This window comes from Brachyistius frenatus, unplaced genomic scaffold (genome assembly GCF_029030835.1).
Source record: "Brachyistius frenatus isolate BFR_SWC_R1_liver_20210118 unplaced genomic scaffold, ASM2903083v1 Contig_13, whole genome shotgun sequence".
NCBI lineage: Eukaryota > Metazoa > Chordata > Actinopteri > Embiotocidae > Brachyistius > Brachyistius frenatus.
Genome location: NW_027210612.1, coordinates 145,155 through 287,050, shown reverse-complemented (window position 1 = coordinate 287,050; position 141,896 = coordinate 145,155). Strand labels below are relative to the sequence as shown.

Below are 141,896 nucleotides of genomic sequence, written 5' to 3'. Positions count from 1 at the left end.
ATTATATGAATTTCTAAAAATCTACACAGCAGAACCGAGAAAGATATTTGAGTCAATAACAATTTTAAGCTTTAACATTTTTATTTTTAATTGTAAATCATTACAAGATAATAACCACACTCTAACCTTGCCTTATGCTTTCATCACACAATAACAGTCTAATCAATTCACAATACCATCAGAGCTTCCTGCCCACTCAAATTGCCATTGCAGACTGTGAACTATTCTTTGTGATTTTGACAACTTACCAAATGGGCCTAAATATTTCTAAATTTAGTGAGTCATGGTGACAGTATCTCACAAGTTCTGATATTGTTTTTTCTTTAAATTGAAAAAGAAATTAAACTAACTTGTAGTTCTAAGACAAACAGTAATTGAAAATCACTTGTACTTAATGGGGCCATACAGAATCATACAAAAGTGTGACAAGAACGGATTCATCCATATGAAAACGTCACTTAAGGTGCACGGTCCTCTGACTGAACGGAAACGGGTACCTTGTAGTTGAAGTGACACTTGTTGAAGACATCAGTTCTCCAAAGATAAGAGAGCTTCAGAACCTCCCTCCACAGGACAGACTGCCCGTGCTGCAGGGCTGGTAGTGGTGGTGCAGGTATGGGTGGTATTGATAGCCGTGGTAGAGAGGCACAGTCATAGGGATGTGCACTAGATTCCCCCGATGGTAATGCATGCGATCGTCCCTCACCAGCACTTTTACTGCCACTTTCTTCGGTGAGCTCAGCACGGCCAGCTCGGCCGCCATCTGGCGCCGTTTGGTTTTATATCTCCGGTTTTGGAACCAGATTTTCACCTGGGTCTCTGTGAGTTTCAGGGCTCCTGCAAGATCGGCCCGTTCAGGTCCTGAAAGGTACCTCTGCGCGCGGAAGCGACGCTCCAGCTCGTGGACTTGCGCGTGAGAGAAGGCCGCCCTGGAGCGCTTCTTCGCGCCGGGCCTGCACTGCTGCTCCTCTGGTGAACAGCTGAACGTGTCCGCGTTGTGCCGATATCCCTCCTCCTCTGCATCCACCTGCCTATCCTGCCGTTTGTCCAGCTGCTCACACCGTGGCTGCTGTTGTGCAGCGGCTGAAAAACAGTAAGAAAGTGTGCCGACAATAAAGCTTGCAGGGTGAGAGGTCACTTCAACAAGGTGCTGATGCTGCCAATATAACGTTTCCACCTTTATGCCTTTCACACTGTTAAAGTCAGGGCACACGGTTATACTGGCCAAATTTGTATATTATATTTCAATATCTTTGTATTTATGCAAGGAAATTTGATTTTTTTTTTTTTTAATTATTGGTGAGAATAAATTCATGTGATTGATTTAAATACTGTTTGAGATATCTTCATCTTATATTTTTTTCGGTGGTAAATTAAAACTCTATTTTAAACATGAGCTGAAACTTCATTCTGGTTGCAAAGTTGGAGTTGCTTTCAAGTTTGTTTTTTGTTTTTTCTCATCTCATTTCAAGATGCCAATTTGTGCAAATACAATGTCCGTACAACAGTAAAACCACCACCACATTTTCATATTTGCTGCTGCGTAAAACCCCAGAGGATTTATCATTCCAATATTGCTCACCTTCTCTGTGCTCAGTCTCCTCTTCTGCGGCCTGCACCTTGCAGGCATCACCTCTGAGGTTTCCAACAGATGCGCTAAGATCAGGAGAAAGTATCTCCGAGATGCGGCTCTCATCGGCGTCTTGATGATACAAATCACAGACTTTCGTAGCACCCTTGCCGATGCAGGTGTTGCGCTTCGGTGCGCAGAGCTCATCTGTACCGGCAAGACCGGGGTTCCCTCCGGCATCACGTCCGGTGAGGATGTCGTCGATAGAAAAGGACGAAAAACTTAATGTCATGATTTTAAAAAAGGGCAACACGGATATTTCCTCACTCTCCCGTGCGGTATATTTGGAGGCATCAAGAGACAATTACTGATTAGTTCTTTTCACCGCTTCATTTAATTGGTGTCATTAAATTGCGGTGAACGAAGTCCGGTCTGTTGATGAGCAGCCTCACCCGGAGCTGTAAAGACGATTAAGATATTCTCAGCAGCAACTCCGGTTAAACTTTGATAGGCTGTTTTCTGTGCGTGGTCCCTCCTTCGCACCGCCCAGATTCACCCTGCTCTCCGTGCTCCGTGTGTAACTGAGAATGAGGGACACCGAGTTTGCAGGCGAGATACGGTGTCTCAGTGAGGAGATTCTAATCGCTTACATTACGAACAAATCTTTTTTTTTTTTTTTTTTTTAAAGTTATAACTCCACGTCTCAGAGCTTGTTTGGAGACAAGGGAATTAGTTCGACCTGTTGAGCATTTCAAATACCATAATATTGGACATAAGGCAGAGACTCAGAGTGGATGTTGTCCACTATTCTTGCAAAATAGAGCCGTTTTCTGAGAGTTTACCTAGTTACATGTAATATGTATGACCGTAATGCATGACGTTTGCTGAGAATGCGTAAAGACGCGGCTCAGCGCTGGTTTTCACACGTGAGAATTAGGTTTTAAATCATTTCAAAATGCTGTACCCACATTTATAGTTAAGGGGGGGCTACTTGATATTTTACAGCTTGGATTTTAGCTCCCACGTAACTCTGACAGGACCGTACTTGTTTAAGTTTTCTCTTTTCCTCCATCCATAGTTTAATTCTTAACAGCTTTTAAAATGTAATTCTTCTTGTGGATTTTAGCAGTGGCTCTTAAAATTGGGAGTATTTTTCATCTTCCAGCTGTGCAGGTTGACACATTTAACCGCGCATTTGTTAGTAAAACCCATCTTCATTTGAGATTGAGGATGGATTTCCAGCCTTGCTGCTCAGACAGGCGAGTTGCGCCGCCCTGTGGACAGGACTCATGCCAGTGTGCGTAAAAGTAAAAGAAGTTAACTGCGTACACCCCCACCCCTCCCAAACGGACACACATTACACAATCAGCAGGCCAATCCTCCAATTGAGATGTGATGACAGATGAAGAGATCTCTCTTTTCCGTGTTGTTTTGTTTTCTTCCTCTGACTAAACAGTGAAATCTCTCTGTATGCCACAGAATTGAATCATCTGCAGGGTGTCAGAACATGTCTGGAGGCCAAACGTGAAAGTCCCCAGTAAGCTTACGTTTATTCAAACCATGAGATGTTGTCTTCAACAATGTATAATCTAAATTCCGCAATAGTAAGATCACTAATAATTATTGCAATAATAAATGGTGTTAGGGATTATAATTTGGATGAAGCACTACTTCTTTCAGCATTGAGAAGTAACATGTCCACTTTAAAATCTGCGTCCAAATAAAATTGTATAATTGTGAGATAATATATTATTATAGCCTATATTCTCAAGACCCCACCCACCCACCCCCCGGCAGACGAACCTCCAAATCAGACGTAGTCTTCATCAAAGTCTGCACATGCATCCACTCAGTCTATATACACAATTACATGAAATAAAGGAACATTATTTCGTCTTTGAGCTTTCTTTTACACACATATAAAAACGTTTAAAACTTGGACTTGTGATCTTGGACTTATCTTTTTTTAAGCACATAAAAATGTTTAAAACTTGTGTCTATATGATCACCTCCGCTGTCAAATCAATTGCATTTATGATGTATTAGATAACACGCAGACGCTCTATTAAAAGTGTAAATTAATTGTATTCTTTACCATAAGACTGTTTGAAATTAAATGTGTCTCATTTTACTAGGAATTGTGGCATTTTACCATAGTAGAAGGTACATTTTAAAGATAATTTGGCTATACTCCTGAAGCGCCTTTCCTTATCTGATGCCATAGGCGACAACACTTGGAGGGTAGCTAAATGGACGAGCCTTTACTCGAGCTTCTCCACGCTACTTTTCCTTCTCTATATTTGGGCCTGTGGTTCTTTTGTGAGCTCCTTGAGTGGTTGCCACTGGAGACTTTGTTTTGGGAAACTCCACGCCTATGCAGCGATGAGCCGAGCTGCTATCTTTGGCAGCGCTTAGATAGCGATCGCAGCGCCTGTCAGAGCAGCCGTGGCCAGGCCGCGTCCTCAGGCATCGCCGTCCTGTCGCCAGCTCTATTTACATTAGTGACTCTGCAGCACTTAGAGCTGACACCAGGTATGTCCTACCGGCAGTGCAGTAGCCAGGGGAAGTGGCCAGCGAGGCTATCAGAGGAGACAAACACGCTGTTTACTTTGCCATTCATCTCCATTAATAGCGTCTGCGTATTCGGCCGTGCCCAGTGGGTGAAGATCTTTCCTTAAGTCTACCTCCAATCAACGGAGTGTGTGTGTGTGTGTGTGTGTGTGTGTGTGTGTGTGTGTGTGTGTGTGTGTGTGTGTGTGTGTGTGTGTGTGTGTGTGTGTGTGTGTGATGTAATTATTATGAAATTACAATATTTATTATTATTATTAGGCTACTTGTTTATATCCGTAAACGTATTTTCTGTTTTATTTTGAACCAATTTTATATATATTTGTGTCATCGACAAAAACGATATTTGTCGTCTAATATTCGTCTACTTTAAAAGCTGTGAGGGTCCCGAGGATGCTGGCTGTCTCGTTAATGTCCATCTCTGATTCCTGACCGGACATGAGCTCGCCTCAAAAAAGTTTCTGGTTCTGGTTCTTGTCTCAGACCAAAGTGCACTGCGTGCTTTCTCACAGAAAAAAAATAAATGCTTGCATGGCTTGGGAAACAATTTGAGACGATGAGAAACGTTATAATAACCTCCACTCAAGATTTTTTTGTTTTTGTTTTTGTTTCTTATCCAGATTCAAATAAATGTTGAAGTCTGACCTATATCCTATTGATTATTAATATGCAGATACACACAAACACACTCACACACTCACACACACGGCACAGTAAAATGAAATCCCTTGTGTCATTATGCTTGTTATATCATTTAATTTGATCATCAGAGATAATTCCATCTCTATGTCGTTGTAATTTGCACGTAGAAAGTGTCCTGTTGCGTAAAATCGCCCGTTTGATTGAAATCAAAGGCTTTCGGTGTCACCTACTTCGTTTTAGAGTAAAAACAAACATTACTGACCAAACCCAAGTCACATTGTTAAAAAGGAAAAACAAAAGGCTTAATAAACATAATACTTTATAAGATTAAAGCACCTGTGGTTCATAGTTATTTTCTTGCAATTGTGGGGACTTATTTAAATGATCTTATTTGTGCCAATAAGTAATCAATTTTAGCTTGTAAAACGAGTATGCTAATAAGAAAATGTCCAAACAAGTTTGCTTTATTTTTGATGAACATTACATCCATTTAAACCATTACGCACAGTCGTAGCTCATCGGTAACATTCATTCCGACAACCATTCCACAGCTTTAATATTTTTTTTTAAACATTGCGGCCCGTATAGAAAGATGTACATAGTATATATTTCTTTATCTCGGTCAATGAATTGGAGTTTCTTCATGTGCCTGTCATGTGTTACAGCCACCTGACCTGTACTTTATGTTATGGAGTTTGAAGTTGTCAACTAATGCAATGAAAGCACAGCGTTTTCATGCTTGAGTCCATTCACCCATCCTGAGAAGTCTCTCCCTGCTGTGATTGTGCGTAAAGTCTGCGCTACCATGCCCGGATGCCCTGCGGAGTTCCTTGGCAGGGTGTGACCAACGGTCCCTGGGGTGCCTGGCTTTGCGTCTGTGCACCCAGGTTTCCCAAATTCATGTTCATGAAAGCGTTAGCAGTAGTGGTGTTCGGCGGAAGGGCAGGCAAACTAGAATAACTACAGGAGTAAGTGTTAGTATACACCGTGTTGTTGTAGCTGTAGGCTGGATAGCCGTTGTAGCTGTACGGGTTCGGAGCTCCGACTGCGTAGGGAGTGTTGTAGTTCTGGGATCCAGTCAGACAAGGCCTCCCGTCTCGGACCAGAACCGGCACGGCCACCCTCCTCGGCGGCGGTGGGTGGTGATGGTGGTGATGACCTGCAATCTCCAGAGTCTTGTCCTGTCGTTGCCTCTTGCATTTGTACCTCCTGTTCTGGAACCAGATCTTGACCTGGGTGGAGGTGAGCTTCAGGGAGCTGGCCAGGTGCTCCCTCTCCGGGGCGGACAGGTACCGCTGCTGCTTGAAGCGCCGCTCCAGCTCGAACACCTGAGCCTGGGAGAAGAGGACGCGGGGTTTCCTCCTGGTCCTCTGCTGCTTGGTGACGGACTTGTCTGAGTCGGGGTCGTCACAGTCACCCCGCATCGCACCGCATCCCTCTGCACGGAGAAAACAAAAGTTGAACTGTACATCAAAGCTAAAACGTCTTAATTAGACTGTATTTTCCAAATATTTAACCAACACTCCACCATTTTCCAATCTCAGCAGGCTGATATTCACGGCTATCAATTTATTTTGTATAATAATTTTCTGAAAACGTTGAGACTAAAACAGCTTTTTCATAGCAAATACATTTGTTACTGACTATTGAAATGTATTCCATATAATTTGCATGATTTACTGACATTTAAAATGTTGTACTAACGGAGAAAGTGGAAATTACTGACAGCATTCTGCAGGTATTTGAAAAAGATCAAAAGGTGTTTCCAAAAAGGACTTATTGACAAAAAAATGTAGAAACAAATATAAGGTATATTTCGACTTATCTGTGATTATACATTTGGAATGTTCAGGTTTCGAAAATTGAATCTGAAAGTGAATCTATTTTATTGTAAAGTCTCTGCAAAATTCTATGACGATTAAGTGAACATTAACTACATCTATAGAACAAGTGAATCAGTCAGTTTACATTTCTGTTCAGGGATTTATATGAGTCATGAATAATACAGTACTTATGTAAACAATTAAATGCCTGTAAGCCTTATGCACAGTTAGCTGGCAGCTAAAGAATAGCACACAATAATCCTTTTTTTGTGTGTCTATTGTGCAAAGTGTGGCTCTTGTTTTATAGATTGTTATTATAAATAAACGTCAAGCAATTGAATGCCAATGTGTATATAGATTTCAATTTCTATATTTGACAAAAAAATATATCATACAGGGGGGACTAATCCCTTCTGTGTGCATTCGATAATGTTTTATGTTCACTTATAGTTGAATCAACAAATCATTTCTTATGATTTTGCAGAAAATGTCTCCAAAAGTATCTATTATTGTCAACATACGTTAATGTGTTTTTTTTGTGTGTTTTTTTTAAATTGTAGACAAATAAGCAACTTATGATTTAACAGTCTGGAATCTTTTGTCATGTTATTATTTATACAATTAACCTCACCGTCTCTTACTTTTGGGTGAACATTTTTTTCAAAGTAGACCATGTACTCACTTCTGTCTTGCTCCTCGTGCTCGATCTCCAGTCGGAGTTCCGCAGAGTGGCTCTGCGCCGGGTTACCGAACACCTCCACCGGCAGACCGGACTCTGCTAGCTGGTCCTGCACAGTCAGCGTGTTGAGATACGACATCCTCTCCTCGCTCTCCGAGAGGCAGGAGCTGATGGGACTCGGACTGTCTCTGCCTGCGAGCATGCAGGAGGGCGGCGAATGAGAGCGGAACGATTTATTTGGGAAAGCTCCCGGCTTCGACAGCGCACCAGAGAGACCGAAGCAGGAGATCAACTGGAGCTGCTGCTGCTGCTGAGATTGTTGCTGCAACTCCAGCTTCAGAATGTCCTTCACAGAAAAAGGCGTGGTGGAAGAAGTAATGACCGGACTGGGAATCATTATTACCACCAAACAGATAGATGGCAGAAAACAAATAGTCAACAGGCCCAGAACTGGACCAATTTGTGTCCTGACGGCGCGTAAAAGAAACTAATAGCCCGTGCGTAAAGCTGAGGAATGGTCGCGCTCCTCTGGTTTTTCATGCAGACTAGGCAGGACTGGCTTTCTTTCAGCTGTGACATCCCTCTCTGCTGGCTGTGTGTCTGTGGCTGCAGGGCTGAGAGAGAGCGAAAGAGGTCGATCCTGTTTGGTGTGCTGAATTCAGTTATCTCGAGAAAGAGCTCGGTCAGCCAAGATGCTGTCCTCTCCCTGTCAGTGACGCTGTGAAGCGGGGGAGGGTCTCTCTCTCTCTCGCTCTCTCTCTCTCTCTCTCTCTCTCTCTCTCTGGTCTCTCTCTCTCTCTCTTTTTTTTTTTTTTAAATTAGAAGATATTCCTTAAGTGAAAATATTGACACTATCGACTCCTCTGGAAGGTTACATACTTTTTGTTTTTCTTACAGAAAAACTTCACACCTGACAGCACTAACTTAAAATTATTTGAAAAAAAATATTTCATTCATATTTTTTTACAAATTTTACAATCAAATCCTTAATTTGGTGGCACCTCAGCAATCCGTTGAATTTATGCAAGAAATCCCACGAGCATTTTTGATTTATTGTCTTTTTCGGATGATCCCATGACGACCACAGTTCTTCCCATCATCACTGCAGTAGTTATACGATTAGGCATATCTTCGTTTCCTGTCTCGGCAATCCATAGATAAGATAATGCACCGCGACTGTGGGAAATAAGATCAAATTGTCTACCCAAAGGAGAGAATATATATTTAGAACTTTTCTCTTTTTTTTTGTCTCCTTAATTTGAGAAAATTGTGGGATTATTTTCCACCAAAATTTGGCCATACACGAACAGAGCCAACACGAGAATGCTTTCCCTTGACCCTGGGCCGATGTTTCCGAAAAACAAAACAGGGTCAAATTAAAACAAGAAAACTATTTGCACATTTATCATTATCCGCTTCATGCTGCAGGGAATGGAAATAAATAATTGCATGCTGCTAAAAAATAGTTTGGTTTCTAAATTTCTTTCAATTAGGGTAGAATACATGTTGTTATTATTATTATTATTATTATAATGAATAACAATTATAATTTCATTTGATCTGTGTACTAAAGGGCAAACGGCCTGAAACGGGACACCTCTCTCCTGTTCCGACACAGACGCCAGGGTCTGAGGGCCCCATTGCTCCTAAGCCGTGTGGAGAGAAAAGGAGGGCATGTCGACATAATCTCATCCACTCACCAACAAGACGCTGTTTAGATTAAGGGCAGCGTTTTACCCCTCTTCTGGAGATTTGTGTCTTTTTTTTTTTTTCTTAAAACGGTCCATTTAAGTGACGTGAAAAGCAGAGAAAGGAAAAAAGGTTCTGCGTTGAAAAGAAGCTCTATAGTGCGCGCAAGGCATTATCAAAATCCAAACGCGCTTTCGCAAAAATACACGGACATTTTGGTCACTGCATGGACACAGCCCAAACTATTTCATCATAAGGCCAAGATTTACTCATGAGAACTGCAAGTAATTCTCACACAGTCGAAGGCGATTTTGCACGTGTTATGTGGAATTTAAGAAGTCACTTTAGCTCGTAAAATACATCAGAACGCAGTAAATCTGGTGAGTTTGCTTCCTAAATATTTACCCATTCCTGTTTATCGAGTGGAATGACTCGGAGACAACAGACCAAACAAAGAAATGAATGCGTAATCACGACAAAGAAAGTGTTTGCCAAATTCAAGATTGTAAAGTGTCTTTTGTGTGGAAATAAATTAGATAAAGGTTGACCTGTAGGACAAAGGCCCTACTTTTAAAGACGAAGCTGTCTTCATTCTGTCGGTTTAAAGAAAATATCGATGACTATCTGAAAGTTCACTCTTTATTCTCTTATCTATCATTTCAATGCGTCACGGCTCAGAGCCGCAACCACGCTAACGGTACAATTAACTCTCAACCCTACACACACACACACACACACACACACACACACACACACACACACACACACACACACACACACACACACACACACACACACACACACACACACACACACACACACACACACATAGGCACATGCGTGCAGCCTCCCGAGCCCACACAACTGACCCATCATCAGCGGTCTTCGCGTGCCACCGGCAGCCCAAAAGTGGCCAAGCAGAGACGCGTGTTTACGGAGCGGAAGAGTCTGTTTCCTGCCTGTAACAAAACCCAGACTCCCAGAGAGTGTCAAGGAGCTACTCGCTGCTGAATACGACTCTTCAATACATCATCTTCATTTCAGAATCATCGCGATAAGCTGGTTGAGGTCAAGCCCACAGCAGAGGTCAGCCTCCAGAGCTCTGGACATAATTATTGACAACAGTTTTAAAAGAATTGCAATATAAGATGTGGAAATTAAAAAAAAAAAAAATCTATTTTCTACTTTTGCTGCAGTCACATATCGATCATTCTTCTCAACACTTTCTAATAGAGTTCTTTAAAGTTGGTGTTTTGCCAGGCTGTGCTGAACATGTCTCTTCTTGTTTCCCTCCTTCTCTCCATATCTCTGGCAGGCAGCGGTGTGTTTGCTTCAGAGTGGCAGGTATATAGTCATATGCAGGCCCAGAAAACTAAACCACTTGGAGATTTGGGATTGTTGCAAATATGGGAGCATCTGAGAATGAAAGTTTGATGACTCTGTAATGACAGCAATTATCTTTGCCCTGTGGTCGCTGCTTCTGTAAAGCTGAGTGGCGTTTGGTGTCTGAAGGTTTTACTGCAGTAAACTGCGTAAAAAGAAAGCATCATCGCCTCCCATGTGTGTGTGGGGGGGAGCGGGGGGTGCGCTGTATAGGCCTTGTGTATATGTATATGTATATGTATATGTACATGTATATGTATATGTATATGTGTGTGTGTCTGTGTATTGAAAGAAAGGTTGTGTGGTGTTATGACTTGACAGAGCTCTGTAAAGGAGCACTTAACATCTTTCTACAAAGGAGCAGTTTGTTTACAGTTGTTACCATAACAGCCTGATGAGGAACTAAAGTGTCTGTTGGTCTTACAGTGCTCTTAATAAGCCAATGTCAACAGTAGATTGTTACATTAGGAAAATTGTTGCGCTCAAGTGTGTCTGCCCCCACCTGTTTACCATGTTGTGTCCAACGTCTGATTATCTAACAGGGTGTGATGCCGTTTCTGCAACGCTTTATAGGGGAACACGTTTGGACCTTGAAAATATAGAAAGAAGCACGCTTGCATACGGGATGTTCTTGCCTCGTGTAGCTCACGGCGTACTTTCCTTTTTCCTTTTTTTTTATTTCATGGTCATCGGTAAGAATGGCAAAGGACCAAACTGTTGTGTGTCAGTAATGGCTCAGTTCTTCTGGGTCCCGGAAGTTGAGTCTTATCAGCAGCCCGTGTGATGGTGTCAGTAGCCAGGACCCAGACTGTGCTATTGTGCCCCTGCCTGGTCCCGAGTGACGGATGACAGCGCCTTCTCACTGGAGGAAATGAGGAGGCCAGAGGCGAGCCCAGGGCCAGATTTTTTTTTTTGCATAACCCTGTTCTCACCCACTTACTTTTGGCTCTGAACGTGCCAAATATCCCACAATGGCAGGCCTGAGGTGATGGCTAACTGGCATGTTGCAGCGGCCCCTCGGGGCTTGTTGTGTTAACCAGGTTAGGAAAAAGATGCCCTAATCAGGTAGTTTGTTTAAAAGACTGTGAGAGGGCGATGTTTTTGAGAACCAAAACCATGTTCTGTGTATCAAAGGTCTAACTTGGAGACCATGAGAGGAGGAAGTGAGGTCAGGCCAGTCTGGGTCCCCTGCCCTTTGCCCTCCCTTGGGTCTCATAAATTAGGCTGCTGTAATTCTCTCCCAGACGCCCTTGCCCCAGCAGGTGTGTGTTTGTATACATGAGCGCTAACAGGGGGATGTGAGGGCTGTAATATCTGTGATCTACGGTGTTGGGAATGTGGTTTGAGAGGAAGCATGCAACCTAAATATGCGTATCCTCCCTGCTGCCGCACAGGCCCTGCAGATAAAGAAACTGCGGGGAGGCGGGTGCTCACCGAATATGATGTGTGGGCCTTCTGCCTGCTCATACGCTCTGTCCTACTTGGCCAGAGCTGGTGAAAATAATCTAAACACTATCAGAAGGTTGAATCAAGTTCAGCTTGCTACTGGAGGAACTCTCTCTAACTCGCTGAAGCAGTAATAACTCTCTCGGGAAAGACAATGTTCCTCTAAAATAAAAGCGTGCCAGCATCCTGGCTTTCAGAGGTAAACATCCTTCAGAGAACCATGGTGCTGTCTCCATCAAAGTGGCACGCTGTTTTAGCAATTATCGGACTCCCTCCGAGTAAAGTTCAATTTTGCTAAATAAGAACTGCATGAAATATCAGGCATCATGTATTGCTGTTGATAATAATCGCTGCTGGTAGTGCTGATGCTCAGATTGAATCTTGATGTAGAGAAGAGGGAGAACTTCCCTTCAACCGGACAGCTTCCGTCCAAGCTCCAGTTTTGTCAGACACCCGCCCACATATAGATATTGAGTCCTTGTTCTGTAGCTGACCCTGAACTTTGACCCCTCTCTGAGCGGGAGAATGAAACCGGATGATCTCCCTACTTGAATTGATAAAATATAACTGAATTAAAAACGATAGACAAAGTCAGGTCCACGTATTATTTCTGTCAGTTTACTTTGTGCAGATGTAAAATAAGCAGTCGGGGTACAAATTCAGACCAGAGTCTTCCACTTCCTGTCTTTGTGTCGTAGCATGCATATTTGTATAAAGCTGGAGAACCTGAGTTGGCCAAAAGACAACATCAATCAATTAGAACAGCACAGTGCAGGCTTGTGCTCGAGGTTCCACCCCGCCTCATGGTGCGAAGGCCACATCACTTTATAAATATTTTTTTGAACCAAGTCTTTGATAAAATATTAAATAACAGCACCAATTTACAAATACACACCGTACACAGTTATTTAGAAGGCTCGACAAAGCAGACATTTTTTTTTTTTTACGGTTTATTTCCGTTTTATTCTGATGTTTTACTTTAGTTTTGCTGCAGCTGTTTTAAAACATTTTTTTTTCATTTTTTTATTATTATTATTTAAAGAACACATGTTGGGAAATGCACTGATTGGCTTTTAGGTTAGAAGACTGATACCATCATGTAAAATGAACATAAGGCTATTTGCCCAGCCAGTGGCCAGTTAGCTTGGCTTAGCATTGAAGAAAGGAGGAGACAGCTAGCTTGGTTCTGTCCCAAAGTAACCAAATCTGTCTTGCAGCATCTCTGAAGCTCGACCAATCATCCTATTAAACATGCAGCGCTACACCGATTCAGAGTGGTCTTCATCCTGTCGCAGAACTTTTCCTTGATAGTAATATTGTCGGGTTTACTCAGATGGTGCAAGTTTACTTTTACCCTGCATGTTTTTTTGTTGTTGTTTTTTTTTTATCTGTGGTAAACAACGTGGTTTCAGCTGTGTTACATTCATATACAATATTTGTACTTCAGTTGTGTATATTCAGTGTATTCGTTGTCTTTTTTCAGATGTAAATAAAGAACAAAGATGTTTGCATGCACATAAAACAAACAGATTTCATGTCATGATATCAGATGGAGCGCACACAGACGTACACACACGCACACACACACACACACACACACACACACACACACACACACACACACACACACACACACACACACACACACACACACACACACACACACACACACACACACACACACACACACACACACACACACACACACACAGACGTACACACAAATACGCTCGTTGGAATGTAGTCGGACGCACAGATCTCTGATGTGTGTTACTGCATGCATGGTCCATCAGTCATTGGACTACACAGGGAGCAACAGGGAGGTCCTGTGCACTTTGTTGTTGCTGTGTCTAGTCCCTTGTTAGAGAATTGATGACAATGTCTTTGGAAAACAAACAAGATGGGAAGCTAAAAAGGTGGTCACTCACCACAGCTCTCTGACCCAGAGACGCAGGGGCCACAGCAACATGTGAGCAACGCTGCAATGTCCCCCTTGGAATGTGCAGCAGTGTGTGTGTGTGTGTGTGTGTGTGTGTGTGTGTGTGTGTGTGTGTGTGTGTGTGTGTGTGTGTGTGTGTGTGTGTGTGTGTGTGTGTGTGTGTGTGTGTGTGTGTGTGTGTGTGTGTGTGTGTGTGTGTGTGTGTGTGTGTCAGTGTGTCAGTGATACCACAGCTGGAATGCGACTGTCTTGTGCCTGAATGTGTGCCTTTGTGTGTTTTAGTGTCGGCCTCCTACAGCAGCAGTGATGGCCTGTATGCAAAACAAAAACACCAAGAAAACCCTGTTGGCACTTTTCTTTTTTGTATGTGTCACATTTGTATTGCACTGCTGGGTGCCAAAATAAATGTTCCACATTTCAGTGTCAAAGAAATGCAGCGAGAGGGCCTGCGAATGCTTCGTTGATCTGGACGTGACACTCCCTCTGTGGGCACCGGTTTGCCAGAGGCTACTCCTGTCACTCCGTGCTCTGACTCACACTTCACATCACAGACCAGGCCGTGGCCCCGGGCCTCCTCCATACGTACACACCAAAGCCTGCCCTCGGCCCCCGAGCCCTGTTCTGGGAGCTCAAATCCCATAATTGCCGAGCTGACAGCGATAGCTAACATACGAGACACCCTCACCTGGTCGGAAAGAATGAAAACATCTACTGTCAGCGTGAAGCGAGGAGATGAGTGGGGGCGGGACCTGGTGTGGGGAAAGTGAGTAACATTTAGGACAAAACAGGAGGGCAAAATAGTAACTAGCCAGCGTTAGGATTGATTATAGCACTTTCGTCAAGTCTTCTTTGCAGGTGGTTCATGAAGCTTAACCGATGCTTCATCAATGGTTTTTTTAAATCATTTCCTCTTGTTAAATAGATCAGAAATAAGCCATTATTAACTTCTGAGTTACCTCAGTGTGAAAGTATATTTGGCAAATGTATATCCTCCAAAAGCATTACTTGTTTTGTATTTGAAGCTTGATCTATTATTTATAGGGGAGACCGATCCTGATTAATCATGGAGGTTTGATTAGATCAATCAATTTCTGTAAAGCTTCAGAGCATCACGATCAAGATCAGTTTACCAACAGCTTTACATTTACATACTCTTAATGCATTCCTCAGTCAGAGTTGAAAGCATTTGGTGGAACATGAATTTGTATGTTATCTCCTTATAACAGTATAAGCAGGTGATTTATTTACTAGCAGGCATGGAAAAACAATAGCATTCATTTCTATCTTCTGCTCACCTGAGAACTCTATTTATTCCCTGTTTTTGTTCTGCTGGACTCCACCAGCTTACTGAGAAAACAAACGATCTGCCTCGTCAGCAACACTATGCTCTAATTTGTTCATCGGCTAGTAGCAAATTTTTTCTGTTTTCTGTTTGGGGCTGGACAAGTGGAGAAGTTATCGGTGCCCTTGACTGAAAACGGATCCATGCTGGAGCTGACGGGGACGAGAGTAAACAAAACTAAAGTCTCTGGGCCATAAAATCCAAAACAATGAGCGGAGAGCGTTAGATCACAATTCTCAAAGCATCTGTTACTACGAGTGAGCTGTTTTGCATCACATCATCATTTGATCCACTTGTAGTAGAGGACTATAATTATTCCAGCTTTAATACACAAACTGCAATGGCCTCTTAGAAACATTAAGAGCAAGTACCGACTTATAACTTAATTCTCTATAAAACAAAATTGCCGGCAGACATGTTTTAAGACTAGATACACTGCTTGGAATAATGATTTGTGTCTAATATGGGATTTCCACATTATTACCCACTGTAATTATAAATTCCTAAAATTACATATGCTCCTTCTCCCTAATTGAAAAATCAACAATGTAGGAATTTTCATATTTTTGTTCATTTCAAATTTTGATCTAAGTATCGAGCTTTTGTCAGTTGTTAGTCCTATGTACTTTGTGACATTGGTACTATCAGAAAAGACGTAGACCATCAAAATATCAAAAAAAAAAGATACACTTTGGCTTTTCTTATATATATAAAATGAGATATAATTGTATTTTTTTTGTGCGTAAAATCTAATGTAATCTGCAAAGTAACAGCTACAGCTGTCAGATAAATACATACAAAATGCAGAATAAAGGGCACAACAGTTTCCTCTAAAATCTAGTAGAATAAAAGTATGAAGTGTCTTGTGACGTCCCGGTAGTATCCCACCATGACGCCGTTAAACGACACAAACTAGTGCAGTTAAACCATGTAAACTGCCCGTTGTTTGGTCAGACAGAAACATGAGTGGTAGGGGAGAGCAGGCTGCAGTGGCCTTCATATATCAACCACTTCGCCTCCTGCAGACCGCTGTGGGGAGAGCGCAGAGGAGCCGGTGTGTTTACACCATATAGCTCAGCCGAGGCCCTCGGGACAGAAGAGATCAAGATGCTCGGACCTGTTCATTTACAGACACGTGGTGTGGAGCCCAAGCTTCGCTGTGTGTTCAGTCGGTGTTAAAATTGCCATTTATAATAGGCTGTATTTCCTCCACTTCTGAAGCAGACCTTGCACCTTCGACAGGAGGGGAGGGGGGTGGGGGGAGAGTCTGTTGACCTCAAACTTTGTTTATTTTTTTTTCCAAACAATCTGCTCCTGATACAATCTCTAATAAAAAATAATAATAATAATAATAAAAAAAAAAGGTCGTGGCGCCACCTCGTGGCAAAATCGTGTATTGCAGTAAAAATCCTTGAACCGCCCACTTTACATCAACGCCAGACATTCGTTGCGACGTTTGTCAGTCACGCTTACAGAGGCAGTCATTGGTCAGCGGACACTGCGCGTGCGTTGTCTTGAACTTCGACCTGACGCGTATCAGTACGCAGATCAATCTAACAAGCTGGATGTCTATTGGTTCATCCACTCACGCCCACTTTTACATCTCTTCCCCTCCCAAATCCCTCGTTGAAGGTGAAGCGTTCTTCCATCCCGTTAGGCTCCAACTCCGGTCGCCGCTCGTCGCTCGTCGCTCGTCGCCGCCTGAAGGAACAGCAGCCATGTCGGTGTTCTCTGAGGTGCCCCGAGCAGTCCCCGTAGCTGTCTTCAAGCTGTCGCAGGACTTCAATAACGACCAGTTTCCCAATAAAGTGAACCTCGGAGTGGGAGGTAAGTAGTCCGCTGTCATGTCATTAACCATGGTAACGGTATCCCGGAGCAACCAGCCAGCCCAGTGGTAACGAAGGGAGCTTTATGGCAAATAGCTGCAGCCGGTGTTGCACTGAGTTCAGACATCCATAAGATGCTATGACTTCTTCATAGTCCGTGTCCTTGTGTTTTTTTTTTTTTTTATGATGGTCACACATTTTTTTTTTAAATTTTGATAGCAGTTGCCAATTGTGGTTGCCGGTTGTTTTTGTGGTGTTCAAATATGGTAATACATACCATGAAATCTGATCACATGGCATTCATCTAAGGTCGCAGTTTTTTTTTTTTGATAGCCTCGACATCATAAATCGAGGCAAATTATATGGCATCTCAAAAGAGTATTTGGTCTTTTTTTCTGGGTTACATATTTTGACGTAACGCCTGTATTTCAATAATAGTTTTTTATTTACTTACTGACATGGAGAGTGTGAGGATAACTACAGTGACAGTACATGTTATGTAATGATGTGGCACAAAGAGTTGAATCATGGCTGTCCCTGTCCCTGTCCCCCCCCCTCCTCCTCCTCCTGCTGCTGCTCTGCACAATAACCTCTTACTCTCTGGACTAGGGAGGGGATTGGATTACTGTTCCCTCGTTACACAACAACAGACGACTTGCAGGAGTTTAGATGCGTACGGTGTCCTCCCGCGTCTCCCCTAAAGCAAGGCAATGGTACATTTCAGTCCTCCAGTACAAATATTGTCCACGTTAATCTCATTTGAAAGAAGTAATTCTGCACTGCAAAGGAAGAGCGTCAAACATTCGTTGGCTCTGTTGCAGCAAAACAAGTCTACCCGAGTCCTGTGATTAGTACAGGAGGAGGCAGAGGCCTCATAATCCCCTTCTCGCCGCAAGACACGCAGTCACCGCCACAGACGGTCAGCAGCTACGGGGCAGCTGGGAAATGTAGGCCACAAAGGGTCTGGTGCCATGTAAAGTAGAAGTCCCACGCAGAGCTTAGACGGGTGGTCCACTGTCAATAAATCGGCTGATGAAAAACTGATTAGCGAATTACCTACTTTCTTCAAGCCAAAAATGGCAAAAACCTGCAGCAGCAGCAGCCTCTTGCTTATTAGGATTTGCTCCTCTCATTTCAGAAAAACTGAATGTCTTTTTGCTTTTGAGGACTCGACACGAGGCTTTAGGATGTTGTGACGTTCAGTTGTCCTGGTGAATTGCAGCCCCAGTCACGTTGCTGGTCCCTGTTCAGAGGGTAAAAAGACTATTATATAATTTACTCCTTATCAGGTGGTAGCATGGAGTTCAGCCGACTAAAACAAACACCAGATGAAAGTGCGTGTCTGTTTGTGACCTTATGTAGGTTCAATTTCACATTCCTTTCATCTGACCCGGGCCCCCAAAATGCATTAAACGTCTTAAAACAAGAGTTGTGTTGGCCACACTCCTTCTCGTTATGAGTCCAAAACTGAAGTGACCCCGTGGTCATGTCTCAGAGTGGTCATGATTACCAGGGTGCAGATGTTTGGCTCACAAGGAAACCGCTTGTATTGCAGTATGTGTCGATCAGGGGTGTCAAACTCATTTTAGTTAAGGGGCCACATACTGCCCACTTTGATCTCAAGTGGGCCAGACCAGTAAAATCATAGCATACATAACGACAATATTTCTCTATGTTTAAATCATTGGTGAAGGTTTTTGGATGATAAACCCTATTTTAAGGTCTTTCTACAATAAACTAGAAACATAAAGACCAAAAACTCAGACATCAGCCCACTGTTTATCTGCCCCGGCTCTCCTCTGCAGATTCAAACGCGTCACAAAGCGAGCAGCGAGCGCGGCTGCCTGTGGCACCGAGCGCTTCTTCCTCCGGAGCAGACGTCGCATTTACGCTGTTTTTGAAGCAATTACTGGATCGATTAAAAAAAAAAAAAACAAAATGTTTGTACTCATAAACCTCCATATTCTCATAGAAATGCAATTTATGTCTTTCTGTAATTTTCACACTCAGCAAAGTCATCCGGCGGGCCCGAGCTGGACCCCCTGGCAGGCCGGATCCGGCCCGCGGGCCGTATGTTTGACACCCCTGGTGTAGATAGAGCAATTTCATATGATTATTATTATTATCGAAGGAAAGGTGCCATTTATCAACCCTTATGTATTTTGGCAATACATTTCCTATACCTTTCTCCCTCGCAGCCTACCGGACGGATGAAGGCAAGCCTTGGGTTTTGCCGGTGGTGAAAAAGGTGGAGAAGGTCATTGTGAACGACGACAGGCTAAACCACGAGTACCTGCCCATCCTGGGCCTGCCTGAGTTCAGATCCTCGGCCTCCAAGATTGCACTGGGAGACGACAGCGCTGCCATCCAGGAGAACAGGGTGTGCGCCGTAAAAATAAAAAAAAATAAAAAATAAATAAAAAGGCCATTTAGTGTTTCTGATTGTTTTACATTTAAACTGACGGACTGTTTCTCTCACGACCAGGTGGGAGCTGTCCAGTGTCTGGGTGGCACAGGCGCTTTGAAGATGGGCGCAGAGTTTCTTAGGCGATTCCACAATGGAAACAACAACACCAAAACACCCATCTATGTGTCTGCGCCAACTTGGGGTAAACACGCACACATGCTAAAAACATGCTTTAAAAAAAACAAAACAAGACTGAATCCACCTTCAAGGACTTTGGTCGCATTACAATGAGTTCTACAGACTTCAGACTCAGGCTGTCAATAAAGCCTTTTTTTTTTTAATCAATAATTGTCCTGTTGCCGTCATATCTTATCAGCAATATTTATGGGTTTTTTTTTAAAGTTTTTTTTTATCAGTTTGGATGCGAGATGCTTTAATAAAACAATACTCACCCTTTTATCTAAAGGAAACCTGAAAGATAAAAAAAAAAAAAAACGAGAACACCGATATGAGAGCGACTGTTTGTTTCAGAAAATCACAATGCCGTATTCGGCAACGCCGGCTTTGAGGATGTCCGTCCGTACAAGTACTGGGACGCGGAGAAGAGAGGCCTCGATCTGGCCGGTTTCCTCGGTGACTTGGAGGTAAGCAGCGCGTGACGGGGAATCTGATGACACTTTCATTTCGGCCGTCATCGGGAGTCATTTACGCTGCTTCTTCTTTTTTCTCTCCCGCAGAGTTGCCCGGAGCGCTCAATCTTTGTGCTGCACGCTTGCGCCCACAATCCGACCGGCACAGACCCCACGCAGGAGCAATGGAAGCAAATCGCTGACGTTATGATGGTATCGTACTGTACCGTACATGCGCACAATTACAAACCAACGTGTCGCCCGCGCTCTGTCGCCACTAACAGAAGTCTCAGTTCAAAACGGGGTGCAGTTTTTGCATGTGCAGCATTTTGTCACGGCGTCGTTTGATCTTTTATCTTGTTCTTTTTCCAGAGGAGGAAGCTGTTTGTGTTCTTTGACTCGGCCTATCAGGGATTCGCCTCGGGTAATCTGGACAAAGACGCCTGGGCGGTCCGCTACTTTGTCTCCATGGGTTTTGAAATGGTGTGCGCCCAGTCGTTCTCCAAGAACTTCGGCCTCTACAGTGAGTAACCCCCCCCATTCCTCCCCCCTCCCCTCCCAAAAATCACAAAATGTACCGGGCTAAATACCCCTTTCACCAAATTAGGTGAACTTAGAGAAGAGCTGAATCGGTGTAAAAGGAAGAATCTTAATGACCAAAATACCGTGTAAGATCTACATTGGCATATAACAACAAACTTGTTGTAATGTTTGGGAGTCAAAGCTCCCATTTAGCAAGCTGCAGATCCTTTACAGGAGGAGCTACTTACGTACAGACATTTGACTTTTGTTTGACAAGAGAAGTTGGTCGATGGAGATAAGTTGTCACCGGCAAGAGAACAAAGCAACCGCTTCAAAACTGTTTTTATACGCGAGCGACGACGTGCGTGTTTGTGCCGTCAGATGAGCGTGTGGGCAACCTGACAATTGTGGCTCGTGACGAGGACAACCTGCAGAGAGTTCTGTCCCAGATGGAGAAGATCGTCAGGACCACTTGGTCCAACCCTCCGTCGCAGGGGGCTCGCATTGTTGCCACCACTCTCAACTCCCCTCAGCTCTTTTCTGAATGGTCAGCACAAAATATCCCCATGAAAATATCTGCACATGATCCGTAACGGTGATTTAAAAAAAAAAAAAAAAAATCACTAGAGCTATTCTTTTTTTTAAATTTTTTTATTTTATTTCTTTGGCTCCAGGAAGGACAATGTGAAGACCATGGCTGACAGGGTCCTGCTGATGAGAGCTCAGCTCAAAGCTAAGCTGCAAGCTCTGGAGACGCCGGGGACCTGGGACCACATCACGGATCAGATCGGCATGTTCAGCTTCACCGGCCTCAACCGTGAGTACAAAGACAATGTACAGACAAAGCAAACGTCTTCTCTCACACGCACGGACACGGCCCGGCACAACCGCCAGACACGCGTCCCCGTAGAAACGAGTCTATTTCATCTCTTAATTCTCTTTTGGGGCAAAAAAAAAAAAAAAAAAATGTTTTGCATGCAAGATGTTTCAGTTTTAGCTAGAGTTTAAAAAAAAAGAAAAAAAAAGAAAAAGAAAAAGGGCATGATCAAGACCAGACCCACAGATTCAAACGACGCGTCTCGTTTCTACACACCTCGGGCGAGGTGCGAAGTCACCGGACGCTGCTCTTAAGAATTCGGGAAAAATCTCGCATTTGTTGACGCGCACGTCTTCGCCGGGTCTGTAAAGCGGCACGTCAAAATATGTATTCGTGAATCAATAAATCGGTCGATCTTGTTCTGCCACATTCCCTGCAGCCAAACAAGTGGAATATATGGTGAAGGAGAAACACATCTACTTGATGGCCAGCGGTCGCATCAACATGTGCGGTTTGAACACCAAGAACATCGACTACGTGGCCGAGTCCATCCACGAGGCCGTCACCGAGGTCCAGTAGAGGGCCGGTCCCGCTGCACCCGCGGTTTTTCCTCGGCCCTTCCCGCTGCCCCGGGCCCCGAGCCGCCCCTTGATCCCCGGAGGGGGGAGGGGGGGTCGGGGGCGGGGACTGCGACGGCCACCCGGGATGTTTTCTGGAGCCCCGTTTCCTCATCCTCTCAGTGTTTTCTCGGTGTCTATAAGCCGGGCTGAACACACCCTGGACCTTTTTCCTCTATAGAATGCACCAAAAAAAAAAATGGTACAGATACTCACCTTCTCACCTAAAAAGCACAGTATTTTCCAGAACATGGAGTCGTTATGTAATTATGTTCACAACTGGTCATCTTGTTTTCTCCTGTGTGGGTCGACTATCATGTCGGCGTGTTATTAGTTTGTGTTGTGTCATTACCAGGACCTCCCAGAGGGGTTTAGTAGGTCTGTGACTGCGTTAGGGTTATCTCAGCACCAGCTGGCTCTGCCGTCTTAAAAATGTGGAATGTCATCATGTTGTGATTCATCCATTCCAACTTTTTAGTAGCCTATTTCCATTTGTACCAGCGTTTATTTAGGGAGCAGCAAGCATTGTTGAAAACACTATAATATAATTTTTTTTTTTTTTTTTTTTTTAAAACAGAAACATATTAGCGTGACCAAAAAAAAAAAAAAAAAAAAAACTATGCAGTTTAGCTTTTAGGAAACAACCGCAGTGAAATGTTCAGAGTATTTACCACCTCTACCGTGAATGACGCAGCACGATTCACACGTTCATTTCTGGAAGAAATATGAACGCGTGTTCTCAGGAAGGTGGTTTTTTTTTTTTTTTTTTTTTTTTAACTTGAACTTTGTAATTTATCACTGATATTGTCTTCTGCTCAAAGGGAGGAGGAGGAGGAGGAGGGGGGAGCAATCCTAATTACCTCACTTTTGATCTGTATTCAGCGAGCACAAAACAGCACTGAGCGTCCCCTCACCCCCCCTCCCTCCCCCCCCGAACAGGTGTCACGCCCTCCGGGACGATTTCGGCGTCTTTCTGCTGCCGGCTCCAATGGTTTTGGATGTTTCTGGTTCTATCAGGCACCGGTCCCGTGAACGTTGTACTCGTTCACGGCGCCGGCCGTTACGTAAGACTCTCGCGTCTGATAGCGCAGACGCACTAATGATCAACCAGCCTGCCATCACAATCACTGTGCAATACGGTCATAAAAAACAACAACAACAGTCCTGCTGTTTGTTTAGCCACTTCATTGAAGCTGAAAACATCCTCAGGCTTGTTTAATGGGATGAATCAACTGCTCCAATAAAGAACTATAAATAACGTGTTTGCGTTGTTGGCAAATATTTTTGGAGTTGATGGGGGGAGGGGAGGGGAGGGGGGTATTGATTTAGAACCATTTGAAGTGAGCGACCATGAAAAAAAATAATAAAAAAATGCAGTTTTCACACTTTCAAGTAGCTTTAACTGGAAAAAAAATATATATATAAAAGGCACAAACAAAGACACAATAATTCAGTTCATATATTAATTATTTAATTTATCCCTTGTGTAGAACATACGGTCTGTTTCTATAATATCTTTGGGTAACTTATATAATCGTCCGAATACATTACAAAAAAAAAAAAAAAAAATCAAACTGTGCTTGTTTATCCCCAAACGGTAGTTCCGTCCTCACCAATATAAAGCAACGTATACCAACTTGCATATTTCCTAAAAGCGTTCTGCTCAGGGTTACTGGGTCACACAAATCCTCTTCCTCGGAGTCGGTCGTCAGATCAAAAGTCTTTTCTCTTTGTGTGTGTGTGTGTAATAGCGGGGTCACTGGAAATAGCTTAGCGGTGCAGGATCCTTTGTACTTACACAGCCTTACCAGGCAGAATGAGTTAAATCACTGAGTGTCCCCAAATACCACCTGTCTCTGTGTGTGTGTGTGTGTGTGTGTGTGTGTGTGTGTGTGTGTGTGTGTGTGTGTGTGAGATATTGCTTTGGTCTTTCATATCTCCGTCTCTCTCTCTCTCTCTCTCTGTGTTCTGTAAAGCAGCGTGTACCTGCCAAGATTTCACATTGCAGATCAGCAAAGTCCTCCGTGGACTACGTCACATTTTAAAAAGGTTTAAATCATTATTTCATTATTGCAATAATAGATAACTTCTTAAACAATGGCTTACATTATTATTAATTTTTTTTTTTTTTTTTTTTTGCTTCAGCGAGCAGCACTCCGTGTGAAGTCCCCAATCCCCCCTCCCCCTCCCCCCTGTGGCTTATTAGCAACTGTTAAATCCTAAGAACTGCCTTTAATGAGAAGCGCAGCCTCGTTGTTTGGCGTTCCCTCCGTTATCCTGCCGTATTTGTTTTTCCCTCTACTTTAGTCATCTCTATGTGAGATTCATATTCAAAAAAAAAAAATAATAATAAATCTACGGTTGCTTGGGATTTCAGAAAGTCAACAGACTGCGCCTCAGAGGGGAGAAGGTGCTGCAGATTGGTATTATCCTATTCATGCATCCTTTTATATAAGCATGCACATGGAAAGACGGGGCTTTAGACTATTCTACGGTAAAAACAAAACAAAAAAACAAAAAAACAAAGCAGCATAAACATACATGCAAGTAGCAACTACTTCTTCAAGGAAATGCATTTGGATTCCCCCCCCCCCCCCACAAAAAAAACCTTAGCTTATTTTTGATTGGTGTATGCAGCTTTAGTGACTGACCCTATGAGAGGATGAACTCTACATTAAAAAAAAAAAAAAAAAAAAAAAAAATTGATAGAAGCACTAAAGTTGTGTCTATACAGCTACGTATGCAGAGAGAAGGGTATAAACCCGCGGGAGGACAAACACGACAGATGTGAGAGGAGTGTAGGAAACGTGCATTTAAATCGGAAGGATGCGTTTCAAACGAGTGTTTTTGGTGTTCAATCCTGTCGTGTGGGACTTCTTCTGTCGAGGGGAGTCGTAGAGTGAGGGTCAAAAACAAGCGTTGACCCCATGCTGACTGTTGTGGCCGTTCCCAGGGTGGATCAATTCTCGATAGATTAAATAAAAAAAATAAAAATAAATAAAAAAAAAAAAGGTGGCACGAAAAAACGCTGTACAATGTGAATCACAGATTTTTTTTTTTTTTGTTGTTTTTTTTTTTTGTTTGTCTGGCGGCAGTGGTGTTGCGTGAACTCATTCTTCGAGATCTCGTATAGCGGACGATCATTTATATTTAAAAAAAAAAAATATATAAATCCCGCACTGTAGGTTTATTAGGATTTCTATTGCTTTCTTCAGATTACGTTTGGTAAACCGGACACTTCCATATATATATAAAAAAAAAAAAAATCAAGGTTTTTTCAAAACTGTGCATACCTCTCTTTAACTTGTGGTCAGTGTCTACAGTCATTCAGGCTGGGCATTCATTTATGGCTTCTTTTTTTTTTCTTTCTTTCTTTTTTTTTTTTGTGTGTAATTGTATTTGTTTCATCTTGCGTAAAGATTGTGCTCTTTGTCCTTGCGGCTTTTTCTTCTGGAGCCGATGGCTAGTGTGTTGCGCCGTGTTGGCAGTAGGCGGCACCCTTACGGCGACGTGAGGGACGGTTTCCTGTGCAAACAGCATTTCCAGTTGTGGCGGCGACTGCCTCACGACGACGGTTGAACGAGGAACGCGGCCGTGCGCTGTCGACGGACCTCTCCGGGTTCCGCACCGAGAGATTCCAGTTACCTGTCGCGTCTTAAACGTAATGGATTAAACGTTGACACCACCGGATACAGGCTACCGGACGTGGTCACGGACTTGGCTTGCGCGATTAACTACACGACATGCGATTAAAACCTGCTAGAATCCATACAGTCCCAGTGTAAGGCTGGATAAATCCAATACTGTGTTGTTTAGATTTGTCCAATCCAGCTTTTTTTGTTGTTTGTTTGTTTTTTTTGTGTTTTTTTTTATGATAACTAATCACTGAGAGTATGACGTCAGGTAGAAAGGGGCCAAAACGTGTCAGTGGGGACCTGAGTGTTATCGATGGCTCCAGCAGATGGGATGGCTCAGGCTCCTTTGAGAGTTGTCGGAGCTTTGAAGGGAGTCTATGGAGGTGGAGGAGGTGGTGGGTGGGTGGGGGTGTGGAGGGGATCGTTAGTGAGGATGCCCGGTGAGTGATAAAAAAAAAAAAGGAAGAAGGTGTGTGTGTGTGTGTGTGTGTGTGCGCGTTCAGCCGTCTTCCTTGGTGTCGCTGTGCTAGCTGGTTACAGACGGTTGCTCTGCGCCTTCCTCCAAACTCTTTTCTCCATCCCGAGACTTTTTCCTCCTCTTGTTACCTGGAAACAGACGAGAAACGCGCTGAAAATACCGCACGTGGTTAGTGGTTAACACGTTCTGCTGAAAACCGCAGCCGCTTCAGTTTTCCCTTGCTTTTCTCATCTTTCCAAGTTTGCTTTACTGTGAGCAAAATCACTTATACCCGAGGTTGTTGGTTTTTTTTGTTTTGTTTTGTTTAAAATCTGACCTCACCCCAGCGTCGGCTGTACTGAGTCAGCACTGATCGCTATAATAAGAAAAAAAAAAAAAAATCTGTTTAAAAACGGATAATGTCCTGGTAGAAAATTACCAGGTCCTTTTTCCGTGAAGTTTTCAGTACGTTTCCTTTAACCTGAAAAGCAGAGTCCCAGTTGATCATCTCCACCAATCGATGACTCTTCTGTTAATCCTAAAAGCAGAAGACTCTGTGGATTCACGGTATATCCACGGTTACAAATGGACACTTCTCTACATCCTTAATGTGGCAAAAAGTGATAACAGTATTTTAAAATATATTTGATAATATAATAAGGAAGACGTGGGTTTACAAAAACTCTACAACTCTTGTCAACTAAAACAATATTGAGCTAAGTCCTTTAAATTAAGTCGCTTAAGTGTAACAAATGTGCTTTATTTTTTTTTCCCCCACAGAGGTTTTCGAGAGGTTTCTTCAAACTCTTGAGATCCAAGTGAAACCGAGTGGCCGACGTGTGTGATCGCTGCCCTCCCCTTTGCATTTTTCTCGCTTGATGGTGGGTTCTTACTCCCATAATGCAAACGCGTATTTAAAAAAAATACGAGTAAAACACTTGTGAAAAATTCATCCTGAAAGCGCCTTCATATTCTCACGGTACCTTAAGGTACAGGCTTTTTTTTTTTTTTTTTTTTTTTTTCTTCTTCTTCTTCTTCAGTGTACTGCCTGAAATGAATAAATAAAAAAATAAATGAGTCATACTGCCTCTGAGTCAACAAGGACAGCTGCATCTGGAGAGTCTGCTCTGCAGGAAGCAGTAGGTTGCTGAGAGGGACATGACACATCACCTGTTGCTAAGATACACCCCCCCCCCCCGCACTATGACTGGGTCTGACAGAAAACTTTGGGCAGATCTGACTATGTGTGTGGGTGTGTGTCACGCCGGTGTTCATGACAAATTGCTCACTCACTCAATTTACGCAATAGCTTCTTTCCAATGTTCTCCTCGGAGCTGGACAGAGACAGGGAGCTGATGAAGGGAGAGGTGGACGGCTGAGACTCCCTAGGCACATCTGAAGGAGTAAAATAGAGGAAGGTTACGTGTAGATATATTGCTACTAGTAAAAATGGAATATGATACTCCTTAATTCTTTTCATTAGTGTGTAATCGCTTGAAACGAAAGAATCATTGGGTTTGAATTACTTCAGAATGAATCAATAATATCTACAAATAGCTACATGGGGAGCAGGTCCTCTTCCATGGAGTGCCTTGCTGCACCACCATGTTTCTGCAGTAGCCCAGAAGGGACAAACCAAACACTGGACTTTCAAAAAAAAAAATTCTTCAAAGTTTTGGGGCCACTGTAGATTTTCTCAGGTGCAGGACACATCGCCTACGTGGCGGTCGCAAAGCTTGAGCTCCTCTCAGCTGTAGCGCGTCACCTGTTGAACAGGCATGTCACCTATTTTTCACACATGATGCAAGCATGTGGTTCCCAGCAAAAAAAAAAAAAAAAAAATATATATATATATAGGGAAAAGAGCTGTGATCACATTTGTACAACACAATCACAGCAGAAATCCAATGTACACTCTTATTACATGATGTCAATAATTTAGCAGTGTTTTTCTCTCTCGACCTCTCCGCTCCATATGTGTGTGGGTCCCTGTGTATCTCGCTCTAAACGAAGGTAAACAAAAATCACGTGGCTCGTCACTTGTCGGTCTTCAAACAAACTGATTACTGATTATATTTCCCTCGTCTACTTTTGCAGAGGAACAAATTAAAGGTTTGAGTGCAGGGTTTCCATGGCAGCGCTCACCATTCTCTCCGTAACTTTCTGGTCGGTCCTCGTGGATGTAGGGAATCTCATCCATGCGAAGGAACACAGTGTCGTTTGGACTCCTTTGTCCATCAGATTTACTGCCTGTTAAGAGAAAATTAGACCAGTAAACCGAACTCAAGAAGCCACACGGCAGCACCATGCGTCTCGCTCTGCCTGTGGAGAGCTTATCATTTATCCATCAGTATTTATTTAGGGTTTCACAAAAGGTTGAATTCAACACCGACCGATTTTGGATTAAAAGCACGAGGTTTAAGTTTCAGCTAAAGATGAGCTACGACCACTGGAGGGGACTTAAATGGCGACATCTGTGGTGTTGTGATTGAACCCAAAACCAGGCGGTAGCTATAGCCCAGCTGTAAACTTCTCATTCTTTGACAATCAATGGAACCATCTGTCCAGTGATTTTTCATAATGAAACTAACAAACACGCACAAACTGGGTGGCGTGTCGCACACAGAGTAAGACAGATGGTATGCCGGAAATCCTTTAAGCCGTGAAACCAGTACAGATTGGTTGATGCCACGTTGGCACCATTTTTGTGAGTGAGTCACGATATGGGTGTTTGATGTATATATCGGAGTCCATTCTTTACTTATATGTCAAAATCATTAAAACTTCATTTTCTTCCCCAAATTATGCCATTTAAAAAAAAAAAATGTTTTTATCTTCAGTTCAAACAGCCTTGCACATGAACAGTTAGGAAAGCATTATATTTATTATTTGTCAAATCAGTATTTCTACTAAATATTTAGTAGATAAATATTTACAGAACTGATCGTCTTCTAGGCTAATCGGGGACAATGTCCTCCTTCTAGCCTCTTTAACTATCCAACAGCATTTTCATTCGTTTTCTTATTTGTATTTTAGTTCTGTTATTCGCAGGGTTGGTATTCATATCATTGGTACGTTTTATTTGTCTGAACCCACCGTTGTGTCATTGTATTCGTGTGAAATAGTTACATTAATCATGTTTTGCTCCTGTCAAGGTTTTTGGCCCTCGCCCACAAAGCATGCCAATCTGTGTGTTTGAGCCTACGAAGCTCCTCTTCCTCTTCGAAGGAAGCCTCTACCAGTCTAATGTATCATCAAACCCATATTGAGCCTCGTGGAGCTTCATCATCGTTTACGTTTCAAGGATTTGGGGTTGCTCTTGCACCAAAGTAGGATAATCATTTATATTCAACTAAATGTGAGTGAGGGAAATGTTGCAGTGCTCTGAACAATCTTCATGCCTGAGAACAGGGTTTAGGGAAAAATTTGAGAATCAAGCTGAGGAGGAAAATAAAGAGATGTTTTTGTGAGGGAATGGAGAGAGGAGATAATGTCAAGTAATAAAAGATTTCCATGACACATGCTTACATCTGGTGACGGTTAGGATGAGATAGAGTTTCAGAACAAACACACCGATTTTTGGACAATGCTCACAGTTCCGTATCTGGATTTGGGCAGTCAATAACTTGTGTCACACTTCAGATTAAAGTTGACCAACAAAACTGTGTAAAGTTTTCAAAGTTTCTTTTAGAATTTTATTGTTGTTTCAAACCGCATCTGAAACAACTCAACTATGAACTCAAATACTCTATGGTGAAATCCACAAATAGGAAATAAGAAGTTATTTTGTGTATAAACTGGTCAAACTAAACCTACAAAACCTTTTTTTTTTTTATCAATAAAAATGTTAATAAATAAAATTTGAAAAAATAATTTGTCAAAATCTGCAAACGGAGTTCAAATTTCCCTTCACAGTTTCAAAGAATTCAAGGGGATGTCTTCATGTGGCTTTTTTTGTTTTTTTTGTCCAATCAACAGTCCAAAACCCAGTTTAGTTCTTTCTTAAAGTCACCGATTAAAATGTAACACAATATTTTTCAGCGAACTAATCAAATAACAGCCGACCGATGAGTCGAGCACTGAAACCAATCAAACATAGAAATACAGAGCAATTTGTCTGAGTTGACATATTGGAGCATGTGCACTCACGAACGATCCGGTTTCTTTCGTTGAGATGAGAGGTGCTGCGAAGGCCACCGTGGGGATGGAGATGTGCAAGGCGAGCCAGCCCCAGTCGAGTGTGTGTGTGCGTGAGGGGCAGGGCGATGCTGTGCGAGCGGGTCTCTGGGACCGGAGGTCTGCCTTTAGCTTCAGGATCCACAGGTGTCTGAGGGTAGCTGTCCATCCGGGTGGCCGTCAGGGCGTTCTGGTAGTGGTTCCTGGTGATCTGTGAGCACATGGGAAGGTTGTTTTCGGGTCACAGTTGGATCTGTGCGTTGCATGCGTGGCTGCATTGATGGCTATCTTAACCCCCCCCCCCCCCCCCCCCCCCCCGCGCGCATGGTGCAGGAGGAAACATGGACTGTATTTGGAGAAAGGAGAGGTGACGCGAGAGGGCACATCCACCATTTAAGACCAAAAGATTCATGGTTGAAATAGAGCTCAATTATCCGCAGTGATTAAAGGAGAGAGGGTGTGCGGAAGGGAGAGTGAGAGACAGGATGTCTGCGTTCAGTCAGAAATAGGGATTAGGACATATCAAAGGCAAACGCTGCTGCAGAGGAAGAGTGTGCATTTTGGGGAATTTTGAAGATTAAATAGTGGGCGCTTAAAAGTGCAGTTTCTTGCTTGTGGTCCTGATTTTTGCCTTCAGTTTGCAGGAAATTAGAGATTTAATTGAGTTTATAATAACAGTGGTTGATGTTGTTTTAATTGTATTTCTGTGATGTGTGTGTACAGGCATTTCTGTTTGCAACCTTGATGATCTGCAGGTCTGTGAGCTGTCGGACGGAGTAGTCTGGTAAATAGACCCCTCCTCCTGCAGTGAGCTGACCCACACTGCCTCCGCTCAGTAATGAATCTGACTGGTTCAGACCGCTGCCCCGGGAGCTGTACCTCTGACCTGAACAGAACACAGGAAGAAAGCACGCTTTTAGCAGTGAATTTCCTAACATACATCATTTCCAAAGGTCAAAACCCCGGATCAGAAAGTTCAAAAAGAGTTCACTTAACTCAAATCCAAATGCTTCTTTTCTAACTTTCTAAGTGTCAGTAATTAAGGAAAAAAGTATTTTATTGTATGTCTGAGTGAATTACAAGTCCATCAAACCCAACAAATCTAATACATCTCTTTTGATATATCATGCTGCACTCATTATTGAGGGTCTTTACCTCAATGCGTATGTGTTAAAAAAGCGTTTAAAAATGAGCATGAGAATCTTTCCGAAACTATTTAAACCAGTGAGATTCAGGGATATGTAGATTTTTTATTTTTTTTTTTTTTTTTTATTTGCCTTCTTGTGGTTTTAACTACCATAAAAGGAGGTCGTGTGAGTACAAAGAGTGAAAAAGTCTGTGAAGAGAGAAAGTCGCGGTTGGTTGGATAGGACAAATACATGCCTTTCACCCGGATGATCGGTGTTTAAATCCGTGACAAAGCAGAAATCTATCTGGATTACTATTTAGCTACGTGCATAACGTATCATATTTAACTGACATAATGTACATTAAGAAACTTGCATGACTTACGTAAAGTTACATACATAAAATTACTTCTTTTTTTTTTTTAACTCAAACTGCGATTTTCTTTTTTTTTTGCAAACTCCAAATGAGTAATTTTGGTACGTAAACCCAAGGCACCTTACTTTTAAGGCCAAGGCAAGACAAAACATGACACTGACACAATATCATCTCGTGGACCGATGGTGTATTACATGCATTCTTTGCGATATTAGGCAGAACTATGCCTAATTTCATTCTATGTCATACTGTGCAGTTTTTCTTGTTACATTTTCAGAGAATTTAAGCAGCATTTCAAATACAGGTCTCCACTGAGCACTCACTAGTCACCTTTATCCTGCATGGTTTTGAGTTTAGCACTGCCTTGCTGAATAGCAACAAATACTATTCACATCAAGTCTAATTGGAGAGCAGTGACTCAGAAAGAGAGAAAAAAAAAAAAAAACAGTAAAAGACTGCTCTTTTGAGATGTGATACTTCTGCAGCAGTTTCAGAGCAGATTCCTAATTGCGTAATGTTCTGAGAAGGGATTTTCAAATATTTAATGGGGTCTTCCAAGTGGCTTTAAGCTCACCCTGAACATCACACATGCAACCACCAGCAGAAATCTGAGAGAGAGAGAGAGAGAGAGAGAGAGAGAGACACACACAAGGCTTTCCGCTTGCTCCGCAGTCTTAGCTGGATTTCATATAATCCTGTGCAGGTCATGTCCTTCCACTGGGAAATTCTCTGAAATCACTTCTTTTAATTACTTACTTCCCACGGCTGCTGCTCTTACAGGCTAACACGGCACAGAAACTAGGTGGCATTTAGACAGGAAAAACACTTCTGGCACATCCATTACATGCTGACTTCTCCTTGTGCCGTCATCATCATCATCATCATCATCATCATCATCATCATCATCATCATCATCATCAAAACCCTCAGTGATTCTCTTACAATTATTGATCTGTGTCGCGCCATACGTGCACTGACTTACCAGTAGGCAGTGGTGGGATAAGCGCCGGCATGCCGTAATAGGAGAAAGCGCCATTTTCAAAACGGAGAGCCTCCTTTCCTATCTCTACCTCCACCCGTCCCTGCAACATTAACACCACCGTTTACATGGATTAGGTCTGAGCTAATGACTAATGAAGCCACACGCACAGGAAATATGCAGAAAAACACAGCAGTGATTATCACCTGATTTCATAATTCACCTTTTACAGTATTTTTGTCAGTTTGAGATTACCTGCAGGATCAGGATGAAGTAGTCAACAGGCTTGTTTCTCTGGAAGAGGTAGTGTTGAGGAGCGTGTTTGTTCTTGGGGTTGAACTTGAGTTCCTGCACAACGCTGGGATGTTTAATGAGACGCAGTAAGATCTTTTCTGACAGGTGACACGGCCTAAAGGGTTCCACCTCTACAAAATAGATTCACACAGACACACACACACACACACACACACACACACACACACACACACACACACACACACACACACACACACACACACACACACACACACACACACACACACACACACACACACACACACACACACACACACACACACACAAACACAAGAACACATGAAAACTCGAGTTAAAGAGGGAACACCAAGTTCCCCGTCACGTGTCCTTATCCTCATTTTATCCTGCATTCCACTGTGTGAACTCCAGCGCATGCAGAGATGTAGAAACCCACACGCAGTGCTACCTGTCGCCAAGAAGCGGTGTGTTGCAAGCAACAGTTGGGGCGAAATCTTCACCTTCATCTCATTTTCAGCCAGTTTGAAGATGGAGAAATCCTGCTGTTTCCTTTCGTGGTGGGACACTCGCCTTTTTGTCCGATTATCAGCTATAAACACACACAGAGCGCAAATCATATGAAGTGCATGGTTTACAGTGCAGATTTAACACTTCATGCACACTTCGATAACAGCTGAGGGAGGAAAGAAATGTTACTCTTGCACGGATCAGGTTTGCCTCAGCAGATATGCCACAGTGGTTCAGTATTTTTGTTTGCACTTCAAAGAATTAGCAACTACTTTGATATGCCACTGGGCTCATTAGTTCTTGCAGCTCTGTATGCTGCATTCTTAGTATATTTATATACAGCGGCATATATCTTTAGCTCATCCAGTTCTGTAAACACACCTCTGACTGATAAATTGACTTACTGTATCCTCCGCAGATGAGAGACATATTAAGATATATTAGATTCCATTAAATACATCACAGCTACAGCAGGAACAGCTGGTTCTGTAAAAAGCTGTAGTAAAATGTCTGGAGAGATTAGCTCTGCCATGCTATATATAGACACATGTAATTATTTGTATGTGGACAACTCCCCCTCCCCCCTCCACACACACACACACACACACACACACACGCACACGCACACAAAACACAAATACAAGTGCATAAATGACAGAGACAGCTTCAGACACTCTACATGTAATCAAATTTGTAGCACATTTCTAGATTTGATGTTCATCATGGCCTCTGGGAGCAGCAGTTTTTGGGGAAATGTCCCCCCTTAATTGTAGCAGAGGCAAATCGTAAAATTCAGTGAATGAAAAGAAAGCACTGACCAGATTAGATACAAATCGAAAGGGGTTTGGCATTTGAAGAGCCTTTCCAGCCAATTAAAAATGAGCGGATTATGGTGATTATCTGTGAGGCTGGGTCATTTATTCACATTATTTAATTATGCATCAGAGAGGAGCTGAGAACAACAGGGGAGAGAAGGTGGAATCAATAGTTTAATGAGGAGACAGGAGAGTAGATGGTAGAGAAAAGAAATTATAATGTGCTATTTATACTGCAATTCAATTCATTCATTCATTTCTTAATAATGGATATGCAAATATGCAGCTGATGTCAGCATTTTCCAGTGAGCTCTGCTAGCTGCTGTAACAAACTGAGAGAAAATGTATTCAGTGCGGGAGCAGGAGATAATAATAATAATGGTAATAAAATGTATTTATTGCTAATGTAGTCGTGATTTTGAAAACCCAGAGCTTCATAGTCATTGTGTTTTTACATACTGTACAGGTCCGTCTCATCCACGATCTCCGACTTGATGATCTCCTCTATGACGTCCTCTAGGGTGACGATGCCCATGACTTCGTAGAAGGGGTCTCCCTCACCTTCGCTGTTCACCCTCTGTACGACAGCCAGGTGGGACTTCCCTGCATTCAGCAGAAAGAGAGAAAGGGTGAGTTGAAATGTTTTCAAAATGGGAGTTCAAGCTGCAATCTGCTCGTGCAAAGGGTTGAGAAACAACGTCACGGGATAAAAATAACTCGAGTCAACAGCCTCCAACTGGATCTGTGCAGTCGAGATGAAAATCAGCATTAAACTGGAGCTGGGAGGCCATAAACAGAGGGGAGCTCTGTGGCTGAATTTGAAATTATTTCAATGTCAGGATTGCCCTTGTGTCCTTTCTGTGTGTGTGTGTGTGTGTGTGTGTGTGTGTGTGTGTGAGAGAGAGAGATTCAGACGAGAAGGAAGTGGACATTGGGGGATTAGTCTGGGGTCATTTTGAGAGTTTGGAAGACTTGGCCCTTACATAAACCCAGAGATTATGCAATCAGTCTGGGGATGCCTGCATCTGCTGAATAAACTACCCATGGCCACCTCTGTAAACACACACACACACACACACACACACACACACACACACACACACACACACACACACACACACACACACACACACACACACACACACACACACACACACACACACACACACACACACACACACTTTACACATCCATGAGCGGACACTAGCACTCCCACTCAGCGCTCCCACTCACTAAGTGTTTAGCTGAACACGACATGCCTGCCAGATACAGTGACACAGCTCGCCAACAGCGTCTCTGCAACGAGTTGATAAAACCAATGTGACAAGAAGTCAGCGTTGCCAGAAAACCTAAACATCACAAGGGGAGAACAGGAAAAATGTCCATGATCACGTGACCAAACATGCTATTGCACTAGTTGCTGCACAAACTGTATCAATTTTTTTTCAATTTCAAATCACCTAAAACGCAGATATTTAAAAAAATAAATAAATAAAAAAAAGTGTTATTAGTTTTAACATATTTCATGTAAAATGTTGCTTTGTCATCATAGCCCATCACTGTTGATGCTTACGTCAACATATAAGTCAGTTTGGTGAGCACATAAGTTACCTAACCAAATTTATGATGTCACTGGAACACAGATTTCAGACACATAAACAGTCTCCAGCCTCACTTTGAACCAAATCAGTGGCTCATATGGGATGGGCCGGTTTAGGGGATCACTGCCAAGGGATAAAATGGATCAAGTGGTTTAATCCACTGCAACAAGTACAAAAAAAAAAAAAAAAAAATAAAAAAATCTGATTGACTGTCTGGCAGCTATCTCCAAACATGAAACTGTAGCTGTAAGAGTTTGGCTGAAATGCCCAGGTCAGCTTGTCTGAAGAGCTCAGGTGAGTCAGAGGTGGATTTGCCCTCAGCCGCTGATGTGCCCGGGCATTGCATTACATCACTCCTACGTTGCATAACGCTCTCGCAGAATGACACACACTTAACAGACTCGCGCGCAGACGCGCATGGTTTGGGGGGGGGGGGGATCTGGGTCCTCCATGGTTGTTCCTATTGCTTGTTTCTGCTCTAGCAGTTTCCCAGGCTGCTGCAATCTATGTTTGCGATCCATGTGTTGTTGTGGATGATGCATATGTTTGTGCAAATCTGTTTTCTGCACACGGTACAGACATACAGGAAGACAGAAGGAAATAATTCATTGTTTAGCAATTTTGTTCCTCCCTGTTTTACACACGTGCACATACAACAACCTATACACACCCGCGGTTTAAATTATGGCTACTTTCTGTGATTTCTTAATTCATTTCAATGAATTTGTTCATTCTGTGCATTAAAAAGATTTCTGCTCAAAACTGTATGCAGTAACAAAATATACTAAAACTATGCTTAAAAAAAATTATACTTCAGAGCAGTTGTGGGGTACTTGTACAACAACACAGGTAGAAATATTGTACTTTTTAATACATTGCTTTCATAGTTATTATTTAGATTACAATTTTACACATAAAACGTTCGATCAGCTTTGAGAGAATTTTTATAAATTTATATAAAATTAAGCATATTGCTATCAATTAAGCTCTCCGACAGTAATAAAGGAGTTAAACCAAGACCAACTACTAAATTAAAGCACCGTTTACACGTTGCTGCATTACTGATGCATTGTTTATGATGCAATGCTTTTATGGCTTATTTTATTGTAAAGCACTTTGTAATGTAAATTCAGAAATGTGCTATATGGATACAGATTATTATTGTAATCAAAAAATATTTAGTGACAATAAAAATATAACACCGTCATGAGCTATTCTGGCCAACTTTGATACTATAAGTACATTTTGTTGCAAATACTTCTGCACTTTAATTAGAATACAGTATTTCAGTTGTAATTTATGTGGTGGTGTGTTGCTACTCTTACATAAAATGACCTTATTGCCCCTCCCCAATAAAATCAAATATTTACCTCAGATTTTTAGTTGCTCATAAAATGTTTATGCAATGAAAGCCTAAATGCATGAAGTTAATGGAATACTGCGCTGTTTGACAGGTAAAAAGTCATTTTTGGACACACAGCTCAAACTCTACATATTTGAATAGTTCCACGTGTTCTTGTACTTCAGGCTCTGTGCTTCAGCACATTCAATATGAATTAAGTGTCAGCTTTGAATTGAGTATGTTTTACATCAGTATAAAAGTAACTGTGTGGGAGCGACAGCCCTTTTAACTCACAGCGCCCAAGGCTTGGGGTTTGAAAGTAGTGTGACAGAGACACATGAACTCAAACAAAATCCTCATCTTTAAAATAATTTGCAGTTCATGACCGCTTTAAAGTCTTCAACCCACGGACACCACCAGGTGTTTTGTGCCTTCCCCGTTGACGGTCTTTCAAGCCTGTACTGCAGACACCTTAAGGTCTTGCTGCGAGGTCTCGCTGCCTTCAGTTTGGCCGCAAAGTAAAACAGACGCTCAGTCAGATTGAGATCAGATTCAATCAGGTAGTCGAGGCTCTTCCACCTCTTCACGCTGAAAATCTCTTTGGTTACGTTGACCGTGTGTTTAGGATTGTTGTTCTCCTGAATGATGAAATGTTATCCAGTGACTTGTGATGCATGAGGCTGAATGTGAGTATACAAAGGGTTCCTGTCTGCATTCATCTGGTTGCTTCAGTCAGCAGGGAAACCATAGATACATGCAGTGTGCCAGTTACGGTGGCAGCCTGACACACCCAAGCCATAACAGAACCAACACAATGCTTAACACATCGGGTGGTCTGCTTTGACTCATAAACTTCCTTTTTCTTCTCCACACTTTCCTCTTTTATCTTGATAGAAGCTGACTTATGTTTCATCAGACCCTAGACACTATACCGTTTTCTTTTTGTTTGATTTCGTAATCTGGCCTTTCTGTTTTTGAGAGGATTTTGTATCTTGCCGGGATTTTGTATCTTGCCATGACTCGTCTAAGGTTCTGGTCATGAGCTCTTCTTCAATTGACCAAGAAACACATGACCCTACATCCTGCAGGGCATTCTTGACTTGCTTTGGGTTTTTTCTTCTCTATGCAAATTATTTTTCCAATCAACCACAGCTCATTTGATTTTTTTCAAGATTTTCTTTGTGGATTTGCCTTTTAAAAAATGCATCCACTTTTGATATCTCTCTCGTGGATTTTTCCTTTCTTTTAGCCTCATAATTAACTTTTCACTTTCATGATCACCTTTTTACTCATGTTGACAGACAACTACAACTGAATCTAAATGGCAGCTCTCAAGTCTCCGTCCACTCTTAGCCATGCTAGCACTTTTGTGCACAAACTAATGTTAAAATGGAAAAAAAGCTGCCCAAGAAACATTTAGTAGACAAGTATCCCCTTTCTTAAGACCTCTATCTACAGTCATCTACAATCATTTCAATATTGGATATACTCAAATTAAAACTGAGGCTGTAGTATCCACTTATTTCCAATTTAACATTTTGATGCGCCGAGCCTCAGTAACCAAAAATGTTAACTGTCTAATTATTTACAGTCTGGGTTGTGTTTGCAGTATGTTTGCAGTCCTGCCACATATTTCTCACGTTACTGGTGACATTTCCTTTCTCTCCTCTAACATGGGCCTCACCCCTACCAATCATCTTCTCAGTGAGACATCATCACAGCTTCCAGCCAGGCTTCCTGAACAGCAGGAGCCTTTTATCCGTGAGAGCAAAGTAGCAAGGAGGGAAAAGGGAAAGGTTGATGATGAATTTTTCATGGTTGCTCTGCAGGCTAGGATGGGGATGACCTACTGAGTGGCAGGAACTTAAAAGTCACAGTAAGCTGACAATTAAGGACAGACAAATAATCTAAAGGTGAAGCCTGACTTCCCCGTGACACCTTATTTATTAGAAACAAATGAATAATATGGAGACATGATAGGAATCATGGGTCAGAAATGAGCCCATCCATCATTTCTGTCAGAACAACTTTTTTTTTTGTATATATATATATATATAATAAGCCTGAAGAAGAAGATTAAGTGGTGGACTTCCTGCCCTGTAAGTGAGAATCTAATTCATGACCCTGCCAAAAGTCAGTTCCTTCCTCCGACTGGCATCTATTGAACTATCTTCACTAATGAAACAGATTTACACCTGAATCCCCATCGCATAAACCTGTCAGTGAAATCTTTGCATAACACATATGCCAGGAGCCTCTCATATGTCTCTATTTTACCCTGCGCTGTTGTCAGTGGAGCGTCGGAGCTGTCTGCCACGGAGCATTGATCGTGAATCATATTAAGTGTTTTCATCAAGACTGAATAGAGTCCCCAGAGAGAAGGCGGCACACATTTTGCTTGATAGTGAACAGATGCTATTGCTGCATGTGTATGAGAGACAGAGTGCTCTGACCCTGTCAGTGCATTTATCGGCAAAGATGGTTATCGGGCGGGAGATGTGTGCGTTGGAGAGAGAAAGCGGAGATATTCATCGCCTCTACTGCAGAAAAAAACAACCTCTCAAAATTCCTTTTTGAGTCAGTTCAATAGTAAAGTAGAGTGTGGAGCTGATGGAAAGGGGAACCAAGCATGGGTGGTGGAGCCAGATGAAGTGCACAGATTGTCATGGGAAAATGACTTAAATCTCTCTCATCGCATACATTCTTAAGATAACCTCATTCTGGTCCTTGGTAGCCTCTAACCTCTGGCTGAACCAAACTCACTGTGTGACACAGCATCAGATTTCACATATGGCTCCCACTGCTCTGAGGATCAAAGGGATTCACTGGCAGGCCTACTGTGAGCCAATGGACTTATTGACTTTTGCTCTAAAAATTTAGTTTTTTTAAGTGCACAGTCACTTCAAAGGACGTTGAACTCCTAGGTGGCAGGAGACTGTCTTGAGACTGTTCCAAAACATATGGACCCTCACACTCAACACTGACTACTCAGGAGTTATGTGTAAGTTCTGAACATGTAAAAAGAAAAGGACGCACAAAGGAGTATTTGCGGAGAGCAGGCTTCTGATATGATTTAAAGTGGAGTTACCTCTCTTAAATTCCTCCAGCATCACATCCAGCTTGGTGTCGCTGAAGACGCAGTGCATGGGATGCTTGTAAAACTGAGTAATTGTTTTCAGAGGAGTGCAGTCGTCAGGATCCACGAAGGCCAAGTCTTTGACGAACAGGATGTCCACGATGTTGGACCTCTCGTTCTCGTAGACCGGGATGCGGGTGAAACCGCTCTGCATCACGTCGGACATGGTGCAGAAGTCCAGCGCGGCATCCGACGACAGCATGTAGCAGTCTGACAGCGGGGTCAGCACGTCTTCTACGGTCTTGGTCCTCAGCTCCAGGGCTCCCTGGATAATGTTGAGCTCTTCTTTTACCAGGTCGTGGTAGGGGTCTGTGACACGCAGCATGGCCACCAGCTTCTCTCTGGTGTAAAAGCTGCTTATCTCCTGGTGCAGCATGATGTCCAGAATCTTGGAGACGGGGTAGGCGATGGGGAAGAACACCAGCATCAGGAGGCGGGTCGCGCAGAGGGTCTTAGAGGCGATGGCGAGGCTGTGCCTGGATGCCACGGAGTGAGGTAAAATCTCGCCAATAAAGAATATCCCCAAAGTGCACGAGGCAGTTGAGAGAGCTGTCATTCCTAAAATCTGGCACATCCACACCACAAAACATGTGTTTGTAAGCACGTTGCCCAGCACCACGGTACACAGGATGTAGTTTCCATGTTTACGCACTGACTCTATTTTCCGTGCGTATTTCTGTTCCTTGTCTGTGCCGCTGTTCTGTAGTACCCGCAGCTCCACTGGGTCCAGAGCCAGCATGCTGATATTCAGACCGCTGCAGAGCGCAGACAGCCCCAACAGGAGAACCGAGACCCCTGCCTGAAGCCAAACATCTGCCTCTGGCGGTCTCTCCACCACCGCCAACCAGAAGTCTTTGGTGCTGAAATGCTCCCATTTCACTCCATCAAACGCGCACATGGAGTAGTACTTGATCACCTCGTCTCTGCGCAGGTCTTTGGCGAGCAGCTCCACCAAAACTGAGTTGTGACTTGAGGTGGATCTGAAAGAACCCAGCAGCTCGATGTCAGAGCTCCGGGCATTTTCCTCTTCACATGGGTTCCCTCGGGACCGGAGCAGTCTCTCCGCATCCCCGCCGTCCCCACCTGGTTCCTCTATAAACGCGATCCACGGAGCAGCAGTTGCGGCGTCAGGTCTGCCGCTGATGTTTAGGCTGTTGGGATGTTGCGTAGCTGGAGATGCGGAGTAGTAAACCCTCAGCATGAATCGGGTCCCTTCGGTTGCTCTCAATATCCCATCCTGCACAGACAGCTCTCCGCTCTGGGTGTCCTCCGGTCGGACGCCGAGCAGCGCTGCTGTCGGGGCAGGCAGAGAGGAGAAGGTGACGGTGAGAAAGAGGAGAGAGAGCCAGTGCGGATGCAGGATGCAGCAGACAGCATCCGCAGCATCCGCAGCCATCATGCTGAATGAACTACTGAAGGACATGGGAGAAGTGGGTCACGTGGTGTGCGGATGGGATGGATGGAGCAGCTGGGTGGTATGTTACTAAGAGAGAGTGGATTTCAGGTAGGGGGGGGAGGGTGGGCTGGCACCTTAAATATAAATGACAACCCGTGACGCTAGCCTGTCTTATTTGCTTTCTGCAGATTTCTAAAAATAGAAGGCAGGAAATGCCCAATCATGAATGATTCATGTGACACACCTACTATCATTGCACACATTTCTAAACAAAAATTAAACTAAAGGGGAGAATATGTAACAAGACAGCAAATACACAACAGCAAAGCGCGTGTGGTCATATTAGTTAGGCAGTCACAATAATATAAAGACGCTTTTCTATTCCTTTTTGCTGTTTTGAAGTCCCCACTAGATGGCAGTATTATCACCTGTTTCAGAGCAACCCAGTATGACGAGCACTGCACATGTTCCCAAACAGACTTCAGAAACACACAAGTTAATGTGAGAATGTATTTGTCATGCAGAATTCACGTCTCTTAACATATAAAAGAACTGTCCTAATCTCTCAACATATTTAGGAGAAAAAATTTTGATACTGCAGCTTTAAAATGGGCTATCCCGTAATTTTTGTACTTTAAAAAAATATATATTATAAAAATATATTGCTAGTAAAATAAAAATCAACAAAACCAATTGGTTACTGTTGTTTTGACTGTGTTTTTGTATTATTATTATTATTATTATTATTATTATTATTATTATTATTATTATTATTCCCAGCTGCTTTTAAATAGTGAAACCCTCTTACAGTTTGGTGACCACAGTCCGTCGGATTTACGAGGCATCAAACTGTGGGTGAGAGCTGAGTCATGCCAAGTCTTAAACACTGCTCGCCGACAGCATAGTTAACCCTTAAACCTGCACAGTCACACCGTAACAGTGGGAGAATTTAAAAAAAAAAATTTTTTTTACAAGAACAAAACAATCATAATTCCAAAGACTGAAATAAGGATTGGCCTACTTTAATTTCGTCTTGCCTGCACTTCACTGGAAGACAAAAACTAAACGAACCCGTTTAGTAAATCTCACTCCATCACATCGGATATACACTTTAACTTCCCCAGATAACTCCTCCATCCGACAAAATCCCGTATGTCCCAATAACATGGTTTGCCAATCATAATGTTTGAAAATCTAACTTAAAAAACAAGTTATAGGCTTTATATATGGGCTAATAATATTCTTTAAATAAAAATAAAAAAAATCGCATTATCGCATTTTAATTATCTGATGATGATGGCAGATAGGCTATTATATGTGACTGACAGTTGGAGGTGGCCAAACAAAACTTAAAAAAAGACAGCAGTTAATCTCTAAACGAAAATAACTAACTAAAAGACAAAAAGTCCATAAAAAGAAGTTAATTAAACCAGATAAAAATCTTTTGCTGAACCAAACCTTTTAAAATTATACACGACAGAGGTAGCGGAGTCCAAGTTTCCCTTTAGATCGAGTACATGTGTTTATACAGGCTATTAGTGCCCAAATTCCACCCTCAAATGATTAATCGGTAATTAAGGGGTGTGATCAAGTTTGTTCAGAGAACTGGTTTATTAAGACCGTTGGTGTTAATTGTAATGCTTTACAACGCACAACTTTTAAATGAATATGAAGAAGATGGTTGCTGTAATCGAATATATAGTCTGAACCGATAACTGAAGTTATATTGTTGAAATTACGGGTCCTAACTTCTCTCTTTAAAAAAAAAAATTTAAAAAAAAAATCTGCTGAGGAGGCGAGTTTATTTTGTGCTGTTTTGATTGAATGGTATAAATCGGTCCAAAAAACAACACAACAAAACAGACAGTATTCTAAATTAATATTTTAACAGTTTTAACAACATTCACACCAAAACTTTGAATATGATAAACAGAAATGCTCAGCAAACTAATCACACCGCACCCGATTTCCTCTTTAAATATTATAAAGGCCTATGATTAAATCAATGTTTCCTTAGTCTGAAGTTTCTTTTTACTTTTCGTAGAAAAACATCCTCAAAAGCGAGACACAGTTTGAGAGGTAAAGAAAAAAGAGCTAATAAAACATAAATATAAAAGTTAGATATCTTTCCACTGGCAACAAAAAGTCTGGTTACATTGAAATCACATGTTAATATATGATGTCTAGCTGCGCCAAAATGACAAAAGTCACAGAATTTAGTTCCCTCTGCAGATATATTGTTTAAATCTCACCGTGTAACAGGCTGGATTATGACGCGTAATTGCAGCCTGTTCTTTCAATGTGTTTAACGGGAACTTTGGTGTCTGAAGCCAGCAACGTTAACACCTTTTTGCGGTGTGGTTGAAATGCATTCGTGAGTAGGTGTTGTAGGCCGGGATGAAAAGATTAAACCGGGTTTTACGAGGTACATTTTCTTCTCGTGTTGTTTTCGGCTCATCTGTGAGACAGCAGTGACCTTAAACGACCACCTCTTGTCGGCCTGAGGAGAGTTTGGCGCGCTGTGCCCTAGAGAAATCACAATAGACTGCACTTGTGTGTGTGTGTGTGTGTGTGTGTGTGTGTGTGTGTGTGTGTGTGTGTGTGTGTGTGTGTGTGTGTGTGTGTGTGTGTGTGTGTGTGTGTGTGTGTGTGTGTGTGTGTGTGTGTGTGTGTGTGTGTTTCTTGCTCATCAATGCTCCAACAACATCTGGACTCAAAAGTCATATAAAGAGTTTCTAGGTGAGTTCCATGTATCGGAACTTACGTCCCAAATTGGTTTTGAATGCGCCTGAAATGGCGCCAAATATTCACAATGCCATATCCAGTTGTCATATTAAAAATGTGCAGTCAATTCGGTTTTTTTTGTCAAACAATTTGCACCTCTGTAGCGCTGTTGACGAGATTGTATCTGTTCTGGGTTTGAGGCAAAACTTTGTGTGCTTTTCAAGAGTAGGCCGGAGATTCTTGTAGACCTAAAAGCGTCAATATTCTGGCGATGTTCTGACAATATTGATAACTATGACTTTAGTAAGACTGTGATCAGAAGTGACCATTATGACGTGCAACTGGGTTTGTTGATTGTAAGGAGTGTACGGTGGGTGAGCCTGAGTTAAGGCGCTTTCACTGCACTATACATATAATCTAATTCATTTTTCATGAGAGTTTTGTATATTTTACTCCCACTTATGCTCTTCCTTAACTGAACAATAATCTCTTCCTCAATTATAGATTCTTATCTTTACAAAAACGAATAGGCACACCGACGTATCATTTTTCGAGGTTAAAAGCCTTTAAAAACAAACAAACAAATAAAAAAACTTAGGCTTGGGCGGCTACTTGTTGATACAGAAATCCGCTTTTTTAAAATTTTGGTTTCTTACTAATTATATTTGTATTGTTGTAGGTCTACTATTCCAGACATGATTTCAGACAAATACGTTCCTTTAATCAGAAAACACTGTTAGGATTTAGAAAACAATGCCTCCTCATCTCTTAAAACTAAATTATTAACCTCATTTGCGAAAAACACTCCTTTAGAGCAGCCTGTACTCATACCTCAGAGAACCTTAGAGGGGCGGTGCTGCCTCCTCTCCTCCCAGCTTCTGGCTCCCACAACCGGGAAGGCTGTCTCGGGGCGTGCGCTCTTGCGTGCAGCTCCCAAAAATACTCAGAGGGGCGGAGGGCAGAGGGGATGAGACAGCTCGACAGGAACACAGTTCCAGATCGATGAGACCGAGGTAAAGAACCAACATCGAACTTCGGGGCAGCGGGGTTTGTTTAGTCGGGGTTTTTTTTTCCATTCCCATCCTAAAGCCTCTTTATGCGCACTGATCCCCCTGCTCTCCAAACCAAGAAGATGCCCAAATCCTCAGCGTGCGTATTCCCGTGGTCCTCCCTGCGGCTGGCATCTTTGATTACTTTGGCAGTGCAGTCGGTGCTCTCTTCCTCCTACTCGTCTTCCTCCTCTACGTATCAGAGACCAGCAGCCGGAGGGAAACGACCAGGCTTCATGGAGAGGACGTTGGTGCTCCTGGATGTCAACACCCGCAGTCCGATCAGAGTCCTCAACGACAACTTCCTTTCTCTGCAGCTGGACCCCTCGATCATCAAAGACGGCTGGTTGGACTTTCTGAGGTACCAAAAAGTTTCACGCTTGCCATCAACATCGATATATAGTGGTGCGATCTGTAGTGTTTGGTGGATCTTTTATTCATTAAGCCCGCAGCCACGTTGTCTGAAATGTAACGGAGTGATCTAGTACGTTTCTTCCTCACTCAGGAAAATAAGTGATCCAATGGTCCACACTGATTTTGATTTTGATTGAGGGCCTAAACCTTTAAATATCACGTAATAAGGCGACACTGAGAGCGAAAGATGACATCAATGGCTATCCGTGTTGGTTTTGTTGCCGTTATAGTGTACAGTTTACACTGTGTACACATAACACAGTGATTAGGGTTAGACAATGTGCCCCTTGCTTGACTAGTTTACGGTGCAAAAGGTCATTTTCAAAAGTTAGTCAATTTCGTCTTGAGGTTTTGATTTTTAATATTATTATTTTGCAAAACAACTAAAATGCAGTTCACTTTGGTCCAGGTCCCCTGTATTGTTTCAATATAAACATTAGTTTAAATGAAGGGTACATTTTTGATTGACTTTTATTCCTTTTTTAGTGAATTTTCACATGAGCATTTCTTTGAACAGTGAAAAAGAGTGTGAGGCTACAACCCGCGCCACTGTCACGTTATTTGACCACGGACTATGGGTAACAACATAAAAAAATAAAACAAATAAAAATACTTGCCATAATATCGTTAATCCAATGTGTATACCAAATGTATTACTTGGATTTGATTTAATACTATTAGAAAGTATTCTTCAGTCTAGTTGAGTTCATGGAAACCGTTTGGTGACAAACTTTTTACCCTTGTAAAAGAGGATTTCATATTTTATAGTAAACATTTTTAACTTTCAGTTTCATCCCATAGCCACCTTTTTAACATTTCTTCCTTTAACATAATTACTTTTACAACTTTGTTTTGGCTTGGTTGTTGTTCAGTCTTCCCCCTTATTATTACCACGTACCTTCTTCAACTACAATTTGAATAATTGTTTATTGAAAACCTCAACCAGAGGCAGTTTGGCCTGCTGGCCATCACTTAACGTATCTTCACTTTATTGTATGGAGCTCAAGCCGACTGCCACGTAGGCGGTGATGGAACAAATAGCTATTCACCACAAAATTAAAGTCCCGTATGTATTTTCTAGTTTTTCGAAACTTAAAACTTCATAAAGGCAACGCTAAAATATTAATTTTCACCTAAGGTAATTCTTTTTAAATTTTAGACTAGCAGAAAGCACAAATAATAAACAAAGGCTTCTTTGTTTTTAGTAGTCGTGACGGCTGAAAATAAAAGCAGTTACAACACATCAGTTGCAAAATCGTTTATCCTTTTAAATGAGCTATATCGGTAACTCTTTCGAATTAAAAAAAAAAGTAGAGAGTAAAACTGTTCATCCTCTTAACATGTGTATTTAATCCTTGATTCCCAGTAACTTCACTATCCTGCTGCTATCTGATTCTTTTCCCACCGGATGGCACATGATGTTAAAATCTGTCTCTTCGGCCTGCAGATTGTAATAGAAAAATAGAAAACAGAAGTTTCGTGATTGGCTTCCACCGAATTAACATGCACAGAAAGGACAATAAATTACTTTTGATCTTTTTTTGTTGTTTTTTTGTGCTGTCTTTTTAATAGGTATTTGGATTGTAAAAGTCTGAAATATAGTAAACTGACCGAAATCTGCAAAGAGAAGGAGGATTTTTCTCCCAAATATGTCTCTTAAGTATTAAATGAAGCTCCAGACACAGGTGCCAGTTTAGTGACGCAAACGTTTGACTCTGCTAATTGTATTCCTACCTATTTCTCCTTCTGTCCCGCGCGCGTGCAGCTCCAAGCGGCTCGTGACCCTAGCGCGCGGCCTGTCGCCCGCCTTTCTGCGTTTCGGCGGAAAGAGAACCGACTTCCTGCAGTTCAACAACCAGAAGAACCTCGCGAAGTTCAGAGGACCAGGACCAGACTACTACCTGAAGAACTACGAGGACGGTGATTTACACACGACATTTGGCCTCTTCCTCTCCCTTCTGTTGTATTTTTTTTTTTTTCCCACGGACGTTTCTGCGGAGGCGTCTGTTCCTCGGGTCTGTTTTCAAGCCTCTGAAAAGTCAGTGGATTTGAGTTAAGTCCTCTAAAGGTTAGGGTTGTTTATTTATTTTTACACTGCGCCAATGTCTTTGTAAAATGCGGTAAATTGTCAGGCGGCAGGGACATTTTGTTAAAACGAATGTGAGAAGATGCGCAAGAGTTATGAGTTAGTACATTATGAAAACCCAAAACGTGTTGGGACTCATTTATTGTTCTTCGCCTTCCTACGCCGCTTAAACAATTGCTAGCCAGGGTTGGTTTGACATTTAACTCCAGCCTACCTTCATTAACTATTTAAATGTTCACTTTTTGATTAAAAACAAATACTATTTTTGGGGTGGTGCTTCTAATTATGTCATTTGCCCAAACTATATTCTTGTAAAATATTGGAAACATCGCTCAATACAACACAATTTAACTACGCCTCAAAGTGCGAAATTACCGTAAATCGAGATTATTTAAACCGTTTCACCCTTAATTGAGCATTAGGACCTCCATAAATAACCTATAGGAAGTATTAGAGCTCTTGACTGCATTAGTTTGAGCTAAATGTGGCTAATATAGTTATAAAATACCAATTTGGGCTGCGACTAAAGATTATCTTCATTATCAATTCATCTGTCAATTATTTTCTCGATTAATCAATAAACTGTTTGATTTTTAAAAGGTCAGAAAATGGTCAAAAATGTGCACTAGTGTTTCTTACAGCCAAAGATACAGGCTAAAGTGTTTTTTTTTTTTTTTTTTTTTTTTTTTTTTAATCCCAGCCAACAAGGATACAGCCCATCATTATTCAATATATTATCATGAAGAAGAATTTGAGCATTTTTCATAAAAAATAGACCCAAAACAATTAATCAATTATTCCCCCCCCCCCCAAAAAAAAGCCAATTAATTTATTCTTATTCTACTAATGAATTAATTGATATAATCTTTGTGGCTGTCATGCCAACTCTGTTTACACTTGAGGAAATTTAAGGATGTTTTTGAAACATGGAGTTTATGACACACATTTGTGTTATTTTTGATGGCATACATATTTATATAAAAAATTTTTTTTTGAATAGTCAAGTGTTAACACACACACACACACACACACACACACACACACACACACACACACACACACACACACACACAACTACTCAGGTTTCATCATGACATTTAGGCTTTATTTGAAAATAACCATTTTAAAACAAAACTTGAGATTCACGATAGGTTTCGGTGAAAATGGCAACATCGGTATGACATTACAGGATAGTGTGATATTGTTCAATCAAAGACAAAAATATGAACTTCGCATCAATTTTTTTCCCCCCATTGTGCTGTCTCGCAGACATCGTGCGCAGCGACATTGCACTGGACAAACAGAATGGCTGCAAACTGGCCAACCACCCCGACATCATGCTGGAGCTGCAGAGGGAGAAGGCTGCCTCGACGCAGCTCGTCCTGCTGAAGGAGCAGCTGTCCAACATCTACAGCAACATTACAATAACAGGTAGGAGATCACACACACACACACACACACACACACACACACACACACACGCACACGCACAATAGGTCATTTTTGGCACCCTATTTTTGACATACTGTCTGGAATTTGTGGGTCATGCACAAGCGTATGTGCACACGCATACGGTTCAAAGCATGCCAGTGTAAACCATCAGCTTTCAGAATGACAAATGTAATTTGTAAAGGAGGAATGTGGGGATGGATAGAAGGGTGCAGCAGCAGAGGCTAGTAAACAGAGCACTGACATTTTCACTGGTTACAGTTAACTCAACCTGACCGCAGAAGGAACTCTGGAGTCTTGACTTTGGGTGGGCTGCATTTCATATCTGTTGACTGTGACTGACTGGGATGGAAATGAGGAACTGCAGGAGAAGAGAATAAATGAGTCATTTGTCTGTTGAAATTACTGCAGCGTTTGGAATTATCCACGAACCTGGGCTTGGCAGTGTGTGTCAGAGCGTGTCAGAAACGATAAAGTTAATACTCTTTATCATCTTTTACGGCGCTCTGAATTCCAAATAAAAATGAGGATGCTTGTTTGAGGTAGCTAAAAGATAAACACTATGGACCTCCAAAACTTAAGCCATATGAAAGAACAAAAAGGTGTATCTACGGGATTGGTGACCCTTTACATTTTTAGTGGTCGCAGCAGTGCACCTGAAATTTAGCAGGTCTTTGGTGTGCAGACAATTGTCTTTGAACAAATACCATATACATATTTTCCAACCTTACCTGAAAGCAACATTATTTCACTGTAGTGAATCACGACACAGTTCTGAGTTTTGGGGGCAGTTTGGTGTCATAAGTCCATTTGAAACCACTCACTGTTAACGGTGCGGATAATGACACAGAAAGAGGGAGCTGGTAGGGACTCTGTACGTGTTTGACTTGCAGCAGTCGGCAGTTGGGCTGCCTGCGAGAACGCAAGACGGTGTAAACACACTTGCGCCTCCTCTGTTGGGCTAAAGAGCAAAGAGCTCTTGACAGTTTAAGGCACCACTAGTTCTAGCCGCATTGTGCAGGCCAATGGCTAACTGGTGACTGGTAAACTCGCGGCAGAGGAGTTCACTCAATCGCCGGTCTCCTCATGCCATTAATTTATAGCGTGCGTCGCATGCTAAATTAATAGTTTACCCACTCAATAGACCACAACGACAAAGTGGTGATTCGACATTTAAATAGAAAAAGTCTGTCGCTAATCTGTAAACGACAGCCTTTTACGAGTAGAATCTTCTGGTTGCACTAAAAAAAATCTCAATGGTTTATAGGATTGACTCAAAAACATGCTAATACCAGCATTCGTTTTGCTGGATGAGCAGTATAAATGGTGAATGTGGCTGATGAAAATATGCTGTCCTTTGAGCAAAGCACAGTCCCTGAATTTTGTGTGGATACATTGTGCTGATTATAGTGACATTAATGAGTTGCAATTTATTCCCTTGGAGCTGTGTTGGGTGTGTGAAGCAGGACGCTGTTTAAATCGACAATAATCACCAACGTGTCTGACAACTGACAAGAAATGTAATGCTAAAACTTTAACGTGAGAAATTTTGGGTGCGCCCGAATGAAAATATTGGGTACGCATTGGTGCAACCACCGTAAAAAGTTAGTCTGAAGCCCGGATTTTGCAATAAATAATAAAACGCTTATCAATACAAGCTAGAGCAACATCCATAGAATAATATATAAAAGGGTCTTCTAAGTCTCTCTTTTTTTTTTTTTTTTGCCTTATTAAAAAGAAACACACTTCTTATCCCCCTCAGCATCTTGACGTGTTAGTGGGTGGGGAGTCGTTTTTGGGGAGATGGGATTTTTATTCCAAAAACAGAGAATCACCCAGAAAGTGAGTCTTGAAAGCCAAAGAGTTTGTGGAAAAGTAATTTTGGACATGGGAACTGACTTAAAACTCAGTCACAGAGAGTGCATTGATTTACAATTACTTTGGAGCCAAATCTCCACTGTTACAAAGTCTTACAACGGTTTAAAAATGAAGATACGATCATAAACACGACCTCGTGTCCACTGTCGATCCAGGGACTTATGAAATGTTTGTCCATGCGTTTTGAAAAGACATCGATAAACCAAAATAATTCTCCAGTGAACCCAGTTGAATGCATCAATGATATTTGTGATCATTATACACACAACCAGTGGCTTCGCGTGAGTGGGTCTGCAGTGCATTTTCCATGTATTGAAAAGGTTCCGCTTCCCTGGAACAAAGTGACCCTGTCTGTATGTTGCAGTATGAGTGATAGAGGCAGATATGAACAACATACATCAGCTGCGTATTTTCAAACAGTCTCAAGTGCCACAGTCAAAACATTGCCTTGTGGCATTTATCAAAGTAGGCAAATACATAGACGGAGAATTTGGAACCTGCTCGTATGAGGGGTCAGTTCACAAGTTCAGGCCAGGAGTCATGTAATGCAGCAACCTATTATTGATGCTGTAGTGTTAAAGCTGTGCTTAAAGGCCCTTCGGCACTTTCAGTGTTTTTGTTACCACAGGAACTTCAGGATATTAAACAGAGCCCAGACCGTCTGCAGACATCGATATTAGACTCTGTACTTTATATCAGTCTAATCTTTGATTTAACATGCTGATAGCGGTTGTGTGATTGTGTTTTTTCTGTTAGTCTCACTTGGCGTTTACGTTAATGAAAGGTCAGAGACGCAAAAAAGTATTAGCAGGGTGGATGTGATGGCCGGTGAGGTGGACACGTGCGTAACTGATTTTATTCAACAGGAACAGTGATGTGCGTTCAGGAAGTGATATCACCATGCGACCTTCGAGACAAGCAAAAGATAGTATTACGATAGCTGCCACAACTTCTTTATTAACTGAACTACTCAAATCACGGCAGCCTGAAAAACCACGCAGGGGTCAGTTGAGGAGGTGAAGATGTTCCTCTTTTTGTTTTCCAGCGTGTGTGTGCGCGTGTGTGTGTGTGTGTGTGTGTGTGTGTGTGTGTGTGTGTGAGAGAGAGAGAGAGAGAGAGTGAATATGTGTGTGCGTGTGTGTGTGTGTGAGAGAGAGAGAGAGAGAGAGAGTGTGTGTGTGTGTGCGCGCGTGTGTGCGCGCGCGTGTGTGTGCGCGCGTGTGTGTGTGTCAGTTTCATGCGGTGTTGCAATAATAATGGCGAAGCGGAAGTGGAAAACAAAATTCAGAAAACCACATTTCCCATAAACCCTCCTGCTTCCTGTCACAAAGCGGATGTTGCCACTTGCCCACTTCGCTGAGCTGCAGCATGGAGACCAACAGAGGCATCCAGTCGTCTGTGTGATAGTTATGTAAATATAAACATGGTGATGATTGAATATGCACGGTTCTTTCAAGCTTATTTGAATTTTGTGCAGACTGTAATTACCTTGAAGTCCTAAAATGTAAAAGTAAATATTAAAATTGGTTTTACAAGTGGGAATAAGATGAAATAAAATTTAAAAAAATATATATTAATGTTGTAAAATTTATGGTATGAATGAGTCATGTTAAATATTATTTTCACATGTTTGACACTTTTTGCATCCTTTCCCTGAGTGATTAAGACCCCGCGGAAAACTTGGTCTCTTTAAATTTGAACTCCTAGCGTGATGGTTGTAGAAGTAGGATTTAGACAAAGAGAGCGATGCCATGCTTTGGGCAGGTGCAGAGGGAGGAACAAAGCCAAATGAAAGAACTTTATTTACCCGTAGAAGATTTACTGGCAGGTGCTCTCACAAAAATTCTCATTCCTCCAAGAACAGACAGAAGCTACGCGTCTGCTCCTGGGAAATGTTGTTTGAAGTTCTGGAGGATATTTTCAAAGATTGTTTGTGAAGTTGGAGCTGCTGTTTTCTTTTCTTTTTTTAATGGTACAAAATGTCTCTTGTGGTATTTAACACACTGTATATTGACCATTTTAGTGGGTAAATATAGTAAGTCACCAGAAAAAACACTGAAAGTGTGAAGTTGTTTGAGTTATGGACTCATTATTATGCTGAGTCGAACTCCAAGCATGTTGTGTAAACAGAGGCACTAAGGATGTGTTTAAATATGGTCTGGTAACAATTAGTCAAGATTGTGTGTGTGTGTGTGCGCGTGCGTGTGCGTGTGTGAAGACAGGTGGTGTTTAAAGGACCTTTAACAGCCTCGCGCCATCCTTTTTCACTCACCACTGCCTGACCTTTGACCCAGGCTTGTTAGAGCTATCAGTAACGGGGCCACTCTGAGCACACATTCAGCCTGGGAATGAAGTTGAGGAATTACCCCGACCTCAGACAAAGTCATGGCCGACGTCATCTCCTGTGTCTCTGCAGGGTTACATCCCTCCGTCGGGGATCGTCTCCCCAATTTTTCTTCCTCTCGTTCTTCCTCATGCCGTTCCTCTACCGCCACCAGTTCCTTCACCCCTAACTCATTTTCTCTTTTATGTTTACTGTTAGTTTAGCTTTGTATATTGTGACTTCTTTTGAACGTCTTACGTTTATTTGACACGTCAGAGAAAGAGAGGCAGTCAATCCGTTCAACCTGTGACTGTGTTGTTCTTGCAGTCCTACGGCCGACCGATCGATATTTGCAAACACGGGCAAGAAGAAAATCTTCCTAATACGGAGAAACTGGAGAAGCCAGAGTCAAACATTAGGATGTTATCAGTTATATACGGTCTCCGGCTGCTCGTGAGACAGTGAGTAGGAAACTTGTTTTGCTATTTCCTTTGTTTAATATCAATGATTTTTGTTTCGATGTTTTCCTTGATTTGATTGAGAGATGGGAAACATTGCTGATAAATTAAACATTAAACGTCATTTAATCGGGTGGAGCAAAACACGCAGTCGGTTTATGTATATAGCTGTAAATGGCTCCACTAACAGCATCATCGTGCTTACACAGTGTTATATGATAGATGAACGTTGATATGAAACAGGCGTACATCATCCGTTCCTTCACAGATGGTGATGAAGGAAAAAGTAATACTTACAGCATGCGTGGTTAAATGTTAGTTGCCGTATAGCTAGATATTGTCAATGGGTATGTTTGGTAGCATTAGTGGTCACTGACAGAAATTTAAAATATAGCTTAAATTCGTTGCCTCTGCAACCAGTATTCAGATATGCATTTAATTTCTTTCAGCATCGGCGCAATACGAGGCGCATATGCCTGTTTCTTGTCTGCTCAGCACTACGGCAGCCTTTTTTATTTCTCTTGTTTCTTACAGGCCGTGGAATTCCATCTTTTTAATCGGTCAACGTCAGGGAACAGCTAGAGAATTTGCCTTTTGTCTTGGAGCGGGAACCCGATGTAAGCGACCATTTAAACCTCATATATGAGGATAAACTAAGTAATACCTTATACTGAGGGACGGCTGGTGGCTCAGATGGTAGTAACTCATTGTAAGGTTCAGTTCAATCTCCGGTTCTTCCTGTCCAAATGTCTCAGACAACACACTGAACCCCAAGTTACTCCTGATGGCAGCTCTGTCACCATTTATGCGCGAGTGAATGGGAGGCGACAATTGGGAAACGAGCGCCAAGGTAAAAAGGTGCTGTATTCGTGAAGACCATCCATTACGATTATAAATACTAGCAAAGGGCCAGATTATGTGATACGCGCCCGACATTTGCAAGACTTTATTGGGAATCTTTAACGAGAAGTTGAATTTCATCCTGGACCCCTGACGTAATGTTGCTGCTGGGGCGGTTATTTTATGTTTCTTACACTTAAATACGAGTGTTTCCTGGTTACTTTTTGGCACAAAAACGACATGGTTAGGTTTTATGGAAGGATAATGGCAAAAGATGAAAGCCATGGTGAATTAAACCGTGGTCGGCATTTAAGGTTACTACTTCCTTAAATGTTTGTCATCATGGCAACAGCAAATGCTGTTTAAGAAAACTGTCCCGACTCGTCTTTGAAAATGCGAAGCTAACAGCGGTTCGCCGTCGCACCGTACCGTGCACCCCAGTCTGCTTCCTATCAACTCACATTATTTAGACATCACTTCTGCGGGACACCAGATTGTTGTTATTTACACAACTATTCGAGTTCGCTGTGCTTACGTAGCTGCGGGTCGTTGAAAGCTGTTTGCATAAACCACTCGTGGGTTAATTTCTCGGAGGAGCGCGCAGACAGTTTCTGGACATCATTGGAGGAGGAGGGAGGCGGGGATGAGATACAGGGGGTTAAGTAGGATGTATTTTTAGGCAGGAGCTGATGTAACCTGGATGCCAGATAAGCAGAATTTTGTCAGTAGACGGAGCCAGGTTCACGGAGAGCACATTTTTAAAAGTGAAAATGCAATAAATCCTGTAAAGCAAATACGAAGGTCCAGCAACAGTCAGAACTTCAAGAAAGCTGGTTGTCGTGGGTCGTCCTGATATTTCTGCTCGTGTCGTAAACCTCGCAAAGGCCAACAATTGCTGAGTGGAGAATGAATACAGGGTCAGATGGTTAAAGGGAGTGCCAGAGGGGAATGAAAGATCACTGCAGAGGGTGAAGCATTTTCTTTCGTCCCGCCAATTTTAACGGACTGTCCTACACACCGATGGAAATATTATTGTCAGCGTAAATGAAGCAGAACTTTAAATCAGGGGATACTCCTACATTTTAAACCAGAGCACAGCATACCCCGCGCGGCTGCGTGTTCCAAAGTGTCTGCAGTTTTCGTAGCGAAACAAAGCTTTTACAGCAACACAAGATCCTACATTTGGGTTGTTGTTTAGTTGTACAAGTCGGCTCCGTGATCTGCCAGATAGTTTGCAGCTAGACCTCATGATTCAGCCTCTCCTCTTTCTCTCTTTCTTAGTCTGATCTCACGCGCACAGTATCAAGTGACACGAATGTTTACAGTGTCTAATCAGTTGTTAGGTTTAAGTAAACATTGCTGAGAGCACATCGGACACTAATACCTGAGCCCCTCGCTTTGAACTGACAGAGGTGCAGCAGTCAGAGACAGAAGCTGCAGGGCTCCACTGGAAAGGAAACATGAAAAGAGCGGCGCTGCAGAGAAGACATAAGAAGTGTGAAAGAACTCTAATGCAACCATTCTTTTGCAACAAATGTGCAACAGAGCCAGCCATGTCCGCTGTCCTTCCCTCACCCAACCATCCGTTGGTTACCATGTGTTTCTCATGCAGAATGGAAGAATGGCTTTTGTCACCGATCGAGCTATCCAGTGTTTATGTTCTTAAGTTTCTGCATACAGGAAGACGGAGGAAAATTCTAATTTCTGCATATCGGAACGGCTCCTACATGGAGTTGGGATAAAAAATTAAAAAAAAAATCTTACCAAACGTGCCTAGAAATATTAAAGTGGCAATTCCAAATGAATTTTGTAACTTCCTATTCAGGTGTAGCATCATAGTGAGCTACTTTGTAGGATAAAATAAATATGCTTTTTTGGGCTCCACTTCAATTTACAGTCTACCTTGTGAAACCGACATTAGGCTGCGTTTGTAAACGCATTTGACGCAAGACCACACATCAGTATTTTACAATTACGATTGCACAATTAGATAATTACAACGCATCAGAATTTCGGTGCGCAAACTTTGCTCTATAATACATTGGTGTAGAGGAGTGAATGAAATTCATATGCCTGACAATAAGCATATAATGACTTGTTAAACAGTACATACAGGAAGTTTAAAGTGAGGAAAGACAAACATTAGAGCAAGCACAGAACTGGGAATTTACCGAACATCTGCGAACGGCCTGAACATATTTAACATCAAAACGAACCGGCACAGCTGTCTGAAGTCACAGCGCCTCTAGTTATAACTTTCTGTTTTTACTCATTTGAAAAATCAAAACATATTTTCTGCATCATGCTCCAACCTTTTGATTAGTTCTGCTATATGACTCCACTCTGCCTTTTATCCACTCTTGTTAATCGTATGTTTAAACCTCTTTTGTAAGGCTTAGAAGTGTTTCTTGAATGTGTGCCTTATCTTTTTGTTTAGAATTCCCTCAGTGAATAGGCACACATAAGACCTAAGTTGTGATGGATTGAGTTTTCGGTCTTGCAGCTGCTTCAGCACTCGGTCCCTCTCCAACTCATGGCAGAATACAGATTTATTAGAATTTCTCCTGCCAAGTTTCACACTGTAACACTACAGTGCAGCCAGTTGCCGTGTCGGCAGGAGAATGAATTTAATCTGCTTTGATTTGTTGATACCTATAATGATATTATTGGATATGAGCGTCCATTGTGGATCTTGGACAGACCAGGAGTAAAACGAACATCATTAAAAGAGTAGTTCCAATATTTTCAATCCGATTTATATCAGTACAAAATCCCCAGAAGTACTCTATGATACATATGTAATTTCCCTGGCTGCGAGCGCTCCCTGCACGACCACCGGTAAAAGTCCGCCAAAGGACGTCTGGCGGACTTCTGGAGCTGCGTTAGAAACTACAGACTGTTTATTTTCTGGGTTTCTGCAGCTTGTCAATGCCGAGGAGAGGCGGGTTCTGTCCTCACCGCTCCAAACTCAAAAACGGCCCGTCCGCCGTGCTGCCTACTCGCGTACGCAAACCGGAGGACTACGGCAGAAAGTAGCGTTAATATGCGCGACAAGCCTTTTAACAGTGTATTGCTGGATTCAGACATTCAGGGCTACTTATAGGAGCTAAATTCAATTTCGGAGGAGTTCCGGCGTGCGGAGGAGGACGTGGCCGCCACAGCCGAGCGTGAAGGCCGAGCGCCGTGCAATGAAAAGGGGCGAAACGGACGTCTGAGCACACAGTAAGTGCAACATTATTATCAACATTACAGTGTAATAACATACACTGCACGTTTAAAGAGGTACGTTCAAGATTATCGTTCGCGTTACCTGGTTCGGCCTGACGTCAGCAGGTGACCCGGCTTTTTGTCACCACGGCGTTACAGGGTGAAATGATGTAGGCTACATGAGGTATGTTATAGATTATGTTACTGTATACACGGTCCCACCGTGTTACCCGGCGGTGTTCAAGTAGTTTAGCCTGACGTTAGCAGCTCAGACCGGCTTATAAACCACAACGTTACAGTGTGAAGTAATAGTTTACATGAGGTATGTTATAGATTATATTTCCGTGTATACACGGTCCCACCGTGTTATCCGGCGGGGCTATCGGAGCAGCCTGACGTTAGCAGCTCGGACCGGCTGCATGTAGGAGCTGTGGAAGTTTACACTTCAGCAGACGCAGCCACTCATCGGGAAAAGGGATGTGATGTTAGAACATAGTGTAAACCTGGTTTTAAAAAGCAAAAAGGGTGTTGTGTTAGCGTTGTGCAATCTCTAGAAGTGCATTTCTCTCATAAATTATTTCAATGCATAATGAAAGATAGTGATAGTGTAGCCTACAAAATGTGACATGATAGTCACTATAATTTTTTTTATAGTTTAGCAGGGATTGTTTGATTGAACGTTAAATAGAAAGACTTTGATTTTGCTGCTAGATACCCTGTAGTCATCAAATGTTTGTTCTTTACATTATGTACGTTACTCTGAAGTACTTTTTATCACATTTTCTGTGAGCTGTGAATAAGCTTGACTTGCTAAGTTTTTTTTTTTTCTTGCAGACAACATCTCCTGACAGCCCGTTGCTGTTTCTTGGATTTCTTCAGTGAGAGACTGGGGAAGGACGATCGTCTTGTTTTGCCAGCCAGGGTAGTGCAGACCATCAGAGTGAAGTTTCCATCGCTGACGGACTGCACCAGGGACTCACAGAAACAGCAGATGCACTAGATGAGCCACAACTTTGAAGTATTCTTAGACATTGTTTAAATTTTAATAAGGTGAGAGATCATATTATTCATCTCACACAATCATTTGAATGTGAAATAAAAGTTCACTCGGAAATATCTTTTCAGACATTTTGTGAATAAAAGTTTGAATTTGCTGGTTTTAGCAGAGAATATGAAGTTTGACCCTCTTAAAATAGATTCTTTTCGCAGACAGATATTTCTGCCTTTGATTCATTCTGCACCTATATGACTACTATCATCCTGACAGTGTCTTGTATTGTTTGGCTTCGGTCGTCTCTCGATGCTTCAGATGAACTCTGTGGATTGAAAATCACAATAAACTCGTGTAAAATGTGGCTCTCCTGTGGGAGGAAGAGGAAGGACACATTTTTTTCTGAGTAAGAATGTTAAAATCTGTAGACGCATTTATGAAATGGCTCATAATTTTGGGCTACATTACAATTATGGTAAATTATATTTATACAGAAAAAGCAGTAACCAAGAGCCAACAAAACTCATTCGGCCTCGAAAAATATAATTTTGACTTTTGCTGAGCTTTTACAACACATGTAAACACACCTGTCTCGCTTGTGGCCTGCTTAGGAGGGCAAGATAGGCTCGCTCCTCGCTCCCATGTAGGAGGAAGTCTGCCGTTTAGAGGAGGACAATGAGAAAAGTTTATTGTTATTTGTATTTGTTTACAGCGCTCGGGACCCGGGAACAATGCAAGTCGAAAACCACTGCGACCAAAACGTTTTGTAAACAAACGGGCGGCTGCTCACTTGCTAACACCCCGGCTTAGACCTCCGTTCAAGCTTATCCAATAGAAACGACGTAGGGGCGGCTGCAAGACAACGCAACGGGCGCAGTGCATTCTGGGGTTTGTAGGCCTTCTGCATTTTGAGCCAAAATGAAGACTAAAGCCAGTTTTGTTTGGTCATGTAGCACTAATTTCAAAAATGTTTGCACCTATCAAGTGCATAGACACTTAGATTTTGTACAAAGACCGTCTTTACAAACTATTCAAACTATTCCTTTTAATGGTGGTGCGTATTCTTGTCCATGTTATGGATTGCTCGACCGTTATACTATTAGAAGAAGAGAAGCTGGAACCCTGTTGTGCCGTCCTGCCAACAACTGAGGCAAGTTCAAGTCCAAACCGCAATGTTTTTATACAAATACATTAGGCTTTAAAACATCATCAAATACATGAGTGATATCAAGCAGCGGTCCAAAATGTGAGATATTCAACACCGATTTTTTTTTTTTGTCTCTCACTTGTTGACAGTTAAAAAGTAATATTCTTGTCTCATAAAACAGATATAATAATAATATAGTAATGAATTTAAAGTTAATCTCTCATCAGACAAATTTATAATGACATCTTTTGACTTTTTTTTTTTCCCAATATAGGCACTTTTAAAATGCAAAGAAATAATTTAACTGAACAATTTGGCAGGAATTAAGACAGTGTTTTATTAAATTTGCTGTTATTTGCACTTGAGATGCATGTACAGTATAGTTGACCCACATTTTCACATTTCAACTGAAATTATTAACTTGTGGAGAGAAAAAGGAATACGAGAAACAGAAAGAGGAGGAGAAATGCTGAGAGTCTTTAGTCATATATGAACAAAGAATGAAGACAGAATTTCATCCGTCGCTTTTTTTTTTTTTTCTGCCAATATTCTCTCATGGACATTAAAGTACCAAGGAAAGTGGAGCTCCTCTAAGTTGGCAGACTGTCTCTGAGGTCAAATATTGGCTAAAATCCGTGCACTGTAACACTGACAAGAATGAAGTTTTACCTGTTCAGCTTGTGATCAATGAATACTTGGTATTTTGCCAGCGGTCATTTAGGTAGAATGAAAGGATATGTAGTCTTTTCAACCGTATTGATTTATCAGGCTAGATCCATCCATTGGGGTCTCAGCAGTGCAAAGGAAGGAAATGTGCCACCTTCCCAGTACCCTTTACATTTTGCTTTACTCTCCAAAGTTAAGAAGGAAGAAGGCATGCTGGGAAATGCTAACTCGCTTGTCCAATGATCTCACCCCCTGTCTATCTATCTGGGCGGGCTGCTGCATAGCAGTCATGTCAGTGTGTTTACACTGAGGTTGCTGCTTCAGTCCGTCTTGGTACGTTTCACAACACTGAAGCCCGTCTTTGCAGGCAATTGCCAGCAAACTGTACAAAACATATTCGAATTGCAGTTTTCCATCCACGAGTGCTGTTGTTTCCAACAAAGTTGAAACCCCCCTTTTTTTTTTTTTTTCCCCAAGTATTGGTTAGCTGCAGCGTAACATAATTTGTCCCAAATGCCCCTCACACGTGACATATTACAAACCGATCAGAATTTCCCAGCATGCCCTTTTCCGTCTTAACTTTTGAGACTAAACCTGCAAAAGTAAATAGGTCTCAACGATGGGTAGAAATAACTTATTTTGATATAACGTAGTTTTAGAAGGACCAACAAAGATAGATAAAAGAGGCTCTTACTCAAAACCATAAGTTGCACAATGTGGAAAGGTGGTATGTAGCTATAGCTTCCGCTAGCCGTCCAGATTCAGTTCAAACAGAGGATGAGGTTTCCCTTGCAGACATATTTGGGCCAGAATTGAATATTCATCTAATAAAAAGAACTACAGAGGCAGCATTTATAAAGTTATTAAAATAGCTGGACTTAAATGCACTGCCTTATTTCATGGACCTGTTTCATTGTTCGTTGCAGTGACAACCTCCCAATGCTGCAATTTTTTAAATATTTTGGATAAAATGTTCAATCAATATATAGTGATCACATTGTTATCGTGAATTGTTTTTGCCACATTCATCGTGTAGTGAAAATCTGATATCGTGACTGCCCTACTTTGTACATAGTTTAAGTGCAACAACAGCCTTATTTATGAGTAAGTAATACATGATCTAAAAATTCTAAAACCAGATTCGAGTTCTACAAAAAGTACTATAAGGTACAATTGATTTTAGTTTGTGGGGAAAACATTTCAAAAATTTTGATTGAAGTGTTATTTGTGGTATTAGATAAAACAATGCCAACAATGAACGCACTGATGATGCTGCTGCATCAGAACCAGACCGAGGACAATGCTGCTGGCATGAATAAATTGAAATCTTGGCATGTGGTGGTTTTGTGGAACACCAAAGCTCTAATGACGGTCTGACAATGACCCACTCGGCAGCTACTCAACAAAACCAAACCAGATTTTTTTTTCATTCATTTTTTATGCATTTCTCCCTGATTTGAGATGCATTGTAGACAGACAGGAAATATGGGGAGAAAAGAGCAGGAGAATTACTTGCAGTGAAGGTTTGGCCCTGATCTTTTCTTTTGTGTTTCATTCAAAACCACCTGTGCATTTAAACTTCTCGGCAGTAAAGTTTTAGTGTACAGTATAGTGTAGTATATTAGTGGTTTTTAAAGCTGTAGTTGCATTTATTCTTTTGGCCACCATGTGCATCTATTTAGCACAGTTGTGTTGAAAGTTACGTTTATTTTAACTTCATCTCTAATAACAACCATTGTTTGAATACATTGTATGATTAGATTAGCCATGTTCAGGCGCTCGGCGAAAAAAGGTTTGGATCCAGAATTGAGCCCTGTGGCGCACCATTGTAACCACTGCAGTTTCACAGAGGCCTTTTACAGTGTCACACAAAGTAGTAACTTCAGACAACGTAGCTCTGTCAGAACGTGACCACACCTACAATTATAGCAATTTCTATTTTATGTGGGTTAAAACCTGAATTTGTAATATGCTATTCTTTCATTCTGACACCTCGGTTTACAATTATCAGCAGTGATATTAGCTCAGCGTGACAAACCCTTCATTGCCATAAAGCATGTGATTTTTCTTTACTCTATCCACATGGCCCGCACAGATCCAGAACTGTGTTTTTCCTTGATAGAAAGAATACCTTGGGTTTAAATCATGGATGGACATAACATGTAGTTCCATGTGTTTGCAATATGCTCCGAGACAAGTGCCAGCAACCTGCAAACGAATGTCATTTTAATAGCCTGATGCATGGGAAATGTTTGAAAGCAGTCCTTCCTCCCCTATGATTGTTTGGCATGACATCCAACCTCCACATTTTTCCTCAGATCTCTTGAAAACATACGTTTTGTGTCAAATTTCAAATCATGGCACTGTATTTTTGACTGCTTAGAGCCAGTTTGTACCAATGTGATGGACCTGTAGCTGGAATGCTGGTACCTCCAGAGTGAGTGTGTGTGTGTGTGCGCGCGCGTGCGTGTACACGTCGTACACGTCGTACATGTATGTGTCAGCTCTGCAAGAGTCCAGATGAAGTTGTTATCCTGAGGGGAAACATGCCTCCTTCATTACCAGCAAGACACATTTTATTTCCTTAATTTGACTCTTAGGCTGTCATTCGTTATTTATGAGATTGCGCTCTGTGTGTGCGTGTGTGTGTGTGTGTGTGTGCGCGCGCGCTGTCCATGTGTGTTTATTGTGTGAGGTTAGTAGTGGAAGTAGGGGCTATTGAAGGGGCTCGGAGGCTGTAACCACTGTTTAGGGAGGTGATTTGACCTGGTGTTTTAAGAATGTTAAGCTAATGTTTCTCCTTTCAACTACTTACACTGGAATTTAACACGCTCATTAGCATCACACAAATGTTTCCAGCATTTCTGCATGCGTGTGGGTCTGTGTGTGTGTGTGTGCGTGTGTGTGTGAGAGTGTGAGTGTGTGTGTGCGTGCGCGCCTCCTTTCCCTTGTAGTGAGAAGACGTCGTGTTGTCAAGAACGGATCAGTCATCATCAGTAAGAATCAGTGGAGTTTAGAAAGTTTTTGGCTTAAACATCGCATATATTTTCGTAAAACGTTATCAACATGAACATCTTTTCTCTTTTTTCCCCGACTATAATTTGTTCCTCATCTAGTTTGCATCCAACATGGTAGCTTCACTTACGTTTTCTATTTTGTTTGAATTAGTCTCCCTCTGGACACATTCTTTAATCCCTTTTAAATCATTTCCCTGGATGTGTGAATTTGCCCTATTGAGTAGATGCCTGCCAGTGTTCATACTCCAGCACCGGGGACATTAATCTTACTGTCAGAGACCCCACCAATATATTATTGTAAACCTCAGAAAATGTTTCTTGCATAAGAGTTTGGCATATTTCTCTTCTGGCCACTTGTGAATCTTCTTTAATTCTTTTTTTTTTTTTTTTTTTCACTGAGCATATGGCTGGTTGGATTGTGTTGGACCTTGTGAGAGGCCATCTATCACTCCATGGTGTCCTGCTGGGTTGCAGATTCACAGCCCAGCTCTCTGTTCTCAGAATGAGAAAACAAGAGCGCGAGTAAAAAAAAAAAGTAAGATTAAGAAAGGAGAGAGAGGGAAGGAAAAGGGGAATGGAAAGAGTGAGAAATGAAATAACGGCAACAGACACACAGAAAAAAAACAAAAAAACAAGACGGAGTGAAAACAGCATTAAAAGAATACAAATTATAGATTAATAAAATGTTTTTTTCCGTATGTGAGACCAACAAAGAGTGTTTTCAGCTTTTGCCTGAATCAGTTGTTTTACTATCCCAGCCAGCTCGGGCAGTTAAGATCTGCGGAACCAGCCAACACCTGCGGTTTAAAACTGAACTTTGGAGGTTCAGCAAACCTGTACGAGTTCAGGAATCAGTAGCTTCATAAGTGTTCGGCTCCCCAACGGCATAAATAACGTCCTCGAAGCTCTTAGACAAAACCATTTTTAATAAAGAGGGTGTTTCCAAAAACCTTTCACAACGCATTAAGTTCTGGTTACCTCTGAATGTAACAGATGGAAACAGAACAAACTGTGTTTCTTATTAGTTCTGTGACATTAATAGTACACATTTTCAAATATACTTTTAATTGTTTGTGGTGTATTTATATTTGAAAAGATAAAATTGGCAATCCAGTTTTGTCTATAAATCTCTTTTTAAATAACACTCATACTGTTCTTTATGAGAAAAGCAGCAAAAAGCACAATAATTGAGAAAACATGTCCTTCCTGGTTGAAGGGTTGAGAAAGAAACTAAAGCTCTATCTGCTCTATAGGCATCGCTGCTGGCTGTCCATGACCTCTGACCCTCACATGAAACGAGATCATCTATGGGCCTCAGAGGGATATGTGAAGAAGCTACTTCCTAATTATCCCGTGTGTAAAATTGTTTCTGAGGAGCTCTAAAAACATCCGTCTGTTACTTGTTAAAAACAAGTAAAAATTTAGAAAAAAAAAATGGTCAAATGATGTTCGTGAGCATGAAACAAATGACCTACCAAGAGACATTCATGTCCTTATCTATCTGTTCTGTAACTAGTGTATTTCAAAACATTTGATAATATATATTCAGTAAATTCAGACAGAATCATATAAAGAGTTGAAGAATGGACCCCAGATGGAAAAAAAAAAAACATGGCCTCCATAGTGACCCAGTAACTTGTGTAGTCTTTGCCAAAGCTTAAACTCAATTGAAGGACAATAACATTTTCCCTCCACTAGAATAAAATTTATGCCTCACTACGAGAATGAAATAATGAGTTGTTGCGGCAACGAATCCAGACAATAGGCTGTATATAAAAGTGGACGTAGCTTCCCAGGTCTGAAAAAAAAAAAAAAAACGAGGCCGATGCGGAAGTGCCATAAAGTACAATACCACTGAGTGGCGCTCGAGTTTGGCTCCATAGACTCCCATTCAACTTCTCTCATGTAATACAAAGTAAATACAATTTTTTCCACAAGGTATTATGGTGTTTTTAGCTCCTTCTTATTAGTTTTCTGGCGTTCCTTCTGACAAAAATCCCGTCGCTAATTAGGAATCAGGCCTCAAAAAGATTGTGTCTTTGGGCGAGCAACCCATGAGTTTTCATTGTGCTGTGAGAACCGAAGCGTCATCCCGCCAAAGTTCAGGTCATTTGCACTGGACGTTTCCCTTCAAGCGCCCCGGAACATCCCAGTAGAGCTCGGTGGTGACGGCCCGTCAACTTCGCAGTGCAGAACCACACAAATGTTAAATTTTTTTTTAAAAAAAAGCCACCTGGTTGCGTTCCTCAAGCTGATGCGCCTTTTTAAATTTTTTTTTTTTTTTTTGGGGTTTAGGACGGTGACGTTCCGCGCCTTGGAAAGGCAAACGTCTCTCCAAACACCTCTCCGGGCTCGTTGCTTCATTGCCGCAAGGCTTGCCGATTTTCAGAGTTTGACACTAAATGTGACGTGCGGCGTCGGGCCACGTCCGCGAGGAAATTGCAGATGCGCCCGGGCGAGCGCTCCAGAATCGATGATGCTCATGCGAGAAAAACTCGTACCACTCACTCATTAGGGTTCTACCTTTCTCCTCCTCCGTGCACGTCACGGTGCTGCGCTCCATTCGCGGCGCATCAGCAGCGGTCTCGGACTTTATCGATCCACCCTTCTGTAGAGCGTTCTGGCCTCAAACCGCTCCGAGCGAGCAAGATGGCGACGGCTGAAAGGTCAAACCGGAGGCTTCGTAACGACCGTTGGCAAACCGTTAACGTCACCGTTGGTCGCTGCTTGCTCGAAACACAGCAGCCCCTTTGTTGGTGCTTAGTTTGTTTCAGAACTCCTTTTTGGTTCAGTGTTACTTTCAGTTACTCTGCTTGGGATGGAGTGCCTCTAGCTTCAAATAGGTCGTGATTGCCATGCATTATTCTGCGCGACAATTACCTCTTGGCAGTTTTTTTTAAACTGAAACAAAGTTGAACATGCATATGCACAAATTAACTACATGAATATGCAGCATTATGCACAACTGTAGAGAAAGCGCAAAGCTGACTGGCAAGAAAAGCAGTCCAAGTGTCTCAAACAATACACAGACCGAAGTCTTCTCATCTGTAAACTTCATCAGCACGCGTTGTCTGAATGTCAAACCTCGAATGCATCTGCTTAAACATCCTGGCGAGGACCCGATATGCTGTTTCCTAGAAACAGCAACCTTACAGGTGCCCAGCTACCTTCCAAAACAATGATTCACTGCAGACTTTGTCAAACAAATAGCCAAATAACAAACAACTCCGGTGTCCAAACAACCTAATCCAGAGTTCCAGGAAACAGCTGAAATACAAACTCCTTCAAGGTACCCAACTCCGTCGCAGAATTTTATGTATTTCTGGTTATTGTCGAAGGTGCTGTTTTACAGAGCAGTTTTGGGGAGGAATGGAGTACAGTGTGGCTCTCTGCTTACGCTCCTTTTCCGTTGAAAAAAAAATGCTGTAAACTAAAGTGAGAGAAGCATGATAGTCTTTAAACTTTTAAGTCTTGTAATTCCGAACCCGCATCTCTGTAAGAGCCAGGACTTTTGTTTGTTTGTAAATCTTTAAGACTTTGTTAGAAGCTTGGAACAGACACATATGGGAGCCAATTTAGCCTTGGCTGTTAGGATGGTATCCTACTTTTACTGAGACCAACAACAGATAGTGGTTTGGCCACAACTTGAGATCAGTCACCTCCGAAAAGTTTATTGGCTCATTAGAGGGGTAATGGAAGCTTAATGTTAGATGTGTGACCAAATTGTTTTCTTTCTCATTTGCCAAAGTCTCTCTTTGATTCTGTTTTTGTTAATTGGCTTAAGTATCCAGTAATTGGTGCCTCTGGCTTTTATTTGGAGATTTTATTAGATGCTGACTGACGGATGGTTACAAGATGACAGAGCAAATATGTAAACTATTTTATGACCTTTCATCACTTGAGCGGTGCAACATATTTAAAGCATATTTAAAATGTAATCTACAGCTGTTTATGTGCTATAAAGAAATAAAGACTCATGGCACGGTCTCATGTTGAAGCATTTTCTTTGTTATTGTTGCCCTCAAAACCTTTTCATTCCGAAGGGTTTTTGATTTTGAAGGAACCCTGGTCTGTAGGACATCACGCTGTTATTGAAGGAATTTTACGAGTTCATAAGTGTGTAATGAAATTTGCCTCGGCCAGAGGAGTGCAGCACGAAACGAAAAAAGGGGAATTGAATTTTCGGTGGTATTTTCCTCAGACCTGCATTCCCCTAGGGAGCGTACAGGACGGCTTGCAGTGGCCCAGGCAAGAAGAGGCCAAGTGAAATCTTTCCCCGAGGTTTAGAACTTTTGCTGTGAATGGCAGGAGCCGACACCTCTAACCAGGAGCAGATGTTTGGCTGCCTCTGGCTTGGCCTGGTCCTTCCCCCTGGCAGAGTAGGAAACCCCGGGTTTGATTGAGCCAGCGTGCCCCACTCGCAGTACGAATGTCCCGGCTCCACATTACCGCGTCCCTCCTTGTTGACGCCCGCTGCCTTCGAAAATCCTCTACTGTACGTCCAGAAACACGGGAACCGAGCCGAGCCGAGCCGAGCTGATGGAACTCCTGCACGTTCACACCAACGTGAGTATCGCCGCACTGGCGTGATGCTGCAGGTGATTTGTCGACAATGTCGGACAACTGGCATCGCTTGCGTTTTTCACACATTCGCTACAATTTTCACCCCACTGGCAGAAGTTTTTAATTGGCATTCATCGTCCTTATTATATATGTATAATGCATTTTACTAGTTCAGTTTTGTAAAGTCGAGTTGGAGAGTGAATCAAAAGGCAAAAGAAGTACATTTTTGTTTTGGTTTTGGACTTACAGTTAGTGCCGTCTAATCCGATACGTTCACACGCTTATATGTAAAAAGGATAAAAGCAAACGGACAGCGTCGTCACAAGAAATATTTTTGAATAATCAGCGGATTTGAGATGTTTTGTTTTTGCTTCTAAACAAATGGAATACAGCTGTTTCCAGTGGCTGAGAGTAGACATTGGACATATAACAGGACACTTTGCCTTTTCATCTTCTAAAGCCTCTCAACATAAAACATTTTTGAACTGTAACCTAAACATGGTACTCTCACCAGATGTAAACCACTTCCTCAACACAGTATTCTGTTTAAACTGACTTGTACGAACATACCTGCAGTATTTCTGTTTTTGTTGTTTCTTTTTTTTTTTTCCAAATTGCTAAATGTCCTTGTTTTCCTTCCATCTGCAGATTTTGATTTCATCGCATATTTAGATAATCGGAATTATTTTTGCTCCATTTTCAGCACTCGATCCAAATTTAAACAGAATTTGTTTGTATTAAAGTATCTCCACTTCATATTTTGTGAGTGACAAACATTTTGTGGAGATGTTGAAGATACATACCTGTTCATGCTTTTTTTTTTTTTTTTTTTTAAGCAAGTATCATTTATAACAGCTCTGTTGTTTCTGCCTCCTGCAGTTCAGTCACTGTCTGTCATTCTCAGACTAGATTATTGCGTAATGATTACCTGATCTATGATGGAGGTTTGAAAAGGCTAATTGCACTACATTGGTATTATCGGTGAGACATTTTAAGGAATACATTTTTGGGGCTTTGGATTTGTTTCCCATGGTTGAAGGTCTGTCTAAATGGTGCAAATCAAATCAATGAAACAAATAAATACTAAAAGTGTTTATGCAGATTTATGAGCTTGCAGTAATGATTTGACAGATCAGTGTTATTTTTTGGAGGTTTTCTACAGTGGGTGTAAATGAAATGGTATTTATTTGTAAAACTGAAAAAAAAAAACCTGTGTGATTGATTTCAAACATTTTAGCACAGTATGGTTTTTGCATCAGTTGAAACCGCATGTGTTAAAGCAGTGTCATTTTTCCAAACATCAAACGGACTAATTGACCAAAACATAATAATAAAACAAATCAAAATCTCACTTGCATGCAAGCCTGTGCTAACGCGCCTAAGTGTTGATGGAAAGAACAAATGGAGGGGGGAAAAAACTTAGAGTCTAGAATTCTCACAATGCAGCTTTAGTTGCTCAAGAGACGAGATCAGGAAACACAGCAGGAGAACAAGACTGATGAGAAGACGGTCTGAGAATTTGGGAGTTATTTGTGAAGGTGAATGGCTGTAAAAAAAACAAAAACAACAACAACTCCGGTTTTCTTCCTCCATAAACATCTGGCAGGATTATCAATCACAGGTTGTCATATCTCTGGTTGCTGCAGAACCTCAAATGGGACCGACTAGCGTTTTGGAGAGGAACCGTGATGATTTGTTTCTTTTCTTTCACATTAGCTCCATTTCTAAAGCAGCACCTCCTTATGTCACCGCAACGACAGTCACATCAAAGTATGAACATCACCTACATTTTTCTTTAACCTTTCTAAACTGTGATTAAGTTCATGTAGATGCATCGGAAAATTTGATCGTAAAATGAGTTATCCATTAAGAGACTTGAAAAAATTAAGATCTGGTTATTTACATTCCAAGGTTCTGTGTATACAAATTATTTCTCTGGCTTAAACTCACTGGCAAACATGTGGTCTTATTTTTACAGGTATTATCCAAGATAATTATGAAAATATGACATAAGTTTATAAGATGTTATTTCATGATTCATTCAATTATATTTAATGAGGGTTATTATGAGTCATTATGCTTGACTTGCAAAATAACATACGTTTTTGTAGTCAGTGTGAGTACATAGTGGCTTTCTGAAAAACATTTAGTAACTTTTTCCAGCATCTTATAGACACCTAATTAAAACTGTTGTCATGCAAGACAGTGATTCTTTAACTGTTTAATCTGGCTCTGTGTGTTCAGATGAGGACAGAGCCTCCAGTTTAACTAAATCATAAGTAATGTGTGTGGATATAGTTTGAGAGTGGAAGATGATTGCTGTGATTATGGTGATTATTCTAGCAGTGAAAGGGAGACTGGGGTACTGTGTGTTTGCATTGCTGCCCTGCACGGGATCTGGTCTTCATAACCCTCATTCATCACACGGCCTGGGATCAAAGATCCTAAACTGGGAAAGTAGCAGATGTCCTATACACCCAAATGTTTTGTTTGCCCTTGGTTTGCCGGTCCTGTGGTTTTTGAAGGTGATGAATTTCAAGGTGATAAGAGAGACATTTGTCAGGAACTCGAGTAATCACGGAGTTTGCAGCTTAAGCAGGTGTTTTTGTGCGAAGGGCTGCAGAAATTGTTTTAAATCCAAACTCTTTGATGGTTCGGGGGCAGCGCGGCCCTGAGCCAGTCTCCCTCTTATTTCACCCTATCTGTGCGGAGGAGTCTTGTTTCTCTGCAATTACAGAGTTTTCAGTGCTCGATTACAGCATCAGCAGAAGTGTGCGATGAGATGGCCAACCAGATAAGAAGTGGACGCTTTACAACCACCTTTTTTGGAGGTGACAGTGTGACTAATCTCTGGTAGTTAAAATGTCAGGTATGGCGCTCACGTTCTTATCTATAACTGCTCTGCCTTTAAAAAAAACAACCAACGCCATCAATGTCGGACATACAAATCCAATTTTACTGTCAGTCTTAAAAAGAGATGCTGTGAATGCAAAACTGCTAAAAGATACTGTCCAAACCTTCCGTTTTTTTTAATTAATTTTTTTATAGTCTGCAATTTCTTTTTCTTTTCAAGAACTTTAAAGCCTCTTTATATCACATTTAGCCATTAGCAACCCACCATGATTAGATTTACAGTATATAGTACGACGGGAACCAAAACGAGTTCTTAAAATGTTTTGAATTTTTTTGGTTCCTCTGGACCTTTAAGTTGCATTCACGTGTCGTGGTAAATCCTTTGCATATGACTGGCCAAACTGTCTTCATTCATTACATGAGTGCAGTGACAGTAACAGCAGCAGGTGACATGACTCAAAAAGAGCCACAGAGCCACAGAACATTAGCCTCACAGCTAATATAAATACATGTAAATAAACTGTATTTACATAGCACTTTTCTGAAACACTTACACAGCTTACAAAGCAGGACACATGCCGGGTGTTGGACCTTGACTTGCTGAAGGAGCAGGATGGTGTAGTTCTTATTGTCTGTCCGTACGTTTTTCTCGGCACCGACGCCAACTCAGCTGTCAATCATACATGTATACTGAGGTGTCCACTCAGAGGCCTGACTACTAAAGGAACATTTCAAAATGTTTGCAGAAGACTTTTTTTTTTTTTTATTACCTCTTTTCAACAATAGGATTTTCGAACAGTATAAAAATCACGTCATTATTTTTGATTTTTTTTTTGCCGAATCAGTCCAAAAAAAGCTTTAGGTGTTTCTTGCCACCTAAAACATCTCGTAATTAAGGCATTTGTTTGCCTTCGACAAAGATTAACCTTCTGTTCAATTCACGAGTTACCAAACAGCCTGTCGGGTAGGTAGTAAAGCGGTCGTTCGTTAACAGTTTCGACTCACGGTAACGGCTGCCTCCTCTGGTTGTCGTTTTGTTGGTAGGTCCAAGGTGTAAACAAATAGAGGAGATACGGGGATGTTTCTCTCCTGGGAAAAGCGCACCTTCTTTCTTTACAAGCCAAACACAGTGAGGTCATTAGCATTTAAAAAAAAAAAAAGAAGCGTGCTTTTCCCCATTAGGGAGCGATAGACAGAGACTTTTGCCAAACAGATGTGAAAACCACTCGCACCCAGTACACATTTCCCTCACACTCTGTTCCCCCAACAAGTGGTTTGAGTTACGCGGCCCAAAGCCAATGAAAGACGGTTGATGTTATTTTGTCCACTTCTCTGTCTTTGATTTGTTGTCTACTGCACCGAACTGCATCGGCTGGAGCACACACGCACACACACACGCACGCACGCACGCACGCACGCACATACACACACACACGCACGCACATACACACACACACACACGCACACACACACAAACACACAGAGCAGCAGCACAGTGTGGATGTACTTTACATCATGAACAGCGTATGTTAACATACCACTCATCTTACTCACCAGCCCTGTCGACTTGCTCTGAATCTCCATACACAGGGTACACAGAAGGGGCCACACGCAAGTCTAGTCACAGCAAATTCACAGATTGAGGTAATCTCTCTCTCACACACACTCTGGTTTACACACACACACACACACACACACATATATATATTGGTCCCCCTCTACTAGCAGAATTGAAAACAGGTGCCCACCACATATCTTGCATTCTTCCAAAATACAAAAGTGGTTTGACCTGAATGGTTTTGCTGGAGTGGAGCCACCCTGTATGAAAGAAGAGTCCATGTGGAGATGTGTGTGTGTGTAAACATGGAGGCGTTGGGTTCTGTGCAACATGCTGGTGGAGCAGCACAGACTCGCTCTATATTGGAACCACATTTCTCCCTCTGCACAACCCGAACATACAGTGTCAAGTTAACGTCAGGATAAGTCGCAGACACACCGTGTGAACATAGCAAAACACCGCATTTAATAGCTTTCGGTGCTGCGAGCGTAACAGTATCCTGGTCTGGCTTTGACCGATATGGATGAATGATCAAACTGCATGGATGGCTGTACACAAACCTTTGACTATCTGTTGAAATAATTATGAATTGGAAATGTCAGAGATGACCTTGTTTCAGTCGCTGCAGCCTCACAGGATCTGGTTTGTGGAGGAACTAGCCCAATGAGAAACAGAAGGCAGGGAGTTGTAAGACAGACCAGTGGAGCTGGTGGAGAAAATAGATTGAAGCCACAATGGAGGCGCTGATGATGAATGTACATCACTTGGGATATTTTGATCATTTGCTTCCAAATCTTTCATGACCTGTTTTGCTGCTTGTCTGCCGCTGCACGTGCTATGTGTTTAGTATAAATGGGAGATTACTTTTCATCCATCTGGGAAAACCTTAAATGCTGTCATCAGCAATTGTCCCCCTCATGTTAAGAACAATTTGATGGATGTTCTGTCCTCGAGTAGCTATTTCCACCGTGCTCTCCCCGCCGAGTTCATAATGCAAATGTAGTGTGTTTCACTGCACACATCAAGCCAGTGTAATGTGAGTTGTTACAGCTGACAGAGAAAATTACAAGCATCCCTTACATGTGGACACAGTGTAAAGAGCATGATGTAATTCCACACACATTTCTCTTTGCCTTATTATCGGTGCTGTTAATCCACAAAGTGTGAAATTGTTATAAAGAAATTCAAGCTCATTGGCTCAAAAATGTGTATTTTATCTTTTCATATCACGTTCATGAGCATTGCAACATTTGTATCTTTACAAATGGAACAACATATTGTATCTATAAACAGGAAAAAAGACTCAATTAATTTCTCTAAACAGCCCTCTTTCCCTGTCTGCACATGTCTCTGGAGGATTCGGTTTTGATTTGGCTTTTAAAGCAAGCCAGAACGCAGTTCAAGTCTTTTTGTGTGCGTTTGCGTGTACGTGTGTGTGTGTGTGTGTGTGTGTGTGTGCGTGCGTGCGTGTGTGTGTGCGCGCGCGTGAGAGGGTGGGTAAGGATGTGTGCTTTGTGCTGCAGACTTGACTTTGATGGGACTAAACATTCAAATTGACTTTTGCCATTGCAGTAAACTGTGTCTGGCAGAGAGACTTTATATTTCTGTTGTGAATGAAACCAGAGACAGACAAACAAATGTTTTGCTGTGCTCGCCATTTTCTCTCCTAAGGCGTAAATGATGGAGAATGTAGAAATATATCAGCATTTCAAAAATGTGATTTTTTTTTTTTTTTTTTTTCATCCAAGACAACAATAGTTTTTTTTTTTTTCTTTTTTACAAATCATGTAAAGTTAAATTTGAGGGAGGACCCGTAGTTTACTTTCTCTGCCTCGTTTCAGGCTGTGTTAACTTTCCTCTCAGTGCACTGACCCATACAATATGATACAAAGCCGGTTTCAATGGATAGCAGTTCATTTTTATACTCGTGCCCCCAGCTTAACCTCAAGAGCAGGTTTAAGCTGACTAAAGTACGCAAAGGAACTGTGTGAAACCCAAAATTTGTGATTGGACAGACTTTAAGCACTGCAAGTGTACAAACTGCACACACACACCAAGAAAACAAAATGAATATTTATTTGGAGGAGAGGCTGTATTAGGAGATTAACCGATACACATCTTTGTAATTCATCATTAAAGGAGCTCAAGGACACATGCGGTTAAACCACTCTCTTTGAATATGGTACCATCACTCTCACAACCTTTGCCATTGTGAAGCAGTAAATATGCATGAAATGTAGCCTGGAGAACAATGGCGATGGTCCATTTGTAACTGAAGTAGTCACTGCCAGTTTTTGGAGGTGCATTGATTTGTTCATGTTTTCCATCAAAAGCGTCCAAACACAGTGGGAAGGTCCAGGTTTTCCAGAAGTCATGTTCTATGTATGCCCACGATGCTCGGGAGGGGAAGGCAAGAAACTCTGGCTCGCATGTTGTAAAGCAACAATATGTAGTATGAAGTTCAAAGTTGCATCGATCAGTGCACGGAAACATGGAAACCTTGAATTGGCCTTAAGCCCTCTCACAAATCAAGAACTGTATGAAATGTCAATTGACAATTTAAAATACTGTATGAATGTAGATTCAAAGATATTTCCTATTTGATTTTTTTTTTTAAAAAATCCCTTTATATATAATACATTTATTACTGCTGTAAATGGAAACATTTGAAAAAAGATCTTAACAATTAATTGAATCATTTGACCGACTATTTTGTCCAAAGCAATGTGCACATCAGGCAGGATCCATGCCAGAGTGGATCACGGAAGAAACTATCGAGAAGTTTATGGCGAGGTAAAAAACAAAAAAAAATCCATGACAAGGATGATGCTTTAAATTCTAAAATTAATAATTTAGTTTTGTACATCTTTGACTTCATTTACTTTTTGCCTACGTTCTGAAATCAAACGTGAACATGTACAATGTTAGAGGTTAGTAACATGCTTTGTGCAGTTTATTAAACTTCCTGCCTTTTTAAAAAAAATTTTATAGTACTGAAATATTCATGACACAGCATTACACATTGTTACAGCGTATCTTCCTCTTTTCAATTTGTCTTTCATGACTGCGTAAAGTGAAGCCGTTTTTCAAGCTGAAGACTTTCCAAAGTTCTCCAAAGCGGGTCTGTGTCATAATAACTAACGGCGCTATGCACTTCCCTTGTCGGTGAGGATGTCTGATATAATGAGAATGATTCTTTAGGCTTAAAGGTGACATAAATCCCAATTTAAAGCTGCACTGGCAGAAACTGTCACCTATTAAAAAAAAAAAAAAAAATACACCTGTCTTTTCAGCCAGCAGTGACCCAGTGAAGGTGCAGCAACCGAGAAAACTGTGACCTCACTGGAAACTTCAGATGGGTGTCTGCTTCATGTGGGTGGTATGTAAAACAGCAAACAGTGTTTGTGTGAGTGCAGTCCCCGTGTACGTAGACGTATGTGTACCTCGGTGTTTGAGGGAATATGCAGAGCTGCAGAAATGAGGCATAGCGCTGACTGATGCTGCCGGCCTCTCTGCTTCACAGAACTGGCTTTTCTATCAGATAGACAGCTTGACAATGTCCAGACCCCTCTCTTTCCGCTACGCACAAACACACAAAGGCACGCCAACAGATGCACACGCACACGCGCGCACATTGCTTTCTGGGTTTGTTCTGCTTGTTTTTGGTTGGACTGTTTGTAAGATAAAAGAGAAGCTCGTAGCTGAGCGAGTACGGTCGACTAAAGTCTCCCAGACGCGCTTTCATTGTGTTATTTGTGAGAATTTTGAGACCCATTTTAAGCCATATTACTGCATAATAATGTTTTTGAAGCATTTGCTTGGCTTAAAAAAAAACAGCACACTCAACAATGACATTTTTCAGTGTTACCAGGATGAGCGTGACTGTTTTTTTGGGTTTTTTTTCCACCGCGTTAAAGGAAATTTCACGTTGGCTTGATTGATTATCTTCCTCTATTTGTGAAACAGTAGATCATTTCTATTGTTCCCATTGGGGAGAGCGACTGTCCAAAAAAAGTAAGTTCTGCTATTCCGCTCTAAATTTTCAATACGTCTCCGTGTCTCATTGAGTCTTGCAACATTTTCCCGCTGCATTTTTCTTGGGGGGGGGGGGGGGGGGGGGGGGGGGGGGGGGGGGGGGGGGGGGGGGGGGGGGGGGGGGGGGGGGGGGGGGGGGGGGGGGTCCGTGTCACAGATGTTACGGTGAGCCATAACATCTCACATACATGTACAGTGGGCATGTTCCCACACAGATTAATAGTGTAATAATTCTGTCTTGCCAAGATCGCAGAGTTGTACGCTTCAGGGCTCTCTAATGTCTCTAACGCATTCATGTGTGCTCTCTGTGATCAACAGGCAGGTGAATCGGCCCTTTACTCTTTGGAAGCGAGCGTATGATGGCCTGCTCTTATTATTATTGTTATTTCCAGTACAACTTGATACCTGAAAGCACTCAAGGCCATGTTTTAATGCCAACGAACAAGCTACAATATTTTTTAAAGGTAAAGGTAATGAGTGCAAAATGTTAAACTCTCAGCATAGGATTGAATTTTCTAACTTTCCCGTTACCCTTTCAAATTTGCAGAGGCGGAAGAAAGAAATTTGTCTGAAGTTGGTTAAGTAGAATCGGTAGTAAAATTGCTCGGAAACCAAACTGACATAAACATGCAGACGTTTATTTGACCGTGCGCACTTCTCTCAGACCTGCCAGCAGACAAAAAGTATTTTTTTTTTAGCAACTTGATGCAGCTCATGAAGCCTTTATGATGTGTGTACAGGCCTGCTCGCTGTGTATCTCGCTGTGTATCTCGCTGCAAGGCTCGGCGCCATCCCAGGTGAGGAAAGGCCTGGAATCACTCTCCCTGACAGCCACATCTGGCGCTACTTTCTCTGCCCCGTTGCCCAAAACTCTGCTTCTGCAAACGGACACCGCTCTGATGTAGCCACAGAGGGAAGGAGTTATGATAATAACGGTTATGATAATAACATTATTGGTGGTTATTAATGAGATGGACAACAGACAGTTTACTCAGGAGACCTATACCCAGGTGGAGCGCTGTGTGTAATAAAACTATTGTTACTGCCAGTGTTTTTTTTTTTTTTTTCAGGCTTTGTCCTGCCATTGCTGGAAAGCAGATGAATGCCAGGTGCAACCAGCAGTCTTTCTGTTCACTCTATTTGCTCTTTGGATTATACATGACCAGTGAGCTATTGGAAATATGGGCTGGGAGTAAATGCTGAACAAAAAAAACAACATTAAGCATTATTCATTATTCAGATGTATTCTTGTCAAAAAGTCAGACAGTTGCATCCATCTGTTGCATTGAAGAACCTTGAACCTTTCAGCAGCTTGACACGTATCCAGAAGAATGACCTCACATGCTTTTGTTTTTATTCCATATTGGCTGAATCAATCGTTTGGCAAGCTCACCTGGTGCCACATCCAGAGTTGAGGGCAAATTCTAGCGGGAACTGGAACGGCACACTCGTCATCTGGTTCCTGTTGAACCCTAGGAAGTAAGAGGTCGGAGATCAGGGTAATATTTACGCTAATGGAGTGACTCCTAACTGATTAGATTTCAAAACAAGAGCCTGAGGTATCCAGGAGCAGCCTGCAGTCACACATTAAAATATAAACAAACACTTTCAGGACTCTCAACGAATGCCAACATCTGTAGCAGGCCCTCATTCGTTACTGTATAGGGAGAGCGGTGTGTTCTGATGGAGACAGCAGACACAAACAAGAGCGAGCAGTCGGCTGCAGAACAGAACAATCCTGTGCATCGTGCTTTAAAAGAGCCACAGGAGTCCATAATGGGAAAATCGGTCTGTCTAAGTTCTCAATGAATGTTGCTGAAGATGAAACCCTGCTGTCGTGTGGATTAAAAAGACACGCATGCAAAAACACAAAGTTCAGCACTTGGTGAATGACAACAGAGTGTAGAAGACATCCCAGGTGTAGCTCAGTTCATATAACACTTTCTAAAGAAGAAATGTTATATTCTTTGGTTAAATTGGTGACAAATCCCTTGTTTGTTCAATGAATAGGCAGTTTTTATGGTTTGTTTTTTTACTGCTGGATTTTTGTGACAATTGTTTAGCACTGAGAACATGTAGAATGATTTATCATTTTTACAGTTTAATTTAAAGCTGAAGCCAACCACACTGATACCCAACTCATGACTGAGACAAACTCTCCTCTAAGCTGATTGGTTGATTTTTGTTGTTGTTGTTATTCTCACTGGTACTTATAACAGTGGTTCTCAACTGATCTTACAGCAGACACACATTTTTCCTTTCCTTATTAAATCAATACCCAAAGTAAAAAAAAATTTTTTTTAGCCATTTAAATTTTTACACAGAAAATAGTGCAGTAAAGCACAATGCCTTCATGCACTGTTAAAAACATAATATAACCCCCCCCCAAAAAAGAACAGCAAATAGGTCTCAGAACCCAATAAAATGAAAAGAATTCAATAAAAAGTCAGCGTTACTGATTTGACTAAATTACTTTTGCCAGTTATTGATATAACAAAGCCAACAGCACACAGCGACTAATAGCAAATATTTGTCCTTCAAAAAGCACAGCATCAGAAATTGTGTAAACTTCAAAATAAAAGGTGCATTTTACTTCTCCTGCTTCTACTTCTTTTTTTTCATGCACATATCTGCGCCCCTCTCAAAATGGTCCTGCTACTCACTTTTGGCTCATGATCCACCAGTTGAGAACCACTGACTTATAAAAACTACACAAAGGACTGTTAAAGGATAAATACACATTAGAATAGATGCTAATACTGCCATTGTTCACATAATCACATTGCCTAGCATTGGATCCATCTCTGCAAGATGGTCAGCTGTAGAGCTACAATGAGTCAATAAAAGATTAGTTGAGCCAAAAAAAAAAACCTGAGAGGGAACTGTTTGGATAATTGTTTAGTCCTTTTTCAAGCACATTGCCATATGTAACTCGGTGCCTTTGTGTTGTGGGCTGTTGGTCAGATGAAGGCTGTAAAGCTGTAATCGCTTTGGGAAATTGCAGCTGGTTTTTCTTACTATTTTCTGATACCAAAAGATTAAACTATTAATTCAGAATTGGATTTGGCAGATTCATGAACTAAATTGTAACACAAATCTCTTCATGCTAGAGGTTCTTTTGTTTACCTTTAGGTCTTGTCAAGTATGTCTTGATTAAAGATGAGTTTAGAAGAAGTTAAATAACATTGCATAATGTGACTGTATGCATGCCATCACATTGTACTTAGTAAAATCAAATGCAGAAGTTTCCCGTCTTCTCTCTAATTGGACGACAAGGAAATAGAACTGGTCGCAAATATACATAGCTGTGGTCCGGAGAGGACCACAGGTATGGTGTTAGAGCTTTACTCAAGCACACAGAAAGAGAGGACACGAGAATCAGTGGATCAATCAGTTCCACATGTTTAATCATGTTCATATGGACATAGGATGCCAGATGTAAGAAGAATCAAAGTTACAACTGCTTTGTGGGTTTTTCCCAGCCAGGTCTTTAGACAAACTGTACAACTTTGCCGACTGCGCCGGTCTGCATCTAATCCTGGGGCTCAACGCGCTGCACAGAAACCCAGACAACTCCTGGAACACCTCGTCCACCCTGAGCCTCCTGAAGTACAGCGCTGGCAAGAAATACAACATCTCCTGGGAGCTGGGCAACGGTCAGTACAGCCACGTGCCGCATAGTGCCTTTGAAATATGTTACAGTCTGTACTAAGAAGTCAATTCCTCAGCCTTTCCTCAGCTTCTGTAAGTTTTGATGACGCCAATGTGCAGATTTGAAGTCCTTCCACTTTACTTGATGGGAACTTTTTACTTAACTGCACTTAACTGCATATTACATTTTATTGAACTACTTTTTATACAATCCAAAGTTGGCATATTTTGTGGTGTAAATCTTACTCTCCAAAATGTGCTTTTTATACGGCACCATGCAAAAGTTTTAGGCAGTAAAAGTTAAAAAGGGTGCTACCAAAAATAATGCCATGAATTTTGATGTATCAGTTAACTTCATACAAAGTGCACTAAACAGACGGAATTAAAAACCCAAAAATATTAGGTATGGCGGCCTGGGTTTAACTGGCACCACATGTCTCCGCTACACCACTAATTTTAATGGCACATCACAGGTGGGTTGTTTGTAGTATCTGTGGACTTCAGGCTCACCTGTTTTTGTGTCTTTGTGTATAATGCATACTAACTCAATGATGTTAAGATCAGGGCTAAGTGGAGGCCAAACCATCTGTTGCAGGATTACTTGTTCTTCTTGCTGCTAAAATTAGATCTTCATGACTCCAGCTGCACATTTGGGGATGTTGTCTGCAGCTCCAGATGGAAAGGCGTGTTACATTAGAATCTAAACATCTGAAGTTGTGCTTTAAACACATAAGTCAGAAAAGTGAAAAGGAAGGAGAGTTAGTCCTGGAACAAACCATGAAATATCGTTTGGCAGCAGTTTTAGACTGAAACGACATGAAATTGTTCCCCTGAACTTAACCAAACTAACTAAGTGGTAACCAACTTTAACCTAAAACATTCCCTACAATACACGTAAACTTAACAGTTGTCTGCTCCTTACTGGAAACCTTTATACTCAGAAACACTAAAGAAATTCTGGAACACTTTGTCACATCTAATAAATGATTACCACAGAATTTCAATTTATGTCTTTCACCTTTAAGGAAGGAATTCTTTATACTGTTAAGATAGCGAACTGTAGAAGTTAGTCTAGCAGTTTAAGAGTTATTTCAAGGGTTAATTCAGGGATACAAGGAATTGTGTTGGTATGCTGCACATCAGCTCATATTTTCCATTTAATTTCATAGATAATAAAGCTCACAATAGGAACTTTTATTTTGGCCTGAGCTTGAAAGTACTGTGCAAAATCCATTAATTGAACTGTGTGAAAATTTTAGAGAGGGCTTGAACCGTGGTGAAAGTCATCATTTCAACTCAATCGCCCAGGCAGTGAAGACACACAGCGAATTTATAGAGTTCAATGAAAGATGATCTGTTGGAATTAGCGAATATATTTTTATAGTTTTCAGGAATACAGCACAGACACATATACACACGCAAAGTATACATAATGAAAGTTTTATTTTGCAGTTTAAACACCACCTGGTGCTCAATAATCTTCAATTGAGTCATTAAAACAGCAGTGGGCCTGCAAAAGTTTAGTTTTCCTCCTTTTGGGGAAACCAGCTTCTTCTCTCCCTTTGTTTTTTTAGAATCTGTGAGGCCACCCTGTGTGCTTGGACCATTCCCCTGACACCGAGTCCATCTGTCTGTATTACTGCGAATTGCCCAATTATCCTCTTTCTACTGGCTGTCGGATACTCTCGAAGAGCGCAAGATCAGACTCCAACAACAACAATACTCCGTGCCACCTCCCCACTGTTGCTTGTATAAACTCGATCTGTCTGGCTCAGTGTACTGCATCTCCTCTTCCTAGAGCCGAATGCCTACCGCAGCTTGGTGGGTCGTGCAGTCAACAGCACCCAGTTGGCTCAGGATTACACCAAACTGCGGACCCTGCTGCAGTCTGTGCGCTACTACCACCGAGCGCACCTCTCCGGCCCCAACGCAGGACGACCCCGGAAGAACGCCATCTTGCTGTTAGATGGGTGAGTCACCAAGTAAAACAATGATTGGCCAGGATTCCACTCCTTGTTAGGCTATCCTGCTGGAAAAAAAAAAAAAAAAAAAAAAAAAAGGGGGAAGGTAGTGGAAAGTATGCTGCAGCAGTTTGAGACTTTAACTGAGCTTTGGTGCACACACACACACACACACACACACACACACACACACACACACACACACACACACACACACACACACACACACACACACACATTGTACTAAGGTTCAGTGTTTATGGATTTCCACTCTGCAGGTTTTGGGGTCTCAGCTTCAGTTATACCCTGTCAGCCTAAATAAAGTGTCATCTGATTGATAATGTGACTGCACAACGTCCCACCTGCTGGTTTCACCCAGAAGCTGCAGCAGTTTCAGCTCGATCTATGGTCGCTTATTTAACTGCTCTCTCTCAACTGCAGCCTGTCCTCCCCTGAGATTGAAATATCACACTTTGTAGTCATATCTTTGGAGCAAAAAAGCAAGCAATACAATCCTATATACTTTTGTTTTCTGCTTGTTATTTACAAGTCTTTACTAGTTATTTTTTCTAAGGTGAACATACATTTTCAGATTGACTTTCCTAGCTTCTGGACAGGCCCTGATATTATTCAGGTTAATAACAAAATCTAATAAAAAAAAAAGAAAAGAAGCGACATTAAATACGGTTTATTGATACTGCTGCAATGAACAAGTAACATTTTAGCCACACAGTGTTATAGTAGCCAGGAGGATCTATGTTAGTTGTTTTTTTTTTGTTTGTTTGTTTTTTATAATTAAAGCAGAAGAAAAACAGTACACAAACAGATATCAACAAGAAAGACTTGTTGAAATGGTTAATAACACCAAAGTAGTGTATTTTTGACAAGAAGCCGAGTCATTTATTAATAGCTTTACCAATTTGATCGTAAGTTGGTGGCAAGCACCTACATGTTCAGTGTCCATGGTAATGTTATATAGATTTTGCTTTTAGCCGTTGGTGAATAAATAAAGATGACATACATTTCTTTACTTTTAAGTAGACAGGGTAGAGGTGGTTCTATACAGTACCCATAAAAATAAATAAAAACATTTTAAAAAAAAAATTCCCCTCGGGGATTAATAAAGTAAATACCTACCTACCTAAAACAAGAGGTTTAAGAGATACATGGGAGGACTGCGGAGATTCAAACCAATAATAAGACAATTAAAAGTGATAGAGGAGGGATACGGCAGTTCAAGATTTAACTTGTTGAATAAACAAGGAACAGCAGTCCTTCTAGCTAAAATAAAGTCCGTGAAGTGACTTTAATGTGTGCTAAAAACACGCGCGCAAATGCAAGTTCTTGTGTGGATGCGTGCACAGGAACAGCTTAACGCCTCAGTATATTACAGCCTCTCCGCAGCCACACACACATTTTGACAGGTAGTTGGAAGACAGCAGGGAAAGAATCATTTGATATGGGTCTCCCTCCGCTCTGTACTTGAACCACTTACATCAGCGAAACCATTAGAAACTGCTTTTAATCTCCCTGAGCAGTGGAAGTTCAAATTTACTCTTCTACAAAAAAAAAAAAAAAGTGTGTGTGTGTGTGTGTGTGTGTGTGTGTGTGTGTGTGTGTGTGTGTGTGTGTGTGTGTGTGTGTGTGTGTGTGTGTACAGTACCGCTCAGACTGATTAATGAGCAGTGGTCACAGAGGACGGGGAGGATGGAGAGGATGAGTGGTGAAGAGAGGAAGATGGAGGAGTGAGGGGACGAGGAGTGGAGAGCCGGGGTATCAGCGGGTCACGGGTGTCACATTTAACGACGGGGCGATTCTTGTGTGTTTGACACTGTTACGAGGGGTTGGCTCTTGTGTTTGACAGCCCGACCACTCTGCTGCTCTCAGGAAATAAGATGAATTGGACGCTGAGCCGCTCAACAGTCCAAATATCGGAGCTGCACAGACTAAACAAGCCAGAGCGGTGAAAGTTGTGTTTCTGTGACATGATGTTTAGAGACACACATTCAGGCATGTCTGACAAGTTGTTAGCCCCAAATATGGAGAGATTTGGGCCAGGTAGACCAGGAAACACACACAGATGCAGACGCTCGGGAGGAGGAAGGCAGATTGAAGGAGGAGCTGCATCTGTGCTGTGTTTGTGTACAGGATGAGCCCGTTCAAAGTTAGACTGGGTTCACGACATTTTTTGGCGCGTCTTGAACGGATGTTTGGAGTTTGTATTTAACTAACTGAAAGCAAACACGGTGAAAGCAACAGAAACACACCCAGCGTTTACTGTTTTACAAAACGAGTTCCTCGTTAACCTGATTTTTCTCTAATATTTCAGTTGAACGTTTTTACCATATTACCTAAAACATCAATTGAAAATGAATGTAAACTTTTGTTAAAACTCTTAACATACATAAAGGTTTCAAAATCAAGTATTTATCATTATGTCACGCTTGCAACTATGCCACCACAAACTGATTTGAGCTAGAGCCACAGCGCTGCATAAACTACGCGGAAATCTGCATAAAATGTGGCACACTCCAGAAGAAAATGAGACTCGTGCGTCACAAATTGCACAGCTCACACCATTTGTTCTGCTCTTCAATATTTTTTAATCTGCCGACCTCAATTACTGGAGGAAGTCCTTCTCAGCTGTGCAACTGTAAATCTTTCACTGGCAGATAAACAACATGTAACATGTGGCCGTTTCCTTTCATACACATTTATGTCCCTCATTTTGGCTTGATAGGATATTTTCTAATGTTTGACTTTAGACTTAATTAGAAGCTTACTTTGAAAAAGAATTAACACTTTAAAACAAATTACTCCTGTATGTATACATATCAGCCTCCTTGGAAAACTGTGTGATTTGTCAACTAGACAGCTTTTGCACTTCCTGGTTCACAATGAACCCGTTATACTCAGCAGTTCTTTTTAGTGCAAAAGTTAAAATAGTCATTTTTAGGTGAATTCATTTTTGCTCACACCTTCCAAATAATTTGGGATAAATGAACTCAACCTGTGTTACACCCCGTCTGCCCTGCAGATTCTTACAATATGCACACATCTCCAGATCTCATCAGTTGGGTTGTTCGGTAAAATGTTATCATAATGGCCTGACTGTGAAAATAATACTCAGGTGTTTTCATGTTTGAAGAAAAATCCAATCAAGCCAATCAACGTGTTTTGTTTTTCTCTGACTTTCAGGTTCATGAAGAACGCTGGCTCTGTCGTAGATGCAGTTACGTGGCAACAGTAGGTATTTTACCCTTTTTTTTTCTATTTTATTATTTTGTCTGCAGAAAAACCCAGAAATGACCAGCAGTCATAGAAGAGACTACCGACTTCACTAACCATAAACCAAGTGTGCTTTTGCACCATAAATGCCCCACTGAGTATATGCGGTAGCCAGTAACAGTTATTATTAACCATGTTACTGAGAGAGTCTGGTGCATAATGTGGAGAACTGTGTGTATCCTGCAAATGGAACAACAGGAAAAGGAGTCTGAGAAAGTGTGTGTGTTAAATTAGTAACACCTGTCATTTGTCTATTGCACATAGTGGTGGAATGCATACAAATCTATCAGTGGTTTGATCTTTTTCCCCATGTTTTATCCGTATCTCTGGACACGCATGTGTGTGTGCTGGAAACGACACACCCACTGTAAGCTCAGAGAAGCCACGCGTGACGGAGAGAGCGGTCATGAAGGTGAAGGTCAGGTCTAATTAGGAGAAATTAGAAGAAACGGAAGGTGGAAGGGCTGTCAGTAAGGCTTAGAAAAACACCACCCACAGTGTTAAAATCAAACCATATGCTCTGGCTCATTCCCTTCGTCAATTAGCCCGTTTTACACTAGACGTCCAGATTCCAGTCTAACCAGGCTGCGTGACAGAAACTCTGACCTCTACAAAAGAAGCCAACCTAATAAAAGTGGAGAACGCTCATTAACACGTCTACGGCATAGGTTTTACTCCTCTGCAGCTGTCTCAAGTTATTTTGAATCAGGCCAAGCAGGTAAGAAACGCAGCAGTCATTAGAAACTGGTTCAGACAGCGATACGGATTTGTTAGCGTTACATCTGTCTGTGGCTTACCATCAGAGGTGCTCTGTTGGAGCTTGTGGTGATGAAATATGTTGGTTGTGCAGTGAAATATTTGTGTACCTCCCTGGAACATTGATATGTGGTTTGGGATTATATTATGACATTTTTCCACAACATTGTAGTTTCCCATTTGCAGCATCTTGTCTCAGTTACGGCGTCTCCATTTTTGAATTCACTAACAAAACATGATCAGAATGTTTAGTCACTCTCTCCTCTGTCTCTTCTCCTTCCTCCCATATTACTATTATCTTTGGAAAAATCGGCTCACTCCGTGGAGTGACAGAAAACCCAATACTGCGCAGAGATGCTTTTATTTATTTTTTCGTGCAGAGCACTTTAACGCTAAACCCGAAAAGTTTTGAATAAGTCTAACGGTCGATTCATGCTCGTGATGAAAAAACATTTTCTCGCACACCACAAGTGGTTTGTTTTGGTTTTATTTGCTCATGTTTTGAGATTTCTTTCTCTCCACCAATTTATTGGAGATTTGTTTTCCTGTGTTGCCATCAAGAGTTTTGTAGAAATAGATGTCTTTGATGAAATGTATAGTTCCAGTGGAAATGGTGACTGTGTCATTGACAGGACTAATATGCCATGCTCCTTTCTTTTCTTTTTTTAACCACGGCAGCTGTACACCTTTATACACACTCGCTCCGTTAATGGCAGATAATCTGAGCGCAAAGTAAGGAACGTGGTTCAAAGTGGTTGTACTTAATACTCAAGGTAATGATAGGTGTTTTTCAGGTTTTGCATGAAATTCACCTATCAGAGTGTCCTCTCCCATTCTCTTTAAAAAACCCGGCGCACTTGCACCGTGGCATATTGTGATTATATTATAACTGCAGATTTGCAAAGTTTTAGCAAAGGACTCTTTTCTGCGGTGGGAACAGATCTGAATCCTTTTATTTTGCATCTTTTGCATCCTTGTGCACCGAGTGTACTCGCCTGTCTTCATAACGCATCCTTAAAATAACAGGAGAATTTTGTGCGATTGACTTGCACAATTGCTTTCTGCTGCCTTTAGTTCGCATTGCACTAACAAAGGACCTGAGTACATCTCACTGTCAGAACAACACGCTGCCGTGGCTGCTCAGATGGGCTCAAGTACATCAGCAGCACGGTTGCTGGACGGGAAAATGGCAACTGCATCGGTCTGAAATTAGCAAAGACACTTGTGTTGCGCTCGGCGCGGCCTTGTGCCAGATGTAAGATAGAGCCACAGGAATGGTAACGCTGTTCTGTCTGTCAGTAAACCTCTTTGGTCCAGTGTGACACATCTCAACAACAATTTGATAGATTTCTGTCAAATGTTTTACAAACATTTATGGTCTCCGGAGGATGAATCTTCATGCTGATTCTCCGACTAATGACGCCATGCCGTTTACATTTAAAACAAACATAAACACTCAGCCACGCCAAGGCGCTCTAATCATGTATAGCAAACTGCCTTACCTACTGGGGCTGCTGCTTCATGGTGAGGGATTTGAGCTTTTTAAAAGTGCGTGACCCGACAGCTGCCAATTCTAAATGTGAAAATATGAGCAAGAAAAAGGGAACGAGTCAAATTTGCCTCTTTTCCACGAGAGTTGCTGTTTCGATGCCCCAGAGCAAAGCACATAACGCGAGCCTAATTGTTCCAGTAGTGGGTTATTAGTGGTGTGAATATGGAAGTGTGAAGCAAACAAGCAAACTCCCCATGCTGAACGCAGCACTTTCATGACCCCAGCTTTTATAAATGAGCACTTAAAGTGAATCAGAAGCATTTTTGTTCTTTTACTTTTTTGCAAAAACAAAGATTTTACTCTTAGGTTTTACTCTGCAGCTACACAGCTACATTTTAGACAAGCCAGGGAGACCATAGTAGACCCACACCTTCTCGAATGACACTAGCAAGGCATCCCGGAGAGCCTTGTGTGCTGCTTATTTATTGCCGATGGGAGGACGAAAGGGATGTTCAAGTTTTGTGATCTCTGGTAGACAAATCACAGAAAGACTGAAAATGTACTGTTGGCAGTCTCGAGGGAGGCTACATATCATTCAGCTGTTATGTGATAATTGATTGATCTAATGTAACCTCCTGATCCACATTAAAGAGCATATCCTCTTTATACTTGGCAACCCCTCTCCTTACCCCAAATCTCTCACTACACCAGACATTCCTGATACAGATGGACATTCCTTGACACTTCATGCAGTTATTACAAGTAAACTGTTTCAGACTATTCTCATAATTTACAAGAATATTTACATTTTACTCCACTACACCTTTATAAAAAAAAATTTTTTTTTTTTTTTTTTTGCTTGTTTACAAAGGAGAGGTTTTAAAAGACAAGTAGAAGAATACGGAGATATTCACAACAAATATGAAAGAATCAAGACTGAAACAGTCAATGACTGTGATAAGTATCTAAAACAACATCGGCATGTAAAGAGCCATTATTCGTGGATACTTTTAATACTTTTGTGCCTTTAACAAACAAACAAAAATTCAAATGTAGGACTATAACTTTCAGTAGAATATTTTTCTATTCTTTTTGGTTTTGATGCTTTTCTGCCTCTACTTCTATCTATCCCTGTCTGATTTGATCCCATCTGCGTCTTTACTCCGTTCTATATTTCGGTGTTAGTAGAGTGTTAGATAGTTTTGTTAGTCGGCTGTCTTTGATGTGGTGCTGGCACTCGGACAGAGCGGTGTAAAACAAGCTGACCAACTCAATCTTTGTCGGAAAACATTTAAACTCAGTGTTGTTCATTTTTGATTTTTTTATTGAATTCTGGTCAGCTAAAGTATCATGCCAAATGTTGGAACAAAGGAAAAGTTCTTGGTCCTGTTTTAGGAGCTTACACTTGAATACCAAGCTATGAGCCTCTCAATCCTGGTCAAATTACTCGAACAATTGTCTGTACATTGTTTTCTTTTAGGGGTTTCCGCTCTAATGAACCAGCAGACCTTCTTTCTTACCTGATGCTTTTTTAGACTCCTGCCGAAATTCAATCAGTGCTGATTTGCAGCGCAAGATTAAGTGATAAGCAGTTGGGCTGTCTTTTATTCTGCTTCTCCATATATGAACTGGAATCTCTTTGTGTAGACTAAAAAAAAATGATTGTGAGCGTCCATGAAAGATGACAGGATAACCAAATAATTTGTGTAGGGCTATGACTTAATCCGTGCATTGTTTATAGTTTGAAGCCAGGAGTTTGGGACCTTTCCAGTGCTGTGAGGAAGATTTCAACAAGGTTATGCTCAGATTGCAACACAGCTTCACCCTAAGTGAACTAAAATCAGCCCCGTTCTCAGCCTTTTTGTTGACACATCTGTCATTTCCACAGAATTTTACAAAACAGGTCCAGTAGAGGTTTGACCTCATGGTCCCATAGTTGTTTTGATTATATGGTTTTCTTTTCTACCCAACTTCAGAATACAAAGCAAATCTTCCTTGACGTTATCCCCCAACATTTTGAACTTAAATGCACTGGTTTGCATTCTGTAAGTAACTTGATTGCCTCGAGTGTAAATTACTTGTCATAGTTATGTCCAGTTTTGGGAAAACAAAATACAAATTGGAACAAGACATTTGTAGCCCCAGCTGAAACTAGTTGATCTGGTATAATAACATTTGTTGTGTTAGAGAATTCAAAAAAGAATAAAAACCAATTTTTTTTTTCATTTGACCTTTTATGCACACTATGTTTTCTGTTGCTTATGTGCAATGGATGATCCAGTCTCTAATGAGATCACTGGGTTTATTTTGCATCATCCTGAGGTTGATGTCATTGGAAGGATTATCCTGAAGGGCTGTACATTTATAGGTGGATGCCCATTAAAATTGTTATATTTTTGTATCTATACCCAGAGATTAGCATTCAAAACCTGCTGCCTACCAAGAGTAAATAATTCATATTTAGTGAAGCAGCTAAATTCTGGCCTGATATTGATCAAGTGATCAAAATTGTAATACTGGGAGAAGATAAATAAGTCTGTTTTCAGTTTTGACTCACAATGTCTGAATGAGATGCTGAAAGGCAATCTAAGGTGCTGATTCTGTTATAGTGACTAATGGAGCTCTCAAGTTCCCCAATTTTCTCCCTGTTCACTGTTGAAGTTCTGAAATCTAAGAGCACCCTGGGACATTGTTTGCCACTTCGTAAATCGACAGTCGTAAAAGTGTTGTGTGTTCTCGGTAATGCTGTTGCTTGTATATTTCCCAGTGTTAAACAACTCAACAATAGCTTCACCTCAAAGAGCCATCCACATAATGTTCTGGCTTATGAGATGATGGGCTATTTGTTTCAAGTCACATTACAGTCAGATTTTAAGAATCATGCCTCAAAGTGTTTCTTTGAGTTTTCTTCTACAGTGCAAATAAGATGTTAATGTTGTTGTTTTTTTTTTGGTGCTTCGAAGAGCGAGGCTCTCTTGTTTCCTCTCTTGGACTCTTGCAGAGGATTTCTGTCTGCCCGCAGGCTGATGTTCCTCAGCACTTTGGCTCCATAGCAACTACTAATAAATTCTCCTCTCATCATGATCTCTTAACATCCTTATTTCCATCTCTCTTTGTGTCTTTATCTCTCTCTCACGCACACAGAGTATCACCGCAGATGGGTGTCTGCATTGTTCAGTCTTCCAATTCCTCTCTTATGAAATCCCACATTTTGACGTTAAATTGGATGAGCAGTACACTTACACATAATTGAAAATGGCAGTTCCTTTTATCATGGCTGTTAGAGTGAATTGATGTATTGTGTACTACATCTTTGAGACCAATGAAAATCATACTTAGTGGTTTACATTTAAATCTGCAGTCCATAATGACCCGCAGCAAAGGCGCTTGTGTTACATTTGTGAAGTTGTTTCTCAATTGAAATGTCATTGATCCACCTTCTGTAATATGTTGTATGAGAGTGCATGAATTTTGTTTGGCGAACAGTTTGTAAAACGTTTTGATGTAAATTGACTTAAAAGACTTCAGTTTGCATGTTTTGATGTCACGGAGAAATATATAATAACACTATAACATGTATATATATAGTTTTAGTTTAAATTTGAAACAGTTACAAATTTGATCAATACTGGTTTGACTTTTTAAGCAGATGGGTGAATGTTCGGATGGATGGATAGAAAATAAAAATGAAGTGTGCACATTTCAGTTTTATTTTTACCATCTGTACGGTAAAATAAATCCAGTTTTTGTTGCTCACAAGACTGTGTTTCTCTCACAATGTTTTCCGTGCTTTTCCTTTGCAGTTATTACATGGACGGCAGAGTGAACAAAGCCGAGGATTTCCTGAAAACTCGTCTTTTGGACACGCTGACAGAGCAGATCACTAAAGTCACCAAGGTACTTAAATTTTTCTTGATCCTCAATCCTGAACCTAAACTATAAAAAAAAAAAAATCTCAGTTTATATATATATATAATACGCATTGCAGACCGTGAAAAATGCACAGCACCTTGTCATAACCTAAGTAAGTACTGTAGATAGAAGACTAGGTTAATATCCGGCGTATGTTACAGAGGTCATATTATGGAATTTTGTCCCGAATAAACATCTATTATTTTTTATCAGTTTAGACTTTCAGACCATCTCGAGGAAGGATGTGAAAAAATGACCCATGTTCATTACAAAATATTTTGGGATTTTCTTTTGCCAAGTTATGTATCATTCGGCCTAATTTTTTTTTTTTTGTGATGAAGAAGCCACATGTGCAAACTACAAGAGAGAGAGCCCTCTGGGTAAAAAGGTTTCTGTATGTCTGCAATGAGGTAATGTTATCAACACTGGCTGCTGTGACAAACTTGCTGAATATTGGAAAACGAACAGCGCCAAAGGTGCCGCAGGGAAAAAAAAAAGAAGCAGTAACAACCAAGAACAAAACTTAAAACATTCATTGAAATGCAACAGGAGTGGGATTCTTCTGCGCTTTCCCACTCAGCCACTGAGATCAGGTTTATGTTTATTGTTATTCTGTGTGCGTCGTTATATTTCTCACTTCTGTGTATAAGTGTTTTGTTGCCAGCTCTAATGACTTTCAATTAGCTTGCAGACCCAGAAATATTCGGTCAGTAGAGACAATCATTAGAGTTTACCTGCATTAGCCCTTTTATGATTCCAGTGTCGAAAAGGCCGTAATGTAAAATCCAAAATCAACTCTCACAAAGTTGACTTCAGTCTTGATTTTGTTGATACACCTGCATTTCCATCACTCACCGCAGGTTGTCAACACACACACTCCTGGTAAGAAGGTGTGGCTGGGTGGACTGGGGCCGGCGTGGGCAGGAGGCATCAGTAATCTCTCTGACACGTATGCTGCCGGCTTTCTGTAAGTACTGTTATCATACTGTTGTTTCTTTAGAAAACCATCGAGGTTTGTTCTGTAGATAATATCTGAAGCAGGGACACAAGATAACTTAAGTAAAAGGTATTAATTCCTATTACATATTATATTTTATTTTAAGCATCACAACAGAGGGTATCTGCTGCTTCCTGATATTTTTTTTCTGTGTTCCTGTGTTTATATGTGCTCCAGGTGGGCGAACACGCTGGGTATGGCTGCTGTGCAGGGGATTGATGTTGTCTTGCGTCACTCATTCTTTGACTACGGATACACACACCTCGTGGACCAGCATTTTAACCCTTTACCAGTAAGTCTATTTCAGTTCAGCAAAGATGAGAATGGTTTCACTGTATGTTCCGATTGATCACAATAACAAGGATCTGACCTGACCAGTCCTATTACGCTCTGGACTCCTCTGCACCAGACCCAGTTCCTCGATGGCACCTCTCGCTCTTTCCCGTGGGAGCTATTAGCTGAGATGAAAGGCGTTTAGTGGTGATGATTGGTTAGACGCGGGGGCGAAATGCCATGTAACCTTAGCCCTTTATCAGTAGCCCAGGACAGTGTCACCGCTCCCCTCAGCCCCCATCTTAACTGTGCTTCTCTGTGCGGGACAGTCGGCCGGTGAGAGATCTGCAACCTGAGATTCTGATACACAGGCATGTTGGTAAAATAGCCTGCAACACTGTGAGGAATGGAGCTGCACCCCGCCAAGTTTCTCTGTGACAGAAATACACAAAGCTCAGTCCCCAACACAGTATTAACCATCTGAAATACACAGGTATTTATACTTGGTCGTGCGTGAGGGGAGAACAATTTTAACAGAAGTGTGGAGAGCTTCTCTTTTAAAGGTCATAATTCTTCTTATGAAAAAAAAAATGCTAATTCAATTCTTTAATAAAAACCTTTTTAGTCTTAGTGTTAATCTATTCAAATTTTTCTGCAAAAAATACATAAGTATGAAAAAGTGATTAAATAGCACCATGTTCCAAGTTCATAAGAAAGATTTATTGAGCTCATAAAAATGTTTTATATTAAACTGAGGTGGAGCAGGGGTGAGAGGCCTATATTAATGACATGGACTTTAAATCATTGTTCCCACAATAAAGGAGAAAGACGATGAAGTCAGGGCATTTATCAGAAACCCGTTGTTATTCAGGACTCATTTATTCTTGCTTTTCATCAGAAATAACAACTGGAATGAGTTTTGGTAATCACAAAACATTATTTTAACTGGTAATCTTATTGGTTTATGAACTAATCAATTCTGCAAAATCTCAGTACCTTTTCATCAAACCGCTCATTAGTTCTCTGCAGTGGCCACCCACTTACTTCTGCCTCACTTCAACTATAAGATATTAAAAAAAAAAAAGAAAAAAAAAAGATGGCCTCATTTTCATTCCCTCTTTGTCTCCGTCTTTTTTCTGGGAATGTCGATCTCCCGCTGGGAGCACAATGCTTTTAACATGGTTGGATATCTGAAGGCTGCACCAGCCTACCTGCTGAGAGAATTCAAAGCAGGGCCAACCTGTCTTCTACATGGGGAATTTATGACCTGGCCCCTTGCCCTATAGGGTGACTGCCATTTGGTAGAATCCAGTCAAAGCCCCCACTGACCAAATGAGTCAACAACTTAATCTTTTTCCACACTTTTTTTTTTTTTTTTTTTTACCAATCCTTCTTTCCTCAATCATGCTTCTTTTTCCTGTTCTGTGTCGTTTCAGTCCACGTGTCGGGTATCTCCCTCCAGAAGTGGTGTTAAGCTCCCAAACTAAAGTGATGGATTATCTTCATTTTTTAAGGGACAGAAATCTGTCCGTCTTCCAGTGAACAGAGACATATTGCTCCTGTCTGACAAGAAGGAAGAATAGTTATTTTTCAGATAAAAAGCAGATGAGGCAGTAGCGTGCGCTTACAATATGGTCAGTCTCTAACTGCCCCTTATCGCCATTTTTAATTCTCCAGCCCTGGATATTGTGGATGTACTTTTGTTTCTTATCTTTTCCAGTATATATTGTTCTATCTTCATTTTAAACAGCTGTTTTCTTTATCAATTTATTGGAAATGCATTAAGAGCATGTAGAAGACTGAAGATTGTAAACTTGATTAAATAAATTAAGAACACTGACATGTTGAATGTCCCACTAGATGCAGAAATATACTGGAACCTCATGCTTTAATTATTGAGTTCACAGAGATTAACAGTGTCTCATTCAGGCAGTCTGACTCTCATTTGTCCTATTTAGCCACTCAGGGTTAACATTAAGGGTTAAATGTTATTTGCCTTGTTACCGTCCTGCATTACATCAAACCCAATGCAGCCCAGGTTTGATTGGTGTCTGGTTTTCCTATTCTGGCTGTCCTCACATGTTCCTGGTTTACTTGTTCCCCCCTGTCTTTCTCTCTATTCTTTGGTTTATATATTATTGTCAAAGTAAAGGGTTGTTGCTGCAGTTAATGTTTGTCTTCCTGTCTGTTCATCTGTCAGGGTAGGAGGAGTCTGTGGCAAAAAAGACGGCGACAAAGACTGAGGCAATTAGACAAGAAAACAGGCAAACAGTCACACCACTGAGGATTTAGGACCTCAGCTGATACTCCTAAAAAGAATAAATCAGTATTACATGCTGCCAGTTTCTGTTCCGCTCGGGCAAAGAATACAACATATCAATTTATTGAAGGTTTATGTTACTTGCGTTTTGAAATTGAAACACGAGTCAAGAGTATTGACTCACTCTGGCCATCTTTCACAAATATAACTCTAGAATCATAACTTTTCTATGTTTTATACACTACGTAGTAATCAGGGTTCACAATTCCGTCCGTACAACCATCCATCGATCCCTCCCGGCCGTGGCCAGCACTATACTGTTCTATACTGTGCTCTGCCTCTTCGATGCCTTGGCAGCAAATTAAGTTAAAGCCTGCGTGGAAAAAAGAAGCCCTTAAATGTTGCCATATGCAGGATTGCATGGGAACTTCCTGAGGAACACATGTTGTTCTGGGTCTCTCGGAGAGGTGTTGAGTCTGTGTAGTCTATAGAGTGCGACTCAGTATAGTGGACCACTCAACAATGATAACACAAACCAGTGATACATGATGTGGTTTAATATTTTGAAAAAAATGTCATATTTAAGACCTGTCAACTCTGAACAGGTCAGCAGTGGTTAGATATTATGTGACATGTTACATGGGACAGTCAACTCCAGCTAAACGTTGAGTGTCAAAGTGCTGACATGTTTGGAGGAGAGGTTTCTTGTGGACCATATCTCTTTTTTTTCACACGGGTTAAGCTGCTTTGCTGGCACATTCTTAATTCTCACAGTTTACGAAACCTAATCTGTTTCTACAATCGCCAGGACATTTCATGGCTGCATAAACAAAATGGAGATTTTAGCAATATTCCCTTTCGGGGGGGTGGGGTGGGAGGAGGGGAGATCCAGAAACCTGCGCGGCTGTAATGAGCAGTTGCTTTCTATTAAAAAAACACAACAACCCTATTTTAGGTTTAACCATGCACTTCAATACTGTGGAGTTGGCAATCATTTTGTGGTGTCTGCTGCGAATCAGCTCTTCCTTCCATACCTGCCTGCTTTTGTTTTGTATTGATAAACAACAACCATATGAGATACATGATGAGAAAATTAACCCATGCTGTCATAAAAGTAAAGTGAAATTTGCACGCGCGCGCGCGTGTGTGTGTGTGTGTGTGTGTGTGTGTGTGTGTGTGTGTGTGTGTGTGTGTGTGTGTGTGTGTGTGTGTGTGTGTGTGTGTGTGATGGTGTTGCTCTTGCAGGATTACTGGTTCTCTCTGGTCTTCAAGCGTCTGGTCGGTCCGAGGGTTTTAGCCGTGCGGGTGGCTGGACTGCAGAGGAAGCCGCAACCAGGGCGAGTCATACGGGACAAGCTACGTATCTATGCCCACTGCACCAGCTACTACAAGTATGTGCCACGGCTTAACTAGTTTGGATTTGTTTGTAACTGTTTTTTTCATATCAAGGCTGACAAAGGAAGCACACTACTCCTTGCAGAGCTTAAGTGAAGTGTAGCGTTGCTTCAGGAATGACAGAAAACAGACGGCTGCGGTTCAAACAACTCCTCGTGTCTTCCTGCGAACACCTGAGGCTCGTTGTCCGTTGGGGAAGAACAGAATACCGAGCCAGCCCTTTCAGCTTCCCATAAATAAGCAGAGCGCAGACACCCGCTCATCCACAGCCCGGAGCCTATAAAACTTAACGGGTATCACTTATCAGGTGTGTGGGTTATGTCTCCCTGCCGTCAAAGAGTCGCTGAAAGGTGTGCTGGGCCTTTATCCCATCTCAGATTGGCTGGAGGGGGAGATTTGAGGGGGCGGGGGAGGGACAATAAGGCAGTCTGTGCTGGGAGGAGATAAAAAGTGCCATCATGGCCTGTTCAAGGTTATCATTTAACCCAGGCCAGTGGCTGTCAGCACCAGGCTAGACTTACGGTCTTACTCTAGACGGGGCTTGTTCACAGGTGGTGCATGTCTTAGAAAAATAGCAGAGCACTGCGCGGATAGATGGTTGATAAGTAGGCAGGAGTTGCATAACACAGAAGCATGAAGCCTTATGGCATTTATGCAAGTACGTGTGTACTCACTCAGTCGCTTGGTATCTATGGTGAATTTGGAAGTATAGAGATGCTGATGGCACGTGGTGCTGTTCAGCTATACTTAAGGTACCAGTTAGCACTGGACTCATATGAACAGACGGTGAAGCACTAAATCAGTTCCTCTCAAATCCAAAGCCACTTCAGTTGCCATTATTTCTGCCACTTTGTGGTGTTACAAGGTCAGTCCTTAAGTGGACAAACCATTGTAGTCTTGGTGGTTTGACAGCACTGTATCAGACAGCAAAGGATATAAATGTGTCCAGGCAGTCAGTGGTTTGAAAAGTCTTTGCAGATTAGAAATTTGACTTTCACTGCCCTTTTATCCCTTTTAGTGGTTTGCGCGGCACTTTTTTCACTTTCCAGTGATGCTCCAACATCAAACAACGGCAACACATGTTTATGTTCCTGGTTTGGATCTCTAAGAAGCTCCCCATTTGAAAGGCCTGAGAATTCATTATCTCTTCCTCCATCTAACCAGCTGATCTATCACTCCAAACCGTGGTCCACATTTCTCAGAAACACGGCTCCAAGAGTTTAACACAGAGCCAGATATCCAGCGTTCCCAACAACATTATTTCTCTCTATAAATATATTGAATATTAGCAGTCTTGCGGGGTTAATTAAATGGATGGTGCACCCTGTGCCTAAGAGACCAAAGATAAACACTGAGCCAAAAACCAAAATTGCTTTGAAGGTATGAGATTTTGGAGGTGGTAACTGGGAGAGGTGTCTACCGGATCATTGAGCCTGAGCCCTGAACACCGAGGCTGACATGTGGTATTCACTACAGCTGTGTTGTCTTTGTCCTCATTTCTGGGCCCTTATTAGATTTTATCATGTTTGTCTTATCTGTCTCGTTTAGTTATTTATCTTTGGCCAGTCGTCCTATCAAGTTGTGTCCCCAGTGCTTTGCTCTAAGGAGAGGGACTCAAACACTGTTGTCTGTGTAACTCAAGAAGTGTTGCCCTTTGTGTTCACACCCTTCATCTGACCCTCCACTAGACAGCTGCAGGTTTTAATATTGAATATTTTACAAGAGAAGCAGATTTTTGCCTGAGATAGCCTTTATCGGAATGATTAAAAACTTCAAGGAAGAGTCTGGTTTCAAATGGTTGATACTAAATATAGATGATGGGTTTTTGGCCATGATAAAGGGCAACTTGCTGCGTAAAGGATTTCCCTTTTTGTAAATGCTTTATCTCACTTTATTAATTTCCTGCAAGCCTTTTGATCCAGATTAGATCAAGGAGTTGTTCTTTTATCTTATATGGAATCAAAATATCAAAGATGTTCCTCTCTTTGTAGTCATCTTTAATTATAGAGAATTGTATTCAATGTGGCATTGTAATATATAATGAATCCCCATTAACAGATGTGGAGGGGAGATTTTTTTTTATTTTTTTTTTTTATTGCATCCTGATAGTCCTTTGTGAATGTAAAGGGAAATTAATGCAGTGTTGTTCATCATTTTCTTTATGGCACCAGTCATAACTATGTGAGAGGGTCCATAACAATCTACATCATCAACCTGCATCGGTCGAGAAAGAAAATCAAGTTGGCGGGGACGTTACGGAACAAGACTGTCCATCAGTACCTGCTGCAGCCCTACGGCACTGATGGACTCCGAGCAAGGTTAGTGTCTGTCTGTCTGTCTCTCTGTCTGTCTGTCTGTCTGTCTGTCTGTCTGTCTGTCTCATATACAGGCACACATATGCAAACATACACATACAGTATGCACGCATGCCAGTATCGAGTAATGTTTTGTGTCCAAACAACAATGAGGTCTTCTTATTGAGAACCCTGTTCTATTCATTTACGCTGATCAAACAAGACAAATGCACCGCTCAGAGATGCTGGTTAGTAATTACTGCACAAGACTTCAATCCCATTATTACTTATATATAACAAACAAAAACAAAAATAGTTGTCTTCTATTGATGACAACCTTGTCATAAACTACTTGTTTTGTTCAAAGGTCTAAAAAAAAACATTAAGGAAAGTAATGTAAAAAAAAAAAAAAAAAAAGAACTATTTCATGAATATCCACTTTATGGGTCCAGCTTTAATAGAGTGGTAAACTTTATCCCTCCAAAGAGCTGCGGTGAATTACTGTGATTCCGTTTTGTGACCACAGTCTGTAATTTATGTTGAGCAGAATGTCTTGTACCACATCAACCATTCAAATATACACTTACATGCAGCCACTTCTTCTTGCCTTTATCTAGAATGCAGCCGGGTGAAGGCAACAAACTTCCCTCATACAGAATGAAATAAACAAAAGAAAGCTAATGTTAAACCTTTTTAATAGTTTATCTTTAGTCAATAAATAATTACTGAGGCTGTTTCTTTAGACATTAGTCATTTTAGATTTACTATTTACAGCTTTACAAAAACTTGCCAACTCAGTTTTAAAGAGAAATATTAACAAAGAGTCATTAACAAAGTTCCAATGTTGTTTTTTTTTGATGGCGCGATCCTGACTCAATCTGTTTTTTATAGCCTGCAACACATGTTTCATAAATTGATTTGTCATTATATCATCATTCCATTTTACGCCTCCGTGCAGTTCTCAAGGTCATTTTTTTTTACTAGCAATGATATATTACACTATGTAACAGGGTAATATAATTCCTATTTCCTTAAAATGTCCCTAGAAATATAAAGTTTATGGTTTTGGTCTTGTACTTTCTCCTTTAAGCCTCTGGCCTGTTATTCTGACTCAGACTTAAGCCTCAAATCCTGGAGTAACAGCCTAATGACTCAGGACTGCGTGTGTGTGTGTGTGTGTGTGTGTGTGTGTGTGTGTGTGTGTGTGTGTGTGTGTGTGTGTGTGTGTGTGTGTGTGCGTGTGTGTGTGTGTGTGTGTGTGTCTTTGTGTTACATGATACCGACATACGGCTTTAATGGAGGCTCAGGCATGATCTTTCAATAACAGCGTAATGACGGAGGATGTTTTAGGTGTTAGAACAGGATTGCAAGGCAATTAATAGGCGAGCAAGTTAACGACGGGCCTTTTTGTGGCCTTAAGTGCTTTCCTTTACCACAGGCAGTGGAGGGAGACTTTTATGATGAACCCAGCAACACCAGATGTCTATAAATGTGTCTGTGTTGTGAAACTTTTTAAAGTTTTCAGGCCCATTTTTGTTGAAGGAAGTCTTAGTTTGATTCATAACTTCTCCTTATTCAGTATGATTTTAATGGATATTTTATTGAAGTTGAGGATGTAAAAATCTCCAGCTCACGGGCTTTTTACCCCTGTATTATGGTGAACTTTATCATCTCACAGAAAAAAATGGATTACTTGTTAGAGCGGAGCTTTAAAAGTTTGAGTGGTAACGGTGGCATTAGTGAAAATACAGCATAAGAAGACTCTGTTTACAAACATGGTTTATGAGGTTACATTTCACAGTTAATATATTTAATCAGTGTTTTATATGGACAAAGAGAAACAATGCAAATTTAAGGTGGCTGCTGGATTTTTTTTTTTTTTTAAAGTTGTCCATCCAGAACATATGAAACCTCCTGCTGTACCTCGTAAAATTGTATTGATTATTGTGGAGTATTTATTTGATAGTTATCCTCATATTCGTCTCATAATCCATTTGTAAAAGTATACACAGTGGCTCTAACGTTACAAGTCTAATGTGTCGTAGCTACTCTTAAATTACATTTGACATTGTAATTGTTTTGTTTGGGTGAAACTATTACTATTGTAAATTATTATCATGTCAAAAGTTGAACGAGAGAAAAAGGAATTAATAAATGAAACTATTGTCAGCCTCCACTAAACACAGAACAACTCATTCTGTTAAATGAGTAGCATTTTTTTAAATTTTATTTCACTCTATTTTCTCTTGAAAATATCCTTTTTCTCAAAGTAAAAAGAAACGAATCGAGGGCATTTTAGCTGTTTGCAATGACCCAACTTACTGCATTTCATTTTCACTCTGTCCGATGTTGAATGTACAGAATTATATCAACCTGTGTTTTAAGGAACATGACGAATCCAATTATATCAACGTGATATTTTGTCTTTGAAAACCTTATTTGAAATACATCAGTCATCATGTTTGTTGCTCTATTACTCCTATTGCGAAGAGCAGTTGTAATAATTGTTGCTGAAGCTGAACATTCTCTTTGCTTGAAGTCTTTAAGAGTCACTATTTCAACGCACTACTGACCCCAAACTGTTCACCAGAGAAATATGTCAAGTTTCACACTGAGCAGATTCCACTCGAAAAAGCCAAGTTGTACCGCTGTGCTGTTGTTTAAGTGCAATACTGTAACAGCAGCACCCCCAAGTGTACAAACGACAGAATCATCATCCTCACTGAAGTTGCATGAAGCCATCCGGATCCTCTGCGTTTTGTTGACGAGGTTCAAAGCCTCACTAATAGCCTCCTCTATCTTTCACGTGCTTTTCTGCGACCACCGTTTTCATGTGTCCAAAGGCAGGTGAAGAACAGTTAGAAAATCACCTTCGGCAACACTTTTGTCGCGAAACAGAAAGCTCACTGCATCTCACTGAGCAAACAGCCTGTATGTGCTGTCGTCTTCTCTTTGCAGACACGTCCAGCTGAACGGGGAGAAGCTGCTCATGGTGGACAATGAGACCTTCCCGGAGCTGAAGCCGAAGACGTTGCGGGCGGGACGGACAATAGCTATGCCTCCCATGACCATAGGTTTTTATGTCATCAAAAATATTAACGCATATGCCTGCCGGAGATAACATCGACCCACCATATTCCCAAGATACAGGCGTGATGGCAACTACACTACCAACCTGACCTGATTTTAGTATGTTGCTCAAGGACACTTCAGCAGAGCAAACACTTGACTACGGTACAATTCTCTGACTAACAACACTTTTCAGTGATGATATTTACACAGTTCTACCAAATAAGAAATAAACCCGCCCCTTCCTTCGTTCTCTTCTCTATTGCAACAAGGACTTGCCCGAGATGCATAGAAAGGGCTGCACTGAACACTTTACATTTCTTTTCACCAGGAATTTATCAAATGCTACTAAACCTTTACAGACAGTGATTGTCTATAAAGGCTTACATTTGTGTTTTGTCTTTACAGAGATGCTCCATCAAAAAAGTCCACATTCTTCGCAAAATGTTCTTTTCTTAGACTGTCAAGTCCAGGTTTTTGTTTTTAACAAGGGAGGTTGTTTTGTTTTTTTCCAGTCTTTTTATTCTAATCTTTCACTGACCAGGAGACAAAAAAGAAAAGAAAAAAAACAAGTCTGTACCAGCAGCAGAAAAACTGAAGCGTACACAAGTCAGTTTCAGTTTGACTTGATCCCTTCCATAAAGAGAAAAATCCCGGTGTGTCCGTATTTGGAAATGCCACGCTGTGTGTCTGTGTGTGTCCGTGTGTGTCCGTGTGTGTGTGTTTTATTGTTAAAGCTACTGATGTGTCTGTTCAGTGTGTTGGACGTGCCGCTGAAAGTATACTTTTCTGCCCTTGCCGTATCAGGTGTCTTAAATGGAAAATCTTTCTCTTTTTAAGGCTGGTTTTTGTTTGTACGGCACGTTTCATTTTAACTGCAGAGTATGAAAGCCAGGATGTGTCGCTCTCGCTGTTTTTGCAATGATGCACAGCTACAGAATAATGTGAACCCATCATCACATCGCCTTGCGTCCTCAAACCCTCATCGCCCAGATTCTAAAATTCTAAAATCCCAAATTTTCTGGGGTACTTTAACTTATCTTACAGTCTCTTCTTTGTGATCTTCCATTTTATAATCCTTTAATGCTGCTAGGTTTCTTTTGTACTAAATATATATATTGTATATTTTACATTATTTTGTACAGTTTTTCCGTCATATATTATGATATATTGTACATAAAAAAAGAGTGATGAAAAAGGGATTTAAGCTCCATGTTTACTTACATACAGTATATACCTAATTTATATGACAAAATACCTTGCATTTTTCTTTATATTTCTATTATAAAATGGTAATAATGCCCCAACTTCAAAGCAAAATTTCAAAATAGTTGCAGGAAGGTGTTGATTGAATAATTAGATGACCAAATGACTGAGCTAAGATATGAACTGTGGTGGGTCTAATTAAATGGTAACAGGTGCTGACAGTTTTTGCAAGAAAAAAGGAATTACCTTAAGATGCATTTACTTAGTATTTATTTCATAATATTTGGACCATCTTATTTAGTGATGAGCTTGTTATTCTCTGGACTAAAGTGCATAAAAACGCTGCCTGGAGAGATTTGGTCACTTATTTTGTGCAGTGAGCCGACATGAGAAAGACTAATGACAACAATTCTGGGCTCTTATGTGGTGGAAGATAAACAAGAGCAGGCTCTGTGTCTGAACATGTTGAATATATCAAATATTTGTCCTCTGAATTTGTTTATACTTAATGTGGAGATGTTCATATTTCTTCTGGAGAGCATTATTTTAATATGTAAAGTGTGCCTATATTATTTTTTGTTAAAAAAAAAAAGTTTACATGGATAATAAACACCTACAAATACCTAAGTAGTTGTATCTGTCCGGTATATTCTTCAGTAAAAAAAAAAATTCCTCGTGCCACAATCTGGACTAAAGCAAAGAATGTAGTCTGTTGTAGATAAAAATTAAAAAAAATGCAACTTTGCCTGTAAACTTATTATGCTGCATGCAAAGTGATGACTTGGAGGTAAATTTGATTCCTGCATGACCGGCTAATACTTTTCATGTGAGACATGATGGAGATCTGAAGAAGCACATGATGGCAAGTAGAAGCAAAACAAACAAATGTGTGATTCATACTTTCACAGGAGCACAAAGAGAGGGCAGAAATATCTTTGTAGAGAAATGCCATCAAATCTCAAATTCTAGCATCATCTTTAAACAATGCTGCCATAGTACACTCTTCACTCACTCACTCAAACACAAAACTGTTACACTCTTTGGTCCCAGATGTGGAAGCAGCTGGAGCAAGTCTTTGCAGTGGGGACAGTGCTCGCCTGTCACTGCATGAGAAAGCTGCTGATGGGAAACATGAAGCCAGGATGGATTAAAATGTCCAGAGCTCAGCTTTGGCCCAGACAGACTGAACCTGAGCCACGCTTCGCTCAATGTCTGCTGATGCATAGACAACTGGGGTCTGCTTAGTAGGCTCGTGTCGAAGGGAAATGAAGGACTTGTGTTAGAGCTTGTGTGCATCTTTGATTTATCACTCGGGTGCCTTCAGATTCTCCCGCACAGGCCTAGAAACGGATTTCTGTACTGTAACGTTTCATGGCAGTTAGTCGTTAACACTGGCGGTCCGTCAAGAGACGTGATCCAAAGCATGTACCTCTAATTATATTTTTGTTTTAAGTTCCACTCAGGCGACATAGGGCTCTTGCTTTCATGTAAGAAGCAGAAATGTTTGGTCTCCGAAATTAACTTCAGGAACAGTCTCATTTCACATGTGGTTCACTTTAAATTGTTGACATGTCAGAGTCAAACCAGACTTGTTCACACCTGGACTGTTTCATCTGAGGTCTTGTGAGGAGGAAAATACCATGCAGAGCGTACAGCATATGCACACTTAGATGCACTTAGTGCAGTCTATATTTTGAAAGCCCAGTAAGAGAAAGCAGATCCGGTGAGGGAGAGAAAGATAAGTATCTTGAAATTGGAGTTGCACTTGCTCCAGAATACTGGTTTAAATGAGTTGTCAGTGTGAGTTTAAAATATCATTAGATCAGCTATATATTGATATGGATTCCACATTTGAAGTGAATGCCAGGCCAGCACTCAATCTAAATCATGTCTAATCGAAAGTATGCTTGTTGAGTAAACCCACTGCCTCTTACCTGAAAGTAACGGGTTAACAATCGACCCGAGACAAAGTTAACAATGAGGCTTTAGTAAACTTTCTGACATTCAGACCAGGATCTTATCAAGCCAATCCATGGAAATCTTTTTGTTTGGCTAACTCCGGTTCATATAAACCCGTACCTTGTGATAACAACTGCTGGGCATCACTTCCTCTGAAAAAATCGAATTGTGTTGTGATTTAGGAGGACTGCACCGTGTCTGGCCACTTCTGCGTGACAGTGTCTCCTTAGTGGAGGTAACCGGTACCCAGGCCCGCCGAACACTGTTTATACTCCGTGATCCATTTTGAGACATGCAAGGCCCGCTTGCCCTGTTAGCAAACACTGAGGATTTCATGATGTTTACTCTGTATATACAGGAGTCGGCTTAAATAAGACTTCCATGAATGCTGGATCTCTAGAAAACTGATGGACTAGATTAGACTTTGGCCCGCAAAATAGAACTCTTGGCATTTTGGACCATTTTGACCCGAGCGAGGGTTAATAAAACATAAATATTTATGTTACTATGGGGTTTCTTTGCTCTGCTCAGGAGCCAAGCATACAATCTGTGCAGGGTATTATGATATAACACAGATTTGTTGAAGCCATCAAAACATTCTCTGAGAAACAGCCCGGTGTTCGGTGTAATTGTGTGTACTGTATGCAGCCTGTAATGTACAGTACCCTGCAAAGCCTTCACGCGCTACAATTGAGGATGCTTTTTTTTATATATATATATATATCTATATATATAAATAATGCCCTGAGTGTTTTTGATTTAGCAATGAACCTTTACACGAAGTGCAGAAAACAGTCACGCGTCACGTGCCCATGCCTAAACGCACACGCATCAGCTTTTTAAAAACGTTTCATGTCAAATTAAGCTGCATTATAATCTGAATTCATTCTTTCACTTTGAAAGCCTTAAGACGTTCATTTTGGACGTGTTAAGTCGTTAATAGTTAATATGTTAAGACGTTACTTTTGAACATGTTACTTTTGAATGTGCGAAGACATTCATTTGAACCTCTTGTAAGTTTGCATGTAACGGTTGTCTGTTTGGGGTTGCTGTCATGCTGCTGAAAGAATTAGGGACCAACCAGACGCCTTCCTACGTCGGCTGTTTTCCTGCAAGCGTGTACGACCCTCGTTTCCAAAGAAAGTTGTGACATTTTGTCAAATGTAAATAAACACAGAATGCGATGATTTGCAAATCCCGTAAACCCATATTGAGTTGGAAAATAGATCAAACAGACAACATGTCAGGTGTCGAAACTGAAATAGTATTTATTTTGAAATTGATGATGGCAACACATTTGAAAATAAATTGGGATATGTAGGTCTATGTCTTCCACAAGATGTTCCCTTGATGAAAAGTATGTATGTCAAAACAAATATAGCATTATGTTTACAATGTCTCGTTAATTTAACTCTCTCTCATGTAACAATGTTGTGTTTTAGTATATCAGAGGTTTGTCTAAAAAAAATATATCCCAGAGGCTTGTGGTCAATTTTATTCCTAGAAATAAGATTTGCTGTTTGTTTTTGTGTACTTTTTCCTGCAATTGTTCCCAATGGATTACTTTAATAGGCATATTTTCTAATAGATTTGCACAACATGGCAAAAATAACGCACGTAACTCTTTCTAATCCCAATCTCGACCACGACCCTGCATTCCCGAAATACCAAACTATTATTTTGTACCACACAGCCTCCCAGTCATGTGGCCCGGTTTACCAGCACATGACTTTTCCTGCCTCAACTGATCGTCAGGCCCGTGGTGGGGGCAAGCCGCAGAAAGGAAACGGCGTCTTTACCAGGAACAATTTATCCAGAGGCAGTCTTTACACCCCTCCCCACCGATCGCTCTATTAGCTCTGAGTGTATTTAGATAAGCACCGACTTCCGGCCGCTGATGTCACATGACTCGGTGGTGCTGTGTGGAGCTGCGGCGGGGGAAGGAAGAGGGTCAAGCCGCGATGAAAACGGCCAGAAGCTGCACGAAAACCTGAGACGTGCCGGAAAACGGAGACGCTGGACCGAGATATGCTGTGATCACCCGGCGCAGAAAACCCCGGAGTGAGTTGTTGTGACATGGCCTTTGAATGTGTGTTCAGCACGTCGGCGAACTGTGTGGACGCATAGAGGAAGTTAGAAAGTTGGTAAGAGGAAATAACTTAAGACTTCAGGTAAAACACGGACTGCATTTACGGATCGGACCACCTTCACGTGATAAAAACAAAACAAAACATCCAGACTTTGGGTTTTTGCATCAACAGAATAAGACGTTCAGGCGAGTTCAATATCTATCGAACAGCGATACGGTTCCCACGTTTCGGTGAATTAGTTCCCACGTTTTGATTCGCCTACCTGTCCGTAAATACAGGCATTACGGTGCAACTTCGCTTTGGGATGAGTTATCAAAATATGTTGAGAACAATTGCTTTGCAAGGGATTATTATTCAATAAAAAAAAATCCATTAACGAGGATATTGAGAGTTTATGGGTTATATATGCTGACTTTGAAGATGCCATCGACCTTATGGTTGGTCAGGTGACACTTAAAGCAGGTGCAGTGCACTTCAGGCTTAGAGGACAAAGCCTTTTGTGCTGTGCTGTCTCTCTTTTATATAAACTCATCTCGTGCGCATGAATTAATCAAAACGTAAAAATATTTCTCATTGGCATTTGCGAATGATTTTTTTGTTTTTGTTTTGATAATTCACTCTCTCTTTGTGGTCAGTGTGAATGGACGAAGGCCTGTGTGTGCTGCTCATGGTGTTTACATTAAACTGAAGATTGTATAGAGATTCAAGTCAAACTTTTAAACTTTATCCTTATTTAATGACAACTTTTTCAGATAATCAAATATGAAATGCATACATAGACATTAGGGTTTTTTTACACGCCAGATCTCAATGCTTGACAAAATTCCTCCGTCGACTCTGTTTAATGTCTTTTGTCTCAATACTTTTTTTTTTTATAGTTTTCTTCACAACCATATGCCCGTGGAGTCGTTGGAGTAAATAGGACCGCACATTAAATCAGAGCAAATTAAATCAGGACAGGAGCGCATCTGTGGTCCAGATGAAGTGCCTGCTGATAGCCAGTGAGAGCGCCGAGGTCCTTTTCTATTGGACAGACCTTGAATTTCAGCAGAATATCCAGGAGCAGTATGGAGCCTCTCAGGAGGAGGGCCAGGGGGTAAGGCGGAAGAAAATCACATGCAACAGATACATCTGCTTTTGAACTTACCTCCTGTGGTTGATAGAATAAATCTTCATTTCTAACTTTTTCTAACTACATTTTTTCTTTTCTGTGTTTGGACGGTCAGCTTCCGGCCTTTGAGGACAGCATCAGCACTCAGTTTGCTCCCATCATTATCTCCCACAGCACCATGATGGACAGGCAGGGGGACAGCTACACCTCCTTCACCACAGAAAACAACCACATCTATGTGCTACACCAGGTAGGGCCCTTCTTCATCCCTGCCCAAGTCTCCAGATTCACTCTCTTCATGTTATAATTTGATGACATTGAATTCATTGCGCAATAATAATAATAAAAAAAGGCTGTAATCCAGATCTCCTTTGACCTAGTTCTGAACTGTTCTAATGTACAGTATGAAGAACTTAAACTTCAGGAGCAGCGCTCTGACCTCATTACAGGCCTTTCTCTCAGTGAAGCGTCACGTTTGTCATGTGAGTTGTGTTATGGAATCAAACCAGGCTTTGTCCTCCTGCAGCACATGATACAGTCACGGAGTCCGAACACTGGACGCGTTTCAGGTTCACTCAGTGTCAGCAGCCTTTTTTTTTTTGTGCGAACATTTAATCCTAAGAGAAGACAAAGATCAGGATGGAGATTCAGACAACCATCGTCACTTTATTTTCCATTTTATGTGCTCGGGGCCATATTCAATTTCTCCGGGTTTATTTTGTGTCCTCAGTTCGACGAGTGTCTCTACATTGCTGTGAATGGAGATGGTGAGGAGAAGGAGGATGACCTGAGGAGGAAAATCTACGTGATGAAGAAGATGATCGAGGTCCGCTTTGGCATGGTCACACTCAGCGGGAGCCTCCTGAGGAGAGAGTGAGACATGTTGTTGTGCTCCTTCTTGGCGCAGGACACTTTGAATCGGGCCTGCGGTTGATACCCGATCTGTGATGTTTGTCCCCAGGCTGCGTCCTCAGGACACGGAACAAAGGGCGAGGCTGTGGACGCATCTGCAGAGCCTGCTGGAGACCTACAGCCACTTACGGGAGAACGACCAGAGCTTCTTAGTGGAGGTGCGGCTCTCTGTTACTTTATACAGCATGTTTTACGGGGAAATTCTGCGTTTTTGTTGTTGTTTTTTTGTAGTTTTGACCAGTTTTACTATATATGAGGCAAAATGTATTCAGCTTTACAGTGAAGCGCAGACGCAGACTTTAGCCATCTTGATACAGAGTCAAGCCAATATATTTCTCCTCACAGGAGTCTTGAATGCAATAAAGCCTAGCAAGAACTTATTGAGCTGTCAGTGTTATGACAATGCACAAAATATCACTTGTTAGTGAAGCTCTGATCATCTATTATGATTTTTGGAAAAATGACAAGAAACCAAAATATATTGTTCTTACTGTATCTGCTCCCCATTTCTGTTTTCATTTAGTTTTTTTTAACAAACTGTGTGTGTCCACCGTTCATCTATGTATGGTTGAGATTAAGTCTGTGATCTTTAATCTTGAGTGCTCAAGTAGAAATGACAAGCACATGGTTCAGGCTTTATCTGCAAAGTTTTCTGTTCAGCTTCTAAGTGAAGCAGTTTACAACTTTAAGTTCTCCTTTTTAAAATGTTGTGAAGTTTTTTTTTTCTGTTTTTTTTCAGAATTATTCAAAGTCTTATCAGAAAACCTCACTTTTACATAGTAACAAGATGAAGTTACATTGGATTCCCCTTTTAAGGCTTTGAGTTCAGAATTACCGTGTTCGGTCAAAGTAATTTTGGATGAATGAATCCATACATCTGGATTAAAAAAAAAAAAAAAAAAAAAGCTCTCCGTTTTCTTTCTCTCTCTCGCTCTCTCTCTTTGTTCCGACGTTCACCATCTTTTACTTGTTCGAGTTTCTTTCTCTCTTCTCTCATGGTTTCGAAACAGTGAAAGTTACGTTCCAGACATCATTTTCGTGGCTTTGTTGCCGTTCGTATTGAACATTTGATTTCTCATCCAATAAAACACATCTTTGTCGAGGGGGGGGGGAAAAACAACAACTTGACTGCTCTCATGTCGTCTCCTCCCTCTCTCTCAGGCGGTGGAGAGGCTGATCCACCCCACGCTGTGCGAGCAGTGCATAGAATTTCTGGAGCGGCGATTAGTTCAGCAGATCAACAGCAGTGCGGAGAGAGCAGGAGAGGAGGTGTTGCATGCCTTCATCCTGGTGCACACAAAACTGCTTGCTTTCTACTCCAGGTACAGATGCTTCCATAAAGCCATCGCATTTATTTCATAACTTGCACTCTTTCTCATTTTCAAGTCTGCATTTATCTGATTTGTATTTTTCGTGTAAAATATTTCCTCTTTTCGCTGCTTTCATTCCAGCCGCAATGCGAGTACACTCACTACCTCAGACCTCCTGGCCCTCATCATCATGACACAGAATATGTATCCTAGCAACGTAGACGTGGATGACGCAAGTCCTGAGGTGCGCGGCACCAACAGACACTCGAACAACACCTCCACAAAAAAAAACTGGTCACCTTGTTTCTGAGCATGTTTCTGTGTTTATTTCTGTGAAGGACATTGAGAACACATCTGGTTCTGGTCCTGAAAGTTTCTACACCCCAGAACCCTCCCCTACTGACAGAGACTCAAGCAGTTTAGGTGGGCTGTCGAGTAGAGTTTGTGTATTTGGATTTATTCACTTATTTCTTTCTGTATGTGTCATTATGTAAAAGACAGTTTGTTTAAGGCAGAGAGGGGGCGTAAGTGCCAAAGAGAGCTCTTCTCTTCTCTTTTAAGTCTTGTGTCTTCGACCATATGACAAACATACGGTCCACATACACAGAGTATATTATTTATCATTAAAGTATACTGTATGTATTTTCTTTTATTGTGTGTTTGTGTGTGTCACCAGACAAGCCGGTGAGAGAAAGCACTCCTGTGTTTGAGTTTGTGGACCCAGACATCCAGGTGAGAACATATTTCAATGCAACATAAACCATTTATTTATTTATTTTTAGTTGCAGTGGCATCTGTGATATAACTGGAAAAAAAATTCTGATGTCTTCAGATGGCAGAGGACAGCTTGCACACTCTGGAAGTTAGTCCACCTGACCAGTCAGCCCCTCACCGAGTCTTCTTGGAGGTCTTACTCAAAGATGGGCTGTATCCCATGATGCCTCACTCCATGTACTGTCTCCCGCTGTGGCCTGGCATCACATTGGTGCTGCTAACTAAGGTTTGTGGATGCTAACAAACAACAATGTATGCACCTGCTTCCCCAGTAAGCTTACGTGCACCCACAGTATCTTCCACACGCCCTTCTTTCTGTCTGGACTTGTTGCAGTTTGGGGCCAGGAGGGGGCGTGTTTGTGACACATTTTTTTCACACAGTATCTAAGCATCTATTTGCTCCCTTGTTGTGCCAATTATACTTTATATTTATCTCAGATTCCCACCAGTGCAGTGGCCATGTCGGTGTATACATTTTTGGAGGCCTTCGCCAAGCTGGAGAAGCGATTAAGTGAAGGCAAAGTAGGTTCAGCTGCTGCTAGAGGCCCGCTTACGATAAATGACATCCGCAGCAAACTGGATAAATTCATCAAAGCCCTGGGGCCGAGTGAGATACAGGTATGGCTTTTTGTGTGTGTTGTGTACCAACATTGTTTTTGTGTTCTACAATTTGTCTTCTTTTGAATCAAGCTTTTACATCTCACCAGTGCATCCAACACAAATGGAATTCTTTTGTAAAACACACAAGTAGATATATAGTACATGTATAAGTGGAGGGTGACATCATATATATTTGTTTATTTGTGTGTTTTTTTTAATATATATATTGTTGTTGTTGTTTTTTTCACTTTTTAGATGTGAACAAAAATAAGATCTGCTCTTTGTTCCTTCATCTTTGTTCCTCTCTCTAGTCTGCACAGTTACAAAATGTCTGGATGGAGTTCAAGAACCGAGCCTTCAGAGGAGGACCTGGCTTCACCAGAGAGTAAGTCTGCTGCAGCCCTCTGCTGGCCAAGTGGCCCCACAGCAAAGCAGTTTTGTGATCCTTTGACTCATTGCACTTGTGTTTTTGTTTTAGCCTTATCCCATGGTGTAAGAGTATGAAGACCCAGCTGTGTGGCATATACCGACAGTGTTTTCTTGTCGAGTCTGGAGCAGCCGACGCTCCTCGGCGTCTCTCCACCGGCCTGCAGGAGAGAGCCCAGACCATGGTGCAGTGAGTATCAGCCTGCTGAGCGTCTTCTTATTGTTACCTTATTTGTTTTGTTTTCAAATCTGAGTCAGTTCTTAGTAAACCTATCCCTGCAAGACACTTCACAGCAGCATCCTTCATTGTTCATGTGTGTCTTCTTCCTCTCCTTGCCTTTTTCTTATTTTTCTGTCACACTCTCTCTCGCCCCCCCTCCCCCCAGAGAGAAACTGATGGACTGGAAGGACTTCCTGTTGGTGAAAAGCAAGAGGAATATCACCATGGTGTCATATCCTATCAGCAAAATAATCCTGCTCCCTGTGATTTTTGAGCACTGCTTTCCACAACACTTCATTTTGTTATATTTCTGGAAGTGCATGCGTATTTTAGGGCTCCTAGCAACATGCATTCACCCAGAAAACCCTATGCAGTATCCTGTTATCTTGAGTGTATTGATCTTGACCCAGTTAATCTCACTTACCTGGAGGATTTCCCAGGCCTCATCCATTTTATCTGTGTGGACCGATCCAGCGGCCAAATGATCGCGCCGTCGCTCAACATCACAGAACGCACCACGTCTGAACTCGGGAAGGGACCAGTAGCTCAATACATCAAAAACAAGGTCAAATAAACAAGGCCTCATTTTTAGTCTATTGTTGTTTTCAGTGCAAATAAGAGTAATAGTAAGTTATTAAATAGAATTTTAATGCCGCTGATCGGATTTGTTAGGTTTCAACAAGCTTTCAGCTGTAGAATTCTTCGTACATCTTCTTTTTTTTTTTGCTTCATGAATAGTTGATGTTTTCAGGAATAAATTTGTGTTTCCTCATTAAGAGAGTAATAAGATGATGATACCATTCTCACATCTGTAGTGTGAAAATGTAATTAGAATTGGCAGCTCATTAGATTAGCTTTGCATAAAGACTGGAAACATGGGAATGAGTTCCTGGACGACCTCTAGAGACTCCAGGAAGTTACAGCTCGAAGCCAAGAGATATTTCTGCATATAACACCTGTCAAACAGTGTTGTTTTTAACACTTTGATTTTTGTACAGATTAAACAAACAACCTGTTTATTAGTCACATTTTATACGAGCTGGTTGGTGGATTTTTGTTACCATTTGACAGCTAGATTAGTTTCAGCCCCTTTCCCCTTGTCTTTGTACAAAGCTTTGGTCAAAAGTTTGTAGCTTCATATTACTTGTACAGGTAACGGAGAACAAAGTGAACGGGCATAATTTGTATATGTTGTTAGTTTTTGTCTTAAATGAATCTCTCTTTACCAATCCATACTAAAGGTGTGGAGCCTGGTCCGCACAACACGGGGCTATCTTCAGAAGGGTTACTCCACTGTCACATTGCGCGATGGAGACTTTTACTTCTGCTACTTCCTCTGGTTTGAAAATGAAACGGTAAGTTACTGGCATTTCATGTTTCTTTTTGGGTTTTTTTGCAACTATATTAAAAATCTAAATCAATTTAAAACCCTTAACGTTAAACATAATGTCTATATCTGATTAATCAGGGCTACAAGTTAGAGGCAGGGGAAATGCCCACCCTGCCCGATGACTCTGCGCCCATCGGGATGCTTGCCTGGGACTACTACAGGTAAACAGCCTGGCATGACAAAAGTGGATGTGATTCATTTAAAAGGTCATTCTCCTGGCTAAATAAAGTGTCTCTGGCAGGAAGCTTCTTCGTTACTACAGTAAGAATCACCAGGGTGAGGCGGTGAAGTGCTACGAGCTGCTGACGGTTCACCTGGGGGTCATCCCCACCGACATCATCCTGCAGCACTGCAGACAGCTAGCAAGCAAACTGTGGGAGCCTTCACGCAACCCGCTGCTGTAGACACACACACACACACACACACACACACACACACACACTTGAACTGAGTCAGTGTGACCAAGGTACACGTTTGTTGTATTGCCAAGACCTCACTATAGATATAGCATATCATGAGCCTGCGTTTCATACTTCCAGATTTATTTTTTACTGTGTATTAGGTTGTTTCCTATGATAGGTCTGAAATAATTTATCGGAAGCACTTGCATTTAATATTAGCACAATCAAACGCTGTTGTGCACTTATGCACCATTACGTAGCTTTTATGAAGTATATTGACAATTTCGCCCTTGAAGTTTTGTAGATTTTAATATATGCTTGATTGCTTACTGTGACCTGTTTTCTATTTATTAGGAATGCTGTATATGTATATTGTTAAACTTTTTATTTTTTTTTTACTTATTAAAATTTGCTACTTTAATAAAATTCAGATACTGACCATTTTTGCCTTTATTGCTACTAGTGTCATATATATATATATATATATATATATATATATATATAAATATGAATGAAACATGCAAAAGTAATTATTGCATATCTTTCTTAATGTCGATTATTTTAGGAAAATGATACGAATAGTCTCACATTCCATTGTTTATCGAGTCTTTGTAAACAGAATTGAAATTGCACTGACTATTGCATTTATTAGAGTCCTGTGTGTGTGTGTGTGTGTGTGTGTGTGTGTGTGTGTGTGTGTGTGTGTGTGTGATGACACAATTATCACTTCTGTGACAATTGTAACAGCTGTTGATTTAACACATTTAATCAAACCGGGATGAGAAACACTTTAAGTTGGTCTCTACAACAATATAACATGTGGAGTTTAATGTGCTCCTTCATCAGTCAACCCTGCAGACTGTGAGCATTTTAAAGGTCAGGTCCCGCTGTGTATGGTTCTTCCGGCGGGGCACAATATGGACGAGTGCATACGCCTGTATACACATAGCGAGAAGGGGGGAGTGCATGTAGGCTTCAGTATATAATCAGTCTTTGACTCAGAGAGCTCCTGTGAGGTCAGTCACAGCTCCTGAAGCCACCAGCTCCCTCAAGAAGAGTTTTTCAGCACCGACATCATGCACCTGCTGAACGATAATAAAAATAGAAACAAACCACTGGAGTAAAAACATGAAGCTCACGAGTCTCCCCGCCACTGTTTGGTCATCAGTCGAAACTTACGTGATACTTCATGGTGTCCATGCGGATGGTCTCGTAGTAGTGAAGCCTGGCATCTGGGTGTTGCATGTCGTACCCAAACCCTGCCAGGCTCACCTGGTCACACAGCTGCAAAGCCATCACCACTGCAATGGCACCTGTTGTTGGCACCGTCTTGTTGAAGAGAAGAAATTACATTTTGTCTATTAAGCACCAACTATTCAGCAATATTTTGTTCAATAGGATTTATAAAGCATTACTGCAAAAATCCTCCTAAGGGTGGCGAATAAATATTTGAACTGACGGTTGCTCGTCGTTCCCTAACAATTTCTCAGCTTACATTCAATTCATGTCTTAGGCAGATGTGCTGTCGTTGATTCCTCCAGTTTAAATGGAGTGTTATATGAAACCATACAAAAAAAACCAAACACGAGCAGAATGTGAGCATGTTTGTCGTAAAGGGATTAAATATAGAGTGTGCATGTTAAAACTCACATTTCCCTGTTTCAGAGTATATTTCTGGAGCACTATTGCCGTCTTGTGAACAATCTCCGGGTGGAGGATCTTGAAGTTTTCTGCTTTCAGGGGAATGTCATCCACCACCTCCCTCCAGAACCACATTTTGGACCAGAAGCTCTATAAAACAAATACATGGGATGTTGAGCATGTGAGGCAGGGAGTGTGATAATGTGATAACATTGGTGTGACACTCGTGGCTTACGTAATACACCATTTCAGTGTGCAATGTTTTTTATGATGCAGGCTCACCAGAGGCTTTTTGGTGATGACAGAAGTGAACCAGTCCAGATCCAGGCTCTTAAAGACCACCAGAGCAACCATGCTGGTCTTTTTGTACTCGTTTGCAGAGTGAGGCGCTCCCTCTGGGTAGATCAGGCGGATGGTGGTGTGTGAACCAGCGTCCCTCTCAAAGCCAGGCACCGGAGCATTATTCAGCCTGGTAACAAAGATCTATCTATGAAAGTGATTGTATATTGCTGATGCAGTGTGTTTTCTTCATTCCTTTAATTTTAGCCTCATTCAAATTGTGGCACACATACCTGATGATGACGTCATACTGATCTATATGGGATCCAAGATGACTTCCTTGAAGAACCCCGCCGCTGCCCACCACCACACATCGCCTGCAGCTGCCTTTTCTCCTCAGTGATGGAGGCAGGCCCGGTTGAGGCAGAGAGGCGAGAGCCAGGGCCAGATGCGCCTCGCTGCCCTGGAGCCCCAGAGGAGGGGACAGATTCCACGGCTCACGCCTGTCCTGCTGCACAAACACGGGGATGTCCAGGAGGCCTGCAGAACAGAGCTGGGACTTCGGTTGGTTCAGACACCAGCGAGGTTTACAGGGTTCTGACAGCAGCGAGGCCGACCGATTCAGTAAGCCCTGAACAGAGGAGCAAATGTTTAAGTTAAGTTTGGTAAGAGTAAAGAAATGATCTGAAATGCTTTCTAAGATGTATACAGTACGTACTACATCTTTGGGATGTTGGTGGTCATCGCTGACGGGTGCCAACTTATCCAAGGGAAAATATGCAGGAACCAGAATAGCCAAGTAGCATCCGATTAGAAGCAGCAGGCTGAAGGCAAAGTTCTCCCTCCTGTACATCAGAGAATATGTGAATTAACTCTCTAGCATTAATAACAAGCCAAAGAGATGAATACAGTGCTTTGCAAAGATATACCTGCTGAGAAAAAAGTCCCAGGAGTCAGTCTTTGTGATAACTCTCTGTCTGTGGAAGACGGGTGTTGGTGTTGGTGTTGTCGTCAGCAGCGGGGAGCCATCGTCTGGGTCCTCCGCACTCAAGTGATTCAGCGTCACCATGGCACCTATACTTACACACACACACACACACACACACACACATGACTGACACCATAATACTGAGTTTAATCTAAATCATTTGATAACATTAATGTCATGAAGTAATGCTGCTTGTCTGTATTGTAGAGACCAACATGATCGTTTTATAGAGCTCAGAGTAACATGTTACCTATTTAAATGCCAGCAAGCACTGTCTTTTTAAATTATTTCTTGGCAGAATAGCATCAAGAGAAACATCACCTTGAATAATACAAACAACATAACCCACAGCCAGCCTGGTCGAGATGTAAGCTGATAGTTAACTGTCTCCTTGTCTGTGCTCCGTGGTTGCGAGGGTAGCAGCAAGTGGCATGTCCTGTGCAGCTAAAATGGCTGCTGCTGCTGCTCCTGCTGCTTTCTACTCCACTGGACTCTGCTACTCTTCCTTCAGTAACACCGGTTAACCATTAACATGTCACTTATTCACACAATGGCATGCACAAAAACTATCCAATGTCAAAAAGAAAATCTGTGCAGCGTGAGAGAACCATAATGAAAAAACAACAACTGTGGATGACGCTTTCAAAGTTTAAAGCACTGAAAGCTAGAATTGATTTGTAGATCAACGTATTTGTCCAATGCACACGTGCATAAATAGTTTACCTATAAAATGGTTTGGGTTAATGAAAAAAATGACCAGAGCTGTTTGATAGCACTGTTGCACGTTATCACTAGACAGCAATGAAACCTTTGTAAATAGCATAATCCCCCAAAACGGTGTGTTTATGAGGCCTGTGCTTCTGTAAAAGAGAAGTACACACTGTTGCAACCACAGAGCAGAGTAAAACCAGGAGGTCGTGGAATGAGCATAGCCTCAGCGCATGACACCCTGAAGGGTGGATGTACTTGCATATGAACTTGACAGCGAGGAAAAGAGGGAGATGGAAAGAGAGAGGGAGAATGTAGGCCTGGCAAGTACAGACATATTTACATGCTTGTGCACGCCAAAGTGCACACACACCTGTTTGTGGGGGTATAACACAATGTCCCACCATGAACCCGGCATTCCAGCCAGGAAGCCACCGGGCTCGCAGCACTTCTGTACACAGTGGCGTGCACTCAGATGTGATATCCGCCACTTTTATTTTATTTTACCCACATTATTATGGTAAAAAAAAAAAGCTTTAGCTGTTTGCACATTTCTTTACTGATTGTTTTTGTATTTTATCTTTTTGCTCTTTATTCCAGAGACAGAAAAGCTTGTGCACTTGGCAGCCAATGTGATGGACCATACACCTGGAGTGGAAAAGAAAGCCCAGGTAGGTGAGAGACACGTTGTAACTATTGTGACTTTAGTTTGGATTTCCCAGTTTTATATTAAGTGTATATTGTAGAACGGAAGTCGTTATTACTTTTATTTATTTATTTTGCTTTTCACTCATTTCTACCACCCAGAAGACGGGTTACATTCACACAGATTAACTCTATGTCACGGATACATTTTGTAAAATCCTATTGCCAGTTTAAGGGAGTTTATTAGGAATGATTATATTGTTATGGCCAAGCCTGGCCTTGCACTATGCAGTGAATTTATTTTGACATTAACACCGTCATTCCCAGCTCTCAACACCCCTTAGCCTATTTGGCACCCCTGCTTCACAAACCAATACAATCTCTCTCATCTCAGGGTTTCCAGCAGGGTTTTCTACCTTATTAATATTTCTTTCATTTTCTAGACAGAGGATAGAGTGAGGAGACTCTCATCACACTTGCACTGTGAGATTTTGGAGCTGAGTGCAGGAGAGAACATCACAGAGCTGTGCACAAAGAAAAAAAAGATCAAGCAAACATACCCGCCAGTGGTCTCTGGAGAAATCCATGTGGTGAGCTGCAATTTTCAGAAGCCTTATCTTCATTTGCACAACAGAGATATTAAAGCTGAATCGCTATCGCTCCTGTCTCTTTGTGTTTCTATGTGTGTGATTATGATTCTGTTTGGACAGACAGAACCTGTGGATACTGCTGAATTCATGAATGCAGCCTGTCAAGGCAATGTGAATGTGGTAGAAAAGTATCTGACTGATGGTGGAGACCCTAATGCCCACGATGAGGTAGAGCTTTCCCTGTTTTGCAGTAAAACAGATAAATCGATTTTAAGGTATACTAAACCAATTTCTGCTTATGATATTTGTAACCTTTCCAGTTGAAAAGGACAGCGCTACACCGTGCCTCTCTGGAGGGACACACTGCAGTTGTCCAAATGCTGTTAGAAAAAGGAGCCGATATCAACTTAACAGATCAAGTAAGATGTGTGAGCACGCTGCTTGTTTGTGGAGATGGTGATGAGATTGGGTGAGATTATCTTGTTACACTAAAGCTCCAGCTCCTCGTGGCCTGCAGTCAGCACTGCTAATAGGATGGGGCCCCCCTACTGTGTTTCAGCTGGGCTCCAGAGCCGTACACTGGGCCTGCAGAGGAGGAAGCCTGAGAGTTGTCAAAGCCCTAGAGAGCCACGGGGCTGATCTTAACGTGAGAGATAAGGTGAATGTGCCTTTTTACTCTTGCCTGCAGTTTTTTTTTACCAGAACTCCTGTCTGTGTATGTGAACACGCTCCGTCTCTTATTGATGCACAGTTGGTCCTTTATGTGTTTGAATGTGGATTTGCATATAAATAAACCAGTCACACTGCATATCAATGTCTGTACTGCAGCTGTACAGCACTCCTCTGCATGTGGCCACAAGAACAGGCCACACCGCCGTTGTGGAGTACCTGCTGTCCTGTGGTGCTAAAATCAACTCCAGGGACAGAGTATGTAGCAAGCCGACAGCGTGTTTCACTTCTGTGTTTCATCCCCTCTACTATTTGGGCCATTAATAAAATACTTTTTTTTTTTCCTTTTAGGAAGGCGACACAGCCCTGCATGATTCAGTGCGTCTCAACAGATACAAGATAGCGAAGCTGCTCGTCGTTGCAGGAGCCGACACAAAAATTAAAAATCATGTGAGGTTTGCCACCTGCTTTGCTTTTTTTTTGGTTTAGCCTAAATATGCCAATCTAATATAACTGTATGACATTTTGGAAATACGCCTACTACGTTTTGTTCTTAAAAGTTACAATGAAATATCAATACCACGCTTATGTCTTATATTTCATTACATAAAGAGAAAATGCCTCCCAAAAATTGATATGTCATTTTTACTAAACTATACCACGACTTCTTTAAAGGATAGTTATTGATCGCATATAGGGAGCTAACATGCTGTGCTTTATATCTCAACACTGTATATAGAAGACAATATGGCTCCATGCTAACAAACTGACTGTGATTACAGGAGGGAGTGACTGCAGTGCAGCAGGTAAAACAATGGCAGTGTGACATCATGGAGACCCTGCAGAGACTGGAGAAGCTGAGAGAGGTGGGAATGGTACCGCCTGAAAACACCTCAACAGAGGAGTGAATAATGCAATGTAAAGCCTTCTGCCATGGCCGAATTAACCTGTCAGGGGGATCCTGGGCGGAAAATGTCCTGTTGGGCCGCTGTCGTGGTAATATGATAAAATGACACTTTAATTAGGAATATGTACCTAGAGAACACACACAGGGCCTCTCCATATGCCACAAAATTGGTATTAATACTGCAAGGCTGCCTTGGTTGATTTTGTCAATGAGTGGTTTAAGTTCTTGAGAATGCATTTGATTACCAAAACACAAAAGACCACTGGGAAGGTGCCCACTTTGGTTGAGGCAGCCTTGACTCATACAGCATGTTTATAATGTCACTTTCTATGACAATCTGCCTCAGGTTCATATTACATCCTGCGAAGCCACTGTTGTGCTGTGTATATTGAATTTGAGGGGATTCATTATTTTATAAGAGTAATGTGACATGTGTGCAGCATCAAAATCTGTCTTTCTAGGGCATGACTGAGATTAGTGCGAACTCTTGACACTAGTAAATATCAGCCTGGACGTGACAGATTCGAAATGATCTGCTTATCTTAAAAACGACAAAAAAGAAAAAAGTATGAATGAGGAAACAAAGCTGAATTTCTCAAATCTTTAAGCCAGCCTTGGCCTTTTGATAACTGCTTTTAGAGAGCCTCATAATCTTAGGAGCACTCCGTTTCGTATCATTTTGGATGCCTTTGAAAGTTGAATTATATCAATGCTAATAGTTGGTGCTGCAGAGAAGCTGTGTTTGAATATACATCAAGAGGTCCGTGTTTTATCGAGGCAACAGACAAGGCCAGCGCACACAGTAGCACTGTGTTGGTGATGTCAGCTGACGATAGCAGAGATGACTGGTATGGCCCTGCTAAAGTCAGGGATTCAACGGGAGCTCAGTGGACATATTTTCCTTCTATCATCAGTGGCTCAAATGTTCCTGAGGGAAGTTTGTCATTCTTGCTGGGGAAACCAACAACTAGCTACTCTGCTAAGACTGTAGTTTTTAAAGTACAGTTGTAAAACTGGCTGTTCAGTTTGTTCAACAGATATCATGCCATTGTTGTAGGTTTTCTTAATGTGAATGTAAACGGCTGTCATGAAAAGCATGCTGTTACAGATTTCTGTTATGTATCGATGTGCTCATTGTAGGAAACTCATCAGATACATTATCTGCCCCACATTATACTTCCCGTTCCAAGCAAGGCTGTGCAACTGTCAGGGACAGTGGGAGCACATACCATGCTCAATGTAATACATGAGTGTTGTCCTATATGTCTTAGGCTAAACTCTGACAGAGATTTAACTGAATATTGCCATTGTAAAACTGTTTATAAACCCAGAAAAGGAGAACAGGCTCAAATATTAAGACTTAAATCTGCAGGACTCATGCATATTTTACAGCTTCAGGTTTTTCCTTTTCAATTCCATGTGAACTACAAGCAGCCTGCTGCCGTGCTGGGATGGTATAGAGTGAGAAGGGGGGGATGGGGAAATTGGAGGTTTCCTGCTGTGTTGGAGCCAAAATCCAGAGGAACCTGTTTATCCATAGATAATAGGTGATACAGTTCCTCCTTTAGATGCAAATGTCCCACAATTCAGCCTTTGTACTAGAACACCAGGAATGGCTGCAAAATTGAACCGCTTTATGTTTCAACGTCTCAATCAAACATTGTGATGCATCTTTCTTTACAACACAAGGCTTTATTAAACACATCAAACATTCATAATCATAACTATTCCAGCAGAATGAGAGGATACTGTGCAGTTATTTTCTCTACAAGCACTCAAAACAACATTATATTATTACTGATAAAAGGTAACCATGGCAATGATATTTTCCAGGCAAGTGAAAGTCTGGACAGGCACGCTTTTAAAGCACCATTTGTTTCCAGTTGGAAATGGATGTGTGATTCTCGTCTAATCAGTTCCACTCAGGCAGGAGTGTGTAGGCAAAGGAGGCTTCAGTAGGTGTGGAAACAGTGGAAAAAAGAAATACTATTACATGTTCTGAAATACAGCATATTACTATCTTTGCTCAAACATGAATGTGTGCTTAGATAGTGATACAGACGCATGCACTGATCCACTTTTCAGTCTCTAACGTTCTCTTCGGTTCGTCCTGAGTGTACTTTGTAGCATACTGCCATACCAAAACAGGCATTCAAAGCAAGCAACAGTACAGGCTCACAATATTAAGTATTGATTTTCTTTTTTTCCTTTATAGAATATAGCAACAATGAAAATCAGCAACCGCAATAATCCAGGCCAGAGATTTAAGGAATATTTACAACAGAATGTCATATCAATTCCCTGTTTAATCTTCGCCCCTTTTGTTTTTTCCTTGTGTGCTTAAAGCCCTGGTGTATTTGTCTTTATTGATTTGTCTTTATTGTTCAGCTGTAAGAAAGAAGACATGTTGACTGTTTCAGGCTTCTTTGCTTGTAGTATCATTTGATTGTCTTTGGTTGAAGTTCCATGTAAGCAACCCTTTTCATACCACGTTTACAAATGCTCTTTAAGGCCTATTAACTGTTCAAGTACACTGAATTAATTCATCCATGATCACCAAATAACTTTGGTTGGCTATATTGGTTATAAATTCTTAAACTACACTGCATTAAATAACCCTGTAATACACTTTTTACCTGACCAATCCTTAATTCATTTCAAAGTCCAGACCAAACACAATCAATGAGAATGAATATTTACTGTATATACCCCACAGGTAAAACATGTACATTATTCTTAAATATATATCTGATTTATAAATTATTTTATTCAACTGCCTCAATTAAGATCTATGACCCTACTTCAATGCTTTAAGTGGTGATTGTTGTTATTTTTGAGGATGTTCAGTGATCCAGATCTTTCAGGTTGGACAGGGGAAAACTTGACAAAATATTATCCAGCTGAGTTAAATCTCCTCTCCAATGATTACCACTGAGAACGTGGAGGTTTATTGGAAAGGGGAAATCTTCTGGACATGTGAGTGATGGGAGCAGCAACTCAGCACCAGCTTAGCAACGTGTCCCTCAGAGTGAAGGTGATTTTCAAACAGACCTCGGACTCATTAGGATGACACCGTAGGGCGAGTGATGCAGCGGAGAGTGGAGGGACAGGTCACTGTGCGTCATCTGATTTTCAATTAGACACCCTTCAACTGATCTCTTGTCCGAAAAAAAATGTCTTTAAGGCAAACGTGAATAATGATCTTCGAAAAAGAAAAACACCAGTGACGAAATGGATCTCTTGAATGATAAAGTTTGCAGCGGCACTGTTAATTAAGATGACTCCTAAAGGGTGCCCTGTGTAAACAAAAAAGTTATGTTTACATTCACCATCGCTGAGGCTTTACAAATGTGTGGAATGCATTTCCTTCCTCATAAAACATTTATAAAGCCAATTTTTGAAATATTTTAAATAATGCATTGGTTAGATCCATGTTTGGTTAGCCCACAGTCTTCTTCACTGGCTTTGTGGGGCTATTGCTGCGTTACCACCAACAACTCTTCGTCAGCAGAATAATGTGAAACCATCATTAAGAATGTGTGTCATGTTGCTCACATGCTTCTGCGCATTCATGTGCGTCCTCATGCCTGTGAAAAAACACAAAATGGAGACCCACATGTAAAAGCATCGCTCAATAGCAGTCAGGAATATCTTTAGGTTTCACTGTTGTAATGGATTGCAGCATTTTTAAGGTCAGTTCATCTATTCTAGACCTAATTTACAAACTCTTGAAAGAACCACATGTGCAATAACAATGTAAGAAGAGGTATCCCATTTTCTGAGGTTGGATGTACAAAGACTAACTATTTTACAGGAAAACACTGTTTATGAGTCCGAACAAGAGAAAAACAGCAGCGTTTGCTGTTTGCAGGACTTTTGAAGTTAAAGGTGTGCTTCATGGTGTTGTGCATTTCTAGTCAGTCATCCAGAAAAACGTCATTTGGTCAAATTGCATGTGCATTTCAAGCCACTGTGAATGCGGAACGAGGAAGATGCAAAGAAAAAAGTGATGGTGACAGAAGAGATAAAAACACAGAGTGAAGAGCTGGAGGGGAGTTTGCAACGTCCCTGAGGCCCTTCTGGAAGGTGCTGGAACCCTGAACGCGTCTCCTCCGGGGTCTATGACGGTCAAAGTGCCAGGCTGTGAGCACCGGAGGCTGACGCTTGCGCACGCTGCACCACTCCTGGACACTTCTCTCTCTTCTGCAGCTTGTGGTTTTGGAACAAGCCCTCGTTTCGTGGAACGCCATGAGTTCCATCTGGGAAAGTCAATAGCCCTGGAGGCACAGAAACAACACACTGTGACCAACCACAGTATTGACATCCTGATGGATGTGCTGTTACAGTGTGGCAACAGATTTACCGTAGCCCTCAACACGTCCGTCTTTAAATTCTCCTTCAAACTTCATACCGTCGTATCGACTGAAGACTCCCGTACCATGAAACTTTCCATGTGTGAATTCTCCTTCGTACCTGACATGGTCAAAATAGAGCAGAGTGTCATATTTCACTTTTGACGGAGTACATAAAACCTGCTTACTTTTGGTCTCTCTCTTGCTCACACACCTGGATCCATCTGTAAAAAGCAGTACACCGGAGCCATGGAAGAGTCCCTTCTCAAACTGGCCGGTGTAGCAGGTTCCATCCTGAAACTTGAGCTGGCCAACACCGTGCCTCCGACCTGAAAGTCCCACACCGACAGAGTGAGTAATGGCCCAAAGAAATCTTGACACCATAAGCTTGATTCCATTTCCCAGCACGCACTTTATCAACATGCCTCATCTGACCACTTAGCCGTTTATGGATTACAATTTCATAATATTGTGCAAAATACTGTAAGAGATGGACAACTGAGCATGACATTTGAACTTGCAATGCAGCACTAGGTTTTATATTGTAGAGCCACAACATATGTCACATGAGTCAGTTCGTGCTCGGATTTAAGTACCCCTTCACCCCCCCCCTGTCATACAAAGGTTTACTCCTGAATTAGGAGTCCCATCTGCCTCCTGTGCAGTGGGAATTACAGCAGTCTAATCCAGACGATTTTTTAGCAGGGATTTCTACTTTAGGATCCACACTGCGAAAATAGTCAAGGAATTTACTTGCATTCCCCTCCTAGTAGCCTGTGATCCACCACTGAAGCTTATAATCACGTCAGAGGGGACACACCTACAGCTGGTTTATGCCCACAATTACCACGCTGGGAAAGTGGGTGAAGTAGAATCTGGTGAAGGAGTACACAAGTTAAAACTTTAGTTGATCTAAAAGCAGCTGAAAATGATCACAAACCTAATGCCCACAGGATGGTCTTGTTGTCATATTTTCATTGATTTGATTTCTCAACAGCAGCGGACATGATGCCTCTCTAAGATTTCCCAAACACACCCAAAGTCTAATCCGGAAGATTTGACAAAGCCAGAGCTGGTAAATCTGGCTCGGTTTGTCTTGGGCTACCAATGCTAGCTAATTGGGATTTGACTAAATACCTGGCGCTTGCATGTCACTAGCGTCACAGTATGTGTGTGAGAGAGAGTTATAATCCTCATAATCTGTGCCACAGGTGAAAACTTTGACAGGATTTTTCCCCTTCACGGAGAGATTTAGATTTCAATATGCACACTTCCATGCAGATTCATGAATAGAACACTAAGATGTTTGCTCTCATTGACACTTGCAGGTGTATCTTCTCCGTAATATAAAATATTATATTCATGACTTTAGATGTGAAGAAATAATACGGAGCCAATCACAGTACTTTGTCAAATGTATACTGGAGTTTCCTAATTAAAATTGTAAACACCTTCTCTTACCCGTCACAGATGGTTTAATGAGCATCGAGCCAGTACTGAGGCAGCTCAGTTGTTACCTAAGCTAATGCCATAAGATGTGTCAGTGTTGTTAAATATGGTCACCATTTACCTGCACGTGTGCATGAGATCATGTTTGAATATTTCTTGCGTACGGGTAATTACAATTTCTTTAGAAAGGTACAGACTTGTGCTAGGCAAGCTTGCCGAAATAACGAGGTGCATGTTCAGTTTTTGCAATTTGTTACCAGTATGCAAGACTACATTACTGGTTTACATAGTCTTAAATATAGACTTTATGTAATAAACACTGAATTCCTTTCCCAGCATGTTCATTTTTACCGTATCTTTCACTCGCCTGATAAGAAAGACAGTGATGCCTCGGAGACACATTAAGAGGACTAGATGTACACTACCAAAGTAAAGTGACAGCTTGTCTTATTTCTGCAGAGACGGCGATGCTTTTCACATGCTGTAAGCTTTCTTAGAATCTGAGAAGCAAGACGGTCTTGCCTTCTTTCCACTCGCCATGGTACTCCTCCCCACTGGCATAGGTGAAAGATCCTCTGGTCAGAGTCATGGTCCCCCTGTTTTCAACACACAAATACACTCATTGACCACTGAGCAAAAACACCCACACCTTTATTGATGACAATTATGACAATTGATGACATTATTATTAGTCTCTCAGAGGGAGTTTATTTAGGACATATGGTCTTTAAAACACACAAACATAGAGTCATTGGCATTACCTAGAGAGAAGTACATCAGGCTCTGTACAATACAGCCTAATGTGGTCTCTGTCTGATTTCCTCATAAACTATGTGTAGTTTATTTTCATATTAAATTGCTGAAGGTTTCATGTCTTATAATTTTTTTTTTAAATAGGGTGGAAATGATTCCAATTTGTTGTGGTTAGTATAAGTGCATGTCAATTTGAAGTTGTCCATGGAGTTACACACCTGATCCCATGACTGTCAGCGCAGTCAACTGTTTTAATGCACAGTGCATGTTGGTTGTAGTAACGCCTTCTACACAAGAATAGACTGGAAAACGTGACAGCAGCATGACTGCAGACATAACACCTTACTGCACGGTGACCATTTCAAAAAGCATTGCTCAGGGACTCTCTTTCTTGATATAAATGAATGTGTTACAGAATGGCAGTCAGGTGTAATTTTACCCTTGCGGTCGCCATCGAATAAATACTTCATCACACCAGGACTGAAACACTCTCACGTTATTACATCTATCTAACTTAGGCTGTCAATATAGAGCAGCCTTACACGTTACTGAACAGGCTGTTTTTTTTATTTTTTATTTTTTTTTTAATGGCAATACGTCGGTGTTAATCTACTGTAACCTATAGCAACACATCTATGAGGGAAAAGCGACAACACCTACAAAGCTATCATTTACCTGCACACCACGCTTGTCGTCTCTGAAGCATGGAGAGCAGCGTTCAAAAGCGGAGGGGCGTAAAAATGTAAAAACACCGGCTGGGAAACGCACGCTGCATTCAGGGGCTGCTCGTAAAGTTGGCCGAAACGGTTGTGTTAGAGAAGCTTCACGGAAACTGAGAAATGCTTTCCTTACATTACACATTTTAGATGTCTCACCCTTTGACTTACTTAATTTTCACTTTGACCCAGAAGGACTCCACGTAGAATATTTTATATTGAGATAATCCATCCGTATAAAACGTGTTTACGTTTGTTGGCGTTTGCGCGCTACCTTGGGATTGTGACGATTACGACAGCCACTGAAGGCAACATTACGTACTGCAGTTAAGATAGACAATTACAACGGGCTTTTGGGGATTTTTCTCATGCATTTTTCTCAGACGTGGTTGCTCGGTGCTGTGTGTCACACTGGCCAGTTATATAGCCAAAGCATAAATTATTTTTCACCTCTATGGCTATCCTATGGTACTTGCCAGGATAATGGGGATCATGGGTGTTTATACCAAATTTCACATTCAATAGTTCAAAATCAGAGGATCACCAAGGCCAGTCTGGTAACCATGAATGTCCGTACCAAATTTCATACCAACCAATCCAATAAATGATGAAATATTTCTTTTCAAGAAAATTTCAAGACATGAACGTTTCTGGTGGCACTGTATAGGAACAGTCAGAGAAGCTGAATGTCTGCACAACATTTAAAACCATCAACTAAGTTAGTGAAGCTTTTTCACAAAAAGGGGGGTCCTTAATGATTGCTTGCTGTATTAAGTTTGAATAAATTCACGTGTATCCCAGAGGATTATTGATACCTGTGAATGTCAATTGTGAGATCATCATATTCTTAGTATTTACCTTCATGACCATGCTGGAAATTAAGTACTGCTGCTCACAGTTTCAGTTTTCTTGACGGTGATTGTAGTCTGGAGATGCTGTTCACATGAACGTTGGCCCAGACACTCTGAAGGGCAGACCAATCAGTGTCCAGTGTCTGTGGTTAAGTGAGATGACATTAAAGTGAAGTGTTTTTTTTTTCCAAATGTAGTTGCAGCAGTGGTAGAGTTCCAGCTGGTTTTGGCGTATACTTATTGGTTAACGACCACTCCCATAACCCGAGATCTACGCAAAGGAGGATACAACAATTGGAAACAATTCTCTATGAAGCATACCAAGACTCATATATATATATATATGCAATCAATTTGGATAGGGGCTCTTCGGGTAATTTAGTATGCTAAACGTCCCATGTTAATGAAAATGTGAAAATAATTAGTGGATCCACCCCCAAAATGTTATGGGCTGTTCATTTGCCCATGGCACACACCTCCACCAAGTTTCATGAAAATCAGGCAAGTACATTTTCTGTATTCTTGTTGACAAAACAAATCATGCTGAAAACACAACTCCCGTTGGGGGAAGTACAAATGCTAGGCCTATGGATTATTTATTAGTGTATTTATTCAGGTAGTTACTGGTTTATTGACTGGTTTAACCAAACTATTTGGTTTGGTTCCTCTGTGAGCGACTTCCTCCTCGGCGCGGGGACGCGCGCGTTCACACAGCATAGCTTCCTCTTCCTGTGCTGGTGCTGGTGCCCGCCAGAGAAGAGTTACAAAATGGCGAGTCAGTGCAAGCTGCCCCAATGTACAATCGACAGGCGAGGCTTTCGTAAGGAACTTGACTCGTGGCGCCACAAACTCATTCATTGTGTAGGTAAGGATAATGCCCATTACACGGCGCACCATTTTACAGGTTGAATTTCGTTTCCGTGCGCCTTTTATCGGTGTAAATAACCAGCTATTACCGCACTCGCTTTTTTTTTTTTTTTTTTTTTTTTTTTTTTTTTGTCCTCAAACTGTTTCCTTCTCACGGCAGCCAGCCGGAGCAGTTACTCAAATGTTGCTGTTTGTGATCATGTTTCACCACTTCTTGTGCATCTTTGCTGTGTTTTTGTTTGTTTTTGGATCGACCGTAAAGTCTTAGCTGTAGACTTTAGGTATCTACTGGCGTAGCGTTAGTTTGTTTAAAGGGCACCGAGCTTGTTTTAAAGGGAGTGTCTCTGGGCGACGCGTCGGCCAAATGCGACCAGTTTGCTTAAAATGCGCGTTCCCGTGCTGATACTGTATTTTGGTTGGGGGGAGGGCGACGTGCAGAGAAGGTGATGCGTTCACTTAACATTTAGCTTGCTTGCTTTTCTCAAATTGCCACCCGTGGACGCGCATTACTGCAGAGAGGAAGTGACAGAGACCCCACTGGGCCAGTTTCCCTTTTCTTCGGTATATCAATAAACTCCTGTAACGTTCAATTGGCCCTCCTAAAACATGCAGAGGTGGAAGGAGTGCTCAGGTCCTGTGCAAATTCCGCACTGCAAGTTAACGACTTGAATTCAAAACCTTACTCAAGTAAAAGTATGTAAGTATTATCAGCAAAATGCAATGCAGAGTGTGTCCCCGCTGCAAAAGTAGACACTATGCAGTCAATGCTTCTTGTCAGTGTTTAAATGTTATATATGATGTTTTTTGGATTCATTTTCCCATTGAATTAATGTGCATTGTAGTTATTCCAAGGTTGTACTTACTTTAAATACTTGTGTAAATGTACTTGGTTCAATTCAGTCCCTGAAAGCAAGTAATTCGAAAAGCATTTGTTGACTGTGGGGGGGGGAGGAGCGTGAGAGCTGCTGAACTACTACTCTTCTTGCACTATATGGTAAACGTACCCACTTAACATAAACATCTTAGCATGCGTGATGTTATCATTCAGCTCAAAGATTCTCCCAAATACAGCCCCGCCAAGATGCAAACATGGCTGCAGACTCTTAATCTTTTGCAACAACAGCTCAGTTTAGGAGAATTTGAGCACATAAAGTATGTAAGTCAGTCCAAGTACATCTAAAGTTTACCCTCCCTGGTCAGTGGTGCAGTAAATGTGCTACCAAGGACTAATCCTGCAGCTGAACATACTATTTAGCACAAGAAACTCCACATGGATGGCAAAAAGACATAACCTGCCATTTGGTCCGGTCCACACAATGTACTTTTTATTATTATATTTTTTAAAGTAGTTAAAGTAACTATCAAAGACACATTTGTTCTTATATAATCACAGAAGAGTGAAGGTTTTAACAGTGTTCATCTTGAATAGTAGCATAGGACTTGTGAATAGTGCAGTGCAAATCCACAATTCATTTAGTTTTCTTTACAAATGACGTACGAACAGACTGTAGAAGTATTAAATATGTTGGTTGTTTATATTGTTGCCCATGGGCTATGTGAAGTTCCCGGTGATTAGGGATGCATGATACATCATTGGTGTCGGCTGAAAAAGGCTTTAAAAGGAAATAACGGCATCGGCTGATATGACAGGCCAATGAAACGATGCTTCAATTTTGAGTAAATGCTCAATACCATGTTTGTGGTGCGAGGTTGCCCGCGTACCGCGATGTAATCACTTCTTTTGTGTTGTGAACAATATGTCGGCGGTGGGGAGGTTCCAGTGTGAAGTCTCTGAAATGGACAGCAAAGTCGCTGTCAGTTATTTCTGGTAGGGGTATCATCCAAGCCTATGTAAATAGCATGAATCTTATAGTTTTGTGTGAAGGAAAATGAAAATAAATACGGCAGGTCTCGTATAACCTTAACTTTTTTTTTTTTCTTATTTTGCCCAGTAAATATGTACAGTTTGAAAATCCTTGTACTTCATGCCTGCATCTGCCAAGAGGCCATCACTGTAAGAATAGACATATATATATATATATATATATATATATATACACTACAAGAAATACATGACTTTCTCTGCAATTAGGTGGAAAAAGATACGTCTACGTCCATATGTGCATCGACAGTTGGCAAAAAGAGTTGGAAAATACCTGCATAAAAGAAACAATATTATCTACCTGCGATGCGTTTTATGTTTCACTGTCTTAATTATTGTGCACCACGCATAACGGCTAACATTTACAGTAGTTGTGCACTGGTTGACGGAGAGGCTTGACGAAGAGGGAGAGGCCATCTCTAAATCCATGACTTCCGAGCCTTCTCCGTGTGACTCCGTATCGTAGCAACAGCCAGTGTGGATATTTTTCATGATCATGCAAATGAGGAGCAAAGAGTTAGGTGTGAAACAGATGTTCACTTTCAAAAAAGTTTTTCCTTCCTTTTTTTTTTTTTTTTTTTTCCTGATTTAATCATAATGCCTATTTGGGTCATTCTAACCTTTATCTATCTCAGGGACATATGGGAATATTGATGGGAATTATTACAGGGATTGTTTCCTGTATTGATTCCTAAAGGAATATAGCATGTTTTATTAAGGGACTATTTCCATACCACGCACAGCTGCTTGCCTTTTGCTCGATGGGAAAGAACATGTCAACCCAGGGTTGAGCAGGGGTTGGTTGATCATTTATGCAATATAATTTGAATGTTAATGCCGAGACATGAATATATGTAGTGTTTTTCCTTGTGTTTTTTTTTGGCAGAATGGAAGACAGCATTTGAAACGCTGTTTAAATCGCAGGACCCCCTGAATACTGCTTCTCATGCTGTTGATCTCAAAATGTCACATTAAATCAATTCCACTTCAAGTAGCTGCCATGTATGGATCTTATTGAGATGTAGTGTATATCCAAGACATCTAGTATTTGTGTGCACAAAAATAAATATCTTAGGTTTTCCTGTCATTTATGAGTTTTGTGGTGTGGCAGGTTGAAACATTAATTCTTTTGTCTTATTTAGATTATGTTAGATCCTCATTTCATAAAGAGCTGGAGCAGAAAAAACAGGTTCCACAGATCAGCCTGTTGAACGTGACCAGTTTAACAAAAGTTTAGGCCCACAATTATGTTAATTTTTTTGTCATAATAGTCGGCATATGACCACGCAGATGATTATCGGCACTGCCTATTTACATGGTGTCTGTACTGTAAACTATGAGTTTTAACAACAACATTTGTTATTTGTGAGACGATCTAAAACAAAGTTATTCCAGCGAAGAGGCTACAATGCAAGGTGGGATGTGTAAATGTCACTGAAAAGAAAATGGAGAGAGCATAATGGCTTTCTAACTGGTCAGTAGCTGTCGACCCAGGACTGTTCAGTTAGTCAGTTCCCCCTTTATGATTGACAAATGTCCATTGTGTTTGGGCTATAATTGTAAAGCTGCAGAGTACATGACAACAGCATTAGTCTGCCGGTTGTAGAATGGCATATTCTGTCCACGACAACAAGGACATACTTTTGTTTGGCTTTTTGGTGGAGAGGGCTGCACGCCACCACCACCCCGCTGATGCTGAACTGGACATTTTGTCTTTGTGTACTTAATGTGAGCAGTGAAATTGCAGGGCAGAGACAAGCGCAATTGTCCCACAGAACAGCGACAACAATTGTCTGTATCTTTGTCTATACATGTGCTTATGGTCCACCAGCCCCCAGATGCAAACTGTGTGGCTGAAAATGTTTTTTTTTTTTTGTGTGTGTGTGTGTCTGGATTTGGGCAAATTTGGACTGAGACGGCACCAGCTGATATTCGAAAATGCCTGGAATCTCAGTTATTCGTGCATTTGACATGAGTGGGAAGGAGGATTTGCTCAGACAAATAACAAGGAAACATTGACATCAGGCAGATTGTATTCTTTCTAATGTAACTTTGAAATGGCTCATTTCTGCTCCAGCAGGCCCCCTCTGTTTGGCTTTTGGCCTTCACTCCCCTAATTTACAAAAAAAGAGTTGGCTGATTTCGGTTGGCGTTATGCAAGACATGACCAACAGCTTTAATGCCCATCTTTGACTGCGTGGTCATCCGTGTTTGCACTTGGGCATTTGTGTGCACCTTCACCCCCCCCCCACCCCCCAATATTGCCTTGAATCATGTTGGTCCCATATTTGTTATTCAGAGTTGTGCTCTGTGCAGCATTACACCATTTGACTGTCAGTTTGCATCATATCACGTTAAGTATTCATGGAGTGTTTTTTTCCCCCAGTGTAGATGTTGCTCAAAACTGGCCCCTCATTGCCTTCTGTATAGCCTGATCAAACTACTCCATATTGCTTGTAATGACCAAAATCTGCAGAAGCCAAACCAAATGTCAAGCACCGCTTTGCTCATGTCCATGGAATGTCTTGGCTTTATCTGTTGACATACAACAGTTGCTTTTTGTGTGTGTGGATAGCATAGTAGGCAACAGTAAATGTTTTTTTGTTTTTTTTAGATGGTTAGGCCTAAGGCTCAGTTTCTATTGGTGGGCTGACTTGGAATAAAGATAAGTTATGTCTAGCAGCTCAACTAGTTTGCCATCTCTTCAAAATCGTGAAAATGATTCTTTCATGAGCTTTTTTAAAAAAAAAAAAAGTTGTATATAGTCTGTGTGTGTATTTATTTATTCTAAAATAATGATTTTTTTTTTGATTTTTTTTTATCTGTTTTATTTCTTATACCTATTTGTAAAAAAGATTTCACATTGTGTGCACTTTTTGTTTTTTTCTTGCTGCTGTGACGACCAAATTTACCCACTGCGGGATTAACGAAGTCAGTCTTATCTTATCGCAACGTCAGCATTGGTATAATTTTGAAACACGATGCAGTCTTAAAAGAGGAAAGATCTTGATGATCAATTTACCGAGAATGTCCAAAGGCTGTGGCCAAAAATGCCCGTTTTTTTTAAAAAACAAAATTTTGTCAGCAAAGTGAAGCTCCTGTTCTACAAGCTCGTGGTCACTCCTTCTGAGATGGTATGTGTACAGTAGTTAGCGTGGGGGATGGGTTGAGTGGGGGTTGATGCAGCAGAGGGAAGGGTGGGTCATCTGATAGGAAGAGCACTGCGATCTCACATTGAAGGCTTCGTGTTAGCATTTCAGCAGCTTTATAAATGTGCTTTTGTGCCGTGTATGTAGATCATGGCGTGACAAAAAGACACCGAGGGAACTCGTGTTTAAGTTACTCATAATTTCACAGGTGTTTGTGCACTCTGTGTCTTCCTGCTGTAGACCAGAGACACAAGCGTCTTCTTGTTAGAGAGGGTATAATTGTCTTGAACTGGAAAAAACATTTGTGGTTCGTGAGGTGAAACTTTTGGCCTACTTTCTGAATGTTATTGTATAGTAGATAGGCACGACATGGGTAAACGAGAAGTGGGTTGAGGTTACCTCTGCTGGTTACATTTTTGCAGTAAATTGTCCACGTAGCATCTACCGGCACACTTAAACTAGAGATTGATGAATAAATTCAGTTTTGTTTTTGACCAATATTGAATTAAATCCTCATCTATACTAATATTGTTTTGGCTATGGATGTAATCAGACTCTATTTCGGGACCTGGTTGGCATCTACCTTCAAACAACTGGCAAAGAGGCTCATGTATTACAGCATAGTGTCATATAATGACTGAAAATACAGGATTTCTCAGAAAATAGTTGACCAATTGAAACCTTTATAACCAGAGGCCACATAAGAACCCCAAAAGCATTGTTAGATTATGTGGAGGAATTCTCCTTATGAAAATTATATTATGAAAATTCAAATTTCATTGCAAAAGTGGGTATAAAGTATTTGTGAAACCTCCTTCTCTGTGTAGCTGTGAAGCTGTCTACCATCACTTTAGATATGGCACTGGATTCTCTTTAACGGGACGACGGTTTTAAGCAGTGTCAACAGTCATAAAGTGCTTCAAGCAATGACACAAGAACGTTATGTCACATCTTTATATTAATGTAAAACGCGGACTTACGAGTCTTGTTTGAATCACATATTTGTGTCTGTTTAATTTGTCCGAGTATTGCATTTAACACACTGTACTGAACATGTAGTTGCAGTGCGCTGCAAAATGACAAGGGGTCCCCTCATTGATTTTGCGCATGGCCTCATGAAAGAAAATTGACCCTCTGGCTACAATTTCAAACTAAATGTGCCAGGAAAAAGTAGTAGAGAGAGGTTTTTTTTTAGGTTTTTTTTTTTTTTTATCTCGCATAATGTTTCATTCACAGGGACATGCAGCACAGGTTAAGGTTTGGGTTTAGGAAGGATAAGCTGATTCTGGATCTGTGGGATTTCTCTTTCCAAGTACTGTTGGGAAGGGCGTGGGTGTCACACACTCCAAATCGTTCTGTCTCTGATTGGCTGGAGATATAGGTCACAAGAAGGCTAAGGCAGATTTGACCCGAGTTGCTGCTCACCATGAGCGTACATAAGCTCCAGGAAAAGACCTAGAAAGCTTCATGGTCAACGTTTGTGGCTGATATTTAATGGGTGACATTTCTCAAGACACAACACAGTTTCCTCACTATCTGGAAAAAAAAAAAAAAAAAAAGAAGAAGCTTAAGATTAGCTTGCTTTTCTTGGCTATACGTGACTGCTTTTTAAGAAATAGTTTTAAGCTCCATGTTGTTTGTCAAGTCCTGGAAATTATTTGACTTTTATGATTTGAATTTACATGAATTTAAACGGTAGCCAATTCATTCTATCTAGTTGCGTGTCATCTGAATTATGCTGATTCATTTTCCCATCATGTCTCTCGTATCAAACCTGTCTTAAACCTAAATTTAGGCAGAAATGTAAGTGTGTCAGAAAATCTCGCTTGGCCAAGAGGAATCGCTCTTCTCTCAGTAGTTTTCCTGCGTGGAAAACCTTGACAGAAAGCTAGTCATTTACAGAAATGCCCCCCACGAATGGCTTTCTCTGGTGCTCATTGATAATTCTAGTTTTCTCGATTGTCAATTCTCACGTCAAATGCAAGGGTTTTATCTGAAGAAGAATTTGTAAAGAAAAATGATGGCTGAGGAGGGTTTTTTTTTTCTACTTATTAAAATGAGTCTTTTGTACACTTCAAACATGTCTTAATACTCACTGTTGTAGTGTTACGGTAACAACTATGGTGAACTATACACATTTCTTAATAGAGCTCGTAATAGATACACTCACAAGTTAAGGTTTGGTTTGATAAATGATCAAATTAACTGTGTGTGAAGTCTAACTTCAGCAATGTCAGACAAACAGAACCATACTTATTTTTCTCTATTAAAAAGAGGAAAATGTATTTTGAATAATCATCAATAGTTTGTAGTAAAAGAAAAATCTGCTCTCTCCTCCAGAACAAAAATGATTTTCTTTTTCATTTAAGTGTACCTCTGAGAATTAAGCTGTGCCCTCACTCAACTATAAATTGCCCGGAGGAAATCTGCAGCGTGTGTTTGGAGTAAATAAAAATAAAAACGCCAACGAGGGTTTGAAGTAGCAAAATCATTTTTGAATCATCATTCTCCTCACGTAGAGCTAGATGATTGACATGACGCACGCTCCGCTCTAGCTGAAAATATAAATGATATCAAAAAGCAAATGCATTAACAAACCCGGATATATATCTACAGTATATTAACTAATGCGGCTCAACGGCATGTTGTCAAAACAATTAGACACGTTCCCATATTTTTTTTTCTTCCAAAGGATGAATATTTTTGCGCCTCATGAATCGGATATTTCTGCCCTCAATATCTTTTCATTAGTCCTCGTTAAATCTTTATATTATTAGGTGTTCGGCCCAGTGGCACATAGTGCCGGGTTCTTTTTGTCATTATCACTTTGTACCTCTGTACCCTGTGCGTATTGTTGTATCTGGGGGCTATCTGATCACCATACAGCAAATCAGATAAGTGTTACAAGCAGCTCAGTAGTGACCTAATTCCTTCTCCAGCCTAATTAATTGGCGAATATACCTACGGACAGGAAACGCACCTTTTAAAAGCTGAACATTTTATATTGGTATTTCTGCTTCCAAAAGTGCTTATCGTATGGCAGCCGTGGTTAAATGCAGGGCACCCAATTACGGTGACTAGCTGGTGTTTTCATTCTGTTTATTTGGCATTTTAACTTTGGCCATTATTCACGTTTTGAAGTCCTCATTTATGTTTTAAAGCTTACATGACAATTCTTCGCGCTATTAATATTTTATCCTTTTGCACATGTAAGCAGCTTGCTCTTCTAAAATTGCGTTGCTGGTTCCAAAATGGTCTGGTTTCTTGAGTAGAGGCTCTTTTTGCTCTGCTAGTGGTACAGTCAAATATTGCCCTAAAGTCATGGTTCACAATGTGACACATTTCTTTTTTAAATGCCCTAAACTGAATTCCTGAAGAGCAGTTTGATGTCATGGTGCTGCTCTGTCAAACGAAAGTGATGACCTACTTTCCTCCTCATGCCTCTGAAATATTTCAGAAATGGGATTGGATAGCTTCAGCTGAAGTCCTATGCACTAACCCAGAAACAGACTCACGCTGCAGCTATAGGCAAGGATATGCTTCACCCCCCCCTCTCCCCTCTCTCTCTTTATGTTTGGCTGCTGAAAAGTGGGTGGGAATTTGTAGAGAGGCATTTTAACAGATGACAGCTTTTATTGAATCCGCTGTGAGTTTTGGAAGAAGGGAGTGGATGGTAAGGGCTGGTCATTTTCTCACTACTTTCTTAACTCCTCTGTGAAGATGTAGTGTTTCCTGTGATTTGTAGTTGGATGAACAGCTCCCTTAATTTGGCTAATTTAACTTGTGACATTACACGTTTGTACGGGCCTATATGTTTCACATTTTCAGTGCTAATAGTTCATCGGGGTTTTATGTTGCTTTTTAAAAACCGTCTGTCACATCTCGTGTGTTTTATGTTACCTGAATGGTTTGAGTCATTACTTTTGGCCTTTTCGTGGCACATTCGGAACACAGTCCTACTTGGGATCCTGTTCAGCAGACAGATGTTCTCTTTGACCTCTTTAGTGCTTGATTTAACGCGTGTAGTTGTTTTGGATTGGTTATTCTGACCCTGCAGCGGTAAGCAGACTTTGCATATTGTGTTAACGCACTGTTAAGCACGGTCTTGTGCAGCATAACACACTGTATCTTTCAAACAGCTGAGCCTGTAGGATACCACCATCACATTAGTAATGCAGGCAAGTTGTAAGTTGCTTTTATATAAACTGCCAGTCAGTGGATTGTGAAAATTAGTTGGTTTTTTTTGTTTGTATACAAGATACTTTGACATCCTTACCTAGCAGTCTTGTTACTGGCTGTTTCTTTTTTTTTCTTTTTTTCTTTTTTATGTTGCAGTCACTCCCAACTCTGTAGGTGCTTTAGTTGCTTGGCAACAGGAGGATGGAGTGCATGTATTTACAGTTGAAGTAAGAACCTGGGGTGAAAGCTGTTGTGTGTCATAAGAGGCAAAGGGTTACATCGGTTGTCAAGTTGAAATGGAAAAGCAAAGACAAGCCTGGGTGTATGGCTAAGACATTATAACACGAACTCTCAGTGACGTAGTTTTTTTTTTTTTTTTTTCTGCAGTACAGCAAATTATTTTGGCCCTTAAACAGTGATTCATTTTGTGTCTCTGTTCTGCTGCTTTTAGCTTCAGCACTGAGGCTCAGTTAGTACTAAATATGAACAAATGTTCGTTCGAAATGTTTCTGTGTTCGGCTGTGATTACCACTGAGAACCACATATTTACTCAATTTCACGTCTTTTCTCAGGTTTTGAGAGCATTCTCGACAGTCTGTTTGGTCCGGAGCAGGTAGAAAACCTAACATTTTTTAAGGGTAAGTACCTCAGACCATTTTCTATATAATGACAGAGGCCATGAATGTGTCTGTTACATTTTTGTGGTTTCGGTGTAGACTGTTCTGTCTGCTCATTATGACAATACTGCTCCATTGTACCATCTGGTACCCCTGTACATTCACTGAAGACAAGACAGCCCCACTGAATGCAGAAGAGAAGACGGCTTGTGTTCCTATAAAAGTTGGTGTTTTGGATGGCGTGGGGAGGGTGCAAAAGTCGACAGTGCCCTAGAGACATTTCTACAATGTATAATGTTAGTGAGACAATAGAACGCATTATCTGGGGTTGCATTACATTTGCAGTTACATTCTTCAATGGGAGTTGGTGCTGAAAATGTATTTGAGCTGAATTAGTGTATTCCTGATTCAGTCAGCTTCACTAAAACAAATCAGAACGCTTTCATTATGGCTTCATTCATACATTTCTGTCAGAGGTCTTGTCATTGTTGTGTGCAGATGGAAATGGGATTTAAACTGAATATGGGACACTGTTAGTTTCAAAAGGAACCATTTTACTCTAAGTGCAGCGAATCATATGATCGGCGCTTTTTTGATGATGCAGTAGCAGAACCTTGAAACAAAAAGCACTTTGTGCTGGTCAGTCATCTGTTTTTCAACTGTTGAAATTAAAATGTAAAAATACACATTACTTAGTTGCTTAGAACGACTTTTTTTTTTTTTTTTTTTTTTTACTGACGACTGTATTTAATTTCCTGCCATCTGTTTTGTGTCCACAGACTTCGAGCCTATAACAGTGTCTGATTGGTCATTTGATGAAAATTGTCTATTCTGCTGTTTGAGAAGAGACAAAGTAAAAGTAAGTAATCTGGTGCTTAGATTTCCGTTTACTGTAGGTCCAAAAACTGAAAATAGCTGTCTTACTCGATGATTTTACCCAATAGCCTTTACGTTTCCAGTCTGTAAATGTGGCCAAAGAGCATAGGCTGGGAAATAAGGATCAGAGTCCAGAAAAAAGATTTAGGACTGTCCCAGGACCTTTAACTGTTGAAGTGGCATACATGATGAATATCTATTAGAAGTGCATTAAAGGTATAAAATATAAATGAATCCTGTTAAAGTCGAAAGGCCACTGCTCATAACAGTTTTGCAATTTGACAGGAACATTTAATTGGCTTAAAAGACGAGGGGCTTGAAGATACACCCAAACCTCTCCTGGTTAAAGATCAGATCACAATCAGCAGACTAGAGACGCAAGCCGAGGAATTTCTCAATGCGGTCCTCGGCAGAAAAGGTGAGTCTCGATGTCTCAGTAGATGTAGTGCATCAGTATTTTGCTCCGTTATGACACTAATGATCTCAGTACAAGAAAACCTGCCTGCAGACAAGGATGTCAGCCATCGCTTAGTAAGCTTTTCTGTAAATGTTAATGTTCTACGCATTACAGATCCGACAGATTTTGCTCTCAAAATATTCACACTCTTCAAATGCAGTTTCTATGTTTGGTGGCATGTTTACTAATCATAACTTATGACTCAGTGCAGGAATGCAGACTGAACTGTTTTTACCTCCACATTTTTTTCCCCCCGCTCAGATGTGCCAAATTTCTCAGACCCACACATTCCAGTAGTGGCTCGAGAGATTCTTCAGAGAATGATCAAACAGTTTGCTGCCGAATATACCTCAAAAACCAGCTCCCCTCAGGATAGTCGCTCAGTTTCCCAGCCTCACTCTGACGAAAGCCTGCCGGCCGCACCCTTGCTCTCCGGGGCTCCCTCTCCCAGCCCCGCTGCCACTCTGGCTGGGCCAGCACACAACCAGAATCCCGTCCTAAGCAAGCTCCTCATGGCCGACCAGGATGCTCCTCTTGACCTCACCATTAAGAAGCCCCTGGCGGATCCCAGTGAACAAGGTAGCGTAGTACACATGT

The 141,896-nt window shown here is 41.3% G+C and overlaps 10 protein-coding genes across 13 annotated transcripts in view; 5 read left to right on the top strand and 5 right to left on the bottom strand.

Annotated features, from left to right (window-relative positions):
• Positions 1-77: 77 nt before the first annotated feature.
• nkx3.3 (NK3 homeobox 3) lies at positions 78-2,095 on the bottom strand. Its single transcript, XM_069692622.1, has 2 exons — positions 1,583-2,095; positions 78-1,083 (listed from the first exon to the last, which is right to left on the bottom strand). Exons 1-2 carry the CDS (start codon positions 1,860-1,862, stop codon positions 554-556), a joined length of 810 nt encoding a protein of 269 aa, XP_069548723.1. The 5' UTR covers positions 1,863-2,095; the 3' UTR covers positions 78-553.
• A 3,448-nt stretch (positions 2,096-5,543) lies between these two features.
• nkx2.3 (NK2 homeobox 3) lies at positions 5,544-7,679 on the bottom strand. Its single transcript, XM_069692572.1, has 2 exons — positions 7,286-7,679; positions 5,544-6,218 (listed from the first exon to the last, which is right to left on the bottom strand). Exons 1-2 carry the CDS (start codon positions 7,677-7,679, stop codon positions 5,581-5,583), a joined length of 1,032 nt encoding a protein of 343 aa, XP_069548673.1. The 3' UTR covers positions 5,544-5,580.
• A 9,006-nt stretch (positions 7,680-16,685) lies between these two features.
• On the top strand, positions 16,686-22,446 carry got1 (glutamic-oxaloacetic transaminase 1, soluble). Its single transcript, XM_069692621.1, has 9 exons — positions 16,686-16,908; positions 19,106-19,287; positions 19,393-19,516; positions 19,846-19,958; positions 20,052-20,156; positions 20,316-20,466; positions 20,847-21,012; positions 21,140-21,282; positions 21,722-22,446. The coding sequence occupies exons 1-9, from the start codon at positions 16,800-16,802 to the stop codon at positions 21,859-21,861; spliced, it is 1,233 nt and encodes a 410-aa protein (XP_069548722.1). The 5' UTR covers positions 16,686-16,799; the 3' UTR covers positions 21,862-22,446.
• Positions 22,447-26,038: 3,592 nt separating this feature from the next.
• Positions 26,039-41,759, bottom strand: LOC138617540 (metal transporter CNNM1). Its single transcript, XM_069692619.1, has 10 exons — positions 40,276-41,759; positions 34,704-34,847; positions 33,371-33,511; positions 32,905-33,074; positions 32,653-32,752; positions 30,908-31,053; positions 30,141-30,378; positions 28,137-28,241; positions 27,285-27,386; positions 26,039-26,140 (listed from the first exon to the last, which is right to left on the bottom strand). Exons 1-10 carry the CDS (start codon positions 41,744-41,746, stop codon positions 26,061-26,063), a joined length of 2,697 nt encoding a protein of 898 aa, XP_069548720.1. The 5' UTR covers positions 41,747-41,759; the 3' UTR covers positions 26,039-26,060.
• Positions 41,760-45,575: 3,816 nt separating this feature from the next.
• hpse2 (heparanase 2) lies at positions 45,576-104,091 on the top strand. The gene is made up of 12 exons (XM_069692571.1): positions 45,576-45,853; positions 47,672-47,826; positions 49,262-49,423; positions 80,460-80,633; positions 82,427-82,598; positions 85,788-85,835; positions 91,929-92,022; positions 92,898-93,004; positions 93,212-93,326; positions 96,813-96,958; positions 99,134-99,280; positions 102,215-104,091. Exons 1-12 carry the CDS (start codon positions 45,576-45,578, stop codon positions 102,375-102,377), a joined length of 1,761 nt encoding a protein of 586 aa, XP_069548672.1. The 3' UTR covers positions 102,378-104,091.
• A 3,321-nt stretch (positions 104,092-107,412) lies between these two features.
• On the top strand, positions 107,413-115,162 carry hps1 (HPS1 biogenesis of lysosomal organelles complex 3 subunit 1). The gene is made up of 18 exons (XM_069692620.1): positions 107,413-107,551; positions 108,459-108,676; positions 108,807-108,941; positions 109,422-109,564; positions 109,653-109,761; positions 110,765-110,925; positions 111,055-111,157; positions 111,252-111,336; positions 111,590-111,645; positions 111,746-111,913; positions 112,126-112,305; positions 112,599-112,672; positions 112,766-112,903; positions 113,100-113,165; positions 113,354-113,498; positions 114,175-114,288; positions 114,402-114,484; positions 114,565-115,162. Exons 2-18 carry the CDS (start codon positions 108,560-108,562, stop codon positions 114,725-114,727), a joined length of 2,040 nt encoding a protein of 679 aa, XP_069548721.1. The 5' UTR covers positions 107,413-107,551; positions 108,459-108,559; the 3' UTR covers positions 114,728-115,162.
• A 261-nt stretch (positions 115,163-115,423) lies between these two features.
• On the bottom strand, positions 115,424-118,030 carry st3gal7 (ST3 beta-galactoside alpha-2,3-sialyltransferase 7). Of its 2 annotated transcripts, none has more exons than XM_069692568.1 (7): positions 117,574-118,030; positions 117,363-117,489; positions 116,938-117,275; positions 116,648-116,834; positions 116,375-116,515; positions 115,904-116,053; positions 115,424-115,809 (listed from the first exon to the last, which is right to left on the bottom strand). In XM_069692568.1, the coding sequence occupies exons 1-7, from the start codon at positions 117,711-117,713 to the stop codon at positions 115,723-115,725; spliced, it is 1,170 nt and encodes a 389-aa protein (XP_069548669.1). In that variant the 5' UTR covers positions 117,714-118,030; the 3' UTR covers positions 115,424-115,722. The 2 variants fall into 2 exon arrangements, with proteins under 2 accessions (XP_069548669.1, XP_069548671.1); XM_069692570.1 differs by having other exon boundaries at positions 115,424-115,806.
• A 705-nt stretch (positions 118,031-118,735) lies between these two features.
• Positions 118,736-121,152, top strand: ankrd2 (ankyrin repeat domain 2 (stretch responsive muscle)). The gene is made up of 8 exons (XM_069692602.1): positions 118,736-118,805; positions 118,941-119,011; positions 119,696-119,803; positions 119,896-119,994; positions 120,135-120,233; positions 120,404-120,502; positions 120,596-120,694; positions 121,027-121,152. The coding sequence occupies exons 1-8, from the start codon at positions 118,736-118,738 to the stop codon at positions 121,150-121,152; spliced, it is 771 nt and encodes a 256-aa protein (XP_069548703.1).
• A 1,681-nt stretch (positions 121,153-122,833) lies between these two features.
• Positions 122,834-128,446, bottom strand: morn4 (MORN repeat containing 4). Its single transcript, XM_069692618.1, has 5 exons — positions 128,381-128,446; positions 127,475-127,548; positions 125,718-125,832; positions 125,515-125,624; positions 122,834-125,428 (listed from the first exon to the last, which is right to left on the bottom strand). The coding sequence occupies exons 2-5, from the start codon at positions 127,539-127,541 to the stop codon at positions 125,280-125,282; spliced, it is 441 nt and encodes a 146-aa protein (XP_069548719.1). The 5' UTR covers positions 127,542-127,548; positions 128,381-128,446; the 3' UTR covers positions 122,834-125,279.
• Positions 128,447-130,040: 1,594 nt separating this feature from the next.
• The window catches only part of LOC138617538 (ligand-dependent corepressor-like), a 27,883-nt gene continuing 16,027 nt past the window's right edge, over positions 130,041-141,896 (top strand). For all 3 annotated transcript variants that reach the window (XM_069692617.1, XM_069692615.1, XM_069692616.1), the window contains exons 1-5: positions 130,041-130,137; positions 139,922-139,987; positions 140,746-140,825; positions 141,128-141,260; positions 141,561-141,878. In XM_069692617.1, coding sequence (XP_069548718.1) covers positions 130,041-130,137; positions 139,922-139,987; positions 140,746-140,825; positions 141,128-141,260; positions 141,561-141,878 — 694 coding nt within the window. The remainder of the gene's footprint in view (positions 130,138-139,921; positions 139,988-140,745; positions 140,826-141,127; positions 141,261-141,560; positions 141,879-141,896) is intronic.

Excerpts from the sequence above, each read along its gene's own strand:
- nkx2.3 (XM_069692572.1), bottom strand. The coding sequence starts at position 7,679 with ATGATTCCCAGTCCGGTCATTACTTCTTCCACCACGCCTTTTTCTGTG. Across the intron at positions 6,219-7,285 it reads GCACGAGGAGCAAGACAGAA|AGGGATGCGGTGCGATGCGG; the intron begins GTGAGTACATGG and ends TTCTCCGTGCAG.
- LOC138617540 (XM_069692619.1), bottom strand. The coding sequence starts at position 41,746 with ATGTCCTTCAGTAGTTCATTCAGCATGATGGCTGCGGATGCTGCGGAT. Across the intron at positions 33,512-34,703 it reads GGATGAGACGGACCTGTACA|CTGATAATCGGACAAAAAGG; the intron begins GTATGTAAAAAC and ends GTGTGTTTATAG. Across the intron at positions 27,387-28,136 it reads AGAAAGTTACGGAGAGAATG|ATGTGCCTAGGGAGTCTCAG; the intron begins GTGAGCGCTGCC and ends TTACTCCTTCAG.
- hps1 (XM_069692620.1), top strand. The coding sequence starts at position 108,560 with ATGAAGTGCCTGCTGATAGCCAGTGAGAGCGCCGAGGTCCTTTTCTAT. Across the intron at positions 109,762-110,764 it reads ACCAGAGCTTCTTAGTGGAG|GCGGTGGAGAGGCTGATCCA; the intron begins GTGCGGCTCTCT and ends CCTCTCTCTCAG. Across the intron at positions 112,306-112,598 it reads TGGGGCCGAGTGAGATACAG|TCTGCACAGTTACAAAATGT; the intron begins GTATGGCTTTTT and ends TCCTCTCTCTAG.
- nkx3.3 (XM_069692622.1), bottom strand. The coding sequence starts at position 1,862 with ATGACATTAAGTTTTTCGTCCTTTTCTATCGACGACATCCTCACCGGA. Across the intron at positions 1,084-1,582 it reads GGAGACTGAGCACAGAGAAG|CCGCTGCACAACAGCAGCCA; the intron begins GTGAGCAATATT and ends ACTGTTTTTCAG.
- morn4 (XM_069692618.1), bottom strand. The coding sequence starts at position 127,541 with ATGACTCTGACCAGAGGATCTTTCACCTATGCCAGTGGGGAGGAGTAC. Across the intron at positions 125,833-127,474 it reads CCATGGCGAGTGGAAAGAAG|GTCGGAGGCACGGTGTTGGC; the intron begins GCAAGACCGTCT and ends TGGGACTTTCAG. Across the intron at positions 125,625-125,717 it reads CTTTTTACAGATGGATCCAG|GTACGAAGGAGAATTCACAC; the intron begins GTGTGTGAGCAA and ends TGACCATGTCAG.
- hpse2 (XM_069692571.1), top strand. The coding sequence starts at position 45,576 with ATGCCCAAATCCTCAGCGTGCGTATTCCCGTGGTCCTCCCTGCGGCTG. Across the intron at positions 45,854-47,671 it reads GGCTGGTTGGACTTTCTGAG|CTCCAAGCGGCTCGTGACCC; the intron begins GTACCAAAAAGT and ends GCGCGCGTGCAG. Across the intron at positions 47,827-49,261 it reads CCTGAAGAACTACGAGGACG|ACATCGTGCGCAGCGACATT; the intron begins GTGATTTACACA and ends GCTGTCTCGCAG.
- got1 (XM_069692621.1), top strand. The coding sequence starts at position 16,800 with ATGTCGGTGTTCTCTGAGGTGCCCCGAGCAGTCCCCGTAGCTGTCTTC. Across the intron at positions 19,959-20,051 it reads GTTTCCTCGGTGACTTGGAG|AGTTGCCCGGAGCGCTCAAT; the intron begins GTAAGCAGCGCG and ends TCTCTCCCGCAG. Across the intron at positions 21,013-21,139 it reads CCTCAGCTCTTTTCTGAATG|GAAGGACAATGTGAAGACCA; the intron begins GTCAGCACAAAA and ends CTTTGGCTCCAG.
- st3gal7 (XM_069692568.1), bottom strand. The coding sequence starts at position 117,713 with ATGGTGACGCTGAATCACTTGAGTGCGGAGGACCCAGACGATGGCTCC. Across the intron at positions 117,276-117,362 it reads ACCAACATCCCAAAGATGTA|GGCTTACTGAATCGGTCGGC; the intron begins GTACGTACTGTA and ends TCCTCTGTTCAG. Across the intron at positions 116,516-116,647 it reads TCATCACCAAAAAGCCTCTG|AGCTTCTGGTCCAAAATGTG; the intron begins GTGAGCCTGCAT and ends TTTGTTTTATAG.
- ankrd2 (XM_069692602.1), top strand. The coding sequence starts at position 118,736 with ATGTCCCACCATGAACCCGGCATTCCAGCCAGGAAGCCACCGGGCTCG. Across the intron at positions 120,503-120,595 it reads AAATCAACTCCAGGGACAGA|GAAGGCGACACAGCCCTGCA; the intron begins GTATGTAGCAAG and ends TTTTCCTTTTAG. Across the intron at positions 120,695-121,026 it reads ACACAAAAATTAAAAATCAT|GAGGGAGTGACTGCAGTGCA; the intron begins GTGAGGTTTGCC and ends CTGTGATTACAG.